The sequence below is a fragment of the Odontesthes bonariensis genome, chromosome 7 (assembly GCF_027942865.1).
Source record: "Odontesthes bonariensis isolate fOdoBon6 chromosome 7, fOdoBon6.hap1, whole genome shotgun sequence".
In the NCBI taxonomy this organism is placed as follows: domain Eukaryota; kingdom Metazoa; phylum Chordata; class Actinopteri; order Atheriniformes; family Atherinopsidae; genus Odontesthes; species Odontesthes bonariensis.
Window position 1 is genome coordinate 5,558,381 of NC_134512.1, and position 144,179 is coordinate 5,702,559.

General features: G+C 41.1%; 1 protein-coding gene and 1 long non-coding RNA gene across 4 annotated transcripts; one reads left to right on the forward strand and one right to left on the reverse strand.

Moving 5' to 3' along the window:
* Positions 1–5,076: 5,076 nt before the first annotated feature.
* LOC142383662 (chemokine-like protein TAFA-5) lies at positions 5,077–119,803 on the forward strand. 3 transcript variants are annotated; one of them, XM_075469298.1, is made up of 4 exons: positions 5,077–5,784; positions 48,017–48,166; positions 91,436–91,563; positions 119,378–119,803. In XM_075469298.1, the coding sequence occupies exons 1-4, from the start codon at positions 5,694–5,696 to the stop codon at positions 119,384–119,386; spliced, it is 378 nt and encodes a 125-aa protein (XP_075325413.1). In that variant the 5' UTR covers positions 5,077–5,693; the 3' UTR covers positions 119,387–119,803. The 3 variants fall into 3 exon arrangements, with proteins under 3 accessions (XP_075325413.1, XP_075325411.1, XP_075325412.1); XM_075469296.1 differs by lacking the exon at positions 119,378–119,803 and adding an exon at positions 91,816–93,875; XM_075469297.1 differs by lacking the exon at positions 119,378–119,803 and having other exon boundaries at positions 91,436–91,905.
* On the reverse strand, positions 14,702–16,024 carry LOC142384590 (uncharacterized). The gene is made up of 3 exons (XR_012770078.1): positions 15,784–16,024; positions 15,362–15,536; positions 14,702–15,182 (listed from the first exon to the last, which is right to left on the reverse strand). It is a non-coding gene; the product is annotated as an uncharacterized LOC142384590 (long non-coding RNA).
* Positions 119,804–144,179: the final 24,376 nt, after the last annotated feature.

The window sequence follows — 144,179 nt, forward strand, 5'->3', positions numbered from 1 at the left end:
GGGAAAACAGAGGTTCTAGTCTCACACATTGCATGAAAGCATGAAAAATGGTTTCCTTCATTGTACAAAAAGGACACTGTTCACTTACACTCGGATTTAAAACTGAAATAAAGGCATTCATAGCCACTGCCCCATGCAAAATCCTCCATTGTAAATCCCCATATTTCTTAGGTAATGGTGACTTGTGAAAGACCCTCCATTGTGGTTTAACCTCCTCAGTTATTTGCAAAACAGCACGCCAAGGTGTGTCTATTCTTTTGTCAAGGTTTTTTTTGTTCATAACCAATACATACATATGTACAAAGCCTTACCAGAGGCAAGGTTACAACCAAGGAAAAACAAAGGCTCAGACTTGAGTAAAACACCAGAACAGTCAACCATATCTGCAGTGAGAGTAAAATTAGGAAATACATCAGAGTCATTTGGAGACGTCAAACCCATACAGAAATCATTGAGCAACTTTTTCCTTCTTCTGTAAACAAACCCGTCCACTTTCCTAGAAGATGCTTCATAACTCTGGTTGACCTTACTCCTAATTGGTTAGCCACTGTATCCGCATTTTGAAACAAAGGACCTGCTAAGTTGAGTAAGTCATTCAGAGTGAGAACTTTGGCGTCACAGAGAATTCCTGTGAAGGCAGGAAAGGACTGTTCATGTGAAAGGTCCAAGATGGAGCCATAGATCAAGGGCTCCTGCAGAAACCAAAAAAGAGAAGTAGAGCTCACAGTCCTCCCAATCCTGAAAAGACTCCATACTTTAAAAAGATTCCGATAAAAAATGGGAAACTTGTTCAAGTTCAGGTGTTTAGGGTCCATCCAGAAAAGAGTCTTGTCTAGACCCAGCCCTTCAAACGTGCGAAGAATGGCGCAAGCAACAGCTTCCCAGCTGCTACTTACTGTCCCACAAAGTAGTCTCTGTAGACGAAAGGCGGCCGTCCTACTCTGTAGGTGAACCAAACCATGTCCCCCTTCTTCTCTGGGTAAAAACAAAACACTCTGTGGCACCCAGTGTAGGCTGTCCCAAAAGAAATTAACCAGAACAGACTGAATTTTTGAGAGTACATTGACAGGAGGGTCTATGCAGGCCAGCCGGTGCCAGAGGGATGATGCTACCAGGTTGTTTATTATAAGCACTCTGCCTCTATAAGACAATTTATTCATTAAAAATTCCCATCTACTAAGACGGCCCCTCACTTTCTCAAGCACACCTTCAAAGTTTTTCTGCATAAACTCATCATTCCCAATAAAAACCCCCAGGTATTTAAAACCATCTCTGCACCAATGTAAGTCTTCAGGTAATCTGGGTGATCCATTCTTCCAATCCCCCATCAACAAAGCCACACTCTTTCCCCAATTTACATTATTAGAGGACAGCCTTTTAAAATCATTAAGTAAACGCAACATGGCATCCACATCCCTCTGGCTTTTAACAAGAATAGCCACATCATCAGCATAAGCTGATAATTTAAACTTAAAAGTACAGTTTGGAAGCATTACACCTTCAACCTCATTTCTTAACTTAAGCAGAAGTGGCTCAATACCCAAGGAATATAGCATCCCGGACAAGGGACATCCTTGTCTAATACCGCTGAACACTTTAAACGGGGCACACAAGTCACCATTAACCTTTAGCATGCTTTCAATGTCACGATACAGGACTTTCATGTAATTTATAAATTCAGAATTAAAACCAAATGCAGTCAAGACGTTCCATAAGTAATTGTGCTCAACTCTGTCAAATGCTTTCTGGTTGTCTAATGAGACAAGGCCAAAATCTAAATTTAGACGCCTTCCAACATCCACAATGTCTCTAATAAAACAAATATTATTGTAAATCAACCTACCAGGCACACAGTAGGTCTGATCAGGATGGATGACTACTCCTACAACTTTGCTAAGTCTAGTGGCCAGAACTTTTGAGAGTACTTTATATTCCACACATAGGACAGAGACAGGTCTCCATGACCTTATGTCATTCAGATCCCCCTTTTTCGGCAACAGTGTCACCACAGCTCTACGGCAACTCTGTGGCAGCCACTCATTGGCTAAGCTGTCACTCAGCACCTCCAGCAAATCCGTGCCTACCTCAGGCCAGAAAACTTTGTAGAATGCAACCGGTAGACCATCGATCCCCGGAGCCTTTCCACTCTCCATGCTTTGGAGGGCTATGAACACTTCCTCCAGGGTTATCACCCCTCCGAGGATTGTATTTGCCGAGCTGGACATCTGGACATCAGAAACACATTCTCAGGAGCCTGCTCATAAGAGATCTCACTCATATAGAGATCCTCAAAAAAAGCCCGTGCTCTCCTACGAATGTCAGTGTGGGAATACAAAAGGGTGCCATCGTCTGACTGCAAAGACTGCATCAACTTCTTTTGGCCATTTTTCTTTTCCAAATTAAAAAAGAATTTGGTAGGTGCATCCATGAGTTCAATAGACTGAAAACGTGACCTGACCAGAGCTCCTTGAGCCTTAACTCCTAATAACTCTGCCAGTAAGTTCTTTTTAGTTTTCAATTTCTCCATTACATTGGCAGTTGTGTCCCCTTGAAGATTCAGAATCTCATTCTCTAAGGTGGACATACGATTTGAGATGTCCCTCGTGACATTGAAGCTATACTGTTGAGACAATCATTTTATTTGGACCTTAGCAAAATCCCACCACTGCTGTATTGACTTAAAAGCAGTCTTTGTAGTTTTAAACTGATCCCAAAAAAATTTAAAAACATCTCTAAAATTATTGTCCTGCAATAGACTGGTATTAAAATGCCAGTACGCACTCTTTGGTTTGCAAGTACTTATAAATATATTGCATGTTACCATACAGTGGTCAGAAAACCCCACTGGTACAATGTTGCAACTCCTAAAGAAATTAAACTGGTGTTTAAACCCATAAAATCTATCTAACCTTGCCAAGGACAGCGTATTATTAAAAGCATGTACCCAGGTATACTGCCTTTGATTTAAATGGAAATTTCTCCAAACATCTACAAGATTGTGCAACTTCAAAACTTCAATTAATTTTCTACGAGAAGGCATGTGAGGCTCCATGTGATTACGATCCAAGCCATTCTCTGTGCAATTAAAATCTCCCCCAACAAGCAAAACATCTTCAACATCACAAGTTTTAAGGACATCCTTCAAGGTTTGAAGAAAGAGCATGCGCTCTATGGCATTGGTTGGTGCATAAACACAAACAAACACAAATGTTTTGCATTCAAATGCGGCCCTTACTTTTAAAAGCCTGCCTTTAATAATTTCATCAAAGTCATAAGAGCATGGAATAAAATTAGGGCCAAACAAAATGCCAACACCCCCACTACTTGATGTATTATGACTTAAAACTGTTATACCAGGAAATTCACTTGCCCAGTCATCACCATTCCTTATATCCGTGTGAGTTTCTTGGACAAAGGCCACATCAATTCTCTTTTGTTTAAAAGTTTCTAACACAATTGCTCTCTTATTTCGTTCCCTTGCTCCGTTTAAATTTAAGGAAGCAATTAGAACTTCACACATAAGGAAATATAAAAAGAAGAGCTTAACATACATAATGATCATAACAGAGGAAGAATCATGGTTGACTGAAAGCCTCCATTTCGCGTAACTTGCCAAGTATTTTTTTTAAACGAAAACCCTCCCTATCAGTAAAACCTCCTTCTGACCTAAATAAAGCTGTTTTTGCAACGAATTGCTCCACATCTGGGAAATAATGATCAATCATAACGTTCCTGGCGTGTTTCGTTTTACTCAGAAAGGCTTTTATATCCCCAACAGTGTAACACTGTTGAGAAAAAACGCTCGTAGGTAGACTGTAGGTAACACTACAGTCTGACGCATAATCGCTCTCACTCTCAGCGTCATACCCTTCAACTGGAGTATTAGGATTCTTTTTCTTAGATTTTCCTTTAGAGCCTGGGTAAGCCCTTTTCTTTGTCGGCATTTTAAAAACATTTTCAGGTTCCATAGAAGCATTCTCGTCCCCAATAACGTCGTTAAAGATTTTCTCCATTAAATCGCTGAAATTACGCGGCGCAGCTGCGGGCGTTTCAGATTCAGGATTGATATCCACTGAGCCACCATTTTCTGGTGTCTCGGGCGGAGGGGCCATCTCTGCCTCTCCATTGCCATCATCCGCACCTTCACCCTCCCCACTCATAGGTGCCTCTCCATTGCCATCATCCGCACCTTCACCCTCCCCACTCACAGGTGCCTCATCATTACCAGTATTGGGTGTTTCCTGAGATTGCTCACTGGAGGTACCCTCTTTCGGATTTGCATTATCTGGTTTTGCCTTGTCTGGACAATTACGCGCCAGGTGCCCCAGCTGTCCACAACCAAAGCACTTCATGGTCATTGTAGTTACATAAATCGTGTAATTGAAATCATCCACCTTAACAGTCAGGGAAAGGTCAATTTCTTCCTTGTTTTTCAAAACTATATAAGTGAACCTTCGGAACGAAACTACATGCTTCTCGAAGGAGTCGCCAAAGGTAAAACGGGGAAAAAAAACTCCTCAACCACTACCCCCGACTCTACCACTTCATTGACTAAATCAAAAGATGCAAGGAACAAGACCACTGCACTGTCTCACCACCCACAGCTAAACTGACCTCCTCCACTGAAGAGGGTGAATCAATGAACAAAGTACCACTCTAGTGCCCAAAGTCATGACTCCTCTCCAGAAACTTTTCTACTCTACCATGCTTCCTTGTAAGAAAGCAAAAACGCGCCCCGTGTGTACTTCGCGGAGCCATACCTCCAAAAGGAAGCAGACGCCTTGCGCGTACACTTCAACACACTCCAAACAACAATAGACTAACAAACTACATGTAAAGATAAAAGATAGAAAAGGGACAGAAGTTCTGGTGCAGCGACCAAACTTTCAGCACTCACTCACACACGCTCCGACTCCTCCCACTCGCACAGCACACGCGCAGAGAGAGAGAGAGAGAGAGAGAGAGAGAGAGAGAGAGAGAGAGAGAGAGAGAGAGAGAGAGAGAGAGAGAGAGAGAGAGAGAGAGAGAGAGAGAGAGAGAGAGAGAGAGAGAGAGAGATCGATCTGCCAATAACAGCGGACCCTCAGACCTTTACCACGAACAGCAGCAGAATATCCCTCACTCTATGAGTGGGCAACTGGCCACTGACCAGGACGGCAGACCCAGTGGGGGAAAGTGGAACATGCCCTTGGCACCAATACCAGTCGGACTCGTTTCCTTCATATCTGGTGGATTTAAACAGTCGAGCGGACCGAGACTCCTGGTAAATCGAAAGTGCAGAGAACTGTAAGTTAAAGGCGGGAATTTGGAGAACTTGTACTTTGGAGCAAATGTGCTACTTAAATGAACGTGCTGCTGTGGAAGGGACCATCTGCACCCGCAGCCGGCCGCACCTGCGCACCGTAACGCGCGTTGTTTGTGCTGTTCGGACCCTGGGAGCCACAGAGCCTGGCGTGGGCGAAGAAAAAAACCCTCTGCTTCTTTAAAAAAGAAAGAAAAAACTTCTCCACTCTGGATTTGTCACCCACTTTTGGCACGTGTGTGGTAGGGTAACATATGCCAAAGATGAAACTTGTCTCTCGCGTCCGTCCTTCTCAGGGTCGGGTCGAAATGAGTGTGTCATCGTGAGAACGCACCTGGCAGCGGATCATTTTTATTTGGACTTTTTAGCTCGCCGCTCGCGTCTCTCCCTGATGCAGCTCCTCCGACTGGCCTGGGCTCTGACTGCCGCAGCCATCTGCCTCCTGCTCCTCCTGCTCCTCCGCAACCAGTTACTGAGAGAAGGTACTGGTCTGCACACAGTGTGCGTGATGCTGTGTGTACGTGTTGTGTGTGTTTATATGACTACTAGGGTCAAATAAGTGTTAATAAGTGGTCAGAGAAGAAGCGCGTGATTGACTTGAAATTTTTTTATATATTTTTTTATTGAGATCACAGTAAAACTGGGACAGGGATTAAACCCGTGTGCACTCAGTCTTGTGTGTCTGCGCACCAATCATGGGAACTCACGCGCGCGTTCGGCAGAGGAGATTTGTTGATGAAAGGTGGGAGATGAAGGACAGGGGAAGCGGCATCAGTTATGCTGTGTGGCGATGGAAGACGTGACCAGGAGGCGGGCTAAGAAAAGAAAGAAAGAATATAATGTGACTAAACACAAATGCCTATAGTAGAAAGCACTAATTCTGTGTAGGATGTTGCTCAGATTTAGAATTTGATCGGCAATTATTTATTCAGTTTATTTAAAATATAAAAGCAAAAAAAAAAAAAAAAAAAAATTGAAATGACTGAACTGAAACATAGAGCTGCAAAGATCGCTTTCAGCAGTAATCTTATATTTATTCTATTAAATATCAGACACTATACAGTTCACATTCAGAGGAAAATTGTCAAATGTACCAAATACTACGTGGGAAACCTCAATGAAATACAATCACACACACACACACACACACACACACATACACAAACTGATAACAAAAAGAAGTAGGTTACAATAAAAAAAGGTCACAAAAAGTCAGAGACATAGAGAAATGATGGTCCAGAGGAAATGGAAGAGCAGAAAACTGTTTCTTCAACAGAATGTACAAATGAAATAAATGCTCATAATCAGGCCAGCTGAAGAAATGATCCATCAGTCCATTTTCTATACCTACTTCTTCCTGTTCCTGGTTGCAGGGGCACTGGAGCCTGTCCCAGCTGCCTTCGTGCCAGAGGCAGGGTAGACCCTGCACAGATCACTAATCTATCACAGTGACGGAGGAATTTAAATAAACTGAAATATAGATAAAGAGAAAGAAAAATTAGTTTGACCAAGGCTTGGTCCTTGGATTTTTCTGATTTGATTTCACTTGATGGGCTCAATTTGAGTTCAATCGCTGTGTCTTGACAGAATTCTTACACAGTCCATCTGAGAAAATCCAGAGAAGATTAGAAAGATGATAAGATATCATCCTGTTTGTGTTCAACACAGTATTTATTGTTCCCAGGATTGAAGTTACAGTGCACAGTGAAAATGAGTACACCCCTGTTGAAAAGTAACATTTTGAACAATATTTTAATACACACACAAGTTATTCCCAAAACGTGCATAGAGTAAGTTTAATACAACATCTGTTCAGCTTACAACAGAAAAGAAAGGTCAATAATATAACTTAAATGACATATTTGTCCATTTTTGTGAAATTATGCTGGTGCAAAAGTGAGTACACCCCTATGTTAAACTCCCTGAGAATGGGCCGTGTTGGCCCGAAATGTCATGAAATGAAAAGGCATTAAAAGGGAGGTCATCGTTGTGCGTTTCATCCTTGCCTTACATTGAAATTTTACATTTTGAGTCTGCACCAGGCTAAAAGAGACGTGTGTGAGATTTGACTGAAATCCTATGGAGAGTATCATGATCTGCTTCAGTAGTCACAGTACATGTTGACAAGCATGTTTCTTTTGGTGAAATTCAGCTTCCTACTGTTGATGGCATCCATACAGCCCCAAACCATGTCACTCCCACTACTATGCTTGACTTTAAGCATGGGGCACTTTTCTTTGTAAAAATCACTTTTTACCACCACACATGCTTGACACCATCGAAAGCAAATTTGTTTATCATTGTCTCATCAGAGACAAACAAACTAAGGATATGGATTGCTGGAACCATGTCCTGTGATCTGATGACACCAAGATGAACAAATTTGCTTTAGATGGTGTCAAGCCTGTGTGGTGGTAAAAAGTGATTTGTACAAAGAAAAGTGCCCCATGCTTAAAGTCAAGCATAGTAGTGGGAGTGACATGGTTTGGGGCTGTATGGATGCCATCAACAGTAGGAAGCTGAATTTCACCAAAAGAAACATGCTTGTCAACATGTACTGTGACTACTGAAGCAGATCATGATACTCTCCATAGGATTTCAGTCAAATCTCACACACGTCTCTTTTAGCCTGGTGCAGACTCAAAATGTAAAATTTCAATGTAAGGCAAGGATGAAACGCACAACGATGACCTCCCTTTTAATGCCTTTTCATTTCATGACATTTCGGGCCAACACGGCCCATTCTCAGGGAGTTTAACATAGGGGTGTACTCACTTTTGCACCAGCATAATTTCACAAAAATGGACAAATATGTCATTTAAGTTATATTATTGACCTTTCTTTTCTGTTGTAAGCTGAACAGATGTTGTATTAAACTTACTCTATGCACGTTTTGGGAATAACTTGTGTGTGTATTAAAATATTGTTCAAAATGTTACTTTTCAACAGGGGTGTACTCATTTTCACTGTGCACTGTACATTGGAGCATTTTTTCAGCAAAAGCATGGAACTCTTCCACTGCAATGACCTTAGTACAGTTGTATGAAGAATAATAAGTAATTACATCTTGAAATTTTATTTAGCAGATTTGAAACATTTAGGCAAGTTTTCCTCTTTTTCTCTCATAAAACACTACAAGCAGAACCATTTGAGTTGTAATTCCTGGAAGTATGATACTTAGGTCTATAGCTGTAGCAGCTATGAGCATCACAGTCAGCACAGGCTAATTTACAAATTGATATTACCTGTTCCACTTCAAGATTACAACAGATGTCTACTGCAGAATGTGAGAATGATCTTTAAAAAGCTATAACATGAAATATACTGCATGGCCAAAAAGAAAAAAAGAAGTCACACTATAATATTTTGGAGGACCACCTTGAGCTTTGATCTGCACTCGTTTGCTGTTGCATTGTTTCAGTAAGCTTCCGCATCTCAAAATTTTTTGAGTTGTAATCATTATTTTCCAAGATCTTGTGTTGATGATGAGACAGACTGCTTTGTAAAGACTTCTCATGCTCCCTGAAGTGTTCTTTCACAATTTGAGCTTGATCAATCTTGGTATTGTCATCTTGGAATATACCTATCCAATTGTTAGCTCGATTCTTTCATTGAAAGCTCAAGAGCAAGCTGGAGGAATCTCAAGTTAAATAAAGTGTTTATTGGTAGTCACACGTCAAGCATATCAGCGCTGGGCTCAGTGGAACAGAGCTCCCGCAGGAAATTTGTCAGACTGAGCCTCGATTTCCGGGTATCATTTGTATTTATAGCCTCATTATTGCACATAGGTTGGACTCACACTCAACCGAGTATGATTGGACATGAGTAGGTTCAACATGCTTCGTCATATTCTCTGGATCAGCCAAACAATGTGTGTGTGTGTGAATCTTGCACCTGCTTTCAAGGGCTAATTGTTTTGTCTCACTATGCCTGGATCACTTTGGGTCATCGTGGAAAAGTAGAGAGACTATTTCATTCATAATGTCTAAGAACAAAGCCAATTTTAACACCATCAAGGATGAAAAAAATCTATAATTGGAAAAATCGTATCATTCAGTGTATTCAGGAAGTCAGCTGACCTCATTTTGGGTACATATCATTGCTACATTTAGACCTGACCAACTGAAGCAAACTCAGATCCTGACGCTGCCCCTGCAGACTTCTACAGGTGGCACTAGGCATGATGGGTGCAGCATTTCATCTGAAGCTTTTATTTCAGTTAGCGTCACTGGCCGACAAGTTTTATTTTCTCTGCAGTGAAAAAGGTCAGTCAACACCTTCAGCGCGGTGAAGAAAGACCGAGAACAAGAATCAAGAATCTTTATTGTCACTATGCAGGCATAATTAAATTTACTTCAGGAGCTCTTGGCTTTGGATACACAAAAATTATAAAAAGATATCTAAATAATATACAAGAGAATAAAAATAGTAAAAGTTAAAGTAAAAAAGTAAAAAGTTACAGTGCAATCTGGTTATTGTATGACTGTATTGTACATATTGCAGCATAAGTAAGTCAAATAAGTCAAATAAAAGTGCAGTGCGAGTCTGTCTGCAGAGGTTTATAATAATCAGTTTAAGGGTGGGGGTGGAGGGGTGGATGTGTGGGGGTATGGGGTGATGGATTTTACAGCTCTGGGGAAGAAGCTGTGTCTCAGTCTGTTGGTGTAGGTTTTGATACACCTGTACCTCTTTCTGGATGGAACAGGCACAAATAGTTCATGTCCTGGGTGGGTGGGGTCTGTGGCTATACGACTGGCCCTCCTTTGGACCCGGCCGTCGTATATTGAGTCCAGGTGTGGGAGAGGACTCCCCACAATCCCCTGTAATGTCTTGACCACACGGGCCAAGTCCTTCCTGTCCTGTGCAGTGCAGCTCCCATACCACACTGTTGCACTGAGACAGAGGATGCTCTCTGTTGTGGCTCTGTAAAAGTTTGTCAGAAGCTGAGGGGAGAGTCCATTCCTCTTCAGCTTCCTCAGGAAGAAGAGCCTTTGTTGGGCCTTCTTCACCAGATGGGATATGTGCATGGACCAAGTGAGGTCAAATGTGATGTGGATGCCCAGGAACTTGATGTTGTCCACCCGCTCCACCTCCGCCCCATGAATGAGGAGAGGGGTGTGTTCTGTCTTCCTGGATTTCCTGAAGTCCACAATGACCTCCTTGGTCTTGATGGTGTTCAGGACAAGGTTGTTGTCTGAACACCATCCTGTCAGGTGCTGGATCTCCTGTAGTGAGTCTCATCAAAGGGAGATCTAAACATTTATACCTGACGAAACGCCCCTCAGGAGGCAAGGAAAGGGCTTTGATCTTTGGGTGCCTTTTGGCCATCACCTCACGACACCCCTGATGTCTCACACTTGGAGCAGGATGTGGCATCTCAATGGTAATTAAGAGGCAAATGGTTAAAAAAGCAATTGATGTGCAGATAGAAAAGCTTGTGGGGGTTTCTCAAGCAGCTCTAACAAAGACATTGAATTTACCATTAACACCTTCTGTTAATCTTCTTTTATTTATCCAAATGTTTTAGTGATCTCCAATCACTATTGGTCAGGATTTTCTTCCAGCAACATTTTTTCATTCCTGTAAGATGATGGTTCACCACTGTCCTTCCAGGTTCATAATCTGTTGGACACTGCAAGGCAAACTGACTTCAGTCTTTGAAAACACACCTTGCACGCCTACTTTCCTCCTTTAAACATATTCACGAGCTCTTGCTATTGTGGCAGCATTTCATGGTAGCATATATACAGACAGATGTGACTGACGTTAAAAACATGCAGTTGAATTTTTAGGCCTGAGCATCCTGGGCTGCAGCCTCATAGGAAGCGGGCAGTATGCTTTTTATTACCTTGCAGTGTACACTGTCTATGCCTCTTTTTTTTCTTGCAACATGGCTGAAACACAGATATTGACAGACACAACATTGTTGGCATTAGTGGTAGCTTGGCTGCATTGTAGATATAAAGACAACAAAATTGTATGGTAGAACAGGTAGAGGACATTTTTGTGTATAGTAGGGATGTAACGTGAACCGGTACTTTGGTACCAAGTCGATGCCACCATTCTAAAACATGACAGTACTCGTTTTTCTACAGTACCGTTGGTGCCGGGGATGAAATTCCTCCGGACGTAATGTGGGAACCATATACACTTACAAGTGTTCTAGTGTGCCGTTAAATGCCAAAGGAACACGGGAGATGGCAACTGCAGCGACAGCTCCGCCTCGATTCGTTGAAAAAGAAAAATAGTAAGAGTCGTGTCTGGAAGTACTTTGCGTTTGAGGCGGATGATCAGGGATTAATAATAGATTCGGACGATTTTCAGCTGAAAGGAGGTAACACTTCCAATTTAGCGAAGCACCTCAAAGACAGACATCCAGATATATTCACAGAATTCAAGGTGAGTGAGTTTCAAGTCATGTTAACATTCACTTTGTGGGCAAATTCACACCCATTGTTCTCCGTTGAATGAACTCCCCATCGCGTAGATATGAAACGCATATCACAAGAAACAGCGGAAACAGAGCTTTGCAAAGAGCATCTGTTCATACCGAAATAATCACGTTATGAAGACAACAAACAAAGAGAACAAAGTTATGTCTTTGCAAAGTACGGCTGAATAAGTTGCGAAGTCCCCGTCACTACACAATGCCCTGTATATCAAAATAAACAGCAGATCGTACCCTTTCAGAAAGTATTCCTTGTGTCTCTGTGACAACGCAAGTTATCCGGTTTTGAAATAGATCAAATAATGTATCTGCTTACATTGCAAGGACTAAAGTTGCTCAGATCACATGTGTAAGCTAAAGCTACAGTGCACATGCGCGATAGGCACTAAGCAGATAATTTAGTCATAGAATCTCCCACTGTCGGGGTCCTGATATTTCCTGATCCCAATTCAAATGGATCAAATGTTCATAGTGGTTTATTTTTATTTAATACTTGAAGGCTACATGCCACTGTTCTTTTTTTGTAATGTTAATAGTGTATTCTTTTTATTCATTACTTGAAGGCTACAGCCAGTGCCACTGTTTTTTGTAATTTTCAAATGTTTTTAATAAATGAGTATGTTGAAGTACATGGAATTTATTGTTTTGTTTTTTACCGTGGTATTGAAGTGGGTATTGAGAATCGTGGAATTTCCCTGGTATTGGTATCGACTACTAAATGTCTGGTATCGTGACAACCCTAGTATTGAGCTCCTGCGGTCACGTGACTTTTGGTTTTCAGCCGCCATTTTGGCAGTAAACATGACGACCGGCGCCAGCGTTCAAGATTTCCTACCGAGCGAGTATACGTGTCATTTTAATTCAAGTGAAATTTGGCTTCATACTACAAAATTACAAAGATTAAACATATGCTGTTAGGCAAATGGTTTTCTGCACCAAAACGAGTAACTGCAAGCACTGATCCCCAGCAACAGTGGTGCTACTGCCGTGCACCTGCGGCAGGAAACATGCTTGTCTGCGCTTCAGGGTTCTGTGCCGTGAAGAGGTTCCACCAAACCTGCCTTCAGATGAAAAGGGTACCGAAACAGTGGGTGTGTCCTAGCTGTAGGAAACTAATCAATGCCCAAAAAAAAAAAAATTTAATTACTTAGTCTTACTTACGAAAGGTGTGTGTGTGTGTACTGTGCGCATCCAATACTGTGTTAATCTACCTGTACTGTACTACCTGTTCAGTGAATACTTGAATCCTGCACCTGTAACTGAAAGCCATCACTTGATTGTATATTTTATATTTTTCTCTATATATTTTTATCACATTAGTCATACTGTTAATATATCTGTACTTTTGTGGGCATCTGAGGGTTGCTTCCAAACAACTTGTCATTGTATTTATATAGTGACAATAAACCGCTACTACTACTACTAAATGTGTGAATGTTAATGAACTGATATTTTATTGTAAAGTATTTAACTGTTAAGCCAATGTTATTGTCTTCTGTGTCTGTAGCAGTATCTGTACTGCTCTTAAAACATGGATAGGTCACTCAAATCTAGTGAGTGAGAAAAATAGTCACAACAAAAGTTAGAAGCAAATCAAAAAGGTTTATTTTCTGTTGACACAAATTCATCACTCAAAGGGCACCACAGAATCTGGTACATTTGTTAGTCCACAACATACACTCACAATTTTATCAAGATAAGTAACATCATTTTCTTTTTCTATGTCTGTGAAAGTTATTGGCACAGTGCTTTGTAAGATAGTATACTTCTGACGGAGTACTCCTATGACTCTTTCGATGTGAATCCTCAAAGAGGCTAGAGATCTTGTATTCTCTATGTCAACAGGATCTAACTGTGTTTTTCCACGAGTAAATGCTGGAATTTTTAATTCAGCCTGACACCTTTCAACAGACTCTTTCACCAGAAACCCCCGGTCTGCTAAAACAACATCCCCTGGGAGAATATTAGGTAAAAAATTACGGTGTTCTCTAATGAACTTATCACTGGTGCGACCTCCCCATCCAGTAGAAATGAAACTAATTGAACCTTGAGGGCAAATGCCAATTAAATATTTCATGGTGTGATGTGATTTGTATCTTGAGTAACACTGTGCACTGGGTTGCAATCTACTTGGTTTCTCTAGAAAATTTCAAAACAATCAATGATACAAACAGTCTTTTCGTAGTCACCATTTCTAAATACGTATGGAAGGGATGTTCTTAAAGATTCTCTTTCAGGCCACACCACTAGACTTGGCACCAGTCTACAATAAATCAAATTCACACAATGTTTGAAGTGCCTGGAGACAGTAGTTGGGTCGATACCAAAATAAAAACCTAAAAAGTCAAATGTTAAAGGATAAGACCGTTTTTTTTACATTGGGCCCTTGATTTCACATTATAACATGATGTTCTACTCACCCCTGCTTGTTGTTGGTTATTTGGAGCTGTTCCGACGATATTCGCGGGGTGTCTGGCTGCTCTCTTGAGATATTCGGCCATGAAACGGTTTCCTATGGGCAAGCTTATACAGGCACAAACTATGCTGTTTATAATTTATTAATTACTGTACACTAGCACTGATAACGTGGAGGTGCGTCGCTTACTTAAAAAAATCCGGGTTACTGTAATTTTGATTTTTTTGTCGTAAAGTGGGTGTTACTGACGTCATCGTCGTGCTACTGCCACAGACAGCCCACAGACCTGCTGCCTATTTATTCATTCGGCTAAAATTTAAAATTAGTAACCCGGATTTTTTTAAGTAAGCGACGCACCTCCACGTTATCAGTGCTAGTGTACAGTAATTAATAAATTATAAACAGCATAGTTTGTGCCTGTATAAGCTTGCCCATAGGAAACCGTTTCATGGCCGAATATCTCAAGAGAGCAGCCAGACGCCTCGCGAAAATCTTCGGAACAGCTCCAAATGTTCAACAACAAGCAGGGGTGAGTAGAACATCATGTTATAATGTGAAATCAAGGGCCCAATGTCAAAAAACCGGTCTTATCCTTTAAGTTAATTCGAAGCTTCATCAAAGTCAACATGTATTGTTGAAAACATGTTAGCGATGATTTAAGTTTGAGAAATGGAGCCAAATATTGAAAAATGGCCATAAGACATGTATAGGTTGGTAACCCGGTGAGGTTATTCACCTTTTTATCATCATTCTGCAAACTAATCTCTGTCAGGGTCTTCCTATTTATTTTGTCCCTTAACAACATATTTTCAGTCCTTAGAGCTTGGCATTCTAGCTCAAGACACTGGATGTGGTTACGACAGGTTTCAGAGGTGCATGGTGGTGTTGCAGGATCAGGCTGGACAGGATCTTCATCGCCTGAGTCTTCCAAAGGATCTGTGATGGGGGGCTCCTTCAAAGGCTCTGTGGTTTGGTCTTCTGTTGCTGCCTTGTTCGGGGGACAATCAGTTGATGTCCTGATGAAAACACAGAAGCAGCAAAAGAAGCTTTCATGCATACAATACTGATGGCAGTTTGACATGTTTACATATTTACAGTTTGACATGTTTAATGGAAATCATATGATATTAGCCTTCATTAAATGAGTTAACTAAAAGTTAACTATTTAAATCAGACAGGAGTTTGATCTACCCACCTTTGACAGATGGCTTCTGCGGATAGCTTTGCCTGCTCTATTTTGTGTAATTTTGCCTTCTGCCTTCTGTTGAAAACCTCCAGTCTCGTTATTCGTCTCCTCTTCTCCGGAGATGGAAGGTAGTCAAAAATGGATGGAATAAAATCCGGACTCAACGGGTTATCACTCTTTCTCCCTACAAAATAAAAAGGAATATTTCAACACAGGGTTTGTTTACCGTTAGCTTGCTACACGCTGACTTGCTAACAGGTTACTAGGCTGCGCCAGAGCTACACTTGTTGAGTTAAAACGGGACATCACAGTGTCCGTCACTTAGCTATAACAACAACTGGGTGCTGTAATTCAAGTAGGTACTTCGGTAACATGAAACTGGCAAGAAAGTTTTTGTAGCATTGTACTGTAGTCTGTATTCCTTCACCCACCTGATATGAAGTGATCACTGCATAAGCGAAATCCAACGGCCGGGGGGTCCCATCTTTCAGACTTGTTCTGACGGCTCCTGGCTCTTTTAATCGCGCTGATCCACTTTTCCCTCCTCTCCACTTCTTTTGGAATGCGATAAAACGATAACCCTTTCTTCTTACCTCGCCTATTTCTGCAACCTGGTGCACAACAGTTATCTACCATCCTTCCCACTGGCGTGTTTTGATCCTTCCCGCGATTACTATGACTGCCAAAATGGCTACGCTCATCGTTTCTCGTCACGTGACCAGCGTATATGACATCATCCGCAGGAGCTCAATATAGTGCTGTAGCTGTGGATGAGACTTAAAGGCGGGGTAGGGGATCTTTTTCTGGAACATTTTTTTACATATTGCTTGAAATACTCTTCACACCCCCATTGCAACCAATTAATTAAAAGTTTTGACACAAATATGAAAAGTTTTAGTGGCCTCTAGAACGTACAATCTAGGAAAAACAGTATCCAATCATTGTGAACGGACCGTTCACAATGATTGGATACTGATGCCGTCTATCAAACTGCAATCTGCTCCTCCCTCCCCCTCCTTCTCCCTGTGCGCGTACCCTGCTCCGTGAACGCAGTGTTGCCAATTTAGCGACTTTGTCGCTAGATTTAGCGACTTTTGGCCATCTCTGGCGACAAAAAAAAATAATCTAGCGACTTAGCGACTTTCGGGCTCAATCTGGCTGAATCTAGCGACAATTTAACTTGTTTTGTGAGTGACAAATCAGTTGCCCCGCGACACAATACAAGCCGAGACAGAAGCACTGCAGGACGGCGGCAACCCGGCATACCGTCATTTCCTGTCAAAACAGCAGTTTCAAGCTAGCTACAACGAGGGTAGGTTAACTTCCTGTTTTCAAAACAAAAGCACCTTTTTTATCGTAATGGCTTTCCCTATGATAAAAGGCAACGGGTCTTTTATTTTTGTCAAAATAACCGGAAGTGCGTTGCTCACTGCGGCTAGCTTTAGTAGCGCCGAATTCGTCGGAACAAAATTGTAAATAGCCGGTATTTTGGCAGGTTTTTAACATGTTGGGGATCTAAACGACTACTTTCTTGCCTGAAAAGTTTCAAATGTTGCTAAAGTTTACAGAGTTTAAAGCTGAAATCAGCTTCAGGCCGGCTGATTTCGGCTCGGGTAGGAGCGAAAATATATAATATGGGCGTGGTTACGTCACTTATGACGTCATGACGCAATCTAGCGACTTTTTAGCGACTTTTCAGAGAGCCAATAGCGACTTCTTGTGATTTTTTTTTTGGCAACACTGCGTGAACGTCCAGAAGCTTGGCAGGAAGCTAAACTAGAGCCAGCTTGGCTAGCACCTAGCATTATTAAACGTATAGTTAGCATAAACTAAATACTAAATACGGCAACGATCGATGCTTGCTGTCAGAACAGCGCTCGTGCACCTTCGTGCTCGTTCATGTACTCTAGAGGCGTGCCTTCGGGGGAAAAGTGAAGAAAAGGGTTGGGACTTTTTACCTGTGTATTTTCAAAATGCAGCTTCGCTGGACTCAAAATCCAGGATCTCCTACCCTACCTTTAAGAGTTCCACTGCTTGATATAAGAACATATGTGTCAGGTTGGGGGTGGTGAGGTAGGACACGGATGCGGACTTTTTGAAAAAGAAAACTTGATTTATTCACAAAAACAAAGGAAAAAGCAAAGCGCAGCTGAGCCGGATATCAAAAACCTAAACTGTGGAATAAATACAAAACAAAACAAAAGACTTGACATTACATGGGAAAAAAACACTTAACTTGGACGTGGGGTCGTGGCATGGCATGAGGGATGTTGACGGGTAGGATCTCGCAAAAACAATGAGGAAACCTGGAAACTAAATACTGAGTGAGTGATAGGTGAGTGAGTGCAGCTGAGGGGAAAAACAGGTGAAGTGAATGAAGGTGATGGCAAAGCAACAGAAACTATGGGGAAAACATGGCTAAACTAAATATCGGACCTGGACTAGAAAACTAAGGCATGAGGGAAAACTAAAACATGGCAAAACTAAAAACTAAACATGGACTAAGACTAAGACTAAACTAAGACATGATTAACACAAAACACCAAACTAAAAACATGGGGAGGAATCCCATGGGCGTGACAATATGTTCGCGAAGGCTTTTTTTTTTTTAGGTAGCAGGTCTAGCCCTGTGATTGTAAAACATTTTTTGCTCTGTGACAAGATAGACAAATTGGGAAATACTTCTTTTGCCTCGATATATAGCAATATAAGAAATATTTAACCAAATAAACTGAAAATGATGTGACAAAATGCAATCCAATTAAGAATAGGTCAGGCACAGACCTGCAGTTGTGGTCACAAGTAATATTTGTATCTCCCAGTTCTAGTCTGAAAAAGGAAGTGCGTTAAAAATGCAAACTTTTGGACATCTGGGTCAAGTGGCTAGAAAGCAGAGATAATTATTCAAGCTTTCCATGTCTCAAACTAAAAACAACTTTAAACATTTTTACAAAAAGTACCTTTAGAAATAAAAAGTGCAAGTACACTTAAGATACCATTTAATAATGATAAATATCAGAGCATCATTGTGAGTTTCGACCATTGTAAACAAAATCAATGTAAAGCCGCTCAGTGATCAAAGTGGAAGATCCACACAGCTTAAAGTTCAAAGGGGACAGGAACTAAATCAAACAAACACTGTCTTCTTCCCTCCTCTGCTCCTCTAATTATACTGTGAGATGCACTTTGGGTGTCAGGACTGGTTTGTGTACAGCTCATTATCAGAGGTTTTTGTGATGTTGAATTTATCTCTTAGTGAGATGCCCTCCAGGAGAAAAATTACATAAATAAGCTAAAAAGTGTAAATTGAGGAGGACAGTTTGGAGTACATATACCAATTTAATCACACATGCTGTGCCAAAAAGTCACCCAATTAGGTTTTTTCCTCTTTTTCTCTAGTTTCATCTATCTGTTCTCTTAACAAGGTTTTAGATAGTTATGTTTCGCATGGAGCTGATCAATGATTTAGGATGAATTTCTTTCATTTTGTGTGTCAAAGTCAATTGGACCAAATATTACATTTGTTAATTGTTATGATTCAACACTAAAATGGGAAAAAAAATCTTTAGTTCATGCTACCCAGAAAAATAATCCTCATGATTTACTGACACCATCACATTTCCACTTGTCCAACAGTTCAGTTCATGACATGCTTTTTGCAAATCAGAATCAGCTTTATTGTCAGTGTGTTCAGATTCCGAAGAAGATCTGCTGGAGTACAATTTGCTGAAAACCTTGATGCATGACAGTTCAGACTGTCCTTACCAATGGTATATTTTATAAATGCATTTACAGCATACTGTGCATTATTGTTGCATTGGATAGATTTTTGTTATTATCATATTGGCCATTTTATTGTGGCAAGAAGCAACTACTTTAGAGCCAAAGTAAAGCTATTTCTTTATTAATTTTAACTAAACCCCATGGCAAATTGAATATCACTCAGTTGAAGTGACAATGACAACTTTTAAGTCATTTTCAGTCATTTTTCCTTAACCCATTGCTTGAAAGACAATCTACCACCAGAGGTTTTAGTAATTTTGGTAAACTGGTCCTTTTAAAAGGTCACATGCAGGTGTGACAGTGTGATTCAATAGTGGAAAGTACACTTGTGTGAACCCACAAGTCTTACAACACAGTGATATGAGACAATAATAAATTATTCTGACCTAATCTGCTGTTCTATTTATGCATGATTTCAAGATTAGTGAAATTTCTTTCTATGTGTAAGGATGATGTATCTCATGCCACCAGCTTACAGTTCATTAAAATTTATTTTTGTTGTTTCTGCCTTTTTCATTTAATATGGATAGTACCAGCCTGATAATAGTCGCATTCGGACAGAGCCGTTCTAAGAACGGTCCACCTGGAATTTCGTTCAAATAACTGCCCTTCCCCAGGGGAACTGTTTCAGTTTCCATTCGCACATGAGTCGGGACCTTGATAGAGACTGATGCGACGCAACAGTGACGTGTTACTTTAGCGCCACACTCAACAACAAAACAAAACAAAACAAAACCCGCGAAAAGTCACCACCATGAAGCTAATATGGAGAGTGGGGAGGCCACCGTGTTCATTGTCTGCATGATGGTAATATTAATCATGGACGATCACATCGGGCATCTAACATCGAGGCTGGAAGAGCACACAGAGAGAGTCAGGATCGAGTGCAGGCCATACTTCTTCGTTTCGTGAAGGAAGGAGAGCGCTGCAGACAAAGGAGACAACGTGTAAGTTTAACTTATTAAACAGGCGCAGGTTGTGTCCGTGTCGTATGAGTTAACATTTCAGCCGTGACAACATGATAAGGGGCGTAGCTACCAACCACCAAACACCTATGTCAGATGTGTTCCTATAGAACCCAGATAAGACCCAGCCTCGGAGAAGGAGCTAAAATGGTTATAGGAACTGAGGGCGATGGTCCCGAGTTCCTGTATGTCCGAATGCGGGAAAAAACGGCCCTGTTCCTGAAAAGGTTATAGGAACTGCCAAAGGTTCCTACAGTGGGAATGCGCCTATTATCTCATGCCAGAGTTCCTGACCAAGACAGCAGAAACTCAATCACCAGTGGTAATACAACAATTGAAAACAATATATAATGATGACAAGTAGTTGTATATGTATACCCAACACAGAGAATGACAGAAACAAAACCATGAATTTTAAATCCAATCCAAGCATCCAAACATAAAACATCAGAAGATTTCATTTTCACTGTCACTGCAGATAAATCAGGCAGGACAATTCACTACATTTGTAGATGTGCGTCTTTGACAGTGTATGATGGCACCGTGTGTTTTTATGGGAAACATCCACAATTATGACCTAATAATTGTGGCTGCAAATATTCACTTTGAACTCAAGCATAAAAAAGACAAAATTATATTTTCCACTTTAGTAAACACACACTTTTATCACCAAAATTAAATGAAAACTTTAGTGAACTCAAGTGTGGATTTAATACAAAACTTAACCTTTGGGAGGCTCAGCAACATTGCTGTGTGGCAATGTTTGTGTGAAGACCAGATGGGGGATGTCCACACCAAGGAAGAGACATCCGGTACGGGTCGGTTCGGAACGGTTCGCTTATTTCAGTGTTTCCATTACCACGAAAGCGTACCGATTCACAATCGGTAACCATGTTATGTTACGTTGTCTATTTGACGTTCTTTATACCATAAGTTTATGTCATCTCTTTAACCTTCATATCTTAACAAGTTGTGGTGTTCTCAGAATCCTCTAGTCAAATGTGTGTTAAGACAAAAGGGGGGAAATTGAGTTTTCTTTGTTTTATCAAACTCTTAACACTAGAATAAGATCTTGTATACCCAGGCGAACGCCATAACGGTTTCAGGCATATCATTGGCTGAAAGTGGAGCGTAACCCTGCATCATGCCCCTCTTCCGCAAATCAAAATCAAGAGACTCGCGAGAAGAAATGTTATAATGATAAGACAATAGGTAATAGAAGAAGATGGAAAACTAAGAGTAAGAGAAAAGTCAGAGGATCAGGAAATTAGCATGGAAGTCAGAAATAAAGACGAAAGAATAGAGAGATGAGGAAAAAGAAAAAGATCCAAGAAAAGAAAGAAACAGAATGAAGTAATAGAAAGATATATACGTTTTTGTGTTTTTCGTTGGTCCATCGTTATCTCGTCTCCATGTTTGTTTTTTTGTCGCACATCTTAACCTCTGCTGCTGCATACGTTATTATATAGTTAGATTTTTTCTTACAAAGAATGCCAGCATAAGCTTGTCAATTCAATACATTTCAAAAATACTTTATTTATCCCAGAGGGAAATTAAATGTTGATGTAACTCAATTAAATCAAGGAGTTATTATAGATGCTGATGGCTGTGGGTAGGAAAGATTTCCTGTAGCGGTCCGTTTTGCATCCAAACTGAAAAAGCCTTTGACTGAAGAGACTCTGTTTTCCGATAACAGTCTCATGGAGAGGATGTTCAGGGTTGTCCATAATTCTCTTGATTTTATGCAAAATCCTTCTTTGCATTATTGTCTCCAGAGGTTCCACAGTCGTCCCCAGAACAGAACCAGCCTTCCTTATCAGGTTGTTGAGTCTTTTTAGGTCCCTGGTTCTGATGCTGCTGCCCCAACAGATGACGCAAGAGGAAATGACGCTCTCAACAACAGACTTGTAGAAGATCTGCAACATCTTGTTGCAAACCTTGAAGGACCTTAGCTTCCTCAAGAAGTACAGTCTGCTCTGTCCTTTCTTGTAGATGGCTTCACTGTTGTGTCTCCAGTCCAGTCTGTTGTCCAGATGAACACCAAGGTATTTATATTCCTCAACCACCTCCACTTCTTCTCCCATGATGGAAACAGGGTTTGATCTGACCCTGTTTCTCCTGAAATCTACAATCATCTCCTTTGTTTTGTTAACATTAAAGATGAGATGATTGTTCCCACACCATGCCACAAAGCGGTCCACCAGCTCTCTGTACTCAGCTTCTTGTCCATCTCTGATACACCCGACAACTGCATAGTCATCTGAATATTTCTGTAGATGACAGGAGTCTGACTTGTACTGGAAGTCTGAAGTGTACAGAGTGAAAAGGAATGGTGAGAGTACAGTCCCCTGTGGTGCTCCTGTGCTGCTGATCACCTGGTTAGACACACAATTCTTCAGTCTGACAAACTGTGGTCTGTTTGTCAGGTAGTCATTAATCCAGGTGATTGTTGAGGCCTCCACCTGAGTCTTCTGGAGTTTAAGACGAAGCAGATCAGGCTGAATTGTGTTAAATGCACTGGAGAAATCAAAGAACATGATCCTCACAGTGCTGCCTGCTTTGTCCAGATGACAGTGGGTTTGTTGAAGCAGGTGTGTTGAAGCAGGTGTATGATAGCGTCTTCAACTCCAACTCCATGGCGATAAGCAAACTGCAGGGGGTCCTGATATGTGCTGGTTTGCTTACACAGGTGGGTCAACAGGAGTCTCTCCAGGACCTTCATGATGTGGGATGTCAGGGCAACAGGTCTGTAGTCAACCTTTTGTTAATAACTGTGAATTTAAGTTCACCTCATCAGAGCCGGTTATTGGACCAAACAAGCCAGCTCCCAACATCTCAGGTGGACATTTGTTCATTCTTGACGGTGAAGTCTCGATACCAGCCAATTCCATCTCCTTCCTTGGCAACAAGTTGGAGAAGAGCGACCTTCCCAGGCAACTTGAAAGTCCACGGAAAGTCATCCACAACCAAGAAAGGCCCCATAGACGCCGGAACCGAGAGAAATCCACTTGGACACCGTTGGCCATCACCCTGGTGCTGACTAACTGGGCTAAGTGTCAACCAAAGTAAGGTTTGCCCTCTTTTCCTTTCCAGACGAACGGTGGTGTCAAGAGAATTCACTGTTAAAATGATTATAAAGGTGTTAGCCTTTAACTGTAAATAGTAACTAAAATTTAGACAATTTTAGTAATACCGGTACATTTCTCCATTCTATTGCCCTTCCCAAATCACTAAGTGTTCCCTATACAATCATCCATAATCAACGTATTTCTCCTGTTTGTCTTTAAGGTTCATGTTTTTGGTTTCTTTTGATAAATAGTACATATATGTATATAAATTGAACAAGTCGTTGTTGGATGCTTCTTTACGTAATTTCGGTCAATTCAAACGAGAACTCATGAAGTAGCACTTTGAGACTGATTAACATTTATAGAATAGAATAGAAAAATACTTTATTTATTTTAACATACCAGAAATGGTTTGATATGAAAATGGCTTAAAAAAAGCAAAAAACGTCTCACCATGGCCAGCCGCTCGATGACTGCAACTAAAGCCGTGCAATCAGTTGTTGCCTCATCATGATGGCACTTTGATGGGGTGGTCCATGAGGGGGGTCTTCTGGCATTACACCTTCTGGTCTGGTTCAGGTAGTAGGAGACCCTCGTTCATGGCAATATTGTGCAGATCTGGCATGCCTTCTCTGGGCTATAGAGCAGTCTGCCCCCCGCTGTATCGAGACACATCCACCTGGCCTTCAGCTCAGTATGCTCCACAACAGCACGGCTACTTTGATGCGTATATGTGTGCAGTCTATTGCTCCGATTATGTTTGGCAGTCCAGCCATGGCATGAAAGTCTCTCTTAATTTGTAGTTGTTCGACAGCACGTGTATGGAAATTTGATGTACCATGGGTAATAAACTGATGAGAGCTTTGATGACCAAGGGGAGCGCACGACTCACCGAGGACTGGGACACACCCGATCTGTTTCCAATCTCCTTCTGAAAGGTTATCGTGGCCAAAAATCCAAGGGTGGTGAGGACCCGGAAGTGTGGTGGAATTGTTTCTCTCTGGAGTTGTGGCTCTAGCAAGCTGCATATTTGCAGCAGCACAGTCCTTGGCAATCTAAATCGCGATGTCAGCCATTTGTCTGTCTAACCAAGGATATCTAAACGGTCTCGGAACACACGCTCTCTTCTAAGAGCCTGACGCGCTAAGGCATCCAAAAGTAGCAAGTCAGCCGCTGGTTACACTTCCCATTGACCTTGTTAAATACATTAACCATGCATAATTTAAGTCAAACAGAATAGTGTAACACAATCCATTAGTCAAGCAAACTTGATTTGAATAACAGCGGACTATTTTATGAAACTCCTATGACAGGTCCCTGAAAGAAAACTTTAAATACAAAAAAATTCGGTGAATGCGCAAATTCTCTAAAATCACTCATACACACGACTAAAGAACAAATCTGTTCGGACGAACGGTTGTCGCATGAAGCCCATTGTTCTTCAGACAGATCAGACAAAGAGCAGAGATATCTGCTCATAATCCAAGGTGTTTTTTGCAAAAACCAAACACAGCATATCGGCACAATCACATCGCACCAACTGTCAAGCACAGTGGTGGACAGATTTAGGCATCTTGCAGTTATTGAGTCAGCCATGATCTGTACTATATGCTAAAGTGTTTCAAAGTCAAGACTTTTCCTCGCTCCGAAACGTGTACATGTGGCGTATGTGCATGCTCCACAAATCACATATATATCATACAAACTGTAAAATACAGAACATCATAAAGATTCAAAGAATGTGCAACCCCTATTTGTCATGAGAGCACCTGTGTGTAAAGGGTTAAAATGTAGTCTTATGTAGACTTTGTGGCGTTTTAAATGATAGAGTTGCAATGAGGGTAGCTTCAATGTGAAAATGTTTATGAGGTGTATTTCCCTCTTTCCACTTGTAGGGGCAGTACTTTACAGAACAGAATTATGAGTCATCTTTCAGGGTAAGACAGATGACAGACATGTTGGAGGACAAATGTGAGGCCATCTATCTGACAGCTAAAGTTTGCTTGAAATTGGGTCATGCAACAGGATGTGATCCCGAGTACAACAGGAAATCTACCACAGAATGGGCAAACGAGAAAATAATCAAGGTCTAGTAAAATTACAGAGCTCAATTGGGTAGAAAAACTGTGGTTGTAACATAAGAGAGCTTTGCTTTCCCAAAGCGGTCACATCTTCCAAAAAATCAAATTCAAATGAATTTCAAATAAACTGTTGTAGAATAAAACAGCTGCTTTGTACAAAGTCAAGAAATGGCCTTGTCCTTGTTCATTATTGTGTTATGTAAGGTATAAAATCCAAAAGCCCTTGATGACTGGAAAAGCTCAGCTTTTGCAGTAGATGTAATGGAAAACCAATAGAAAGACCTGATGAATCAAAGTTACAATTATCTTGTCCATGGAGAGGTTCAGTCATCACAGTGACAACTGAAGAGGACAGTGAGAGAGGGGTAGATAAACAGCATAAGATGATCAACTAGGTAAACAGACATTTTCCATTTCAATAAGCTATTTGTATGTTGACCAAATCCCAGACAACTCAGTAGATTTTTTTTTTTTTTTTTTTTAAACGCGACATCTAGGAAAAAAAAATAGATAAACGTTTATGGTCATAATAAAAAAAAATAAAAAAAATCAAGATATATTTTATTTTCCCCTTGAGGAAATTTCTTGGACTCAAAGTGCTGTGCTTCACAAATAGACAGTACATAGCACACGCTCTATGTTTCATGAAATAAATAAAACCATTTCACATAATACATATTGTACATACACACATCCCACCACCAACATACAACATTATACGGTTTTATGATCTCAAATGGCACTGTTCAAAAGTCTGATGGAGGAAGGCACAAATCAATTTTTGAAGTAGATCAATTAGCAGTAGGGGAATCTTAACCGTCTGGCGGAGGGCAGAAGCGCAAATTCTGTGTTGATGATATGTGATAGATTGGTCACTATTGTCTGAGATTGCTCATCAACACACTTCTCATATATTGACTGAAGGAGCTGGAATTCAGTTCACCTTCATTGCTGCATTAACAAGATGGGCTAGTTTAGTTTTTACAATTACAGTCAGGTTTCCATACCATGCTGCCATCCCTTATCTGATTATACTCTCTGGAACAAACTGGTAAAATAAAAACATGATTTTGTTGTCCATAACTAGGGTGACCACATGTCCCGCTTTGTGTGGGACAGTCACGCATTTTTTTAAAACTAATTTTCACACATCTCGCAAATTGAGACGTTGCCCCGCATTGTTATTGACAGTTATACTCCAGTTTTGAAATGCGTGTTTTATAATCTGGCATTTATCAAATGGCCGTGTGGAGAAAGCAGTGACGGCTGTCATCAGGGAGCGGGGCGGGCTTTTTGATCATGTCAATCAAATGGGAACGCGGACTCAGGTTAAGGGTGCACCCGCCAACAAAAAAACAATGCAAATCAGGTCAGAACGGCACCGGCATGCAGCCCATGATATGGTCGGAAACAGAGGAAAGCATGACTCGTACAACTAAGAAAAGAAAATGCAGCTACAACAAAGACTGAGAAACTATCTACCCCTGGGTGAAACCAGTGCAAGGCAAGTCTGGTAAAGTTAGATAAAATACAGGAAAGCCATACCCTTATCAAAGCACTATAATTGAAAGAACAATTGTAGTCCTGTCTATTCTGTTAAATTGTACACAGTCAGGTGTGTTAATAAGAGGCACTGTGAAATAGTAAGAAAGCTCAAGGCTTACTATGTTTTCTTACGTGAGAGCACTTGGGAAAGTTGCATTTATATATTTATATATCAAGATATATATGTTAAGTTTTTATTTGCAGTCTGTTTTGTGCTACTGAATCAACCAGATGCCAAAGCATAGTAATGTTACAAGCTTAGGGGTAGAATAGAGATGTTTAATTTTTTTAAGTTATTTTAGACTACCTCGAAGCATTGGTATCCCACATTGTCCCACACAAACAGTGTTGGACCCACATCTGGTGAATTGGAATCTGGTCACCCTATCTATAACATACACTATGAGTCTGTAAAACGTACAGTCTTTGCTGTAAACGAGAACACAGACTGTCAACATGAACCTTCCAACTGAAGGTGCCGTTGATGTGAACCTCAAGGTATTTATATGAATGGACCTCACTGAGGTGAGCACAGGACTATGATCCCTTACTGATTTTGGGTCCAGAACCATCTCTTTACTTTTAGGAACATTTTTATTTATTTTTTGGGGCTTTTTATGCCTTTAATGTTAGGACAGTTTGAGAGAGACAGGAAGCAGGGGGCAGAGAGAGGGGAAAGACTTGCAGCACAGGGCTGCTCGGTGCGGGAGTTGAACCGGGGCCAGCTGCAGCGAGGACTGTAGCCTCTGTACATGGGGCGGCTGCTTAAACCACTACGCCACCAACCGCCCTACTTTTAGGAACATTTTTAAATGACATTGTTTGCATCACACCACTGCACAAAATTGAAAAAGAAATAGTCTGATGGACTTTTGTTTTTGTTCAGTAGGCTGAGGATGGTGGTTTCATCAGAAAATGTAAAACAAAGTAACCAGGACGGCCATTTGTGCAGTCATTTTTGTATAGTGTAAAAAGGTTTGGCGAGCTCATGCAACCCTTAGGGGCTTCTGCGCTGATGGATCTGGGTTCTGAAAGGTTGTTGTTGACTCTGACACCCTGACTTCACTTGGTTAAAAAGGAAAAATACTATTTAATTATAAAATGATTGACACGCTTCTGCTTCAGTTTTAAAATGAGCAGATGAGGCTGAAGTGTATTAAAAGCAGAACTAAAATTAAATAAAAACTGTGCATTGATTTTGGGGTTCTTTTAGTGCTTAAGAGTGATGCGTGTTATGCTGTTGATGGCATCATCAGTGCCCATCAAATGCCAAAGTGGGTCAAAAGCCAAATTGACTTACTTAATAATGATCAAAGTCAGGACCTTGGGTCTAAAATCATCGTTTCCTGTTGGACACAATTTCTTAGCTGTTGGAACTGTGACCATTTTTTTTTCCAGAAGCCAGGAACAGTGTGTAAATCCTCAGACTGAAAATATGGCCCCCGGCTGTGATGACCACCTCTGCAAATGTCTTTAAGAGCAGTGCAGGTATGCCGTCTGGCCCCGTGGATTTTTCCCTACTAGTATGTTTAAATATAGACTGAATCCTACGTGGGTCAACTAAAATCGTACAGGGCGGGTCAGTGGACATGTTTCCATCAGTGTTACACTCAACAGAAAAATTGCATTTCGTTTTCTCGAGAAAACGATAACGGCACCTCTCGTACATCATTCGGTAACTATGGAGACGGCCTGGTCCCCTCAGCTGGTCACTGATGAAGTTGACTATATCAAAAGGATCACTTAGGTGTAAACGCCTATTGAGCTGCAGTTGAGCCAGCCGTCTCCTTAAATGACGCGGGCTGATATGAAAGTTCTCTATAAGAGAAAAAAAAATTGCAAACACATAAACAGGGGCGGACTGGGGAGAAAAAGTGGCCCCGAAAACCATCGGTAATTTAACTCGCTATCTTGAGAAAACCATCCAAAAAAAGTTTATTGGTACCACGTCCGCTCTGGGCTTCCGTAAAAATATGTGCTGGTGCAGAAAGTGGAAAATCGTAAACTCCAGCAGCTGCTCTTTGAAATTCATCAGTCAGAGCTCAGATAGATTTGGTGCTGGTTTTCAGTGATGTGACAGACTTATTTTTGAAAGAGATGTGGTTGGTCAGTTGATATTACATCAAGATGTCAGATAAAATAGGCAAACTTCTCTTTAAATAAAAATTGTTTTTAGGAGGTTGTGTTGGTGGTCTGTTCTTCATTTATCTTCTTAGCGTGAAAAGTTTTAAAACAAACAGCAGGCTGACTTTAATTCCCACACGTCCTCTGTTTACTGAGTTTTCTCAGTCTGCTCATGAACTTATTTAGATCCTGGAAACAAGCCTATTATGCAGCATACACCATTGTGCCTGCAGTGTAGAACGCTTACCTAAGGAGTCTTGAGTCGAAAATTAATTCTCATTTCTCCATTAAGTTGAGCATATATTCATGGAAATTATGAACACACCGCAATCTGAGTGAGGGAGAAAATCTGATTTGAAAAAGACTCACCAACAGAAATTAAGGGAGCAAAAAGCTGCAGAGGGTGTAATTGTATTTGAATAAATGTATCAGTAGAAGGGAAATCAGAGTGATTCGATGGGGAGTATGAAACCTAAACACCAAATTTGTTTAAAGAAAATGAGATCAGTCTGTATGTGCACAGATATTTACAGGTCTGTATCAATTTTTCAGAAAAGAAATCTCTGCAGCAGTTCACTCAGGAACTCCACTGTCAAACTTGGGAAGATGATTTCCAAAAAAACCAGAGAGTACAATATGAGTCAGATTTTTGGACTTAATCGCAGTAAACAAACAGTGCATGTGATTTGGTAGCAAGCAGCACTGAATGTGCTTGAAAATAATTTTTTTTAATCTTTGCATCTCTATTCAGCCCAGTGGTCAAAGAAAATAGTATCCTACAGTGTAGTCCATGTTTCAGTCGGGGTTGTCTGCTGAGGATTACACTTGTCAGATGCCATTATGATAGAGAATCACAATCTGAAGTATCAAACATATCTGAAATAATCAAATCAGACAATAGGGATTTGGCAAGTTAAAAATGCATACATGTCATGGCTGCTGGTAGCCACACACAAACAGTAAAACCCCAAGAGCAGACAGAGAGTAAGATGGAGAATTAGTTTATTTATAATGATAGATGGTAAGGAGGTTCTGGTCTGGTGGTTCACTAAAATGAGAGCGTTTGTTGAGTCCAAGGAGAATCCGTAATGTGAAACAGACAGATGCTTACTCATTTCCAGGAGTTGCAGATGGCTGTGAAGCTGTTCTGAGGTGCAGGCAGGGCGAGCAGGCATGTGAAGGCAGCAAGTAGCAGATCCGGATTTGAATAGTGAATCGGCGATGGAGTGTTAATACAACAGGATTCCAGGAACGAAGATCTCAGTGGGGAGTAAACTGAAATGGAAGGCACAAGGTAAGGAGCAACGAATAACTTGGACACAAGGATTTAATGTGAACTGGATTTACCACGAAGGTAGTAAGACAATCTGGTGTCGTCTGTGGCTCCAGCTGGTCCTTATAAAGCCAGTGACTGATGAAGGTAGATGAACAGGTGTGCTGCAGGAGCTGCAGACTCTTGCGTGATACTTTCCATGACCTGCTCTACCCCACCTGAAACACAGAGTCTAAGACTGACAGGTTGAATTTGAGATGTGGCAGGTAGTTTCAGACGGACAGCAGTGGGACTGATGACAGAGTCCATTTTGTAGGGACCGATGAATCTGGGAGCCAGTTTCTGATGATTAACTTTCAAAGGAATGTTTTGCAGATAGCCATACATTTTGGCCTGGAGAATACTGGGGAGCTGGTCGACGGTGTCAATCTGCCTAACACCAATTGTGTTCAACAGTATGTTGTAAGGCCGCCTTAGTCTGAATCCAGGTGCGGCGAGCCCTTTGTAGGTGGTGCTGAATTGATTGAACATCCAAGTCCCTCTCCTCAAGAAAAAGAGGTGGTTGATAACTCAAGGATGCCTTGAATGGAGAAATGAAAGTGGCTGAAGAGGTGAGTGAGTTATGGGCATACTCGCCCAGCATAACTCACTCTAAGAACTTTAACTAGTCTCTACTCAATTTAATCTGTGTAACATTTTTACACTTAAAAATCTTGAGTAAATTTGAAAGCTGTGAAATCAATTAGATTTATTTTGAATTAAGTCAAATTAAAAAAAAATTAAGCTGATCTGGATAACTTGATCGAGTACCATGAAATATAAAATTGAGGTGATATAATTAAATTTTTTTTAATTCTATGCAATAGTAACCCTAAATTCAAACTACTCAAAAAAAAGTAGATATAATTAAAATGTTTGGTAGATGCAACTGAAAATTAGATTATTATTTAACAAAACTGCTAAATTTACTTAACGTTTAACAGAAGTTAAATACTGGACTATCAAATATCAGAATAAATGTTCTATTTACCCAATTTTTTTTTTTTTTTTTTTAAATGTATTCCTCTAATCCAGGAGTACTTCAGGTACTATATGAAACAAAATAAAGCAATTACACACACACTTCTCATGTTAAACATTTATTTGTCCATTTTGACAAATGTCCATGACATTTGTCACAACATTAAGACTCTTGTGTAATTATTAACACATAAATTTCAGACCGGTAAACCTTGCCAACCTAGCCAGCAACTATACAGGATCCAAAATATACTCTACTGGCTCAATTACACTGAAGTTTTCCTTATAATACTTTACCCTCTTAAATTTGGAAGAAAGGGGACCATCTTTTTTCTGAAGGCTGCAGAAAACGGATTAGAGAGTTTGACTACCAATTCACCAACAATAGCGTCATCAACAGCACAGTTTTTTCAAAAAAATATTACTCACTTTGGAAAATGCTGAGTGGATGATGTGCAGATAAACTGAAGCAGTTCCACCAAGTCCAACACATTTGCCAGAGACATAGATGCTTTCCAATTTTAACAAGAGAGAACCAATATTTTTCACTATTTCACCTGAAGTATCCCTTCCACAATACAACCTTAAGGTGGTATCATCATGACCATGTGATTCCAACACAGGAAAGTCACTTTCATTCTCAGTAGCAATGGGATGCTTTGCGATCACATCATTCAAGTCTTTCCATGAATGGGACTTGTGATTTCTGCTTCTGTGTGTTGCATAAGTTCCATATACGTTTGTCTTGAAATCACATCCACTAAAAGCACATTTTATGGTTTCATGTCTTTTCAAGTGCGAATTAATATGGTGAAAATAGTCTTTTGTACTAGGATAAAATGAGTCACAAATGTTACATCTGAAAGATTGTACACCTTCAGTTTCCTGTGAATTGTGGGATCTAGACAAGTGTGTATGCAGGCCACCCCATGTCTTAAAGAAGCAAGGACAGCTTAAATGAAGACTGGGTACTGAATAGGCACGACCAAAAGTACCGTGCTTGACTCGATAATGCTTGAGAAGCTCCCCTTTTGAAGAATCTTCAAATGTGCAGAGCTTACATTGCCAGCTGTGATTATTTTTTATATATATATATATATATATACATACATTCATACACACCAAGGCCCTGAATGACTTTTTAGAGTGCTGCTGACTCCAAGTAGAGGCTCCTAGAGCTGAGCAGAAGGTCCTCCATACATGTGAGGTAACCGATACCACCTCAAATGGAATTACATCTGAGAGAAAACAAAAAAAAAAAAAGTTGAACCAGGAGGTCAGTGGTAGTTGAGTTAGGGGAGCAAAATGAGCAGCTTTAGAAAAATTGGTCGATTATAGTGGCATTATCAGATGGTGGTAGCCCAGTGATGAAATCTAAAGAAATGTGGCCAGTGGCGGCTTGAAATCAGTAGTTGGTGTAATAGACCGGACGGTGGATGCTCTTGTTGTGAGCACAGACTTGGCAGGCTTTGACATATTCGTGGGTGTCAGATTCTAGGGAAGGCCACCAGAAATAATGTTGAAGCAGTGTTATGGATCTTTGAATACCGGGGTGGCAAGCGAACTTGGAAGTATTAGCCCACTGGATAACTGCAGAATGTCCAGAAGCAGGAACATACTTGCTATCCTGAGGTCTGTCTCCTGGATCTGGGTGGGACAATAATCCCTGGTGGATTTGGTTTTCCACCTCCCCTTCCTCAGCAGCAAACTGTCTGGACAGAGCATTGGGTTTAATATTACGAGAACCAGGTTGATAGGAGAGGGAGAAAATCAAAATGGCCAAAGAACAGAGCCCAATGAGCCTGTCTTGAATTTAGTCTTTTAGCATTTTGAAGGTAGGTTTTGATTTTTGTGATCAGTTCAGACTAATAAGGGTTGTTTGGTTCCCTCAAGCCCATGTCTCCATTCTTCTAATGCCAATTTCATGGCCAAAAGTTCTCAGTTACCCACGTTTTAATTTTGTTCTGAGGGTGTCAAATAGTGATGGTCCGGCAACACCGATGCGTTGGTGTATGTGTCGAGCTCAAAGAGCAAAACCCCGTGTTGGTGCGTGTATCGCTTCAAGAAAGTCACGCGACTGATCCAGCTGAAGTATCGCACGCCAAACTGTTTAAGAGGAAGCAAATCTGTCAACGGGATGCATCTCTGCCAAAACAATCATTTCAAAGGGACATCTTATCTACAAGCCATAATGGAGCCAGAAAGAAAAAAGAAAAGTTTCCGCCGTGTGGGACCATTCTAATCTCATCGGCAAATAAGATTTTTTTTTAATTTCATCGTTTCATCCTGTTCGACTTAAATCAGAATTCAAAACCATTTCAAAGTGACTCAGTTTAAATTATTTTCGGCAGGTTAAATGTCACATTTGTTCAACAGAACAGTCCTACATTAATAAAAGCACCTCTTCAATGATGAGGCATTACAGAGCCAGGCACGAAAATGAGGTCACAAATAGGACTACACCGGGAACATACACAGGTAGGCCGATAGACATTTTAAAATGTCCTCATGGTCGCTTTGATAGTTTTGACTCACTTTCTTGAATAAAAAAAATCCCCTCCCTGCCTCAAGGAGGTAAGCATCCTTGTATTCACAACACCTTCATTTTGATTTTTACATGTTATGACCTTAAAGATATTTAAACTTTAAGATATGAAATAGTACGATATAAAATACAATACCTTAAATTATATTGTATAGCCTATACTAGGTCATTAAACCAGCATGTCAGTCGAGTCTGTCACTTGGTTGCCGGTAATGATTAAGATCCAGGAGGTGTCAGTATTAAGCAACACATTATCAATACAGTTTGGCAATGTGTGGAAACGCTTCATTAGTAGTGTCAAACGCCTGGAAAAAGCACAGCTTACCATCCTCCGTTCTTTGGGAGAGAACTGCTCCTACCCCATCCACCTCCACAATAAATTGGCGCTCTGGTTCAGTCTGAGCACAGGAGCTGAGATGAATCTTGCCTTAAAGGATAACTGCAGTGCACACCAGTAACCACTCCGGTGAGTTGATGATTTTGAAAACTGACGTTTATGGTGCTTTTACGGACCTTTTTGGACATGCACATGACTTGCCATTCTGAAGCAGGTTGAGATGAATCAAAATTAGGCAAATACCAGAGCAGTGGCGGCTCCTCCATAGGGGCGATTTGTGCGACGCACTACCAAACACGGAGTTTTTCTTTTTTTTTTTTTTTTTTAAATCTAGTTGCTAAGGTGGGACTGATCTGCTGTAGGCAAACTGGTTGTATATGTCATTGTCCAATCAGATTAATGTTGCGCCTGGTGTTGCTACGCCCATTTTGTGCGATTTCGGTCAGGGTCGAATTTGCACCAGGAAGCTTCCATTGACATGAATGGGACCTCGGTTTTTTTCAAAAATCTTGCTCCCAATGCATTCTCTATGAGAGTTTATGTGCTCGCACAAACGACGCACAACGTGCTTTCGTCATGTGTCTGTTGCGCGGGACCATGAACATTCTACTTGTTGTTGTAACATTGTGGTTTTCAATAAAGAAAAAAAAAAAAAAAAAAAAAAAAAACATTCTATGAAGAAGATGGCGAGTGTCGAGTGCAACAATACGTTAGTGTTTCTGACAGAAGTACCCTTTAGTCGTCGTACTAATGCGGAGAAGGAAGTTTGGAAGAATTTTGCAGGATGTTCGAGCTCGCCTTGCGAGGCAAAGATGAAACCCAGGGCTCCACCAACCCTGCAATTTTTCCAGGTAGTTTTTGATGTAGCTAAATAACTTACCCTTTTGTGCTCAATCATTGACTTGTAATGATTTAAATCTTTAATATAATGTTGACAATGATAGCAGAATGTATAATGACACATTCATTGTTTATGGTGCAGTATTATATTTAAAAAAGAGAGAAATCTCACATAAGTAAGCTGCACTTAACCATGTTTGACAACTGGTTATACTTTTCTAAGTCATATTTTCCAAAACTTCCATAAACACTTGACTTGGATTTATATGCTGTCATTTTAATTACATTCTTTAGAATGAAAATTGAATGAATCTTATCATTAAGAGCTTATGTGTTTACTTATTTCATAGAATCCTGGAACAATATGAGGAAAATAAATAAATAATGGTTAAGGTGTAATATTAACTGATTGGCAAATTATGCAAAAAATAACAAAATTATTACAATAAATTATGCTACCTAGACAAATATACCTCAGTCCTATGGACTTTTATGGTACTTATGGACATAACGGGGGAAATTGCAGAGTCACTTTGGTTATTTGGCAGACCAAATAACCCCTCGACTCAGCGTTGTGTTTATTTAAAGAAGACAAGGAGTTTCTGGACGATCAGACATTTTATTTCCTGTGTGGGAACATAACAGGTTTGCATCAGTGCAATCGGTTCAGCTTCGCACAGCACACTGATGCAGCTTTCGCAGACTGGAAATTGCACTACCTAAAAAAAATGTCAGGAGCCGCCACTGTACCAGAGACAGCAGTAAACATCAAATAAGCGGTGAGGGGGGTTCTAAAACATTGCAGACGACTCAGAAAAGAGGCTTAATGTTGAAAATACCGCAGTTATCCTTTAAGGAGCACTGAAGAATGAATCCACTCCATTTACTCACATCTCCAGAGAATGTATCAGGAGTGGGAAAAACAGCGTCAAGGAAACCGGATTCAGCTCCGACTACTGGATCCGGCAGAGGAGATGGCTGAGGAGTGGGTGATGTTCCAGGGGCTGTGGGTGAAACAGACAGTTGTGTGTGAAGATCCTGAATTAACTTGTATACCTGGTCCAAGCGTTGCTTGCTTGAAACTTGTTTTCCCAATTAACGCAGGACCCTCTGAGGTGCCCTGGCTGGATAGAGCAACTCTAAATTCGTCTGCTGGGTTCTGTTGTTGGGCCAGATTGTGCTGTCATGGCTGCTGGTAGCCACGCACAAACAGTAAAACCCCAAGAGCAGACTGAGGCAGAGTAAGACAGACAATTCGTTTATTTAGAATGATAAATGGTAAGGAGGTGCTGGGAGATTCTGGTCCGGTGTTTCACTAAAACAAGTGTGTTTGTTAGTTGAGTCCAAGGGGAATCCATGATTTGAAACAGACAGAGACACTTACTTCCAGGAGGGGGTTCGGCACAGAAGGGGTTCCAGGAGTTGCAGATGGATGTGAAGATGTTCTGAGGCACAGGCATGTGAAGGCAGCAAGTAGCAGATCCAGAGTTAAATAATGACTTTGCAGTGGAGTGTTAATACAACAGGATTCCAGGAACGAAGATCTCAACTGGAAGTAAACTGAAATGGAAGGCATGAAGTAAGGAGCAACAAATAAGTTAAACACAAGGCTTTAACGTGAACCGGCTTTACCATGAAGGTAGTAAGACAATCTGGCATCGTCTGTTCTTCTTCTTATATTTTGTTGGCGGTTGGCAAACAACTTTTTGGAAGCATTACCGCCACCTACCGAAATGGAGTGCGAGTCTGGACGAAAACTATCTCAGCTAAATATAAAAAAAAAAAAAATAAAAAAAAAAAAAGGTATTATATCTTTCTAATCAGTCCTGTTTCTAGATAGTGAAAAAGGTACTTAAAGCACATCTCACTTGAGTTCTTCTGTAGTATTGTTTTAATGTTTAATTGCACACTTTCTGACTCTAGTCCTAGGATGAGATGCTGCCTCTCCTGGTCAAACCTGACACATTGCTCTATTACATGCTCCACGGTCTCAGTAGCACCACATACACTACACTTTCCATCAGCATGCTTTTTAAAAACAAATAGCGTACCGTTCAGACCAGAATGTCCAGACCTCATCCTAGATATGATGTCCTCCTCTTTGGTGGGTCTTGCTGTTGGTCTAGCATGACCAACCACCCCTTGGATGGCAAAGTACTTTCTCCCAGTAGCTGCACCACTCCACTCACTCTGCCAGATCTCCCTGGACTTTGTCTTGACAAGTGACTTTATCTCTGACTTGCTATAAGCTACTTCTAAGGTGACCTCAGGGGTCACACATGCTTTTTTTGCGTACTTATCCGCCAACTCGTTCCCTCGTAACCCAACGTGTGCTGGTACCCATAGGAAGCTGATATCGGTGCCTGAGTTTATAATTCCATTTACCATCTGTGCAATTTCTAAAACAATATCCTGTCTGGACTCCGACATGGTACTCTGAATACTCATCAGGGCAGAAGCAGAATCTGAGGCAATTAGCACTCCATTCCTTGGTCTATTCCCCTCTATCCAGGTCAAAGCAGTGAGGATGGCTACTAGTTCTGCGGTGTATACAGCAAGATCATTGTTTAGCCTTTCTTTTTTGCACATCTTAAGCTCTGGTATTACAAATGCCACACCCACTTTCCCGTCAGGTGACTTTGAAGCGTCTGTAAAAAACACAAGTTTATCCTTGTACTGCGCTCTGATATGGCACTCAACCATTTCTTTGCTGAACTCCTCTTGCTTCTTCAACTCTAGAAGTGCTAAATCTATTACAGGTTCCTTTAACAGCCATGGTGGTACAACTGAATATGTGACAGCTGGACACAGAGTAAGTGCCTGCAGGCCCAGGGCCTCTGCCTTTTGAGGAACCACCCACCCAAAGCTTCTACCTGGTTTATCTTTCTCCTGGCAGTGAGTTAACACAGATAGACTGATGTGGCCTTCCCTTTGTCCTCTGAGGTTAGCCCAATAGACTAAGGCCAGCTGATCTCTCCTTATATGCAGTGGCATTTCCCCCACCTCTACCTGTATAGCATTAACAGGAGTCGACTTCATTGCTCCACAACACATTCTTAAGGCTTTATGCTGAATAACATCCAGTTTTGCCAGGAGCGTCTTAGATGCAGATCTGTAAGCCACACATCCATAGTCAAATACAGACCTAATAAGGCTGATGTATATCGTTCTCAAGGCTGACCTGTTGGCTCCCCAGTCCACCCCTTTCAGACAGCGCATTACATTCAGTACCTTTTTACATTTCTCAATAATTTTTTAATCTCTTATCTAACCACAGGCCTAGATATTTAAAACAGTTTACTCTCTCTAGCTCTGCACCTGATAACTTCAGTTTCAAACCCATGGGAATGTTCTTTCTAGTAAAGAACAAGGTTTTAGTTTTGTCAATAGATATTCTAAATCCCCATTCAAGGGCCCACGCTTGGACATGGTCTATTGCCTGCTGCATTTTACGCACAATAAAAATCAACATTTCTCCCCCTTATCCACATTGCACCATCATCTGCAAACAAAGCAACATGGACAGATTCCTGCACCTCTTCAAAGACATCATTAATCATGATCAAGAACAATATCGGGCTGATAATGCTTCCTTGCGGAGTGCCGTTTTCCACTGTATATTCACTGCTGAACTCTTCATTAATTTTGACCGTGATTCTCCTGCCTGATAGGAAATCCTTGACCCACTGAAACATTCTACCTTTGATACCCATTTGCCTGAGTTCAATTAGGAGTCCCTCTCTCCAGACCATATCATAGGCCTTCTCTATATCAAAGAATACTGTCAGTACTGTCTCCTTGTTAACTTGGGCTTTCCTTATTGAGTCTTCTAAGGCCACTACTGGGTCCATGGTGCCCCTTCTCTGCCTAAATCCACTCTGGTAGCTGTACAAAATATTTCTCGTTTCTAACTAGTAGACCAACCTATCATTCACCATTCTTTCCATTATTTTACCCAACTGTGAGGCCAGCGCTAAAAGGTCTATAGTTTGATGGCATCTTTGCATCTTTCCCAGGCTTCCTAATAGGGATTATTACAGACAGCTTCCATTCAGTTGGAATAACTCCCTCCACCCACACCTTATTAATTAAACCTAAAACCACCTCTTTCCCCTTATCAGTCAATTTCTTCAACATAATGTAGCATATCTCATCCCTTCCTGGGGTGGACCTACCCACTTTCTTTAACGCCCTATTCAATTCACTCAGGTTAAAGGGCGTATTTAGAGCATTCTGCTCCCCCATCTCCTCCTCTAACATATGCCTGTAGCGATCTATTGTGATTTCTCTTCCTCTTGCCTCACTGGGAGTAAGATTCCCTGAGCTGTGTACCTGTACAAGTATTTTAGCAATGGCCTCTGCCTTATCCTTACTGCCTATAATAACTCTGTCCTCTACCATCATTATTGGATATTCCAGCTCTCTCCTAATGCCTCTCATTTTTTTAATCATTCCCCATACATCCCCTATTGGGGTAGTTCTGTCTAAAGTTTCACAAAATGCTTTCCAGTACTCTCTCTTAGATTTTTTAACTGTAGACCTCACTACCGCTTGACACTGCTTGTAATTTATCAAATTCTCAAAGTTCAATGTTTTCTTTAAAATTCTAAACGCTTTGTTGCGCTCCTTGATAGCCTTCCTGCACTCTTTGGACCACCATGGCACTATCTTTCTTGCCCTACCTGGCCCATTTTTAGGGATAGCACTCTCAGCTGCCCTGATTACACCATTGGTGACTTTCCTACACATGCTCTCAACACAACCCCCGGCTGTAATATTCATTAGGTTGCGCTCACTAGACTCTGAGAAGGTTTCCCATTCTGCTTTCCTTAAATTCAATTTCCCTTTCCTCACCACGTGTTCTCGTATTACTTCTACCTCAAGCACAACTACTACTGGAAAGTGATCACTACCCACTGTGCTGTCCAGTACCGCCCAGTTGCACCTGGCTGCTAAAGTTTGAGAGACTATTGTGAGGTCAATAGCAGAGCCAGTTCCCTTTGCTACGTCTATTAGTGTGTGCAAGCCATCATTTAAACATACAAGCCCCATCTCGTCCAGAAACTCTTCCACAATGCCACCATTTGCATCATTTTTATCCCCCCCACAGTGTGCTGTGAGCATTGAAATCCCCACACCATATTACCTTGTCACCCAGCCCCTCCCAGATCGCCACTGGCATCGTCTGTGGCTCCAGCTGGTCCTTATAAAGCCAGTGACTAATGAAGGTAGATGAGCAACAGGTGTACTGCAGGATCTCCACAGACTCCTGCCTGGTACTTTCCATGACCAGGGGCCTCATGTACAAAGCGTGCGTACGCCTGCGCCACTATTTTGTGCGTCAACGATCAGATGTATCAAGAACGAAAAGACCGTGGAAATGTGCGGTGCCTTACTGCAGCTTCAGGGCTGGCGTACGCATTTTTCTGCAGCTGTTGATTCTTTGGCGACACCTAAGGTGATGTTGGGAAACTGTTATAATAAATAAATGTGAAAACAATTAGTCCTCAGACAGTGATGTGCACATTTGAGATAGATGAACAATTAATACTGATAAACACGAGTGGATATAAAAGCAGCGCAAAGTGGTGCAATGCATACCATTAAAAACAATGGCTGCTTTAAAAGTATTAGAAGACTTTGCAAATGGTGCAATTCGAAGAGAGCGTGTGTTCACTACAACAGAGAGGATTAGCTGGCATATGATGGCGACTGATTACTCATTAGCCGTTTTGACGGAAATCCTCCTAGAACTGTGCGCAGAGCTGCGGCCGGCGTTGGAGCGCAACACAGCGAGGAGCCATGCGCTGCCTGTGCTCACAGGTGATGTGCACACTGGGGTTCCAACCGGAGCATTCCAGGGGCAGGTGGCCAACCGATTGGGACTGTGCCAGTCTACCCTGAGCCGAGCCATGCCAGCCGCGTGGGACAGAATTATCCGCATCTCAGCCACGTATATCAAATTCCCAACAGGCCAACATTAAAGCTCAATTTGAAGCGAGAGCCGATTTTGTAATCAGAGCTATCGACTGCGCACACATTGCTATAAAAGCGCCATCACATCATGAATTTGTATGTTAACAGGGAACATTTTCATTCATCATATGTATTTTCATACATATTTTCATCAGATCATATGTGATGCGTAAATGCAATTAACCAACATTGTGGCGAGGTGCCCTGGCTCAACGCACGATTCATACATTCTGAGTAACAGCATCGTTGGGAACAGACTTATAAGGTGGCACTGTGCATGATGGTTGGCTTCTTGGTGAGTAACTTCATTCTTGTAATTGTCCTAATATTATTCCCTGTGACGCGCATTGAGTATGTGCGCCCCCAATTTCTATCCCATCTTCACAGCATCATTATTATATTATATATATTAGTCGGTGGTTAAAGTTAGTTTCTTGCTGTTTTTTGCTGGTTAAACTTCAGTTAGAAGTTTACTTCAGTAAGATCTTTCTAACAAGCCCCTGATCGTCTCTGTGGGCATATATTAATAACCCCGTGCGTAAAGTGTGAAATGTCTTAATCAGCCTCGACTTTTCCCCGGCGCACTTCTGCATGTTACTGGATGAACACGTTGTTGTGAGTTACACAAAAACATCGGTATTTAGCTTGGGGGTAATCAGAGTCACCCACATGAGCTCCCACCACCCCAGAGAGAGCAGTGTCACCCATTGTTGCGCCGACTCTCTGTTCAAACAGAGTCGGTCATCCCCCCCACCCGACTGTTTTGGCCACACTGCAGCGGTGGGCAGCCAGTCTCCAATTCACATCCACCTTAATGTTGGACCACTTCTTCTTCACCTCTGCTTGTGAGGCTTCTCAGACCCCACAGCATTGACAGCCTCAGGCTCTCCCACCCACTCTTCTTGTGTTTGAAGATATATATATATATATGTATATATATTTATATACAGTATATATATATTTTTATCACTAGTACTTCTTAAAGTTAGAGCGTTATCACGGTCTACTTTAATGTCAGTCCAGACTAGACTCTTGACAGTTTAGATAAGATGTCCATCCATCCATCCATTTTCTATACCCGCTTAATCTGTCAGTCAGGTCGCGGAGGGGCTGGAGCCTATCCCAGCGGTCATTGGGCCCTGGACAGGCCGCCAGTTAGATAAGATGTTAAGGTGATAAAACTTCATTATTTCACTTCATAGGACATCTGTGTGGGATGTTGATGTCGTTGCAACTTTCCACAGAATTTCCACACCTGCACTAAACACAGACCTGTGTCTACATATAAACCCTGTAAGTTGTATGTTTTTTAGGTTCAGCATCCCTTCCAGTAACCTCCTGTTGACTCACATGCAGTTCATTAATGTACCTCTTCATTATTAGCATAATTTAGCTGGCCGCTACAAAAACAATTTCATGTAGAACACGCAATTTCCTGGAGATACAGTAAGTACCAGGTGCTGGTTAATCTATTTTCCCTTCTCACCACAATACAAGAGAATACTGTGTATTCCAGAGTAAAATAAAGTAAAATATACAAGTTTCATTGCAGTGACAAACTGCAGAGATCATAGGAAGAACATTAATCCCCAGAGGCAGGAAGTCAGCACAAAAAACTGAAACAGAGCAATTCAAAGAAAAATACAACCTTTGGAAGAAATAAAACATAAAAAAGATGGCATTTGAGGTTGATGTAATTGATATTTTGCTGCAGGTGAAAAAACTTTTTTTTTAAACTGAGAATTAAAAAGCAATTCTTAATAAGCTGTGAATGAGATATGAATGGATTGTGATTGACCCTGTGATGAGGGTTGTTTCTTCTGTCAAAGATGTTTCTACTGAATAGTTGTGTTAACATTTTGGACATTATATCTGCTAAAAAAAAAAATAGGTCTACTTATTCACTGCAGTATAAACAGTGTGCTGGTTTCTGCAGTTCTATTGTATTACTCTTTTTCGTTCACATTAGCATGAAGGCTTCTAAGTTCTCCTGAGACAGTAAGCTTTTCATTAAACACATTTCCCTGGTTAAATCAAGGTTTAAAAAACAGCTTATACCTGTTTTTCAGCTTTTAATAATGTGTTCAAGCACAATGACTTCACAATAAATGTATTAATAAACCTGATTGGTTTTGACAGTCTTGTTCTAATTAACATAATATATATCTGTGTTCTCTTGAATATACAATGCCCTTTGTGTTTGTTTTCTACTAGTTTGCAATTGCAACTTTATATTCATACATTGTTGAAATTGGTCTCCAGCCTGTCCTGTTTGCAGTTTTTTTTTTTTACCTGATTAGGACACTGGTCTAACTGTTAAGTGGCCCACAGAGAATGCTCGATGGCATGATGATAGATTGACCTGGAAGACACAGAGACTGGAAATGAGAGCTCTGCACAGCAACTTGTTGTTTCTTTCTGTTAAGTGTTTAACAGGATACAGTTGGTACTTCTAGAATGTCTGACAACATCTTTGATAGATAGATAGATAGATAGATAGATAGATAGATAGATAGATAGATAGATAGATAGATAGATAGATAGATAGATACTTTATTGATCCTGAAGGAAATTCAATTTTTGTTTTATTGTTTTATTTTTGTTAGTATCTTAATAAAAATACTAGTATGTTTTGTAAAATACATACTGTAATGATGCAAAAATACAGTACCATTATAATATGTAACCTTGTAACCATCAAGCAAACTTCAGATACCTTTCTATTGAGGGAGGTGACAAAATCCCAATGACCCAAAGGATGGTCAGCCGGTACAGTTACATGCACATACAAGCTCAACAGCTCAAATTAGCCATTAAATTTGGTCATGGTCCTTTTTCCAGTAAACATGTATTGTAGCAATACTGACTTATTGACTGAACTATGTCCAACGCTGTGACATTGTAGACTGTCTGAGAAGCCATTTAAGCCATTGAAGGCCCGTCATTCCAAGCTTAAAACGTGTATGGGAAAAGGCTTTGGCCCTTTTGGTGAAACTGCTGATAACTCTAAACTACTGAGGAATATCATTATGAAAACTTCAGTTGAAAACACAACATGCATTTTGACCAACAGCAACCAGGACTGAAAAAGCCTGGGGCTTTTTTTGAAGAGCCAAAAAGTCATTTCAGCCCTGATTTGGCTTAAATTCCCTGATCTAACTTTTATATTAGGCACCTACAGTTGATGGTTGATTGCGACAGCCCTCGCCAATGTATTTGCACTGCTGCACTGAGCTTTTACAGTTAGTAAAACAAGCAAAAACAAATGTTGTTATTTTGGCCTGAAATACATTGGAAAATTTTCAACGTGCACTGACATACTTCTACTCTGACACAGTGACCACCTTATTAGGCTAAAAATATTTTGTATATCTGTCTGAGGTGTTGAACTTTAAACAGCAACACGTCACTTAGAGAAGAGTATCATCCATGGTATAAATATGTGTTGCTGAGCAGATAATATTAATTTTGTGATCTGCAGCAGGACAGCCATCTCAGGAACTATGTCGCCTCTCAGTACTCAAAGACTTTTCTTTGTAACCTAAAGGTTTAGGTTTTTTTTTAGAATTTAGTTTTCAAGATTTGGAACAATAATGTTTTTCTCTTATTCTTATGTGTGACAGATGAAGATTTTAAAAAGTCTGGTGATTTGCTGTAGCTAATGAGCAAACAAATATGTGCTTCTCCTCTGCTGCTTTCTCCTGTTACTGTGGGGTACTTTAGCTAAAGGTATCTCTGAAATCTATCCACAGTTACTGGGCTTCTCCTTCACTGGAAGCAGCAGTCCTCATATCGTCTCAGGGGCCTCAGGGTCACTTAAAATTAATCACGGTGCTCAATAAACACATGGAGACCAACTTTGAAGAAAACATTTTTGGGCTTTGTTCTGGGAGTATTAAAGTGTACTTTCTGGTATTCTCCGCTGAGAACAATTGTGAAATACTGTTTATGGTCCAGGGGCTGCACGGTGGTGTGGTGGTTAGCACCGTCGCCTCACAGCAAGAAGGTTCCAGGTTCAACACCCAGCTGGGGCCTTTCTGTGTGGAGTTTGCATGTTCTCCCCGTGTATGCGGGTACTCCGGCTTCCTCCCACTGTCCAAAAAATCATGCATGTTAGGTTGATTGGCATCTCTAAATTGTCCTTAGGAGTGAGTGTGAGCGTGCATGGTTGTTTGTCTCGTTTGTCTCTATGTGGCCCTGCGATGGACTGGCGGCCTGTCCAGGGTGTACCCCGCCTCTCGCCCATTGACTGCTGGGATAGGCTCCAGCCCGCCCGCGACCCGATCGACGGATTCAGCGGTATAGATAATGGATGGATGGATGGATGTTTATGGTCCTCTCATACCTTTTTTGGACATATGATTGAGCCTTTTTCCAAAAAGATTGCATTTGCTGCATACACTATAACTTCGGCAGGACACTTAGGACAAAACCAGGCAGGAAAACAGCTATGTGCTTTATTAAACTAAAAATATAGACATGTAGATAGAGACACACCTGGGACAAAGAAGTATCAGATTGTGAGTTCTAAACAATATTAACTAAAACTAAATATCAATTTGACAAACAATGAAGCTATATAATAAGAAAATATAATGTACACCAAAATGTGATTGGGAAATCAAGTGAGGTGGGTGTGGATTCAATTAAATTCAGTTCAATTATACTTTTTTATTATACTTACTATTGTATTTTTGTAATTATACTTTTTCATTAATTTCTGAAGTCAAATAAAAAGAAATGGTTTAAACTTCTTTCACCTTTTTCTCCGTTTCGTTCCTGCTCTGCACCCTTGACGTCTGCTCTTCAGTTCATCTTGATTTGGGGTTTTATTCCAGGCATGACTTGGGCTTTGGAAAGCTTGGTTAGCTGCTCCAACAGGTTAACAACTTTTCTGTTGCCATGGTAATACATAAGAACAGATGTGAAAAATTGTCAAAGTTACCAGCAGAAACATTTAGCTTATAAAAGCTATTTTGAATGTAAGGTATGGACTAACATACAGTTCAGTCATCATTATCTTGCAGGTTTTCTTCCCACAGTCTCTTTCGCTGCCTCAATGATCGAATTGTCATGACCGAAGCTCATGTAAGACAAGACAATTTTGCCCATCCACACCTTGTCTTTCATGCCAGGCAGAATTTTTTGTTTTTTTGCCTATAAAAAGAATTTGAGACACCTCAGAGAAGATGCTAAAACATCAAAATAGTGTGTTTTTTCATGGAGAGACTCATCTTTAATGAGCTCCTGCCATTGCTGTTGCTGCTGCTGATGTCGTCATCTTTGGTTTTGTTGCTCTGACCCAGTCGACCTCATCACTCTGAACTGATTCTTTTGTTTTCTCTGCTGCAAGGTTCTGGCAGTTGTGAGTAAAGTCCTCTCTGGAGAGGAGGACGATCCATGGCCCTATTGATGACAGTTCATCAGCATGCAGGGGGGGCTTCTGCCGTCACCACAGTGACTAAATCCACCTCCCAAATCTTTTATCTGGCTGCTGTGACTCTTTCAACAGTCACCCCTCCATCAGTCTCTGCCTCAGCTGCATTTAGTGAAGATGTGATTTGTTATTCTTCTCCCCTATCATTTGCAGTTATAGATAAAAAAAAAAAAAAAAAAAAGACAAATGAACATAATCATGACAATTGCTTGTTGGTAATTTTACCACGTGGTTCTTTTCCTTTTTCTCAATAAAGACTGATTTGAAAAGCAAAAATGACAATGTAGTGAAATATTCAGTCTCTTCTGTGAATAAGTTATTTCTGTGCTTATATGAAAGGGCTGCAAGGTCTTAGAAGCTGTTTAACACTCAAAAAGGTTGTGGTCACTAAAGGTCTTAACTCATTGGCTGCCAGCCATTTTCAGTTCAGAGAGACCCATACTGCCAAGTGTTTTACAGTATTTTGACTGATTTTCCAAGACCCACAGAAAAGTGTGTCTTATGACTATGTACACACCGAAATTACCAAACGAAAGAGTAGACTCTCTTCTTTCATCAGGAAAAAAAGTTTGTTTCTACCATTTTCAGTCCTTTAGTAATAGACAGTAGAACATAGGTTGGTTTCACCAAAAAAAGCTGTTTGACCCAAAAAACGGAGAAAACACGCTTCTTCTTTTTTTGTGCAAAGTGGCACTGCTGCCACCTTGCGGGTAATTTTGCCAGTATATTCTCTGTTTAGTGTTTACAAGCCTAAGATTTAGTGACAAACTCCCCTAGATTGTCCCCCAGCCCGCTCCGTTAAAAAACGCAGTTGACGTCTATAGACGTCTTTGGCAGTCAGCGGGTTTTTTAAATTGACGTCTATAGACGTCAATGGCACCGAAAGAGTTAATGCATTTCCCTGTTAAATCAGCGTCAAATGGCAAGCTTATGTGGATGTACAAGCATCTCGGCTCTCTCAGGGAAATCATACAATGTGCCAACCATATCGAGAATAGTAACCTTAAATTTGTTAATTTTTCATACCTATTTTATCTGATTCAGGGTTATGGGGAGGGAGATTGGCAGGCCTGAAACCTTATCCAGCTGCCATCAAATGAGTGGCAGAGTACACCCTGGCCACATCGTCAGTCCATCATAGGGCCAACACAGAGACAAAACATGCACTCTCACACTCACAACTAGGGTTACTTTCCATCCATCAATTCACCCATTCACCCATTTGCTATACCCGTTTAATTCAATTGAGGGTCACAGGGGGGGCTGGAGCCCATTTCAGTTGGACGGGTTGGCAGTCCATCACAGGGCCACACAGAGACAAACAAGACAAACAACCATGCAGGCTCACACTCACTCCGAGGGTCCATTTAGAATCACCAATTAACTAAACATGCATGTTTTTGGAGGGTGGGAGGAAGCACATGCAGTGACAGAACATGCAAACTCAACAATGAAAGCCTCCTTTTCTGAGAGGTGACAGCACTAACCACCACACAACACGCAGCCATGAGTAATAGCAATGCTTAGTAAAAACTGTTGGAGACTTTGATGTGATCCTAATGGTCTTAGAAAGTAAATGTATAAATGTGAGTAAATATAAAACACATCATCGGCATTAAGAGTGTGAAAATGTTTGGTATTTATATGATTTACTCTGTTCCCTTCTTTAGGTCAGCTGGTGGCAGGGACCTGTGAGATTGTAACTCTGGACCGAGACAGCAGCCAGCCCAGGAGGACCATTGCCCGGCAGACGGCCCGCTGCGCCTGCAGGAAGGGACAGATCGCCGGGACGACACGAGCCAAGCCCGCCTGCGTAGATGGTAAGACACTCCCTTCTTCTGAAGGCTGCATCTGAATAGTGGATATATTCAGAAGCCTAACTGACCAACAAATGCACCTTGCAACTTGAGAAGGAGGTTGGTGTGGTTACTGCACTCTCTTTGTGAAGTAGTTAGAATTTGATAAGATTATCTGAGATTTATGATCATTAAATTTCAGAAATGTGTAATAGCACATGTGGTGGCACTTGTGGGTGCAACACCTCGAGGCTCCAGTTTTTATGTGCACTAGTTTGTGTGTTTTTTGCTTTTTTGTTTTTGTTGTGTGCAATATGGAAATTACAAGCACTTTCACACAGACTCACAACATTCCCCCGGAGACTGTATATATGTATGTATACTGTATTTATGTGCATATGTGTTTTTTACGCGCATAGTATGTGTACATATGTATACACACCTGCATAATTCTTTTGTACTTCACTCTTTTTATTTATTTTTTTATTCAGTGCACAAGTTTATATGGAGCACCCACAATTTTGTAGTACCCTGATGTGCAATGACAATAAATTCTATTCTATATTAACAATTAGTTATCATTGAGGCAGGGAAGAAAAACAGTGAGTTTTGCATGGTGTCTGTAGTGTTGAATCAATGCTTCCACCATTTTCCAGTATTGTTCTTATTCCAGCTTGTTGTCACTTAAATCTGCAGGTTTTTTGCAATATAACTTCTTGTCTGTGTCATTATATTTTTCCATTAACAAGCATTCAGTGTGCAGTCTCTGATTCTTGTGTTTGTATAATTAAAGATAGCTAAACTAATGATTAAATTAGGTTGCTTTTAGGGATTGTGAAAATGTCACATATAATGCATTTACTCCTTTACATCCTTTACTGAGATTGCAGTTCAGCTCACAGGCTAATAATTATGGTTTATGAAAGAAAGAAACAGTTCCCTGCGGATTCCCTCTAAAGTCGCCACATCTCTTTATCTGTGTGTGAAGTTCAGAAAGTCACATCCCAGATGGGAACATCCCTGTGTTGCTTTATATTTTATCACCGTCTGTCTCCTCATTCTTTTATTGTTTGTGCCATCTTGGAACGATGACAACAGCTGCAGGAATCATTATGCTCTGCAGGGATTTACAGGCTGTCCCGTTGAACAGAGCTGTTGTTTTGCTGAGTTAAAGATCCTCTTCAGTAACCCCTGCCGCGTTCTTCATTTATAAAGAATTTTTTGTATATGTTGTCTCAGAATATTCTCAGATATTAGGTTTTTCCTTACATCAGTGTTGACTTCTTGCAATTCACCAATTCAGCAGAAAAATCTGTCAACAGAAAAGGTGCAGGCTCTTTGGTGCTAAGATTGTTTCTTTTCTCTGTTTTTTTTTAATACCCTGTCCTGTCCAGCATCATGGTAAGCAGAGCGATGGTCTGAATGCCGTGTTGTGCCAAACATGTTTGCTTTAAGGGAAGGGAGCTTCATGGATATAAAGCTCCACTGGATGCTTAAGTTTTGTTTCTTTTAATCGTTTAATCGTATAAAATGATGTATTAATGCTGAACCTGACAAGGGGAACAAAGAAAGGGGGAGAGTGAAGAGACCAGAAAGGAGAAAAAGACACAACAGATACAAGAAGGCAACAAAAACAAATATACAAGTAAAACCAAAAAACAGACAACCAGCTGCCAAATCTGCAGAGAAACTAAACAAAAACTCTACTCTACGGCCTCTGTGGATTTCTTTTGCCACAACCACAAATCCAAAAGTGTTGGTGTCACTGTGTAAAATGTAAATAAAAACTAAATGAAATCATTATTTTTCACAATGGAGCATAAAAACATCAAATGTTGAAAGTGAGACATTTACTATCCATCCATCCATTTTCTATACCCGCTTAATCCGTCGGTCGGGTCGCGGGGGGGGCTGGAACCTATCCCGAGAGGCAGGGTACACCCTGGACAGGTCGCCAGTCCATCACAGGGCCACACAGAGACAAACAAGACACACAACCACACACACTTCTAAGAACAATTTTAGAGAAACCAATTAACTTAACATGCATGTTTTTGGACGGTGGGAGGAAGTCGGAGTACCCAGAGAGAACGCACGCATACACGGGAAGAACATGCAAACTCCACACAGAAAGGCCCCAGCCAGGAGTTGAACCTGGAACTCTCTTGCTGTGAGGCAACGGGGCTAACCACCACTGTGCAGCCCGAGACATTTACTATTTCAAAACAAATTATAGCTCATCAAAAATGAATGAATAACATTTATGAATGCAAATCCAATCATGTTGATAAAGATAGCTGCAGACACTGCTTAAACTTTCAGCTGTAAACATGATTGGGAATGCCACACTCACAGATGTGACTGGCAGTAAAACATTACACCGAATGATAATAAGAGAAGCATTGAGCCCACTACTGCTTTGACCTCATATCCATGTTGCAACTCATTTTTCTGTTTCTCCCTATCAAATGAAACAGACTAAACACTACACTGGCTCTGGTCACAATATTTAAGTTGGTCTGCTTGGTCTCCATAACCCCAGTCCCAAGCATACATGGCTCTTTGTTGAAAAAAGCCCGTATTTAAGGGCTGCAAATACCTATTCAACTCCACTCAATCCAACTGTATCGGGAATGTAACAGGTTCTCTCGACGAAAAAAAAACTAGTCTTATAAATATAAACTCTATATAACCACTAACTAGTACACAAATTGATTTATTATTGTATATACTTAGCTGTGTACTTAAGTAAAAAAAGTGGCTTTTTGTAAATTGTGTGAAAAGCTGCTACAACACTGACATTTAACAGGGCAATTTTGATGTACTATACAGTACATAGTTGTACTGTATTAGGAATACAGAAAGAGGTTATTTGTGTTTCATCCTGTCTTCTTAACTTGTCGTGTACTGAAATCAGCAGTAACCCATCCACAGCATATGTCCTCAGACTGAGAGAAGATAATATTCATGCTTCTATAGTATGATATAGCATGGGTACAAAAAGTTGTTTATCCCTGCATGACTCACATTGAGTGTTGACAAGGAGGTCAATCTGAAGCCTGGTCATACACTGCTCATCCTAAGATACAGCAATTTTGATATTCATGATACTCTAAATGTTAAAAAACTTACTCAAACTCAAGCTTGCTAAGGCATATTTTCATAGTATCTCACAAATATATGACTATTTGTAAAGAACAAAAACATTATCTCATCTATTTTTCCTTTTCTCATTTAAGTAAATCATCAAATCAAATCAAATTTATTTGTTTAGCACATTTCATGTACAAAACAATTCAAAGTGCTTTGCATAAAATAAAAGCATTGCAGCAGGGAGTGGAAGAAGCATTAAAAATACATAAAAGAATATAAAGAGAAACAAATAAAATAATTTAAATGAATTTAAAAACAAGCAACAGTCCAGATAAATTAAAAGATATCGTGACAGAAGATATCCCAAATCATGACAGTTCTTTACAGTGTCAGGGACTAAAAATTACAGCATAAACCCTGTTCAGGGTTTACACTGATGGAGCTACTAAAATAAACTATTTCTGTTCAAGTGATACTCAAGGTGCTGCAGTTGAAGTTTTTGTTGTTGGAGCTGAACAGGTTAAAATTTGTGCTGTCAGTGATTAGAGCTGGTTTGAACATGCTCTGCAGCCTTGGGAGGATATTTTCGGCAGTAGACTCAATGTGAGAGCACTGCGACCTGTTTTCTGTGCTCAGAGACTCGTCAGCAGCTTCCTGTTTTTATTCACTGAATATCTCTGAAAAGCTCAAAGTAAACCTGCTTGGATTCTCAGTGATACACAGGAGTGTCTGCTGTTAGTTAGATATTAACAATAAAGTTAATTAAGTTAATAAAGTTGTTAAAAAAGTGAAGGCTGTTGTAAATGTAAATGTAAATGTATTTTATTTATACAGCCCTTTACAGACAATCCTTACGATGTACCAAAGTGCTTTAAAACAGGTAATAAATAAAGAGAAGAATAAGTAAAAACAAATAAAAACAATAAAAGAACAGCGAAAGCAATAAAATACAACAATTTAAAAAAATTTTAAAAAAAGGGCTGCAAGGTCTTAGAAGCTGTATATTTACTTTCTTGATAGGTATAATTTTTTTTATTATTCAACTACATCCAATGTATTCACTATTATTTTGCCATGCTACTTGAAAGACTTACTGAAGCAGAAAATTGGGCGCAGTCCTCATTGTGATTGGATATGATTCAGCTGACTTGTATATGATTTTTCACTTCAGAAAGTATTTGCATAGCTTTTTTTCTTTGTCCATTACTGTATTGTTAATTTTAAGTAGATACATTTTTTATGTTTTACTTTTGTGTACTTTTGTTCATCATCAGCCTACACCTGATAATCTGTGATGATGACGTGAAAATATGTTTTGGAAAAACTGGGTAAGTGACCGGAGATTATTAGTAAATGAGCAAATTTAACCTTTTACAATTAACTCTAAAACATAATTTAATGTACAAAATGAAATAGAGCTGAATACTAAGAGATTAAGAGATTTCTTTGTTGGCAGGCACAGGAATTTTTTTCTTTACATAACCTTAAAACCAGCTTTTCAGATATTATTAAAGCTTGCTCATAATGTCATACATATTAACAAACTCGTAGCTCCGTGTTGCTCTCAGTAACCTTTACACTGATGCTGCATGTTGAATATTATATCAATTTGTATCTACGTTGCCCGCTTACCTTTTCTTTAGTTATTTTTGCTGCTGTAAATCATTATTACTACATAAACATGATCAAAATCCGGGTTTTCATTTAAATAAAGATAAAATGTATATATTTAAGCATCTAATTTCTTAAGGGAAAATGATCCAACAAAAATTACAAGTGAGAGGTAAACGCATGTGAAACTTTACAGGTATACTTAGAAATGTATTAATTCCAGTTAACTGCTTTTTTTTTACAAGTTAATATAATATCACTCATAATATTAGTTATTAGATCATTGTTTTAACTTTAAATGATAAATTATGATATTCTGTCTATTCTATCTAAATGTTCAGGTGTTTAGAGTGATTCCTTGGGATATGTTAAATCCTAAACTGACCTCAGACATGAAGACAAAACTATGGGGAAACAAATATGGGTGATGAGGAATTAGTCAAACGTAATATGATGGAACAAAATTGGAAATGATAAAAGCAAATAAGGAACTTTTTTTTAATTTATAGGCTATTCACAGTTAGCAGAGCAAAATAAAAAAGAAGTCATGTGAAAGTAAAGACAAAGACAGGTTGATTAAAAGATGGATGAAGAGTTAGCAAAGAGAGGAGAAAGTAATTGTGAAAAGGGATGAAAGAAGGTGCTTCCCTACCCTGTGCGATGAAACAAACAAAATAAGCAAAAATGGTTTCTGTGGCCACTTCCTGTTAGGATTTCAATACTCTTGTTTCTTTCTTTTTTGGTTCTTTGCTTTTTTCTTACTTTCTACATTCCTGTCTATTTCCCATCCGATTGTGTCGTCCTCTTGGGACGAAGCAGCGACCCTCCTTCTGGATGTAGTCTTTGATGAATGAAGCCATTACAAAATGGCCTCCACTCTTTCTGGATAAATTAACTGTGCTGAGCTGTAGTGGATGGATCTGCATTGCGGCTGTTAATTTATCAGGGTAGTGATGCAGAGCTTGCAGGTGTTCAGGTGTTTACTGATACCTACAATTAATCCACTGCATTTCCATTACACAACACTGGTTCAAGTATTGTTCTGTATTCAAATACACTAGAATGCTTTCAACCATTCTTTGTTCTTGAGTGAGATAGTAAAGCCCTATTCGGACGGGACTAGTTCAATGGGGGGACCTGGGGTAAAGTAATAATAACCGGGAAATCTAGTCCCGTCCGAACGCGCCATGTCAGTAAAGATAGCGGAGTATGTCGGTAAACTTTGCCGAGAATTCTACCTCCTGTGAAATGGTTCGGAGTATCTACCATAGGTAATACTAATCCCGTGCGATTGCGACCTTCGGTAATAAGTACGGAATATGTCGTCACATCCTTTTAAAGAGAGAAACAATTAGGTGTGTCTGTTTGCAAACATGGAGGTTCTGGATGAAGCGCTGCTTGCAAGCACGCATGTACGGAAGTGAAATGAAGACGTGCATAGCATCCAGGATGTGACGGTTGTGCGTAACCAACAACTCCTCCCATGTTAGAGGAATATTACAGGGATTTCTTGTCTCGTCCGAATTGGTCATTTCTTCTCCCTGGCGTCGTCTGGTTAACCAACATTACCATACGTCCCCCCATTGAACTAGTCCCGTCCGAATAGGGCTTTAGAGACTATCATGTGAATACATTTGGACCAGATCAACAAGAATCTAGCTCAGATAGCAGAGTTTCTCATCTAACCTTAAATATGAAATCCCAGTAGATGTCAAAGTCCTTGCTTCTGTTCTGAAACTAACTTGAAACTGAAAAATCTTTAAATGTTGATTGTCCTTAAGGCCAGATAACCTAATATCCCCGATGGCACACTGTTGCACCAGTGAAATGTTTAGAGACACAATTTCACTCCGGGTCTTATTTCAGCTGTTTTATATCCTGTTTTATATCCTTATATAAAATTGAAATTATGTAATCAGTACAAAGTGTTAACAAAATATGCTTTGAATTTTACATTCCTCAGTTTAGCAGATTTTTGCCTTGTACAGTGCCTTGCGAAAGTATTTGGCCCCCTTGAAATTTTCAACCTTTTGCCACATTTCAGGCTTCAAACATAAAGATATTAAATTAAACATTTTTGTGAAGAATCAACAACAAATGGGACAAGTGGAATGAAATTTATTGGATGTGTCAAACTTTTTTAACAAATAAAAAACTGAAATGTGGGGCGTGCAATATTTGCCGCCTTTTGCTGCAGTTACAGCTGCAAGTCGTTTGGGGTATGTCTATCAGTTTTGCACATCGAGAGACTGAATTTCTTGCCCATTCTTCCTTGCAAAACAGCTCGAGCTCAGTGAGGTTGGATGGAGAGTGTTTGTGAACAGCAGTCTTCAGCTCTTTCCACAGATTCTTGATTGGATTCAGGTCTGGACTTTGACTTGGCCATTCCAACACCTGGATACGTTTATTTGTAAAACATTCCATTGTAGATTTGGCTTCATGTTTAGGATCATTGTCTTGTTGGAAGATAAATCTCCATCCCAGTCTCAGGTCTCTTGCAGACTCCAACAGGTTTTCTTCCAGAATGGTCCTGTATTTGAACCCATCCATCTTCCCATCAATTTTGACCATCTTCCCCGTCTCTGCTGACGAAAAGCAGGCCCAAACCATGATGCTGCCACCACCATGTTTGACAGTGGGGATGATGTGTTCAGGGTGATGAGCTGTGTTGCTTTTACGCCAAACATATCGTTTTGCATTGTGGCCAAACAGTTCGATTTTGGTTTCATTTGACCAGAGCACCTTCTTCCACATGTTTGGTGTGTCTCCCAGGTGGCTTGTGGCAAATTTTAAATGAGACTTTTTATGGATATCTTTGAGAAATGGCTTTCTTCTTGCTACTCTTCCATAAAGGCCAGATTTGTGCAGTGAACGACTGATTGTTGTCCTATTGACAGACTCTCCCACCTCAGCTGTAGATCACTGCAGTTCATCCAGAGTGATCATGGGCCTCTTGGCTGCATCTCTGATCAGTCTTCTCCTTGTTAGAGATGAAAGTTTAGAGGGACGGCCGGGTCTTGGTAGATTTGCAATGGTCTGATACTCCTTCCATTTCAATATGATTGCTTGCACAGTGCTCCTTGGGATGTTTGAAGCTTGGGAAATCTTTTTGTATACAAATCCAGCTTTAATCTTCTCCACAACAGTATCTCGGACCTGCCTGGTGTGTTCCTTGGATCTTCATGATGCTCTCTGCGCTTTGAACAGAACCCTGAGACTATCACAGAGCAGGAGCATTTATACGGAGACTTGATTACACACAGGTGGATTCTATTTATCATCATCAGTCATTTGGGACAACATTAGATAATTCAGTGATCCTCACTGAACTTCTGGAGTGAGTTTGCGGCACTGAAAGTAAAGGGGCTGAATAATATTGCACGCCCCACTTTTTTTATTTGTTAAAAAAGTTTGACACATCCAATAAATTTAATTCCACTTCACGATTGTGTCCCACTTGTTGTTGATTCTTCACAAAAAATTCAAATTTTATATCTTTATGTTTGAAGACGTGGGGCTGGTGGTTAGCACTGTCGCCTCACAGCAAGAAGGTTCCAGGTTCAACACCCAGCTGGGGCCTTTCTGTGTGGAGTTTGCATGTTCTCCCCGTGTATGCGTGTGTTCTCTCTGGGTACTCTGGCTTCCTCCCACTGTCCAAAAAAAAAATCATGCATGTTAGGTTAATTGGCATCTCTAAATTGTCCTTAGGAGTGAGCGTGCATGGTTGTTTGTCTCGTTTGTCTCTATGTGGCCCTGCGATGGACTGGCGGCCTGTCCAGGGTGTACCCTGCCTCTCGCCCATTGACTGCTGGGATAGGCTCCAGCCCCCCGCGACCCGACTGACGGATTCAGCGGTATAGATAATGGATGGATGTTTGAAGACTGAAATGTGGCAAAAGGTTGAAAAGTTCAAGGGGGCCGAATACTTTCGCAAGGCACTGTATAGTGCCTTGGTATTAAGATATTGTCATCTGGAATGGCTTTCTGTAAACAGATGACCCTTATCTGCTTACGTGTTGCAGCTGAGAGACCATCACTCAAAATTTGCCAGCATAGCATTGGTGTACAGCAAATACCCATTTAACTACTGTAGTAATGATTTGACCTAAATTAGATAATGCTTCTTATAATTAAAAATTACCAGCAAGGCTTTCCCCTTTTAAAGCATTGCATTGTGGGTAGCCTGACTCTAACATGGTTGTATTGGGCTCGGCGCTGGAATGGTTCGGTCCTACCTGTCGCATCGGACATTCTGTGTCAACCTTGGTGACTCCGTATCTTCCGCTGCTCCTCTCCCATGTGGGGTTCCACAGGGTTCAGTGCTGGGCCCTCTTTTATTTTCTTTGTATCTTCTCCCACTGGGTTCCATTCTCAGAAACACTGATGAAAGGAGGTTCCCACCTGATGACCCCAATGACATGTTGGTCAGCACTGCTCACCGATCTATATAGGGAGTATAGTTAATTATTCAATGAGTCTGGTCCTTTTTTTTTTTTTTTCTTTAGCACAAGTTTCTTGTGTTTACCTTAAACCCAAATCTAGCCTAGCTAGTGACTGTTGTGAATAGGGCAGCTGACAACAAGGGAAAGACCAAGACAGATTGGAAACACAGCTGACAGGAGGCAAAGACCCCAAAGGTGCTGCCATGGGCTAGCAATCCATGGTAGCGGTAGCGAGGCCTAGCAGCTTTGTTACAACCAGCATAAGCTACAAGTAGATTAAAGAGAATACCCCTAGAGTCAGCAAAAGCAGGGGCAGAAGATGACTCACAGGCAGACTACATGGTAACTGACACTGAAATGAACATGACAACGAGGTGGAGACTCAGTAAAGGATAGCGGGACGGACCTATTCTCTTGAGCTTGAACTGGCCAGAATAGTTCTCAGATTAGAGAGAGCGTAAATAAAAGTGGTAGGCTAGAAGGAAATATGCTCCAGGTTTGTCCATGTGGCTAGCAGAAAGTAACATCAGTTAGAGGCCTTAAAATGCATCAGGGAAGAAGGACATGTGTGGTAAAATAAGGGCAGTGTGGCCGTATCGATCAGTACTTTTTAAGAAGTCAATCAAGTAAGTCGGATGAAGTCCAGCGGCAGGTAGAAAACCCCATTCCGAAGGATATCAATAACACAGCTACGGAGGTGGAGGAGGAGGTTCTAAGAAGGGATGCAGCTGATACTGAGGTGAATAGGCCAGATATAGAGAGCAGAATGCTAGAGTTAAGTGGCCTAGGGCAAATAGCAATAAAGAATGGGAGGCAGTCAAGATTTTTCGATAATATTAGGTAGGTTAGAAGGAAATGCGAGCGATTGGCTAGAGAAGGGAGATATAATTTACTCCTATGGTGTAGAAAGATTTGGGGTGCAAAATAGAAAGAGAGTTGAAAGAGTACATTTAGTCAAGTCTAGACAGCAAAAAGAGATGGAGAAATTGGTTAAGGAAAGAAGAAATTTAAGAAAAGAGCTACAGAAGAAGAGAGGGAGGGAATTAATGTTTTGCAGGTAGAATCGAGAAGCAGAAGGGCTGAATAGGAAAAAGAGAAAGAAGAACGAATATGTAGGGACTGCGTTTTACAGGGACCCGTTCAAGTTTGTTAAAGGATTGTTTAACCAGGAAAAGGGAGGGCAGATTAAGGCAAAAAATTCAGAGGTGGAAGAGTATCTAAGAAATACATATTCAGATCTTGAGCAGCGTAGAGTAGGCCTTCCACCTGACATGCCACCATTAGGAGAAATCGCTCATAAGATGGATGTTAGACCACCTAGGTGAAAAGAGGTTGAGGAGGTAGTCAGGCGTGCAAAGGCTTTGTCGGCCCCAGGGCCAAATAGACTCCCCTACCGGGTTTATAAAAGTGCACCTGATGTCCTAAGGTTTTTGTGGACGCAACTTAGAATAGAATGGGAGAAACAGGTTATTCCTAGAGCATGGTGTAGGGCAGGAGGCGTTCTTATTCCAAAGGACAAAGAGTCCTCGGACCTGAGTCGGTTCCGGATGATCTCTCTCCTAAATGTAGAGGGGAAGATTTTCTTTAGTTTAGTTGCACAGAGATTAGCTAGTTATTTAGAAAATAATAGCTTAATAGATACTACTGTGCAGAAGGCAGGAATACCAGGTTTCGCAGGGTGTTTAGAGCACACTAGCATGATTTGGCATCGGATTCAGACAGCCAAGATTGAGATAAAAGACTTGCATGTTATATTTCTGGATCTAGCAAATTTATTTGGTTCAGTGCCACATAGCCTTATTTGGAAAGCATTTGAGTATTTTAGAGTGCCCGTAATAGTTGTTAACTTAGTAAGAGCATATTTTCAGGATATTAGACTGTGCCTAAGGCATTATGGCAGGGTGTACGATTTCTCCATTAGCATCTACAATAGCAATGGAGATAATTATTAGAGCTTCCAAGTGGGTTGTAGGTGGAGAGAGACGTCAGGATGGCATGCGCCTTACACCAATTAGGGCATACATGGATGATATGACGTTGGTGACTACAACAGTGCCATGTATGAAGAGAATACTTGAGAGACTTAATAAAAATCTAAAGTGGGCTGGTATGAAAATCAAACCTACTAAGTCTAGAAGTAAAATCTCAATAAGTAGAGGGAAATTGAGTGATCAAAAGTTTGTATTAGATGAAGAAAACATTCCAATAATTAGGGAAAAGGCAGTAAAGAGTTTAGGCAGGTGGTACCAGGCAGACATGAATGATGGAGAGCAGGCAGTGCAGTTTCGGAAAGATGTTGCTGAGGGACTAGATAGAATAGATAAATCAGAGCTTCCAGGAAAATTGAAGCCGTGGTGTCTGCAGTTTGGATTGTTTCCTAGGTTGATGTGGCCACTGTCTGTGTATGAGATTCCATTATCTGTTGTAGAAAAAATGGAAAGATTAGTTAGTTTTTATAGTAGGAAGTGGCTAGGTGTTCCTAGATGCTTAAGTGTCAGGGTCTGTCTTGTCTGTTCATTGTTTATTTTGATAGTCTTGTCAGTTTCCTGTTTTATTTTTTCCTCACTTCCTGTTGTGCGTCACTTTAGGTTTCTTGACTCCCGCTGTGTGTGATTGTCCATTGTTTTCACCTGTGTCCTGTTTATTTATACCTTTGCTCCCCAGTGTGTCTTCGTCAGATTGTCTGCGTATTTTTGGTAGCTTTCCGGTGATTTATTCCCTCGTGATATATTACATTCCTGGTTATTTCGACTTTTTGCTTGTTCTCTGGATATCCCTTTTTGCCTAGCGATTTTGTACCTTTGCCTTTACTGACTGCCTTCACGTGTACCGACTTGGAATAAACTCCCTTACGCCTACCTCGTCTGCCTCTGGTCTGCTCTGTGGGTACACTGTCTGTTTGATCCTGACAGTACAATCTGACCAGGACCATGGACCCCGCAGCACCAGATTCTTTCCGGGAGGCGCTAAAGACCCAAGCCCAGTGGCTCCGCATGCAGGAGGAACAAATGGCCTCCTTAAGGCAGGAGCTAGCTGACTCCAACAAACGCCAAGAGGCGGCGATTGCCACGTTGGCCACCCAGTTAAGCGACTTGAGGGTCGGTCAGCATCAAGGGGAACCCACCGTGCTCCTTCAGCCGGAACGCGGTGGCCCGCGCACCTCCCCTGCATCGGCTCACTTGCAGCTATCTAACCCCGAGAGGTTCTCTGGTGAGTCTGGCGACTGTAGACCATTTTTTACTCAATGTGAACTCCATTTTGAGTTTAAGGCAGCAGCGTTCACCTCCGATCGCAGCGAGATAGCCTACGTGATTTCCTTTTTGTCCGGTCGGGCCAAGGACTGGGCCACGGCTGAGTGGAATCGCCGCTCAGCCATCTGCAACTCTCTGTCATTATTTGAAAAAACCTTTTTCCAAATATTTCAGACTGTTATTCCCGGTCGAGAGGCTGCTAAGGCCCTAGTTACGTTGCTTCAAGGTAGACGCAGTGTTATGGACTTTGCTGTCGAATTTAGAACGCTAGCAGCCGACAGTGGTTGGAATCAGCCCGCTTTGGGGGATGCTTTCTTTAATGGTCTTTCTGACCGCATCAAAGACTTGTTAACTCCTTTAGACCTACCCTCTGAGCTAGACGCATTAATTTCCCTGGCTGCTAAAATAGACAAGAGAATGTTGGATCGTGACCGGACCAGGAGTTTCCTCCCGGGCCGGTACCCCGCCGTCTATTCATCCCGGAGCTCTCCACCTCGACATGCTTCTGCTTCGGCTCTCCCACCTACGACCACCACCAGCAGTGACACATCGGAGCCCATGCAGATCGGACGCACTCGGCTTTCTCCTGAGGAACGCCTTCGTAGACGCAACGAGGGAAGGTGCATCTACTGTGCTCAACTGGGGCATTTCCTGGCGAATTGCCCTATACGGCGCAGTGGGTCGACTCATCAGGCTTCGGTGCTGGTATGTAGCTCTTCCAGTAGGAACAGATCTGTCCGACAATTCTCTCAAGTGACTCTCTCCTCTGATTCTCAAACTATTCCTCATTCTGCTCTCATTGACTCTGGTGCTGATGCTAGCCTGATGGACATTAACTTAGCCAAAAGACTTAATCTCTCGTTTGTCCCTCTAGACTCTCCCGTGCCTGCCACCGCCTTAGATGGGCATGTGATGTACATGGTAACTCACTGCACCTCTCCAGTGACTCTAACCTTTCCCGATTCTCACACAGAGCGGATTACTTTTCACGTTTTTGATGCCCCCCAACACTCACTTGTCCTAGGATTTCCCTGGTTAACCCTTCATAACCCTCATATTGACTGGTCCTCCAGCACGATTCTGTCATGGGCTAGCAACTGTAATACACAGTGTTTTTCGGGTCCAGCAGAATCCAACTTGAAGGGAGATCCCTCTTTACCTGAGGAGGTCGACGAGGAGTTTCCGGATCTGTCCTCTGTGCCTCCCTGCTACCTGGATCTTAAGCAGGTATCCAACAAGACAAGAGCTACTTCTCTTCCTCCTCACCGTCCATATGATTGTTCCATAGAATTGCTTCCTGGCACCACACCTCCTCGTGGTCGTTTGTACTCCCTGTCGGGACCTGAACGTCCATGGAGGATTATATCGGTGCAGCTCTCAAGTCTGGGATCATCCGGCCGTCGTCATCACCTGCCGGAGCGGGTTTCTTCTTTGTGGGGAAGAAGGACAAGACTCTGCGGCCCTGCATTGATTACTGTGGCCTTAACGACATCACAGTTAAGAACAGGTACCCTCTTCCTCTCATCGCCTCTGGGTTTGAGCTCCTCCAGGGGGCCAAGGTATTTACTAAATTAGACTTGCGTAACGCCTATCATCTTGTTCGCATCAAGGAGGGGGATGAGTGGAAGACTGCTTTTAACACTCCCACCGGACATTATGAATATTTAGTTATGCCTTTTGGACTCACTAATGCCCCTGCTGTATTTCAGTCATTGGTTAATGATGTTCTTCGTGATTATTTGAACAAGTTTGTTTTTGTCTATCTTGATGACATTCTGATTTTCTCTCCAGATATAGGGACTCACAAGAGACATGTCAGACAGGTTTTAGAACAGTTATTAAGGTGTCAACTATTTGTCAAGGCTGAGAAATGTGAATTTCATGTATCCACTGTTTCTTATTTGGGATTTGTTGTGTCTGAGGGGAGGGTTGGCATGGATCCTGAGAAGGTTCGGGCAGTGCAGGAGTGGCCCTCACCCACTTCCAGAAAAGAGGTCCAACGGTTCCTTGGGTTTGCTAACTTCTATAGGAAATTTATCCGCAATTTCAGCCGCATTGCTTCCCCTTTGCATGCTCTAACCCTTTTCCAAGGTGCAATTCCTCTGGTCCCCACAGGCGGAGTCCGCCTTTTTGAAGCTTAAGAGTAGCTTTGTCTCTGCTCCTGTGTTGACCTTGCCTGACCCCACGCGGCAGTTCGTCGTGGAGGTGGATGCCTCTGATTTAGGAGCAGGGGCAGTTCTTTCTCAGCGTTCTGGGAAGGACGACAAGCTCCACCCATGTGCTTTCCTTTCTCGCCGGTTTTCGTCATCTGAGAGGAACTATGATGTTGGGGACCAAGAACTTCTGGCCATCGAGCTGGCATTGGAGGAGTGGAGGCATTGGTTGGAGGGGGCAGAACAACCATTCCTGGTCTGGACCGACCACAAGAACATTGAGTACATCAGGACCGCAAAAAGACTGAACCCTCGACAGGCCAGGTGGGCTCTTTTCTTCTCCCGTTTTAATTTCACCATATCTTATCGTCCTGGCTCCAAGAACATTAAGCCCGATGCCCTGTCTAGACTGTTTAAAGGGGAATGCAACGTTATTGAGTCTGGGACCATTATCCCCGAGACCTATGTTGTGTCACCTGGGGAATTGAAGAGCGGGTCAAGAGAGCTAATCAGGGAATTCAGATTCCTCCTAAGGTACCGCCCAACAAGTTATTCGTCACCCCTGACCTTTGGGGTCCTGTGATTTCCTGGGCTCACTCTTCTCTTATCTCCTGTCATCCTGGTTTCCGCAGAACGCTGTTTCGGGTTCGTGAGAGGTTTTGGTGGCCGTCTATGAGGAATGATGTCTGTGAGTATGTGGCAGCCTGCACAACCTGTGAGCAGAACAAGAGCAAGAGCGTCCCCAGTGCGGGACTGCTTCAGCCCTTTCCTGTGCCACAGCGGCCCTGGTCTGACATTTCTCTCGACTTTGTGACGGGATTACCACCCTCTGAGGGTAATACTGTTGTACTTACAGTAGTAGACCGCTTCTCCAAGATGGTGCGGTTCATCCCATTGTCACAAATTCCCTCCGCCAAAGAGACTGCAGAGGTGCTCATGTCTCAGGTTTGTCGAGTTTTTGGATTTCCCAGGAATGTCCTGTCTGACCGGGGCCCGCAGTTCGTGGCACAGTTTTGGAAGGCGTTCTGCCAACTCTTGGGCGTCACAGTTAGTCTGACCTCGGGCCACCATCCTCAAACCAATGGGCAGTCGGAGCGGTTAAACCAGGACCTAAAACTCTGGGTAAATGGAGACCCGTTATGTTCGTTATGTTCAGGTACTGCAACTCTAAGGCATATTTTGTCAGCTTGTAAGGTTAGTCTGTCACAAGCATACATGTATAAAGTACTAGTGATTCAGACTTGAGTTGAAGTACAAGTACTCTATCAAAAAAGTGACTTGAGTAGAAGTAGAAGTGCTCTTTAAGCACCGTACTTAAGTGGAAGTACTAAAGTATTAAACATGTTTTGTACTAAAGTATTGCAAGTAGTTTATTTTTAAAATTACTACTCAAGTACTGAAAGTAAAAGTATTGTGTAATGTAGTTATTAAAGAAATCAGTCAAAAGTTTGAAAATCAAATTGTTTATATTATTCAAAATGTTTGGCTGTAACAGCAGTACAGCAGAATGTACAAGAGCACCTTAAAACATTGAGCTTAACTCTTTTGAACAAAAGAATATGTATTGGCAAGTATGTCCCTTCCCCCTTTAACCCATTGGCGCCTAAAGCACCTGCAAAAAAGGCTGCTCAATGCCTAAGCCAGTTTTTAGAAAAGGTCCCCAATGCCTGAGGGTTTTTTTAACTAAAAACAATTCATTGAAAACACCTAAGAAAAATTTAAAAAATTTTCGCTGGCTGGATTGTATTACTTTTTTTTTTATCAATGTTGGACATTTGGTTCATGTAGTTTTGCTTTATGATTCAGGATAATACCCAATGCTGCTATTTATTATACTACTATTACTATACTGTTACTATACTATAACTAAATCATAATCATAATATCAGCAATAATAATGAATGATAAAAAAAAACCTGCAATATATCTTGCATTGTGCAGTTATACTGTATACTTCAGTGACGCGACTTCTAAAACATCATAGTTGTCATACTGCAGTAATTCGCACCGGGCTCTCTTTTTTTTGACATAAGGGCAACGCCACTCAAATAAGAATGAGAAGTCGTCAGAATGCAGCGCAAGAATAAATAATTACATCATGTCTTAACGATCTCGTGCCATCACTCGGGCTACATTTGTCTGATACAGCCACTTGCTCTGCCTCCAGTAATCCCGGCGAGTTGGTAGTTTGATTATTCCAAAAGTTAGGCAGAGACCGATGAAAGATATTCCTGCTTTGACACGGGACTCCACTTCGAGTTGGATGGTGTGTGGCCGCGCCAACTCCACATCACTTCCATCGCTGTCACAGTATGTCTCGTTAACCGCAGCCATTGTAGCCGAGCTGTCAAATTAGCTACAAACGCACTATTGCAGAACAGGCTAATCGAAAACACCCACCTCGTGTGTATTTGAACCAATTATTGTGCATTACATGCTGCATGCGTCTTGAAAATAATGATAAATGAACAATGTTGCGCTACGCAACAACCGGCGTTAGGGACAATGTTGCGCTACGCAACAACCGGCGCGAGGGGCAATGTTGCGCTAAGCAACATCCGGCGTCAATGGGTTAAAGCATCTCCCATCACTTCACACATTACACATTTTCTTTTCATCCTTGTCATTTTCTTTCAACTTGTATTTGTATGTGGCCTACTGGCCATGAGATTTTTTTAAAGGTCCCATGGCATGAAAATTTCACTTTCAGAGGTTTTTGAGCCTTAAAATGAGTTTCTCTAGCCTCCTTAAGTCACCCCAGTGAGTAGAAATTGCGAAATGTATTCACTGAGCAGTCCAGCATTTCCTCCGTGTTTTGAACAGAGCGCCTCCAAGTGTCTCGTTGACTCAAGGCTCCTGGTATGACGTCATGCCAGGATAGAGCTCATCAAAATTTCCCACCCCCTCTCTCCGCCACGCCCTCTGTCTCCACCCACTGCTGGTAAACTACCTGGATCTTACCCGCCCAACTCATGTGGAGTAGACCGAGACTCGCCACGACTGAAGACAGTCACAGAAGATACAGCAATGGCTTCCAAACGACTTTACCATGCGAAATGTACTGTGCCAGGATGTGAAGATGAAGAGAAGAATATATTTCCGCTTCCACCCTCTGTCCCTTTGAAAACGGAATGGCTAATTTCATTTATGAGGGACGGGTGCCCATGCATGTTCCAAAGAGCGTCAGTGTTTGCGCGACACATTTCAGAGGAATGATTTCACAACTTGGGACAGTACAGGGCAGGTTTTTCCCTACACCTGAAGTTGAAGCCTGGATCAGTGCCAAGCCTTGCCGGTCCATCAGCTACCCACACCGATCAAGTAAGTCATAATTATTTGCTAGCCGCTAGCACTTTATGGGTGACAGCTAACTAGCCAACATTAGCTGTGGAGGTATTTATCCATGAAACCTACACTGCGCTACAAAACCAATACTCTGTTAAACTGGTTAGATTTGGAAAATTGGTTGTAAAACAAGACATTTGTCTTTTGACCAAGTATCTTACGTGTAGGGGACTACATAAAGCATGAATACTTAGGTAAGCAAGTCTAGTTATGTTCTGCGGCTAGATACGTCTGTTACACGGAAAATGACGCCCGACGATAACAATTCATATTTTGTAAGCCTTTCTTTAGATTGGTGACTTTATATTTTGAAAGCATTTGTTATGGTTTGGTGACCTTTTTTTTTTTTTTTTAACGTCGAGTCGTTTCTGCGTCTTTCGTGTGTGATATGCGATCGGGTGTTGTGGCTAGGTGAAGGATGTTTAGCAAACGTTTGCTGACTACCCTCGAACATACACCATTATGTATCTGTCAATTCGAACACAGTTTTGACTTCAAATCTGTCGTGACTCGTCAGTTTATCACGAGTGTAATGCTCGGCTTTCGAACCATGAGATGTGTGCTCTCTGTCTGCATCAGGTTCACTCTTCACTGGCCAGCACATCAAGTGCTCACGTCCGGACATCCCGGACCAGGGATGCTGCCTGCCAGACTGACCCCATTGTCACTAGGACTGCAGCCACACCGAAGAATGTTGTCTTTCTCTATATTGGAATGCTTTGCAGGTGAGATGTTTTACCTTGTAGTTGTTGAAAGTTTTTGTTGTCTGAAATGTCATTATTGAGCCGGGTTTCTCCAGCACTATAAGGCACAAAACACCTAGACCAGGTCCCCTGAAAAGATTGTGAATGTAATTTATATTTGATTTACCAAAAAATGTATACTTTTAGGGGGTTTTCAGATCATAGTTCCTATGAAACTTCACAATATATGAAAAGCTTTTTCCAAAATGTTTTATACCTTCTTTCAAAAATGTTGTTTTATTTGTTACTACCATTAAAAGCAGCATTTAAATGTTTCAACATGTTATGTAAATCTCAGCTAATAGCACTTTTCCTGATGCTTGAAATCAGATTTAAAAAAAGTAATGAGAATAGCTTTTATAGCATTTTGGAAAAGAGCTTTTCATATGCTCTCCCATGATGATACATGTGTCTCTACCAGCTAACCCCCACCACCATGACAAATGAAAATTCTGTGGGAAACACCGTTTACACATTGTTTCTTGTACTTTCAGACTGTACTTGGCGGCGATCCACTTTAATGAAAATGCGAACCGACCACAGGTCCAGACAGCAGACGGTGTACCTCTCTTCAAAATCTCCTTTCCCAAATCCAAGAAGGGAGAGTGCACAGTCAAACGTCAAAAGACTAAGCCAACCTTTGGTAAGACCTCAAAAGTTCAAGAATTCAAGTCCAACTACTTTTGCCTTTATCAAATTTACTGAGGTTAATTCCAACAAATAGGAATACAAAAAATGTGAGAAATAGAAATCTAAACAAACATAAATATATATAGAACAAATATAAATATATAAATAAACATTGAAATGTACAAATGACTAACTGAAATATACAAATGTTGTGCATGTACAGTGTGTATGAATGTTCTGTGTGAAAGGGTATGTGGATGTCCTGATGGACCTAATTTTTCACACGCGAGGCAGTCTAAACCCGGTGCAGTGTTCTTCATCATCGGGGTACTCGGCACGGATACGCAGGACCACACAGGCAGGAATGACCACTCTGATCCGGCGACCTAAAAAGCCCCAGCACCACGCCACGAACTGCCTGTAGGCCAAATACCTGAAGCGCCTGGAAGAACAGATAGAAAAAAATGACACTTGCAGAGAATGTTGTTGTTCTTCTGTTATTGCTATGTTGTACATATTTACATATTCCTATGGATTATTCTTGATTGTGTTTTAATAATGTCTTGTAAATAAATATACAAACACTCTTCATACTGTCTGCATAGTTGAATTATCAGGCTCTATTGGGTGGGTATACTGTAAACTCTATGTATGTGGCTATGAGTAATTATTTTACAGCGCTTAACGATGCGTTCTTCTCAGGCGTAAACTGCCAAAATGGTGCCTGTAGACTCGCCCAGCGGTTTGTAGCGAATATACATTGAGACAAACCGGCTCAAACCCTGGATGATCCAGCATACATGCTGGCTCTGCCGCCACTTCTCCTAGTAGTGCTGTGACCAAATAAAGATTAGAACTAGACATGGTAAGTGTCATTTCAGGAACAGGTGGCTCGAAATGTTTACAGTGTTACCTGAGGGATCTCCATGCAGCATCTATTCTCCCTTTCTGTGGGCATTATCTCGCAAATTCCACATTGACACCTATTATTTAAAAAAAAAAGGCAGTGTAATGATATTCTGTTTTCAGGTAATGCCGGCAAATATAACAATGAAACATCTTTAGTGGCAAGTAAATGAGTTAACAGGTGAGCATGGAGAATAATTACATGCTGGTCAGAATACTATCATGTTTTTTGCATGCCATAGGTTACTGTATAACTACATGGGCAACGCACAGCTGGCTGTTCCCAGTGAAGACGGGCTGCTAAAAAGGTGTACACAGAAATCTGTAGCATAAGTTTAACTTCGTGTAGTTACACTTTGGATCCAGCACCTGGTCAGGATATGATGAGGTATGGTTTTTTTGTATATTATAGCATGTAAACCTTTTTGTCTAGCAAACTTGGTTATAAATCGCTCCCCTTATGTCAACACTGGGTGGAGAATCATTTGCCAAACAGGACAGTGTTTGTGGGGGTAATTGCAATTGCAATTTTCATGAAATTACCCACCGCCGGCGTTTATTACAGATGTTTTTCATAACATGTTGGCAATGTGTACTATGGGAAATACTTTGGCAGTGTTACTGTTGTACAATGCAAGGCGACATTGAGAAAGTTACTTGGTGTAGAGACTGGAGATGCCAGCAGCCATACTCACTAATGTTAGCACTGCAAATACGTGCCCACATTACAAAATAAGTTGGGAACTTATACGTTTTGTAAGCAAAAATAATATTTTAGGTAGTCCTGATGTAGTGACTAATTTCTGCTCTAATTAGGCTACCGTAGGCTAAGCGACTGCTATATCTGCGCACCTCAGTGGTTCGGACCGACCTAACCATAAACGTTTCCAGACATAACATTTCAAACTCACCATTCTGAGACGTTTTGCTGAAGGCGCTGCTGATCTGCAGTTTGTTGCTGAACTGCCTGCGCCTCGGCTTCAGGGTCCGATTCCGGGTCGAAGGCGAACGGTACGATGGTTTGCTCACCTGCCATTTCTATTTTTTTTTTTCCTATTAGCAGGCAGCTAACATGCGCAGAGCCAAAACAGAGAATCAGACACGCCCCCATTCAGCCATGACACACCCCTCGCGCTCCTCCTTGCTTCTCATTAGGAAAACAGGGCACTGGAGAGAGCCCTGAAATGCGGCTTTCTTCTAAGAGGCCAAATCTGCGTTTTCCGGGTGAATTTTGAGAACGCCTGGGGGTACAACATCCTGAAGCCTCCGAAAGCCCACTTAAAGTGCCGCTACTATACCATGCCATGGGAACTTTAACAAATGTCATGTAAAAACAAAAAGTGATTAGAACACCTGAAAACACTGGGCTTAACTCTTTGTGAACAAACAGATCAAACATGTCCCCTCTCCATTTAAAGCATCCCTCCCCTCTCTTCCCTGCTTGTGCTTTTTTTTTTCTACAACTTTTCCCCTTCTTAAACTGTGTGCATGCTTGTGTGTCTCTCTGTGTGTGTTTTTATATGTATGTTTGCGTGTTTGTATGCGTGTGGGTGTGTTCGTGCATGAATGAGTGTACGTTTTTATGTGTGTGTGTGCAGGTGCATGTCTTTTCTCTATAACTTTTCCCCTTCTTAAACTGGTATGCTTAAAGTAATCATATTTAGGAAGTTAGAAATCTTTGGTTCATTCTCAAAAGTAGTTGGTTCTCAAAATTTAATGCATTCAGTCTCGCTCTTCTAGGGCTAAAGACTAAGCCTGCGATACTGAAAACCCTTTCGCAGGCTGCTGATGCTGATCCTTCAGTTTGCACACATTAGATCTACGTCATGTATAACTTCGCGCCACAGTAAAATTGGATGCAACGGTTGTTATAGCAACCATAAACTCTGAACGGGACGTTAGACTTGAACTAGAGTGACTGTGGGGTTTGGAATGATTCCTAACATGTTTATAATAACGAGTACCGATGCAGCACATATAAAATGTATCGGAGTAAAAGTACTAAACTCATTGATACTCATTAATACTCCAGTAGAGTACAGCATTTTAGTACTTAACACTCTGGGGTCTAATGCCCACCGGTGGGCATTTTTGACACATCTCCAAAAACACATCTGTAACTCTGTGAGTTCTTGTCATTGAAACATATAAGTGACACCATTAAAAACCTTGAAACTTCTAGTTTTCAAATATGTATATTTTAAAAATAAATTATATAGCTGGCCCTTTTTAAAGAGAGTGAACAGAAATCTTTGGATTTTCTGTTGTCTCAGACTGCAGCAGCTTCCTCGGCCACACCTATCGCTATTCACATGTAAAGTACCAGGTGATTGAGTGGCTATTCACAGGTGAGAACACACCCCATTCAGGCTGCGGCTACACGGAAACGTTTTTCACTGTAAACGATACTTTTTCTTATCGTTTCGCTGTCGCGGCCACACGGAGCCGGCGTTCCCACTACCCCAAAACGATAGTTTTTGAGAACGGGTTCCAGAGTGGGAAAGTTTGAAAACGGCCTCGTTTCGTTTCCATTGTTACAGCTAAAACGTTTTTGCGTCAGTCACACGTTGACGCTGGGAGCCAATTTTAACACTTCTCTATTGTCTCACAGCGTGGCGTGACACAGTGGCGTGTGTACTGTATCGTTTCATCGTTTTCGTCTGGACAGCAGCGCGTTTCCGTGTGGTCGCAAGAATTTTCGAACCCGTTTTCAAAAAAAACCTCGTTTCGTTTTCGTGTAGCCGTAGCCTCAGCCAGCATGTGGGGGAAGGCAGCAATGTCCTGCCAGTGACAGACAATTATCACATGGAGAGTGACAGGGGGGTGGGGGGGAATCAGGGGTGTTACACACCCATCTAATTAGTATTCAACTAACAGGGACACTGCCTGGAGTAACAAAAACTTTTTTACAGTTTGTGTGAAAACAAAAAAACATTTCTGACTGCACTTTTTACTTTTATGCAGCCAACACTTTTGTTTACAAGGTTCAACCTTCAAAAGTCTTGGCTAGATATATTTATAGTGTGTTTTCTTGCACTGTTTGAAGACCTCTAAAACTTGTTTTTTTTGTACAGTTGTGTTTACCCTCAATTTAAATAAAACTTGTTTGTATTACATTCACTTCACTCTCATATTGTTTTTTGTTAGGCTTTTCAGAATACAACCATATGTGTCACTTTTGCAGAGATGTTTACAGTTAGTTGAAATGCTTGAAAATGTCAAGGTGGTGACAACTGCCTCAAAGTCTCTGAAAAGGCCTTAGACTCCAGAGGGTTAAGTAGAGTAGTGAAGTAGTTCTACTTCGTTACTATACATCTCAGGGGTCCGTTTCACGTAGCAGGTTCAACCAACTCTGAGTCTATTCCTGATCTCTGAGTTGATCTACTCTGAGATAGAAAACCCTGAGTTTTCGGTTCCAGAAACGCTGATTTGAGTGAGGTTAATCAACTCTGAGTAAGTTCACCTTGAGTTTAGCGCGTGCACCACAACTTTAAAAAGCCAGCATCAATGGAGCCCCGATTCGACGAGTCACCTTGGCAACGGGGAAGAGGAGGGGCTACGTTTTTCACCAACCTCGAATTGGAAATCTTAATGCGCTCATACGGCGAGTTTCAATACGTTTTTAGAAATAAGTGCAACACCATTGCAGCAGCAAAAGTGTAAGTTTAAATGTAGTCCTTTGCAATCACAATAATAGTACAGGGAAACTGCTTGAATGGTAGCCCATTCATTTATTTCATTTAGGTGCAATCCCGCAGGGGAGAAGCGCTCTTAGCAGCAGTTTAAGATGAAATATAAAAACATTGTTCAACAGGTGAGACCTCGGCATGGAGGTACCTCATTTTGATCATGTTTTACACTGTAAAATAAATATTAAGTGGCTATTTGACTGTGCAGTTATTTTATTCCCAACATAATGCTGTTTTCACACACATAAACTATGTTTTCTCATCTATACCATCCATCCATCCATTATCTATACACCGCTGAATCCGTCAGTCGGGTCGCGGGGGGGCTGGAGCCTATCCCAGCGGTCAATGGGTAAGAGGCGGGGTACACCCTGGACAGGCCGCCAGTCCATCACAGGGCCACATAGAGACAAACGAGACAAACAACCATGCACACTCACACTCACTCTCCTAAGGACAATTTAGAGTCATCATCTATATCATGTTCTGTTAAATAATTAAGCCTATTTAAACTAACACAGACTTCTACTGAGCCAACAGAAAGAAGGCAGATGCCCGTAAAACGGGTGGTGGCCACCACCTCTAACGGGAGGGCAGTGGCTGAGGGAGTCCCCGGAGGGAATCCACCCCCAAGACACGAGTGCCTTTATAAAATATAATAGGCCTATATATGTCTTTTTTAAGCCTATTCATACAAATATTTATTTGTCTTTTATGTCTTTTTTTTCTTTTGTCCCACACATTCTGATGGTGCCGCTCAAAAAGATAATTGTCTGTAAATGCAAAAATCTATGCGCGGTCTGATAACCATCTCCGACGAATATTTATTTCTCTGCGCAATAATGCTGCACCTTCATCCATGGGATCGTTGTCAAAAGGACATGTTCGTGAAAAAAGTCGCCTCCTACTGTGCCTAATGGACTTATAGAAGTAGAAGAACTCGCTCTGCTGACTGAATGAATGAGGAAATCAAATGGCGTGTGTGGCTGAAAGAGGGCGGAGACAGAAAGAAACTCAAGGTTTCTTGAATAAAACCTGGTCCCGACCAGGTTAGGTTCAGAGAGTCTGTTACTCCGGTAACTGACCGTGAGGTTAAGTTACCTCTCTTTGTGAAACAGGCTAGAGTTACCCCTCTTTCTCGGGGTTGAGTTACCTCCCTTTGTGAAACGGAAAACTCAGGGTTTCCCTCATTTCAGGGTTAACCTACTCAGAGTTTTCACTAAACCTGCTACGTGAAACGGACCTCTGGTCACAAGGCCGGTATACATGGCGACATGACCAAGTATTAAGAAGCTTAGCTGCAAGTATTGAAGATAAACGAAGGCAGGTATACTTAGGAGTAAAGAGTTGCAATTCAGTTTGTTCAAGAGGGGGAAAAAGTTAATAAGCTTAAAGCAATGCTATGTAACATTTCTACCTTAAAATAACAGCTTGAAAAAAATTGTGCGGCTAGAATGAGTTTTAATATTACGATTGGCCTGTCTCCTATGCCCTTCGGGGGTCTGAGTTGGAAAAACTGCGCTATGTAACTTTGCTGGACCGGCCCGGGAGCGGCCCGGGAGCTGAGCGGAAGTACTTCGACTTGCTTTCTGGCCCACCTACCGCAAAAACAAATAGACCCCTCTCACGCTCCCAGGTACATTTGATTACTCTTACCTTCTCGGTCGACATAGCTTGCACCTTCTGACTCCTCGCCGGTTCGTCAACAAACGTGAAACGTGAAAGCGAAAGGGTGTTGTATTTACGACAGTGTAACCGTACATTACCTCCAAGCCTGTAGGGGGAGCTCCATAATGGGCTTTTTGAGAAGTTACATTGTATTGCTTTAAGGAAAGGAAATAAGCTTGTTGTTCCCCAGGAGAAAGCGTCTACAAATCTAACACCTAATATAGTCTTGTGGTCTAGGAGTAGAATGAGAGTCTATTTCATAGAGCTGACTGTTCCTTGGGAGGAATTAGTAGCAGAAGCATATGAAAGGAAAAAGCTTAGGTATGTGGAGTTGGGGGCAGAAGCAGAGCAGGGAGGATGGAAAGTAGAGGATTCGTTGCAAAGTCTGTTGTCTCATTGTTGAGGGAGCTGGGTGTAAGTGGACAGAGTGTGAGGAAAATAGTAAAGGAAGTATCAGATGAGGCAGTAAAGTTCAGTCAGTGGATTTGGATTAGAAGAAGCAATAGCAGCTGGCCCCCAGCTGTTCATGCTCGAACTATTTTCTTAGCCACCTCACAGCCGTGGATAAACTTCCGCTCAGCAGTTGAATCTGACTTGCTATACGAACATCCAGTCTTCAATAGAACTCAATGGGATTTACAAAATGTCAAATAAAACACGACAGAAGCAACTTTTCGCAACGAAATTTGATATGGATTACCAGTGCACACCAGTAACCACTCCGGTGAGTTGATGATTTTGAAAACGGACGTTTATGGTGCTTTTATGGACCTTTTTGGACATGCACATGACTTGCCATTCTGAAGCAGGTTGAGATGAATCAAAATTAGGCAAATACCGGAGACAGCAGTAAACATCAAAAAAGCGGTGAGGGGGGTTCTAAAACATTGCAGACGACTCAAAAAAGAGGCTTAATGTTGAAAATACCGCTGTTATCCTTTAATGATCTGGGGGTAAAAGTAGACACGGATCTGAGACAGCCAGATTAAAGCTGTGGTGAAAGCAAGTTTCCCATTAACTCCCATATACAGTGCATTTGAGCACATTTCACCGATTTTAGCCTCACGCCACTGGTTACCTATCCATTTTAGAATTTATTTTAAAATTCTTTTATTTGCTTTTAAATCCCTAAATGGTCTTGTCCCAGTGTTCCTCTCTGAACTTCTGCACCCCTACTAGGGCTGAACGATATGGACAAAATTTCATATCTCGATATTCATGCCAGATATCTCGATATCGATATGATACGACTATGGGTTCAGTGAAAACTAAGCATTTTTCTGAAAAATAAAAAACATTATAATACAAAAGGATGCGTTATCGTGGTCACGCAAACCTGTTGGTCCTCCTTCAAGTCTCAGTCCACTAATGCACCTCTCATCTCATGTGCTATATTATCCCCAGTATGCTCACCAGGGAAGAAGGATGTCTGCAGACGTCTTGAGTTCGAAGTTTGTTGTTATAAAATGGACCGTTAAACTGATGTAAGGTCAGTGGTTAATTTGAGCCGGATCCTGCCGGAACAGGATCCGGCACCTCTTCATTTTGGCCACCCTGTGTTCCGGCACCTATTTGGGCAGATCCGGTACCTCTCACAAACAAACAAACAAAAAAAAATGGTTAAAATGAAATAAAATATGCAGATACAAATTTACAGAACAAATCCCAAGAATTTCATGTTGTTTATTAAGATTAAGATTTGAAAGAGTCGGAGATCTGTGTTGACATACTGAAAAGCTGGGCCAACGAACAAAGTGCTTTCACTTTTGAAATTCGCCACATCGAGGAGCACGTCACAGAGAGGAAGAAACGGTAACCATTTCAATGCAAACATATCAAAAAGACAGTTAAAAGCGTTTCAAGTGGACATTTTCATGTTGTTTTCAGCACCTTTTCTGTAATACGTTCCGGGACCTGTACGCGTCTCGTCATCCCTGAGCTGTCATATGTACTTTGCGTTCCGGCACCTTATGATTTACAAATTAAGCACTGTGTAAGGTTCAGTCGTCCGGCTCAACCACAGGTCCGTGGTTGTGGCAAAATTATCAATTTCATGGAGCTCGGATTCAACATTAATTTTACATTTGTTATAGATTTTTGGAATGGCCACTTGATTAAAATATGTTTGGGATGGTATTTTGTAACGTTTCTCAAGCGTCCGAACCATTTTCTGAAAGCCCTCTTTTGTGAAGGTGTACATGGGTACCATGTCTTTTGCAATATGGTATGTTATAGCATCTGTAATGTCTTTGTGCCTGGTGGACGTCGACTCATATGGCGTAACGCTACTGAACGCATCGGCAATCAAACTTTGCTTGGCCTTCACTTTGGATGACTGAGAAGTCTCTGCTGTTCCTCTCATTGCAGTACACTCTTCGTGCAGCGGTGGTGTTGTTTCAGGTGGTGGAACATGTTTGTTGTGCTGCCTTGCCTCGTCGCAATTTTTGCCAAGCACGACCTGCACAACACCTCGCTCTGATTCACATCCTCTTTTCTGAATCCAAAATACCTCCAAATAATGGAGAATTACTTATTTTTTGCCACTAAATCTGTCGAATGTGCAGATTCTCCACCGGCTTTATCTTCCGCACTCATGCTTCTCTTTTTAATTTCCCCGCTGTGAATGTAGGATGTGTGTCTCCGTCTTCCTCGCTCCCTCCCTCGGATGTTTGTCATTGGCTGGCTTCAACTGAGCCGCACATGCGGGGGAAATCTATATCGTTGATGTTGTTGAATTTGCTATATTAATATCTTGAATGTTCATATCTAGATATTGATACGATAACGATATATCGTTCAGCCCTAACCCCTACACACCCAGCCGATCCCTCAGGTCAGCTGACCAGCTGCTCCTGAGGGCTCCCAAAACTAGGCTGAAGCTCAGAGGGGACCGAGCATTTTTGGTTGCAGCTCCCAAATTATGGAATGAACTACCACTGCACATTAGACAGGCCTCCTCACTGTCTAATTTTAAAACTCTTCTTAAAACGCACCTCTTTTCCTTGGCTTTTAATACCACGTAGGCTGTTGATTTTATGTACACAGATATTTTATTTGGGGTGGCGTGGGCAGTCTATTTATTTATTTATTATGTTTTATTGTATTTATTTTATTGTACAGCACTTTGGAAACATTTGTGTTTATTTAAACTGTGCTTTATAAATAAATTGGATTGGATTGGAAAGTGAGAGACTAATCTGTGAAAAAATGGGTTGACGTCCAGACTTTAAATAAGCCAGTTTTCAACCAGAAATCAATGTTGAAATGTTTGTGAGATTTAAAGATAAACTACATTTATCCACATGTTTGGCACACAGTAGCGTTACAAAGAAGACGTAAATTTAGAGTTGGTAACGTTTGCCAATTCGTGTTTATTGTTTTAGGCTGATCGTGTTTTGTTTTTTATCATCCCTAACCATTTATATAAACCAAACCACGCATGTTTTATGCTTAACCTTACCCAGCCATTGCTGAAAGTGAAGTCAAAAAGGGAAAAGTTGTTGAATGATATTGGTTGAATAGTATTCGAACTTGGTTCCCTTGCATGACGGCCCATGATGTCTGTCTCCAAGAAGCATTGATGAGGAGCTGTAACAGTGAGGGGAGCTTTACCTGTGACAATATTGGAAACTTATTAAGAAATCAAGGTCATACTACAACATCCTTCAGTAACATGACATCCCATCTGGTTTGAGCTTAGTGGGGCCATCAGTTGGACATTTGAGCTGGACAATGACTCAAAACACACCTGCAGTCTATGTACCTGTCAGGGCTGTTTGATCAAGAAGCTGATTGACAAGGTGCTGCATTCAAATATTTCCCCCCATAATTACCCAACCTAAATCCAACTGACATTGTTTTGAATGATCTGAACTGCAGAGTGATGGATAAGCAGTGATAATGCACTTAGCACTTGTGGAAACTCCTTTGAAAAAGTTTTACTGTGCATCCATTTTTAAAAAAATATTTTAATTTTTCACGTCTCATCAGGAAAGCCACCCAGCTGGGCTTAACATAATATGTAGACACATGTCAAATAAAGGCCAGTAATGTTTCAAAACTTGTAGATTGAAAAAGACGACAGAGACAAAACATATATTTTTGCACAAGTGTCAAATATTATTTTGAACATAACCCTCATGTTCGGGGTTAAAATCAAAATTTAATTTACAAATATTTTTTTTCCTAAAATTAGGTATAACTGATGCATTTGCTCATTCTGGAATATTTCTTTCTTCCTCTTGTTAAAAGTCTGAGGGAGTGTGAGAATTCAATTAAGTATCATGGCTGAACAGAGCTGCTGTTGTTCAATGGGAAATTGGTTTGATAATTTGGGGCTAACAGGCCCGGCAATAAGCTGTGTGCCAAAGGGAGTACTGATTACTTGGGTTATGTATTACAGGCCCCCACAGATGTTCCTTTTCTTAATTCTGGGCTTTCCAGAGTGTAATTCAGTGCCAGGAATGAGAGAGAGGCTAAAAAGTTAGGGATTGATTGGGTCAGTTCAGTATCGTTCCACATAGCAGGAGATCCTTTCAAGTGAAGATTTCATTTTCAAATGAAAAGACAGAGGATCTGTTGATGGACACATACACAGAGGATAGACTGTGTGTGAATGTGCGTGTGGCTATTTCCCATAGAGGCCAGCTACTTTAGGTACAGGGGTAAAATGCCCTTATATTATTCATCCTTTACACTGATCATGTTATGTTAGGTCATTTAGCATTGTGCTACGTTAGATTATGTTATTTTGAGGTATGTTCTGTGAAGTCGCCGTATTTTGCACTAAATTATGTTGTGTTACAATTAGTGCTGGGCGGTATGACCAAAAATACATATCACGGTATTTTTTCACGGTATCACGGTTTCACGGTATATCACGGTATTTTTTTTTCATGCATAATTAGGTGTTCACAGCATTTTCTACAGATTGAGAACAGAATTACTGCAGTAGATTAATTTAGGATGGTCTATTTTACCGTCATAGAATAACGCCCCACAAAATGATGCTGTTCACAAAGAAGTGCTACTCATGATTCTAATGAAGTGAGGAATCGGAATGCAAACACAATTGCAGTCAAAATACAGAACTTTTACTGTGCGTCTTGAAGTGACATTTGGCTCGACTTTTCTTTTGCTTTCCCCGTGTTACCTGCTGATGTGGCGGGTGCTGACCTTAACTTCATGCATTCTTGATATTCTAAGACATGCTTACGGCTAAGGTGATGGAGCAAATTGCTCGTGTTGCCACCTCCAGCGACAACTGTAGCCCGACAACACTTGCATAAAATGGTTGTTTGGTCGACGTCGGATTTTTTTAAACCAAAAAACTTCCAAACTACAGACACGGTGTTCTGTCGATTTGTGCTACTTCGTCGAGAAATGCTACCACCGCAAAAACCGATAGGCTTGTCTATCGATTTGTGCTACCCTATCAAAAAATGCTACTTTATGGTTTCCTACCTCTGTATATCAAATAGTCATAAAGTAAGTTTTTTTTGTCTCTCATGTGTGTAATTATAAAAAGTGTAATGAAATTGATTTATTTAAGAGGGTAGCATATTTTGATAGTCCAATAACACCCTGTTAAATAATGCTCTCCCTTCTCAATGCATTCATGTAAAACGACTTATCACCTCACTGCCACTGTAGGATGAATGGCAGCATGTTCATAACATTTTCTAATCAATATTTAAGAGGGTAGCACATTTTGATAATCCAATAACACGCTGTCAAATAATGCTCCCCCTGTTCTCAATGCATTCATGACAATGATGGAGCAGTCACCTAAATAAAGACAGAAGTGTCCCTCAGAAAGGTACTTGTGAACTGTAGTCCAGTTTTCTTCCATTCCTAAAAACAGCATCGCTGTTATTAATTAATGTTTTTATATAGAAGAGAAAAATTGTGTATTTTTTGTGAGAGAGAAAAGCCGCTGCCTCATGGATAACGTAACTTTCATAGGCGCCTTCCACTTATTCAACATGCTCAAATATGCGTCATATTTCAGACACCCCATTTGTGCATGTTAAGCTAACTGCTTGTTAATACGATAAGTGTTTTATTACTTTGCATGTCTTCCAAAAGAGAATATAATCAGGATTTTGAGGATGTTACAGTTACACACCAAGACGCAGGGTAGCAAAACATTATGGGCGTGAAAACGAAACTTAGAAAATCGGCTCGGCGCATGCGCAAAACCACAAAGTAGCAATTCTCGACAAGTAGGAGAAATTGACAGAACACCGGCTCCTTTTTTTGGCACAAGTTCTTCTGTGTCAGCATGTTCTACTAATTCTGCAGCTTCCATTTCGGAACTTTCCATGTCTATCCTATCCACCTTCACCTTCGCGTAACGCAAGTGCTTATTACCACCTCGCACCCATAGACAGTAAACATGCGTGTTTAGAAGCGCAACACTGAAAAGGGTCCCGTCTCAAACAATGTCGCGCGACGCAGCGTTCCCCCCCCGTTGTGTAATCAAGTATGGCGGTATATTAAAATCTAAAATTCATATCATAACGAAATTATAAACCGGTATTCGCCCAGCACTAGTTACAATTACGTTACATTTCATGTTATGTGGTCTCTTTGGGCCAACCTAGTATTCACTTTAGTTACATTATGCTCCTCTGTGTTGCATCATCTTAGATCGTGCACGCTCATTAAGGTAATGTAATGTAAAATTTTCATTGTGAAATGCATATGTTGCGTAATATGCCTAATGTAGTTTGATTTTCACACAAAACTAAATCTTGCAGCTCTAGTTTGATATATGACACTTAATATCAACTCATATTTAGTTACATTGGCATGTGTTTCTTTATGCTGTCTTCTGATTATTGTGCATTGCACTGGTTTTCAGTTTGTCAAAAACGCTGATGTTGTGTTACATTATTGTGTCCCTTTGAATACATTTTCCAGAACATGATAATACAAATTATAAGTCAGATTTGGGTCGCAAAACATGTCCAGTGTCATGTCAATGTGCTCTGATCTTTACTGTACTCCACAGTTTGTATCACTGTTACGTTTAGAACCAATCTCAGATATGACAGCTGTCTTCTTATTTTAGTCAATAAAGAAACACATTACTTTGGCAGGTACAGTTAGAATTATTTTCAGTAATGTCATCGAAGCCTAAACACATCTTTTAGAGCAACAGCTGTACAGTGAGGGCAGTCAGTTTTCATGTGGTTAGAGTTGTAACCATAGTATCTGTTATTTTCGGTAATAATCTGAGTAGACAGAAAGATCATGTCAACCAGCACTGATGCCTTCATCTAAGTGTTTCTTTGATTTATATTATTATATGTGATGTGCTGTTTGTTGTCTCAGGAGTGATTTTTTTCCCCTCTGGAGCCGTTGATTATATTCAATGAGATTGACATGTTATGTTAATTACAGACAGATGTTTGCGTAATATCCCTCTACTGACAATAATAGTGTACACTACTCTTTATAATCAAGAGTCACAGAGGCACCTTGGTGTAATACTGATTATCTACTATACTATTTTGATAATAGTATTTAAAAAAATGAGTATATGGTATAGAATAGAATAGAATAGAAAAATACTTTATTTATCCCCCAATGGGGGAAATTCAAATTCGTCAAGTAGCTCAACATTTTTTTAAATATTTACAATGATTGTGTTAACAACAATAAAACAACAATAATAATACTACTACTAACTAAGTGACAAAATAAACAAATAAATAAAAATCAATCAATCAATTTGAGACGAACTCAGCAGTCAATCTGTTATAAAGCCTTATGGCTGTGGGAACAAACCACGAACCTTTCAGTCCTGCAGCGCAGAGAGATGAGCCTCTCACTGCAGCTGCTCCTCTGTCCTGCCAGGATGCTGTGGAGAGGATGTTTATTATTCTCCAAAAGAGAATACAATTTCCTCCTCATCCGTTTCTCCACCACAGCACCAAGAGGGTCCAGCCTTCTGCCTACAACAGAACCAGCCTTTTTCACCAGTTTGTCCAGGCGCCTACAGTTTCTGTCTGTTTCCCCCAGCAGACAGCAGCATAGAACAGTGCACTCTCAATGATAGTGTAATAACACATGCACATCATATCACTGCAGACATTGAAGGACCGGGCGTCTCAGGAAAAAGAGACGGCTCTGGCCCCTCCTGTACACTGCGTCTACGTTGGCAGACCACTCCAGTTTATTATCCAGCACCACCCCCAGGTATTTGCAGGTCTGAACAGTCTCTATCTCCCCTCCATCAATGCAGACTGACTGGTATGGGGTTTTAGATCTCCTGAAGTCCACCACCAGCTCTTTGGTCTTGGTGGTGTTCAAGAACAAACAGTTCTTTTTGCTCCAGTCAGTAAAGGCCTCCACAAGGTCCCTGTACTCCTTCTCCTGTCCACCATGCACACATGCCACAACAGCCGTATCATCAGATTACTTCTGTATGTGGCAGGACTCTGAGTTGGACCTGAAGTCTGATGTGTACAGGGTGAAAAGAAAAGGAGCCAAAACAGTACCCTGCGGAGCCCCAGTGCTGCATTCCAGTGTTCCAGAAACACATTTCCCCATCCTGACATACTGTGGTCTGGCAGACAAATAGTCTATAATCCATGATGTCAGGGAGGGGGCCACACCCATAACGAGCAGCTTGTCTTTCAGAATGGGAAAAGACATGGTATGGTGTTGAAGGCACTGGAGAAGTCAAAGAACATGATTCTCACATATGAACCAGGCACATCCAGATAAGTATATGCCCGATGCAACATGTACAGAATCGCGTCTTCCACTCCTATGTGTTTCTGGTAGGCAAACTGGAGGGGGTCAAGAGCCTCAGCAACCTGCAATCTCATACGACGAACAAGGAGTCTCTCTAAGGTCTTCATGATATGAGATGTCAAAGCCACCGGTCTGTAGTCATTCAGCTCCACCGGTTGCCCTAATTTGGGCACTGGTATGAGACAAGAAGTTTTCCACAGTACTGGGACTTTTTCCATCTGAATGCTCATATTGAAGAGCCTCTGAAGAGGGACTGCTAGTTGACCAGCACAGTCCCTCAGAAGCCTTGGACAGACTCCCTGACTAAAGTCTCCTGAGCTCAGCTCCAACCTCCTCTATAGTTAGACACAGAGGTTGTAGCGGAGGGATGGCGACAGGAGTGATGTTGCTATCAACCATAGAGATGGGGGTGGGGGTGCAGCTGGACAGAGGAGGGCTAGTGGTGGGAGTTGCTGCAGAGGTGGAGGAGCAGCTGGACTGAGGAGGCCAGGCGGTGGGAGCAGCCACCGATGTGGAGATGCAGCTGTGCTCAGGATGCCTGGCAGTGGAAGCTGCCGCAGAGGTGGATGTGCAGCTGGGCTCTGGATGCCTGGTGGTGGAAGCTGCCGCAGAGGTGGAGGTGCATCTGGGCTGATGAGGCCAGGTGGTGGAAGTTGCTGCAGAGGTGGAGGTACAGCTGGACAGAAGAAGCTTGTTGGTGACAGCAGAGGTAGAGGTGCAGTCAGGCGGAGGAGGAGGCTTGGCGATGCAGGTTGCCATTGAGGTGGAAGTACAGCAGGGCAGTGGAAGCAGTATAGAGGAAGCAGCTGTAGTGGTGGGGGTGGAGGGAGCAGCAGCAGAGGAGGGAAAAGCCACACTGTCAAACCTGTTGTAATAATGGTTGAAAGTATTGGCTCTGTCCACATCACCTTCTACAGATTGAGAGTTCTTCATCTTCATCTGTATCCAGTGATGGTCCTCATGCCCCTCCACACCTCCTTGGTGTTATTGTTCTCAAGCTGTCTCTCTATCTTTTTCTTGTACTCCACCTTAGCTCGACGTAATGTCTTTTTAAGCTCCTGTTGTACACTCCTCCGCCTTTTTCTATCCCCCTTCTGGAACGCCCTCTTTTTCTGGTTCAGGAGGTCTTTGATGTCACTGGTGATCCATGGTTTGTTATTTGGATAGTACCTTACAGTCCTCACTGGAATCACAGTGTCCCCACAGAAGTTAATGTAGTCTGTGATGGTGCTGACCCTCCTGTCCATGTCAATGTCCATTTCATCTTCCTCCAGCAGTACAGCCCAGTCTGTGACATCAAAGCAGTCTCTCAATGCATCACTCGCCTCTGGTGACCACTTCCTGAAAGATCTGGTAGTAACAGGAAGTCTTTGTACACACGGTCTGTATGTGGGTTGTAGATAGACCATGCTGTGATCCAATCTACCCAGTGGTGGAAGAGACACTGTCCTGTAAGCCTCCTTCACGTTTGCATAGAACAGATCTAATGTCTTTTCTCCACGTGTTGGACAGTCCACATATTGTACAAAGCCAGTCAGGCAGGAGGATAGAGAGACGTGGTTGAAATCCCCTGTGTTTGCAATGAATGCCTCAGGATGCTGGGTCTGTATCCTAGCAACGGCGTCATGGATGACGTCACACGCCGTTGTAGGTGCCGCCCTCGGTGGAATGTAGACAACGATGACGACTGTGTATGGGAACTCTCTGGGCGCATAAAATGCACGGAAACCAACTGACAGCAGTTCGATGTCTGGACAACAAACCCTCTCCTTTACGGTCACATTGCAGGGGTTTACCCATTTCTGATTAAAGAACAGTATAACACCCCTTCCTTTCTGCTTACCGCCGCTCGTACTCAGGTCACGATCCGCTCGTACGGCTGTGAAGCCGGGTATGTCCACACATGAGTCTGGTGTGTTGTCGTTCAGCCAGGACTCAGACAGACAGATCAAACTGCTCTCCTTATACAGCCGTTGGTTCCGCACAAGAGCCTCTAACTCATCACACTTGTTTGGCAGTGAGTTAGCGTTTCCCATGATCACCGAGGGCAGAAAAGGCTTGTACCTCCACCTCCTGTTGTGCCTCTGCATCCACGGTACAGCTTTTTAAGCTTGGTCGGAATTGGATGTTTCATTCCGCCTCCAATCCTTGACAGTGCCAACAGTTCTTCTCTTGTGTACACTGCTTTAGTAGTAGTGCACGTTGTCAAAAAAAATTAATTAAAACCAAAAAGCAGATCAATAAAATTAACTAAAAATGTTTAGATAGAAACTAAAAATGACAAATAATCATATAAACGATGAGAAGAATTGAGAGCAACACAGACTTGCTGCCGATAAGGTCGGCGCATAGCAACCAATAATATGAATGATGATCATTAAAGATATATTACTGCCATAGAAGGCATATATAAACGTATAAAAGTACTGTCAAAGCTGGTGACAAAGAACAATGCAGGAGATGTGGATGCTGTTTTGTGAATGTTTTATGGAAAAATTGAGATGTTACAGATCATACTTATCACATAATGCAACAACAAGCAACAAGGCTTGAATTGACCTTGTCAAAGAAGTGAGAACATGGAGAAGCAAAGTGAATTTTTAAGATTAAACAGGCTTTTCACAGGTGGAAATTTCTGATGAAGAACAAAGGTATTCAAGGTAATTCGGAAGTGTCTTGTTTTCTTATTTTAATTTAATTTAGCCCACCAATATAGATGCATCATTGGCCACACAGTGGGTCGTTGGTATTTGAGATGGTTGCTGTCTATAACTTGACCACTAGATGTAAGTAGTTGTTTTGTGTTAATAATAATGATAACAATAATATTAATAATGATAATAATAGTATTAAATAAAAACTACTTAAATAACAAACAATAATCATAAAATCAGAACACATAAGTACACAGAACATTAATCACACATTAAAGCTGCGGTCGGCAACTTTTTTTTAGTCATATTAGCTTGAACTGTCATGGGATTCTGGAAGTAGAATATCAAATAGGCTGCTTAGGAAAAATAACGAATTCTGTAGCTCCCTCTGAAGCCTGTAATCATGCTTGCAAAAACCGAGCGCTCCCGGCTGTTTTTAACCAATCAAGTTAGGGTGGAGGAATCCTACCTGTCAATCACAGCTTGTGCACACGCTGCTGAGCGTGAGTCTGCCCCAGCTTGTGTGCGCTCACACTGGTGTGAACTCACGTGCACAACCTCGTCCACAGAGGGGGAGGGGTTTGGGGGGCGATTCGGAGCTTGTTAGAGGTTGGGGGAGGGACCTGAAAGTTGTATCAGTTCGAATTTTCCGACTTTAGACTCGCAATTTTGAAAACCTGCCGACTGCAGCTTTAAAAGCAGATCTAAAAAGATGGGTTTTGATGAGACTTGAATGTGGCGATATCTGTACAGTCAAGGATGTGTTTGGGGAGAGAGTTCCATAGGGTGGGAGCAGCTATGGAGAAGGCTATGTCACCATAGGTCCGGTGCTTGGTTCTGAGTGGTGGAGACAGGAGGTTGACATCAGAGAAGCGAAGGCTGCGGGAAGGAGTGTGGCGCTGAAGCAGGTTGGTGAGGTAGCAGGGGGCCTGGTTGTGGAGGGCTTTGTGGGTGAGGAGGAGGACTTTGAAATGGATGCGTTGAGGGACAAGGAGCCAATGGAGCTTCTGGAGGACTGGGGTGATGTGGTTAGGTGGTTCAGGTCAGCAGACGAGCAGCAAAGTTTTGTATGCACTGGAGTTTATTGAGGACTTTGGATGATGAACCGTAAAGAATGCTGTTTCAGTAGTCAAGTTTTGATGTAATGAAGGCATGGATGAGAGTTTCAGCGGCAGAGAAGGGGAGTGATGGGTGGAGACGGACAATATTTTTGAGGTGGAAGAAGGCAGTTCTTGTGATATGGTTGGCGTGGTGTTCAAAGGTGAGGTTATTGTCAAAGATCACTCCGAGGTTGCGGTGTAAGTGGAGGGAGACAAGTTATAGGCGGTTTTGATGAGGGATTTGGGACCGATGATGAGTATATCTGATTTGTCACAGTTGAGTTTGAGGAAGTTTGAGTAAATCCATGATTTAATTTCATTGAAGCAGTTGGTCAGGGTGGAGTGAGTTACAGTGGTGATGGATTTGGTGAAGAGGTAGAGCTGGACATCATCAGCATAGCAATGGAAGTGGAGACCATGGCCATGGATGATGTTACCGAGAGGGACTATGTAGAGGATGAAGAGTAGAGGACCAAGCACCGAACCCAGGGGGACGCCTTGTGACAGAGGAGCAGTGGAGGAGGTGCAGTTATTGATGCTGATGAATTGTTGTCTGTTTGTGAGATATGAACGTAACCAGGAGAGAGTGGTACCGGTGATGTTGAGGGAGGATTCTAAGCGGGAGAGAAGAATTGAGTGACTGATGGTGTTGAAGGCTGCAGTGAGGTCAAGGAGGAGGAGAATGCTGAGGTGGCTGGAATCTGTGGAGAAGAGGTCGTTGGTGACTTTGAGGAGGGCTGTTTCTGTGCTGTTATGTGAGCAGAAGCCAGACTGAAATGGTTCATAGAGATCATTGGAGGTAAGGTGGTTTTTGAGTTGAGTCGCGACAGCACGTTCCAGTATTTTAGATAGAAAGGGGAGGTTGGAAATGGGCCGAAAGTTGCTCAAGGTGTCAGGGTTTAGTGCAGGTTTTTTGAGGATGGGCTGACGGCAGCCAGTTTGAGAGGTTGGGGGACTGAACCAGAGCTGAAGGAGGAGTTGATGATGTCAATAATGAGTGGGGAAATGGCTTGGAGACAGTCCTTTACAAGTTTGGATTGGAGAGAACTGAGACAGGGGCTGAGTGGTATTTATTGTTGAGAAGACAGCCTTGGGGTTGGACAAGCCAGAGTGTATGAGGTTTGAGTAGTAGGTGGACCGAGCTGAGTTGACGGCACCTTTGTATTGGTGGAGATGGGCAGTGTAGGCTTGGTGATGGACGGTTAAACCATTCTTCTTGCAGAGTCTTTCAAGCTGACGCTTACAGGATTTAATTTGGTGGAGTTCGGGAGTGTACCAGGGAGCAGAGTGTCTGAAAGTGACTGTTTTGATTTTGTTGGGAGCCAGCTGGTCGAGACAAGAGGAGAGTGTGTTGTTGTAATAGGTCACAAGGTCAGAGGGGATGTCAGATGACAGGGGATGGGAAGAGGACATTTTGGTGGCAAGAGAGGCGGAGAGAGCAGAGGGAGAGATGGATTTGAGGTTTCTGAAGGTTATTTTGCGTTCATCTTTTGGGATGGGCATGTCGATATCCATAGTGACTGCGAGTATTGAGCAGAGCCAGTTTCAGATGGTATTGCCTTGTAGTTGACTGTGAGGACCGGGGAAGTGGACAGAGATTGGACAGATTCACATGTTGTCTGTTGTGACGACATACTGAGAAAGTTGAAGTGAGACAGGACCAGAGGGAAGGGATGGAAATTAAAAGAAAACATGAGACTTGAGTGTCTGTGTAGATGCAAAAGTGTTCCAGGTGTCGGACGATGGTTATTGAGGTTGTGGAGATCAGGGATGGAGTAGAGCGGCGGCATGATCCGGGTGGAGAGTCCCAGCAGAAAGCTGACGATAGCCTGCGGCCAGGGGAGAGAGAAGCGACGAGCACCCCAGGGGCGCCAACAGGGCAACCACCGCAAAGTAGAACACCAACAGATGGGACAGGCAGGTGGGCCCAGCAAACGACCCACTATATATATGTACTAGGAAACACCAGCAGACACTCCAGAAACTAGCAAACGAATGGGTCAGTATGTATAAAATTGAAAAAAATAGCCTTGGAGGGCTATGAATTCATAACAGGAAGCTTGCTTTACACAATAGAGGTGTGATATCCACTGGGAGGAGGCCCCGGGGAAGACCCAGGACACGTTGGAGAGACTATGTTTCTCGGCTGGCCTGGGAACGCCTCGGGGTCCCCCCAGAAGAGCTGGAGGAAGTGGCCGTGGACAGGGACATCTGGGTTTCTCTGCTCAAGCTGCTGCCCCCGCGACCCGATCCCCAGACGAGCGGAAGATGATGGATGGATGGATTTTTTTCAGACTGTCCTACTTATTTATAAATAGTTGATGAAGATGAGGTCTGTTCAGTAAATGAAATCAGTTCCCTGATGTTGGACTAAGTTTAGTTGACTTTTACTTAAACTTTTCTCCTGGTCAAAAGAATTTAAATATACTGTTATTAGAAAAAAAGTCTTAATATTTTGAACGAGAAAGCTGTAATTTTACGATAAAAGTTTTAAACTTTATTTTGAACAAATATTTTGAGAATGAAGCCAAGTTAGAATTTTAGAAATTAAGTTGCAAACACTTGACTTTAGAATGACAATTTAATGTAAACGTTGTTGGACTAAAATTTGGATTCTGAGTTTTAAATTCAGTAGACAAAAATAATATTTTGATATGGATTGATCCTCCATAACATTATAATTTACCTTGGCAAAGTTGAGTATGTCCACCTCATAATACTATAATGGTGGGGGAAAAAAAACATCTTAAGGTGTCCTGGAGGTTCTGGTGCCAGGACATTAGCAATAGATCCTTTGGGTCCCCGGGGTTGTGGCATGGGGTCTTTGTGGATTGTGCTTGCCTCCCACATATCCCATCAGATTGTTATCTAGGTTGTTTGGTGGCCGGTCAAACAGCTCAGACACTTTGGCTACGGCTACACGAAAACGAAACGAGTTTTTTTTTGAAAACGGGTTCGAAAATTCTTGCGACCACACGGAAACGCGCTGCTGTCCAGACGAAAACGATGAAACGAGGCAGTACACACGCCACTGTGTCACGCCACGCTGTGAGACAATAGAGAAGTGTTAAAATTGGCTCCCAGCGTCAACGTGTGACTGACGCAAAAACGTTTTAGCTGTAACAATGGAAACGAAACGAGGCCGTTTTCAAACTTTCCCACTCTGGAACCCGTTTTCAAAAACTATCGTTTTGGGGTAGTGGGAACGCCGGCTCCGTGTGGCCGCGACAGCGAAACGATAAGAAAAAGTATCGTTTACAGTGAAAAACGTTTCCGTGTAGCCGCAGCCTTTGTCATGTTCTTTGAGCTTAGTGGGGCCACTGCTCTCCCTCTGCTGTGACTGTAGGAGAGTGCTGATGTTGTCCTGTTGGGGTTTGGTTAGATAGGTGGCAAGTGTCAAACTAACGTCCATGTGAATGCTAGGATAAAGGTTTCCTCTAGCAGAGCATTGCATTGTAATAATAACCTTTTAGTGCTATAAATGTTAAAATATGATTAATACATTTTTAATGTTAAGGCTGATAAAGTTGACATTGTGAAGGAAAAGTATGAGGTGAGGTTGGTGTAGATTCTCAGGCATCTAGGTCATCTTAATTGTAATTGACTGTTTGAGCTGTCTTTACTTGCTGACTATTATGTTTAATAAATTTTAAGTAGTTCTTATGCAGAGGGTGGCGTGACTCCATTTTTCGTTGCAGCCTACGAGCTGGTCGTAACATTATTTACTGTACATAAAAGCGATTAAAGATTAAATTCTGTAAATTTTGGTTTCACCTCTTAAAGTTTCTATATACAATATTTAGAACCATAACACAGCAACAAACTATTAACTACTTGCCATGTGAATTTGTTTAGCTCAGCTGTAGGCAGAGGCCATGTTTCAATCGAAAGGTTGATGGTTCAGCTGATGGTTCAGCTGATGGTTCAGCTGATGGTTCAGCTGATGGTTCAGCCCGCAACTTCCACAGTTAACATAGAACTCACCCCACTATGCCCTCCAAATTTGTTCAAAACTTGTAAGTCAGTTTGGATAAAAGTGTCTGCTTGACAGAAAATTTGAATTACATTTATATTCATACAACCGAATTCTCTCCCTCTTTTCGCCTCGTTATTTGCTGCTTTTTGGGACTCGGATACTGGACTGCATGCAAACCCAGAAACCCGCACATGTTTGTATGTCATTCAAAGCAAGCACATTTCTAGCTATTTCTCCACTGAATACTGCATTTTCTTCAGTTGAAAAAAAAAAATTTCTCCCATAAAATCAGGGGCATGATCTGAATCCAAATAGCTCTGTTTTATCATAACACTGTCCTGTATTATCCAACAATTTTATGTGAAGTTGCAACATGTGGGGAGGTGATTCAGGAAGACTCTTCGGAGAACCATTTTCAAATTTGCAATTTATCTCTAAAATATTTGACAGAATAGCTGCAGCTGAGGTTTAAGATCACATTAATCTAAATAATTTGTTTTAACAGCTTCAGTCAGGATTCCGTGCAGCAATGGTGAAAATCACTAATGACCTCTTAATGGCTGCTTACTCTGGGCTTTTAATGGTACTCGTCCTTGATGTGAGTGCAGCCTTTAACAGCCTTCCACACCCTTCATGACAGATTAGCTTCCAGTGGAATCAGTGGCACCTTTCTTACGTAGTGTAGTTCATATCTATCACAACAGGCCCGACTTGAAACTCTGATGATCCCACCAATTTGAAAATTTTGGTGAGCTTATTTTTCTTTGGAGCACATATGAATTATGTAGTCATACTGCATACTTAGGTTTTTACTGCAGTCCTCATAGCTTGATTACATCCAGTACTGATTATGATTAAGTCATCTTATGCTCCTCCATAAGGTTAAACTTGTCCTGAATTCAGCTGCACATATCATAACCAGAACCAATTTTGATTTTGATTTTCATACCTTTAAGGCCTTCGTCAACCTAGGAAAAACCTAGGACTAGGAAAAAAAGAAGGGGCTCCATTGGGTCCACAGCTATCCGCCATGGTGTCTCTGACCTCTAGAACTTTAGTTCTAATTTTGCATGATCCACTTCAGCAGCTACACGCACATTAAGTCTTGTGCTGAATAAGATTAATTCATAATTACAGTCTTTGCTTGATCTTGTGATTTAAAGTAGCAAATTCATGGAAGCTCAAACTGGGTCATTCAGGACTGAGATGCAAGATGAAACAAATATACTGATCTGTCTGGTTTGCTGTTCTTCTACTCCTCCTCAGTTTGTATTGTCAGGAGTCGACTGTGGTGTGAGATGACTCCATGTTTGGATGATGAAGGCTGTAATCTCCTGGTCAATCAATCGGGCTGGACCTGTACGCAACCAGGAGGCCGAGTCAAGACCACCACGGTGAGACTGAAACCCCATCTGACACAAATGTGACAAAAAGAGCCATTTTGTTGAAGTTACTGTGTTGCCTGTTCCATTCACTTTTCACTGAGGGAATGTTTTTTGGTATTAATTTCTATCAACACACCCATTTGCTGATGATGCTTTGTATACAAATTGATCTTTTATGTGGTTGAAAGTGTTTCTGTGACACCCTGAATGAGGTTAACTCATTTAACCTAAAGGTTGTTTTTTTTTCTAAACCCTATACAGTTTGAATACAGCCTCTTTAAACACGAGGGTGTAGGACTGATTAGAGCTGAGTTGGGCCACAAGGTAATGGAGAAGAGTCAAAGAGGCAAGAGCAAAAATGAAGTGTTTTAGACAGAGGTTAACAAGAGATACGGCAGAAATATACTCTATGAGAATGATGTGTTGTATGAACAATAAAGCACAAAGGTTTTAAAGGAAGAGATAGATATATGCTGCATCTGGTGTGATTGGATTGAATAACTCATTTAGGAAGATATTCACTTGATTTGACTAATTAAGGCTCATGTTAACTTACATGAAGATTAATATGACTGTGGAACAAACATTTAATTAGTTCAGTGCGACAATGTGATTTGCAGGTTTTAAGTAAAGACCAAACTCAAATAATTATTTCATCTGTAATTTGATGTCAGACCTAAACCATTATTTTTCATTTTATTGGAAACTTTATGTCCTGTCTGTCTTTCTTTTTCTTTTAATTTTACTTAAGTGCAATCATTGAAATCATTAAATTTGTAATGTATTGTTTGAACCGTTCATATTTTCTTTTAATTTTCTTTTCATTGTTTTTATTCTTATTTTATTGAGTCTTATTTTATCTATTCCATTCATTTATTCCTGAAAATTGAACAAATGAAAAAAAAACATTTTATTGGCTCGGGAGAGAACACCAGGCCCACTTGCACACCCTACTCTTCAATCATTATGGTTACATGCACATTAGAGTTGGGCTTGACTCTGCCATTTAAAGGGGATATAATCTTATTCTTTGCTTGAGAGCATATGTTTGGGATATGTCTTAAGACACTACCAACTCAAAAACTCAGAAAACACACACAAACAAAACAAAACAAAACAAACAATAAAAAAGGAGAAATTGATGTAACTTTAAAAGGATATCCAGCTCCTTTTTACCTAATCAATGTCAATCTTAAACTTCACTTGATGCTGCGTTCACTGTGCCTCTGAAGTGTGGTATTGAAACTCTTGCTCTGTTTTTGGTTTTGCTGTTAACATAATATCTTATATTTGGCTTCATAGTTCACTTAACATAAGAAAAAAAAGAGCTGATAATGCTCTGGCGTTATTTTCTTTAATGTTTTAGCTCAGACTAAACACCAAATTGTTAAGTTCATTTTAGAGTTTTTGAGTTGGTCGTGACTTCCAACATATATTTATATGCTTGCAAGCGCAGAAAAAAGAAGTTGTGTTTTTTTTCTATTATATGTCCCCTTGTTACCGACGTTACCGATCCTTCTTATAGTCACAGCCAGTGTATTCACTGATTAAATAACTGTTACTCTCGAGTGCTCTCTGCTCCATCTCTGTCACTCTTTATCACAGCTAATTAGCTGCAATTGTTTCATAATCCTCTTCAAACAGCAGATATTCATCAACCAAACATCATTCAAGATCAGCTATTTTTTTACCTCAATGCTCTGTCCTCCTTAAATCTATCTACCTCCCCTTCTCTGGGCAGCTGATTGTCTGCTGCCCTTGTTGTTGCCTGTCTATTCATCACTTCCAGACTGCTCTAGTGCAAACAGATGTCCAGCTTCAGTCTCTGTAACAGTATTTGAATGACCTGAGCTTGAATATCTATCTTGATGCTGATGCAGTTTACACTCTTACTTGTTTTTTCAGAAGCTTTCAAGAAAGCTGTTTTTAGGAAACAAATAACTCTGTGAATTTTCTAACTTTGTATTTGTTTTCCTTGTGTGTATTCTTAGTATTTTGAGTTATTGGTTTGAATTAGGATTTATTCTCTGTATTAAACTATTCTTGATTTGCCTTTTTGTTTATTGTTCCTCTTCTGGTTTGCATTTGTTGTTATTCTTGCTTTTGTCTGTATTCTTAGTCACTTAAGCATCAGTTTCACACAGTGTTCTTGGTTTGTCTTGGTCATTGTCAGATATCGCTGTTCCTACCTTTTTGGTTATTCTCTGTAGTTCTGTTAATCTTTAATCTGCCTTCGCCATCTGGATTGTATGTAATTTTGTTTTTGTTTTCCGCTGTTAAGTTTATGGTTTTCTGATTCTGTGTTTTCCGTTTTTTTTAAATAAACCGACGGTTAAGTTTACACAAGTCTCCTCTTATCTCTACCACCACCCAATCGTTACAGATCCATGCTGATCGAAACGTTTCAAAACAGTCCACAGGTTTTTAAGCTTACAGTCTACTCTGTGTCTGCTTCAGTTTCAATCATACTCTGTATCAAAATCAAAATGATTACAGTTTTAGAAGGCCCATTCACTGTGTGTATGTAATGATCTTTCATCGAACTTCCCTGCTGTCACTTTCACTGAACTCAAAATGGCTTGTTTAACCTTTGACCTAAAAGTTAAGAAAACTGAACCTCAACTAAGTTCGATTTAAAGTTTTCAATCCTTGAATTACACACACCAGCCTGTTCTGTAAGTACATTGTTGAAATTTGATGAAATCCAATGCAGCAGCTCTGGCTGCTTTACTTTCACAAAGCTTTTCTAGGAGAAATCTAGCTTTAATTTTCAAGGTTAGCCTTATCATCTTGACTGTGTGAGCTTCCCTTTTCTGAGAACTTTTCTTTTGAATAATAAACACTAAAGCAATCAGCATGAAATTGAATTAAAAGAAATGATACTTTATGTAAGAAAATTATTTAAGAAGAAAGGGTCATTTTAAAGAGTTATAGTACTTTAAAAGTTTCCTGTACCTTGTCACAGTTAAGCGTAGGAAGCCTCTTACTTAACATACTTTGTTTTTTTATAAGTATGCTATATGAAGGGTTTGCAGCATTGTCCATTATGTTAAGCAGCTTTTGCAACATTCATCTTTGCGTCACGAGTTCCTGGAACTCCAGAGAGGTCATCAGCATAGAGGCAACTTTCTTTGTCAGTTTGTTCTACTTCTTGGCTATGATGCTGCTGCCCTAAAAGATGTTTGCAAAGCAATCAACACTCTCCACCACTGACTTAAGAAGATAGTTGACAGTTGAGTTAAACTACAGTTACAGCTTAACTTGTCCATTAACTGGGACCACAGTCTCTGTCCATGGGTGCATGCATTGAGTTATTGATTGAGGTATGTCTGATGTTGCAACACTGTGGAATGTGTGAAAAAAGATTTGAGACATTATGATGCTTTCTTTGTGGGAAATCATTGTACATGGCTGAGTTCACTGCACAGATGTTGTCTTTGAATTTGAACTTAAATGGTCATTATAACACTGCAGTTATGAAGTCAGTTTTTTAGAGAAGAGCAACAGTCTGAAAATGCTGTAAGTGATAGCAAGTTAACACATAATCACAATTTCGGACACAGCTAGCCATCTGAGAAAACAAAAAGAAATAATGTGATTGAGAGCAGCTTTATTGGGAAGTCGGCTGTATCAATATACACTTGTGCTTTCACATGGAACTTTTGAGCATGTACAGAGCGCTTTGACCCATTTGAGTCTAGTTACAGGACTGATTTGTTCCCCAACCAAATCATTAGTGTGTGTTAACCCTCAATTTTGTACAATTTCGGTCAAACTAATATTTTTTTGTTTGTTTTTTTGTGTCATGTAAAAGTGCTTAATGTTGTATTTCCAGTTCAATTAGTTGTCCAGGTGAACAACCATGCAAGTTCTCCATCACCTCCACCTCTTCTTGAAGGTCCACCTCAAATCCATAACCTTCATGTTGTTCAAGATTGACATCTTTTTCCCACACCATGCCCCAATGTTGGTTGACCAGTTTCTTCAACTCAGCCTCCTTTTCATTACCGATACATCCCATGACTGCAGAGTCATCTGAGCAGTGCTGCATATGACAAGAAATCTGAGGTGTACAGAGTGAGGACAAACAGAGAGTCAGGTCCCCTGTGGTGCTTCTGTGCTGCTAGCCACTTTCTGTTTGAGAGGTAGAGGAGCAATCCTTTTGAGCTGAACCTTTTTGAAAATCATAATTTTTTTTATTGGACCTGTCCAGGCTTCCATCAGTCAGATCCAGTTCACCTTAAAACCAGTTACCTTTTTTTTTCTCACATGCTTTTTTTAAACAATTTTATTGCAGTTCAGTGGGATTGTTGTAGCTTCATTTTTCAGCTCCTTGACAAAACATCACAGACAAAGACGCAATGCTGGAACTTTTCAGGACTTCTGAAATTACTAATATACTTTTTTCCTATGCTTGGCTCTCCTCTTTAATTCTGTCTGCTCAAGATGACCCACAATTTGCTGAACTGTACTACTTAAAGACATCAAAAGAAAAATAGAAACTTTTTTTCACATGGTAGCAGAGACGACTCAGGTCACCGCAACTAAACAAGAGACAATCAGATAAAGGAAATAGCATCACCATCTGGTGATGCTATTTCTATCTATGCTACATAAAAAAAAAAGATTGTGCACATTGACTACAACATGATGATTATAATAAAACATTCAAACACTGTCTAACAATGTTTACTTTGTGGTAACATTGTGACTGAATACAAACTGAAGTGAAGAATTGGGCATCCTGTGCAACAGTGTGCACATTGTGGATGCTGAACAGTAGCACACAGATACCAGACCAGTGTAATGCACATGTCACGCTGCGCAGCTTGAAGCAAATATTACAATGCTTTAACTCTGAGTGAAACCACTCCGATGTGTGGGGCTTATTGTATAGCCTGTTTAAAGTACAAAGTAGCGGTGGGTATTGGCAAAGAAGTCACAATTCGATTCGAATCACGATTCACATGCCACGATGCGATTCTATCACGATGCATCACTTGAATTATTGCGATGCATTGCGATATTTTCACTGAACATACTTAAAAAAAAATACAGCCATTACCAGTGGCTGACTGGCTGTGTATGATCTGGATAGTGTCTTCAATTGATACATAACTCAAAGCAAATCAATTCATAACTGTATTTATTGAAACAACTTTTGGAGGTATTGCCATTAAAACAAATATTACTGGACACAAATATTACTATTACTGGACACACTCATCACAAAAAGTGCATAGGATTTATAAAACTTAAAATAATAAAATAGGGATGATCAGTACAGACAAAAAAAGTGCATAGGCTTTATACAACCATAAAAAATATATACATATATTGCAAACATCCCTTGCAGCGAAATGCATCAATTGCATGTGTCCTATCATTAAAGGCATAAAAAAAAATATATATATTTATTTATTTTTTTAAATAATCGATACTTGGCGTCCAGAATCGATGCAGTAGAAATCGAAAATTAGAATCGCGATGCATCGTCATGACGATTATTTTGCACACCCCTAGTACAAAGCAGACAATGAGTTTAAGTGTTGGATCATTTTTAAAGTGCTTTTCATGAGGTTGAGAAAGTAACCGTTAGTCAGATAATGCCTGTCACATTTTCAGATGGCATTTCTTACAATAAAGCAATATTCAGTTAAAATGTCTATCAGTAATGTTTGTGGAGTTTTCTTCATGAGGATAAATAAGCGTTTTTTTACTTTTCACTTTTAGTAACAGCTGTATGAAAGTAACAGGAATAGGGGGCTTAGCAAAGGACATTCATGTAATATATTGCTTAGCTCATACATTTAGCAGGCCTTTTAACTAAGAAGATGGGATGTGAGTAATGGAGGGCCTGTGCTCGAGTGGAGCTTTATATCTATCAATGCCCCTTCGAGAGTCCTGTAACTTGGGCAATGATCACCACTGCACTCCAGTCTTTGCTTTTGTTCTTTCAAGAGGTCATATGATCTCATGCTGTGTTACAGACAGTTTCCAACCTCCTAAATGAAAAAGTATGAGGAATTGAACCAGAGTACTGCTAATAATTTATTAAGAAATTGCTATATGCACAGATACAAATATTTTCAGATGTCTCTTTCTCTTATTTCCTCCTTCAAGCTGATGAACAACTCCAATGGCTCAGACACCCAACTATACCCTCTCCACTTTATCTGGTTGAAATATGGCAGTGTATTTTGCATATGCCGCCTCTGGCTTAACAATACAAAGATGGGGAAAATCTCATTTTATTGAAGAGCTTCACACAAACAAGCTCATCTGCTAATGAAGGACAGCAGATCTGATTGCCCTGCTAGAAGGTAGAGACAGCTCTGAGTGGGTGGACTGACACAAAACTCTGTGTTTCCATGAGAAGAGCAGTCAGTATTCATTAAAACACTGCAAGCATAATCAGAGGAACAAATGATGATCAACTGCTGAGAGAAGATTTACAGGTTTACAGGGATGTACAAAAAGGGTAGATGATTAATTTGGTGATATATAATGAGATGAGAACTTGAAAAGGAATCAGTATTTCTTCACTCAACCAATTGTCTCTACACACTTCAATTACTTGAAATCCATGAAAATGAAATGTTTTTTACATTTGATAGTATAAGAGAAATTTATTATATACAATCTCTTTATTTCAGAGTGTGTCATTCAGAATTGTCTCGGATAAAGGTTGAGGCAGGTGGGAGACACATGTTGAAGTCAAACTGTCTCTCTTTTCAGACGTAAATGAAATTAATCTACCTGACAAATCTGATTTGTGTTGCTCTTCTCCAGTCGTCTCTATGTGTCCCAAAACAATTAAAGGCCAGAGTACATCATTGCTATTTTGTTAGAAACCATAGTTGTATATGGTCTTTACATCTCAGCCAAAATAACTCAAAGCCTCTCCTGCCTTTTTTAAGAATGAGGAACAGGCAGGCTTTTGACTTTTTTACAACTGTAACTTAAAGCTACAATATTTTGCAAAGGTGTTGTGCCTCTGTCAAAAAAAAAAACTACAAAAGAACTGGACTGAAAATCAGTGACAGTAAGGACTTACAGAGTGATGAATCCAGAACCCAGACTTTAACATTATTGAAGCAGTGTGGGATCATCTTGACAGAGAATGGAACAAAAATTAGACAACATCTAAAGAAGAGCTTTGGAATGTCCTTCAAGAAGCCTGGAGAACTATTCCTGAAGACTCCTTAAAGAATCTACAAGAAAAGAAGGCTTGCCTCAGAGGGTTCAGGTTTTCATGAAGGGTATAGGTGGTCATACCAAACATTGACTGTAAAGCTTGTCAAAATTTAACAAACAGCTTTGTCTGATACACATTATTTTCATTCACGTTTGGACCATTTTGAATAAACTGCACCAATTTAGGATTTCTTGACAACTTATGAAAAAATGAGAGGTGGCTCAAGACTTGCAGTTTTGAGAAACAGGAAATCAGCTATGGGGTTGCCCAAGGGAGGCGCCTCGACCAGGGTGGTTGAAGCGGATTGCCTTTTTAATTTTTTTGGCTCATAGCACCAATGTGGCTAAGTTTAACAAAGATTTTACAATACAACTAAAATATATTTACTGAAACATGATAATTACATTCCTATATGGAGCAGTTATTTTTAAAAACATACTACAAAAAGATTAAAAACCACAATATACAAGTGACATAGAGAACTGAAAGGCAATGAACAAACTGAAGAAATAAATCCAAGCATATACCTCAATATTTACCAAATGTCATGGTTTTAAATGCAGATTAGGCCCATATGCAGAACACACTCAGGAGGTGGAAGCAGATTTAAAATGTTTATTGAAAAATAGAATAATGAAGAGGAATGGTCCGGGAGTGGAAACTCAAAAGTCTTCGAGGAGGAGTTGATGGTTTACCGCCAGGGAGAGATGAGTGGGGTCTGGGAGATGGAAGCCGGTGCTTGAATAATCCAAGGCGAGAGGCTGCTTGAAAGTTAGCGTCTGAATCCAGGAAGTAGTTGGTGGCACGAGATGGTGGTTAGACAAGGCGGCTTGGATGGTGAGCAAGGTTCGAGCGGAAGGAGGCTTTAAGGAGGGCTTTTCCAGGACGCTGCCAGCGAGGAACCTCAGGAGGTGAGGCAAACTGGAAATCTTGAGGCACAGCACGATGACTTGAATAATGTTCTGATAATGGAAACAGGAGCACGAAGGTAACCTTGGAAGGAGCACAGGAAAACGTAAGGAAAAGGCCAGGAACCAAGAGAGTACAAGACATACCACATTGGTTAACACACTTGCGACGAAGTGCTGGCAGCAGACTCCTTTTAAGCCTCTCCTTGATAGGTCTTGATGAGGAACACCTGTCACTCCCCAGCCACCAGAGCTCAGGCGCCACCTACCGGATGAAAGAAGAAGCAGCAGGCAAAACAAACAGAGGGAAAAAACTCCCAGACCCCAACACCAACAATGTTTTGTCAGGTGTTGTGAACCCTGTATACTTTTGCAGGACAACAAGTGTTGGAAGTCTAAACTCCAGGAGAAGCAGTTATAGGCAAGAAAAACAAAGCAGTTAGTCTTAGAGAAGTCAAAGTTTCCTCACCTGTGTGTTCCAGAGCCAGGATGTACTTTCTCAGGACGATTTTAAACAACTGTACGCACAGAGAAAATTAAAAATGGGTTTGTAGCCAGAGCTCTGCATTATTAATGAGACCATTTCTGGCTTGTTTTTTCTTCGGAAGGGAAATAAATAGAAACAGAGCTCATTGTTTCTCATCACCATCTGCAATTCATCATAAAGCAATTATATCGAAAATAAGGTCGCCTGCTTTCCACTTTACTCCCAGCTGTGGTGTTTGTCATTAAAATAGCAGATAACACGCACACACACACTGATACTAAAACCTGTTTGTCATCATAGAACAGCAATATGTGTTAAGCTGATATGTAACTAACAACATAAGATTCATCTCGGTCATCCTTGTCCCTGATGTAATTTCTTTTTAATAATTCTCTCCTTTAACAGTTCTCTAGGACATGGTCTTTGCTCATCAATCTCTGACGATATCTGCTTCTTGTGTTATTCTGCTGTTGTTTCTTTATAGGTTTTGAAATCAGCTGAGATCGTGTTAACAAGCAGATGGCAACGCTATAATATTAATGCAACTTTTGATTGGTTGTTTTTTATTCATTTTACTGAATTCTCTGACTGATAGATTACATTATTTATTGATTGTGTTTACATCTTTATCAAAATTATCATTAGAAATTAACAGCTTTAAGATTATTGAGATCTGTATTTTCTTCTTAACTTGTTTGGTAGGATGCAGATAATTTGAAGTCTGCATACACTCAACAAACCAGGGCACATTAGAAGCTGGATATTTTTGTATGAACTGAACCATCTGGATGACGACCATCACATGTCAATGAAATTTATATTTGCATGCAGAACACAATGGCATGACATCAGATCTGCAGGCATTGTGAATGAGTCCATGGCTGGCCTACACCAGTGATAAATCTGTCTTTGTTATTACATTTTTCAGTTTTATATAAGATACTATGTATCACATGTATTTCATGTATATGCCGACAAAGAAGTCAAAAAACCTGCAAGTGAACTCTCTGTTTCCTTGCTCTGCTGCACAATCTCTCAGCATTCAAAAATATTTTTAATGCAAAATTGAACATTAAAGGTGCCATGGCATGAAAATAAATGGAGGCTTTTTATTTATTTTTATAGGCTTTAGTGGTCCCTTAATACTGTATCTGAGTTTTTTTCCCCAAAATTATGCCTTGGTGCAGAATTACAGCCAGTCCCAAAAATGAGCTTTCCTTAGGATCCTCAGAATGAGCTGTTTAGGGTCTGCAGCTTTAAATGCAAATTAGGAGGAGAAAGGCAGGGCAAAGATTGCTCTGGTTTGCAAAGATGCACGTAGCGCTAGTCATTTCAATCAGGGGAAAGGCAGAAATCGTGTGCGCCATAACACCAACAGCAGGACAGCTATCAAAACAACAAATAAGTACACAACACTCGCGTTACAGTAAATGAGGTGTCCACTCGCATACCTCATGCTATTTACTGTTACATTAGCGACAGTGACTGAGCTATTAGCTGCAGAGCTAACGACACAGACAGACTGACCGTTTTGACTCCATGAATGAATCATTATCCTGATGAAACGCACTGAATTTGCGGATTCATTGTTCTTCAGGAAGCTTGAAGTAGGGGGTTTTGGTCTAAAATGAGCGAGCTAACCATCTTATGGGCATGCAAACACCTCCCACAGCCCAGTTGATGCTATTAGCTGCATAGCTAACGATACAGACACTTTCTTGTGTTAACAAGCTATGTAACTACACACACATTGAGTTGCCTGTGGTATGAAATGCGCTATATAAATAAAGATTGATTGATTGATTGAACTATACTGTACATACAGGAAAGCAACACAATTATAGGGCGTTAAATTACTTACTTGTCCGAGGTCTGTAGTTAGGCCAAAGAGAGTTGGTACTGATCCAGGATTAATTTTCAGACGTTCGGCAAGGCCAGCTTAGGTATTGGCCCAAGTTCTGGAAACATTCGTAAGTGAAATTTTTGGCGCACACATACACAAATCTCTTCGGTTCTGTCGTCACTTTCCCAGAAAAAACTAAATCTGTCCACTGACTCTTTAGAGGTTCTGATGCAGGAACTCTAAATGGATTTTTTACATCCATGTACAGAGCAATGAGCTGGCCAAAGAGCTGTGGGCGGGGAAAGGCAGTTTTGGCATAGCCATATATGGGCTCTGGGGGGAAATAACCTCGACGTCATATAAGGCGCCACGTCATAAGAGGCAGCTTTCCTGATCAGGCCATCTGCATGGTCACATTACCAAAGGCGGAGAATAATTTCCAGTGCATGGTTTAGGTCTATCGTCATTTTTAGCCACTGAGGGACCGCAGGCAGGCTAGGGGAACTCATATTAATGTTAAACAACCTTAAAACGTGAAAATTTCATGCCATGGCTCCTTTAAAAGTCTGACAAGAAGCCTACCAACACACATACAAGGACACAAATTCAGTTTTAACACTGTTACAGTGTGTCAGGTTGAGCAGTATTCTAGCAGACTGGAAAGCATGTTGAACCAACATGTTGACGTGGAGGAAGTAAAGGAAAAAACAGAGGGTAAAAAAATTAAAAATCAGGCAGGAAGGACTCTTTCTTACCAGTCTATGCTAAGCAGATGGGGGCTATATTTGCAAAGTAGAAATACACTAGAACAAAGGTGATACGTGTGTGTAACTCAGATGACTGGGCTAAGGAAGACTTTGGGAACAGTTCAATAGTTTGTTGCAAGGCTTCCAAACTGAGTGAATTGACTACCTCAGAGGCAGACAAGATACGTATTTGCTGAATACTTGATAACTTCGATATCTCTTTTACCATAAGAATTGTGTATATTTACCAACCCTCCTCCCTGTCCCTACCAGAGGGGTGTTCCACGAAGCTGGATTAGCAGAAAGCCTGGCTTTTCTCGATAGTTCTGGCTAATCTAAGAGAGAGTTCCGTTCCACGAACGTGGCTTATTTGAATGCCCGCTGAGTAACCATGGTAACTTATGCCGCTGAACTAGACTGCTCCTGGGCAGGCTAAGGTTCAAGCTTAGCTTAGCTGCGTCTCAAAGAATGTCTGACCGTCTGAAACAGACTCCCGAAAGAAATGTCCACCTGGAATTCTGCGCTCCCGTAACTCATGCCTTGTATAAAAAACGAAAACTCTGGTTATCACCACTTTCACTGTTTCGAAAAATCAATCAGTCGGTGCCAGTGCAACTAAAGAAACGCAACTATACACACGTATTGAACATGAAATTAAATGAGAAAGAACATGGTATTCATTAAAACTAATCAATACCTAACAAACATCCGCATAGGACCAGACTCAGAAAAATGGGGGACAGGTAATAATGTTAATAATACATTTTATTGAAAGCTCCTTTCAAAACAGTCAAGGACACTGTACAAACAAGATATTAGATAAAAACACAGGAATTAAAACATACCATATTAAAAGCACACTTGAATGATGGGTTTTGAGTTTTTCATCAACCCCTTTGAGTAATGCTGAGAATTGTTACATTTATGCCCTGTGAAACCAAGTACCTCATCATTGACTCCTATCCTCTGTGCATACAGATGATCTGTGATGGAGGTCATTTCATTTCCAACATTGAGGCTAAATGGCCAGGATCATTTCATGATTCTAGGATGTTCTGAGCATCCTCGCTGGCACACAGGTTTGCACAAGGCGCGAGAATTTTACTTACCCGAAGGAGTGTACTTTTGAAGTAAGGTGTCTAGCATAGTCATAATTTTGGTAATCTAATGAGAGGTCAGGTGTAGAGGTCATCTTAAGGAATTTAAAGTGCTTGTCATACTTTATTATAGATAGCCATATAAGGCACATATTGCATCAAATTGCCAAGTCTTAACACATGTATATCCATTGCTTATATATTCATTGCTTAAAGTTCTCAGGGACCATGGCTAACTTCTGACAGAGCCATCTTAAATTTTATAGTATACTTCATATTTTATACATTTTGTCTTGTGGACAACTTTTCAGGCTCAATTCTTTTCTTGCTTGAGTCCCTGCAGGTTCCAGTGCCTGAAAGGACTCAGTTTCTCCTGACACAGTGAGGAACCTATACAGGGACACATATTTCCATTGATCCTTATTGTTGTGACCTTTGATTTAGAACTTCTTTTCATAATTTAGCATTGACACAGTAGCAGTTTAAGTTAGAGCAAGTGTAAGAAGGCTAAATGGTCAGAGATGATTTATAACTTTCCACACGTTAGGTCATGGCACCCCACTGTGAATATAAATGTATAAACACATTTCTAACACTTTGCATGAACTGTACAATAATGTCAAGTTTGAGTTCAAGTTGTGTTGAATTGTTTAATTACTGTTACATGTTTCTCAAGCTGTGGAGAGAAAACAGAATTAAATACAGTTCACAACACGAAATTCTCCTTAATCTGAATTCATACTTACATCCCTCTCCAGTTTCATAATCTCTATAGCTTGATCTTTTTTATTTTCAGTTTCTTGTATTCCATATCCAGTTTGGTGCTCTCTTTATTTAAACACATTTCTTCAAAGGCTACTTACCACTCTGAAATATTTTCCTGCACTTTACTTTCTCCTGTTGCCAAGTACGCTTTTGGCTTTTAAGATTGCTCCTGTTGAGATGTAACATTATGTGATGTGAAAAATTAATATGTAGATCACACACTCACGATAATATAGTCACAAAATACATACATATCTATGTCAAACATAGATTTTCCACTGTACTCTCATAACCTGGCTTCATTGGTTTAGCAGGATGGATGTGAGTGGGTGGGGTTCAGAGGTGGAGGCTTATCAGAGGAAGTGGAGTGATCTAGAGGAGTGACGTTATTTTGAGATTAAAATCAGAATGGCTGAAATGAGGAACTTTCAAATAAAGGGGCACCAAAAAATGTGAGTTGTGTGTTTGTTTGTTTTTACTTGCTTGTGACTTAAGACACTCTAATATTTACTCTCAAGAACAGAAAAAAAGTGATTTCACAAATTATGACGCAATACCTCCACAACTGGGAGACAAAAATTAGCACTACAGACAACCGACATTTGGGAGAACTTTGATAAACAGACAGACTTCATATAAATTGATATTTGTATAGATTATAGTTCATACAGATGGAGTCAAAGGCAAGTAGGTTAAAACTGCTATTAAAGAGAGAGATGATTGATTTCAATCATCTCTCAACACAAAATGCGGCCTTTCTTTCTTATTCTTTGCAAAAGAATAAGAAAGAAAGATAGAAAGAAGAAGAAGAATCCTTACAGATACAATAGGGTCCTTGCTGTTTCACTGCTTGGTCCCTAACAAAGTGTTTATTGGTTTTCACATGTCAAGCATATCAGCGCTGGGCTCAGTGGAACAGAGCTCCCACAGGAAATCCGTCAGACCGAGCCTCGATTTCCGGGTATCTTTTGCATTTATAGCCTCATAGGTTGGACTCACACTCGACCGAGTATGATTGGACATGAGTAGGTTCAACATGCTTCGTCATATTCTCTGAATAAGCCAAATAATGTGTGTGTGAATCTTGCACCTGCTTTCCCAGGCTAATTGTTTTGTCTCACTATTCCTGGATCAATTAAGGTCTCAGTTATCTCAGTCATCCATCGTGGAAAAGTACAGAAACTATTTCATTCATAATGTCTAAGAACAAAGCCAATTTTAACACTTCGCCAAGCCAAAGAGGAGGCCTACAGGAGTGGGGACCGGGATCTGTATAAGCACGCCAGGAAAAAACTGGAAATGCATGTAGCCAAAAGATCCTAGAGTGAGAAGCTAAAAAATAATTTAGCTTCAAATGATCCTGCATCAGTTTGGAAAGGTCTGCAACAGGTCACCAACTACAACAAGAAACCATCCCCCCACCCTGATGATAATCCCAGACTGGCTGATGACCTGAACGACTTTTACTGCAGGTCTGAAAAGCACCCATTATCACACCCATCACGTACAATAGGTTTCCCCTCAACACCCAACCCCCTCCCCCACCTGCATTGATGATTTGTGAGAAGGATGTGCGAAGTCTCTTTCAGAAACAAAAGATCAAGAAGGCTCCAGGACCTGATGGTGTATCACCCTCTTGTCTGCGTGTCTGTGCTGAACAGCTGGCGCCAATCTACACACAGATCTTCAACCGGTCCCTGGAACTATGGGAAGTGCCCTCTTGCTTCAAAAGCTCCACCATCATCCCAGTCCCCAAAAAATCCTCCATTTCAGGTTTGAATGACTACAGCCCTGTCGCCCTGACGTCTGTGGTCATGAAATCCTTTGAAAGACTGATGCTGTGCCATCTGAAGGACATAACAGGACCCATGCTGGACCCCCTGCAGTTTGCCTACAGGGCAAACAGGTAGGCGGATGATGCCGTCAACATGGGACTGCAATTCATCCTGCAACATCTTGACTCCCCAGGGACGTACACCAGGATCCTGTTTGTGGACTTCAGCTCGGCGTTCAACACCATCATGCCTGAACTCCTACACCAGAAGCGGATGACACCACCGTCATTGGTCTGATCCAGGATGGTGATGAGTCTGACTACAGACAGGAGGTGGAGCAGCTGGTCCAGTGGTGCAGTCAGAACCACCTGGAGCTTAACCCCAAGAAGACTGTGGAGATGAAAATGTACACCCCCCCCCACCCACTCACCTTTCAGAACGACACAGTTGGTCGTTGGTCTCCCCACATTGTCACTATCCAGAAAAAGGCCCAGACAACACAAAGACAGCTTCTTCCCCCAAGCAGTCACTCTGTTGAACACCCAGGAATAGCATTCCCACCCATAGTGTCTATTTATTGCAAATGTACATACTGTATTTATTATTCTCGTACACATCCCTATTTACCACCCATACTCAATTCCGCTCTTACTGTTCTGCATTTCTAATTTTTATTCTTTTATGTTACTGTTGAGTGTTGTACTTTGCGAGTGAAGTTGCAGCGGAGTCAAATTCCTTGTTTGTTTAGTCAAACCTGGCCAATAAAGCTGATTCTGATTCTGATTCTGAAATATATCAATATGATGATCACAAATCAACTCATTCACTAACAGAGACTTCGAAAGGAGATATCTAATATTCTGTAACCCACATTTAATAGTTTGATATTTTTGTTCAGTTACATTTTCTTTTACCTTTATTTTAGGTTTTCTGGATTTGCTCCTCTTGCGTTTATTGATTTATTTAATTTGGGTGGTGTGGGAACAAACAAAGTCATTATTAGGTTTTGGGGGGTAGCAGCAGGTGGGAAGCTGCAGAGAAGTGTGTAAGACTATAACTCTGCACTCCGGTCTCAACCCTGGGTTGTCATGTTTTTGGATGACTAATAAATTTGTCCATATTTCTAGAAATGAGAGCCGCTCCTTCCAAAGTGGGATGGATGCCGTCTCTCCTCATCAGACCAGGTTTTCTCCAGAAAGATTGCCAATTATCTATGTAGCCCAAGTTGTTTGCTGGACACCATCCAGACAACCAGCTGTTAAAAAGAACACGCGGCTAAATATGTCAATCGCTGGTCAGTTTTGGCAGGGGTCCAGAAAAAACTACGGAGTCCTACATTGTTTTGGCAAAATTACAGTGAAATATCCCATTTTCATAGTTGTTAGCTATGTTTTTTATTCATGCTGGTCTATAAAAACCTGAACCACACAGCAAAAATGAGGCGATAAAGACCTTAGACAGTCCCTGCAAGGAAATATGAACTTTGGCAAAACCTGTACAACCAAGACAGGATACACAATATAAACAGAAAGTATGCATAAATATATTACTATAACTCTGAACTGTAAAAAATTGCATTGCATCTCAATATTCAACACATACTCAAAATAACAAACCAATTACCTATTACGGGTCAAGTCTGTCAGTATGGTAAGAGTTTGTCCATCTGCTGGCCGACCAACCAGACATGATTCTGGGGTGACGTCTTGTTCTGAGGTCGTATTGGTCATTGTTACCAGGATTTGGGTCAGACACACTCATAGCTGAGCGGTCCTCAAAGTCATAGTCCATGACTGGCACTGGGCCAGAGTCAGCATCACCATGCCCATCAAAGCACATGTCTGCAGCAGGAAGGTCAGTCTGGCTGCCCATCTGGTGATGGTCTCATTGTCGCCCAGAGCCCAGGCGTCTGTTTGCTCCTCAGTCACAGGCACAGCGTGTCTGCTGGGGGAAACAGAGTCCCAAGTGTGGAAAGGTTGCAAGTTAACCACATGAAAGACTCCAGCATCCACACCAGTGTCCAGCCTAGTCAGTCTGTAGTTGACATCCCCCAGCTTCTGACTAACACAAAGCGGGCCTGTGAACAGTGGTGCCAGTTTAGCTGTAAAGTTGGACTGTGCGTCAGACCTTGGATGGGTCTTAACCCTAACAAGGTCACCAACAACATAGGAGGCCTGACAGCATCTCAAGTCATAATAGTGCTTTCGTCTGTTGTGACTGTGGTCAATAGTTGCTCTGGCGTGGTCGTGAGCTTCCTGTAGGGAGGCCCTAAGAGTCTCTGGGTACGGCAAACCAGGCTCATCCACGCCGTCACTCAGGATGCCAAAAAATGGCCCGGGCATTTTTGGCCATGGTGGCCCACCATGAATATTTATACGATCACACAAGTAATCTTTTTACTTTCTTTGAAAAATGCAATTAAATCTATACACTCTAAACACTGTCTATGTGCCATGCCTCTCTCATGCTCTTCTATTCATTGGTGCACATGCCTCCAGTCTGTCATGCGTATAATAAAGGCACTATGATCATTGGGCTTGCTAAAAGCAAGGCAAACAAAACAAAATAAAGCATGGCATTGACTACAATACGTCAGCCATTTCCATGCTATGTCTTTCGCTCTCGCAAAGAGCCTCTGAACAACCGGGTTTGTGGCATCCTGTTGTGGATGAAACTTTAAAAATTCCTGCCTCTTTGTGGGATGGGGACGGCTAAAATAGTCAACAACTGCCTGATCTCCCGGTAACTCCTCCACTTCTATTTCAACAGTCTCTCTTGACTAAACACAGAGAAAGAGAGAGAGGCAGGAATATTAATTTCGTATTTCTCCGGTTACCTACCAATCCATTTCAGCAAAGCAATGTTTCACTAATATTACATGGGCAACTGTAACCTTTAACACCTGCAAACAATATAGTGATAACAAGCTAAAATAACACTGAACACTTTGGTGTCGACATGAGAGTGTCATACTCCGGCTTCCTCCCACTGTCCAAAAACATGCATGTTAGGTTAATTGGTGTCTCTAAATTGTCCTTAGGAGTGAGTGTGAGCGTACATGGTTGTTTGTCTCTGTGTGGCCCTGCGATGGACTGGCAGCCTGTCCAGGGTGTACCCCGCCTCTCGCCCATTGACTGCTGGGATAGGCACCAGCCCCCCCGCGACCCGACCGACGGATTCAGCGGTATAGATAATGGATGGATGGATGGATGAGAGTGTCATAAACATTAATGGCATACTTGATATCTATGACTGATGTCATTGGGTATTTGCAATATCTGCACACCAGTCAACTTTACATAAGCCTACAAAATGGAATGGCACCAGATACGTTATAGCCTTGCCTACATTAATGATGGTTTAAGTACTGTAATGCTAATGACAGGCGCATGTCACTTTTACACCTTCAAATAAAGTAAATCTACTCATAGCATTAGTTGAAAATAAAGACTGAATGATCTCTGTGACAGAAACGCGCACACGCAGACACACACACACACACCACAGTCGGTGAGCACCTCCTAACCAACAAGGTTGTGCAAAAAACAGGCTAGGCTTTTTATTCGTGTTCCAGCCTGACTGGATAAAATAAGTAATAATTTCTGCATGATCAATTCCCCCCATACTGATGTAGTGAAGATGTAGCCTACCAGTCGTTTATCTATAAATACCTCATTTAAGTCTCCACGCACACGGAGAGCCCTCCCATTAAAAAAACATGTCGTCATTCTGCTAACATTTCGCGTAACATTAGCCTACTTCTTACCGGGCTGGCTATTGTGACCTCCTCAATCTGTCCCTGGGTCACGTCTGTCTCCTCCTCCTCCTCCTCTTCCTCTTCCACCTCTGAATCCACCTCGATAGCTTCTTCCTCTGTGTTTGGCCTACACTGTTCTACGGAGACACTCGTGCACTGGGGGCTGCTGATGATGTTGACGGCCCTGGCCCTGCACTTGATGGCCCTGCACCCGGTGCTGTGGTCGTGGTGGAAGCACTTGCAAACATGTCAGTAAGCTTCACACATTTTGCTGCATTCGCTTGTAGGCTTTTTAGCTTTTTATCTCGCAGCTTCTGTGCACCACCCTTTCGTCTCTGTTTGTCCATTTCGGTTTTTGACTGTTTTCTCTCCTAGTCCGTTCAGCTCAAATGGTAGGATTGATTACCTGAGTCAACGGTGAGGGGAGGGGCGGGCCAAAGAGGTGCTGAGAGATTTAATTGGACTAGCCCATTGTCCTTCGAGAAATTCTACCAATGGCCGCATTTTGTGTTGCAATTACCGTCACGGCCGATAAAATAATTATAATATATTTTTCAAAAGAAAAAAAAAAAGAAATTAGGACGGCCCGGCCCAAAAATGTGCGTCGGCCCACCGGGCATTGCCCGGTAAGCCCGATAGCCAGTCCAGCCCTGCCGTCACTGGAAGGGTTTGTTATGAGGTCGAGTGGAGTGTCGAGTGGCCTGTGCTCTCATGTGGGGCTGTATGCAGAGCAAAGCAGATTTGTGACAGGTATTTATCCCATGCCGTGTGCTTGTCCCCAACATAGGCACGTATGGCAGTTTTGAGTGTCCGGTTCACACGTTCTGTTGCATTCGTTTGAGGGTGGTAAGCAATGGTGAGCCTGTGCACAGATCCCAGAGTGGAAACGACATATTCAAACAACTCACTGACAAAGGGTGAGCCTCTGTCAGAGATCAGGTAGGTTGGGGCACCATGTCTCGCAAACACCTCACTGACAAACTTTCCTGCTGCCTCCTGCGCTGTTGCTTCCTTAACTTCAATCCACTTAGAGAAATAGTCAACAAAACCAGCAAATTGGCGTTACCAGACGCAGTTTGGGGCAATGGGCCGACGAAATCCACTCCTGCGTACTCCCAGGGCTTTTGGGGCGAGATGGGAACCATGAGGCCAGCCGGTCTCCTCTGGCTTGGTTTAGTGAACTGACAGACCGAGCAGGACATGACATACCACTCGACAATGGTTACGTAAGGTCTGTAAGGTTTGAAATGCTCAAGAGCCGAAATTACAGCCAAACACTCTTTTTTTCTGGGGTGGAGTATTGTCACGCCATGGGATTTTGTTTAAGTTTTATGTTTTAGGTCCAGGTTTTTATTTTCAGTTCATGTTCAGTTTTTTAGTCATGTCTTGGTTTTCAGTCTTGCCATTGGTTTTCCCCTTCACTCTGTTAATTAGCTAATTCCCCTCACCTGTCTGTCATTTTCTCCAATCACTCCCAGTCCCTATTTAGTTTGCACTTCCCCCTGTCTTGTCGCCGGATCTTTGTTTGCCATTCATGCCTTCGTTTCGTGCCTTTCTTGTCTACTCACCCATGCCACCAGTTTTGCCCATGATAAGTATTTATATATTCTATGCCATGCCTAGTGCTTTTGTTTGTTTGTTTTTCCTCAGCTACGTTTTTTGATTCCGGCTCAGCCGCGCTTTATGTTGATACTTTGTTTTTTGGTGAATAAATCCAGTTTTCCTTTCGAAAAAGTCCGCATCCGTGTCCTCCATCCTCCCCACCCTGACAAGTATGGCTTTTCGGCTTTGTGAAGAGAGCGACTTTCATAAGCCACAACAATCTCTCCCCTGTTCGAGTCTTTCTGCAACAGTGCGGCCCCGAGCCCAAGGTCACAGGCGTCAGTGTGAATGGAAAAAGCTCTTGTGAAGTCAGGGAATCTTAAGACTGGTGCAGATGTGATGCACTCTTTCAAAGTTTTCATGGATTCTCGACATTTGTCATCCCAGCGGAAGACAACATCTTTCCTCGTGAGTGCATGGAGGGGCTCTGCATGGCGAGCGTAGTTTGGGACAAACTGCCGGTAGTATCCAGTCAGTCAGTTTTGAGTCTTTTGAGCACCTCCTCCAGGTCCTTTAGGTGCTACTCAAAGGTGGGGGAAGCAACAACAATATCATCTAAATACACAGCACACATTTTGTAGATGAAACCAGCCAGTACAGTGTTCATTTGTCTCTGAAATGTGCAGAGACCAAAGGGGAGTACACGAAACTGAAAGAGACGACAGTGTGAAATAAAGGCTGTCTTTGTTCGTGACTCCTCTGCAACTGCCACCTGCCAGAAACCTCGAGCTAAGTCCAGTGTTGTGATGAACTGCCCCCTTGCCAGAAAGTCAAGTGAGTCGTCAATACGTGGTAAAGGGTACAAGTCTTTTTGTGTGACTTGGTTGACGCCTCTATAGTCCACACAGAACCTTGGGTCAGAGCCAGGCCTGTTAACAATAACGACAGGGGCCGCCCACGGGCCAGTGGAAGGAACAATGATGCCGTCCTGCAACATCTGCTCAACCTCTTCCTCAATGATTCCTTTGTTTTGTTGGAGAGGTGCAATAAAGGAGGGAGGTTTATAGGCTTCGCGTCCCCTGTGTCAATTTGGTGTTCAGCCATCAAAATGCGCCCCAGATGACCATCAAACATGTTGTGGAACTGGGTGGGGATATTGAGCATTGCTGCTTTCTGTCCATCTTCAAGGCTTGCCTCATTGCTATAGCACTTTTAAGTGTGTTGTGTTACCCTTTCTTTGTTTGTTTGTTATGAAATTGTGTGCTTCAATGGACACACATGGGAATTATCGTTACCTTTGTAGTGACTGTAATGTACATAATTCACCAACATCTTCATAAGCAGCATATTTCACATTCTATACTTAGTGATAATAAGTGTTTAGTGGTCTTGGCCCTTTTAAGTGGCCGCAATGTTTGATGACGTTTGGTGTTTGGTTTTCAGCCATTTTGGAATGTGTTTTTACCTGTTCTGGAGCTTGAATAAACAGCACGTATCGAGCGTTTGTATTCTCGAGTTGGTCCATCCGGTTTGTCGTTCTACAAGCCTTTTCATGGCACACGCCAGGCCAGAAACGTCATTTTGACGTCACGCGCTTCTGCGCTGTGAGTGAGGCGTCAACTATAAATCCAACTTTAAGAAGGCAGAGAAGGCCATATGCTTCAAAAGTCAGGTTGCCAAAAACGAAAAGAAAGGAAAGAAAGAGAGGAGAGGTAATCAAAGGGTCGACAGTATGTCACCCAATACTTCAAAAAGCAAGGTGGGTTTGTTAGTGGCTCATTTGGTGGAAAGTTATGGGATATTAACTTTGTCCATGGTCTATAAGCTACCTCACTTTTCTCCCCATGTTAGCTCATATTTCTGAAGAAAACTCTGGATTTTTACATTTCACTGTTGTTTTAGTTAAATAATTAATGCAGTCAAACTTTTAGCAAGCAGTTCATATTCAATCAGTTGACCTCCCCTCTGTCAAAATGATGCCTCATTCCAAATAGATATGTTAAGTGCAGCAGCAACAGCAAGTGTCAGTCAGCCCCCAACTCCACCTGCCCCTGAGATAGCCCCAGTGCCCCCACATGAAGACGGAGGTGAGCAGCTGTGTGTTGAATTAATGATAATGATGAACTTTATTACAGTCTCAAATGTCATGTGACATATATGAACATGAGATATGAGATATGAACAAAAAACTACTTTTCTACTTTTAAAATGGGTTTACTTATTTCAAGTATGACTCCCAACAAAGGTTTAGCTTTAAATCTCCACTGTGGGCTACTTGTGACCTTATTATACTCAGTTCACTGTCATACGATGCAATGTACCATGCAAAGTCCTGTTATGTTTTTATGTATGAGCCTACTTAGTTTAACATCTGCTGCTGATGTTATTCTTTTGCTTGTTGTATTATTCTATAGATGATGATGTTGAAATGATGAGAAATCATAATAGGTAATTGCCCATTTTGTTTTTTGATGGTGTTTGTTTTGCTGAGATTTTATTTGGTTCTCCACAGGTGATAATTGCTATTATTTTCATGTAAGTTTTGTATTTTTCAGGTAGCCTAATCTAGAGTTTAGAATTAGAGTATCAGTGTTGAAAATGAATGAATCTAAATTAATTCCATTGGATTCAGAGTGCTCAGTGCTTACCTACCCGTCAACTGTCATGTTTTTCTTTTTTCACAAATATGGGAAAGATACTATAATTGATAATACCATCAAAATACATAGTTTTAAGTAAAATAGCATCATAAATTTCCAAGAAACTACACGGGTACCCCTTCTGACGGGCTCACCACCCGTGGGAGGGGCCATGGGGGTCGGGTGCAATGTGAGCTAGGCGGCAGCCGAAGGCGGAGACCTTGGCGGTCTGATCCTCGGCTACTGAAGCTGGCTCTTGGGACGTGGAACGTCACCTCTCTGCTGGGGAAGGAGCCTGAGTTGTTGCGCGAGGCTGAGCGGTTCCAGCTAGATATAGTCGGACTCACCTCGACGCATGGCTTGGGCTCCGGAACCAGCCTCCTCGAGAGGGGTTGGACTCTCTTCCACTCTGGAGTTGCCCGCGGTGAGAGGCGTAGAGCAGGTGTGGGCATACTTATTGCTCCCCGGCTGTGCGCCTGTACATTGGGGTTCACCCCGGTAGACGAGAGGGTAGCCTCCCTCCGCCTTAGGGTGGGGGGACGGGTCCTGACTGTTGTTTGTGCTTATGCACCGAACAGCAGTTCAGAGTACCCACCCTTTTTGGAGTCCCTGGAGGAGGCACCGGAGAGTGCTCCTCTGGGAGACTCCCTCGTCCTGCTGGGGGACTTCAATGCTCACGTGGGCAATGACAGTGAGACCTGGAGGGGCGTGATTGGGAGGAACGGCCCCCCCGATCTGAATCAGAGTGGTGTTTTGTTATTGGACTTCTGTGCTCGTCACGGACTGTCCATAACGAAAACCATGTTCAGGCATAAGGGTGTCCATATGTGCACTTGGCACCAGGACACCCTAGGCCGCAGCTCGATGATCGACTTTGTGGTTGTATCGTAGGACTTGCGGCCGTATGTCCTGGACACTCGGGTGAAGAGAGGGGCAGAGCTGTCAACTGATCACCACCTGGTGGTGAGTTGGCTCCGCTGGTGGGGGAGGAAGCCGGTCAGACCTGGCAGGCCAAAACGTATTGTGAGGGTCTGTTGGGAATGGCTGGTGGAATCCCCTGTAAGGAGGAGTTTCAACTCCCACCTCCGGCAGAGCTTCAACCATATCCCGGGGGAGGTGGGGGACATTGAGCCCGAATGGGCCATGTTCCGTGCCTCCATTGTTGAGGCGGCCGACCGGAGCTGTGGCCGTAAGGTGGTCGGTGCCTGTCGTGGCGGCAACCCCTGAACCCGCTGGTGGACACCAGTGGTGAGGGAAGCCGTCAAGCTGAAGAAGGAGTCCCATCGGGCCTTTTTGGCCAGTGGGACTGATGGGTACCGACAGGCCAAGCGGAACGCGGCCTCGGCGGTTGCTGAGGCAAAAACTCGGGCTTGGGAGGAGTTTGGGGAGGCCATGGAGAACGACTTCCGGACGGCCTCGAAGAGATTCTGGTCCACAATCTGGCGGCTCAGGGGGGGAAAGCGGTGCACCGTCAACACCGTGTATGGTGAGGGCGGGGCTCTGCTGACCTCAACTAGGGACGTAAGTCGGTGGGGGGAATACTTCGAGGGCCTCCTCAATCCTACCGACACGCCTTCCGATGAGGAAGCAGTGTTGGGGAGCTCGGACATGGGGCCTCCCATTTCTGGGGCTGAGGTTGCCAAGGTGGTTAAAAAACTCCTCGGTGGCAAGGCCCCGGGGGTGGATGAGGTCCGTCCTGAGTTCCTCAAGGCTCTGGATGTTGGAGGGCTGTCTTGGTTGACACGCCTCTGCAGTATCGCGTGGACATCGGGGGCAGTGCCTCTGGACTGGCAGATCAGGGTGGTGGTCCCCCTCTTTAAAAAGGGGGACCGGAGGGTGTGTTCCAACTATAGGGGGATCACACTCCTCAGCCTCCCTGGTAAGGTCTATTCAGGGGTACTGGAGAGGAGGATCCGCCGGATAGTCGAATCTCGGATTCAGGAGGTGCAGTGTGGTTTTCGTCCTGGCCGTGGAACAGTGGACGAGTGGACCAGCTCTATACCCTCGGCAGGATCCTGGAGGGTGCATGGGAGTTCACCAAACCGGTCTACATGTGTTTTGTGGACTTGGAGAAGGCGTTCGACCGTGTCCCTCTGGGACTCTTGTGGGGGGTGCTCCGGGAGTATGGAGTGCCGGACTCCTTGATATGTTCGGTCTCTGTATGACCGGTGTCAGAGTTTGTTCCGCATTGCCGGCAGTAAGTCGGACATTTTTCCTGTGAGGGTTGGACTCCGTCAGGGCTGCCCTTTGTCACCGATTCTGTTCATAATTTTTATGGACAGAATTTCTAGGCACAGCCAGGGCGTTGAGGGGGTCTGTTTTGGCGACCTCAGAATCGGGTCTCTGCTTTTTGCGGACGATGCGGTTCAGTTGGCGTCGTCGGGCCGTGACCTTCAGTTCTCACTGGAGCGGTTCGCAGCCGAGTGTGAAGCGACTGGGATGAGAATCAGCACCTCCAAATCTGAGACCATGGTCCTCGGCCGGAAAAGGGTGGAATGCCCTCTCTGGGTCGGGAATGAGATCCTTCCCCAAGTGGAGGAGTTCAAGTATCTCGGGGTCTTGTTCACGAGTGAGGGACGAATGGAGCAGGAGATTGACAGACGGATCGGTGCGGCGTCTGCAGTGATGCGGGCTCTGCACCGGCCCGTCGTGATGAAGAAGGAGCTGAGCCAGAAGGCTCTCGATTTACCGGTCAATCTATGTTCCTATCCTCACCTATGTTCACGAGCTGTGGGTAGTGACCGAAAGAACAAAATCGTGAATACAAGCGGCCGAAATTAGTTTCCTCCGCAGGGTGTCTGGGCTCTCCCTTAGAGATAGGGTGAGAAGCTCGGTCATCCGGGAGGGGCTAGAACCGCTGCTCCTCCGCATCAAGAGGAGTCAGATGAGGTGGCTCGGGCATCTGGTGAGGATGCCTCCTGGACGCCTCCCTGGTGAGGTGTTCCGGGCCCGTCCCACTGGGAAGAGGCCCCGGGGAAGACCCAGGACACGTTGGAGAGACTATGTTTCTCGGCTGGCCTGGGAACGCCTCGGGGTCCCCCCAGAAGAGCTGGAGGAAGTGGCCGGGGACAGGGACGTCTGGGTTTCCCTGCTCAAGCTGCTGCCCCCGCGACCCGATCCCCGGACAAGCGGAAGATGATGGATGGATGGATGGAAATTTTCGCCAGCCTCCTGGCCGGCTGTTTGGGAGCCCAGTAAAAATTATTTTCATGGGGCCCAAAATCCCTAGCGGCGCCCCTGAGAACAAGTATGCGATAGAGTTAACTTATTTTCCTGTCTTTTAACCAACACTAACAGATGTGTGCACATCACTCCTGTTCTTAACTTCCTCCATTGGCTTCCTGTCCTTTATCAAATTGATTTTAAACTTTTAATGTTTGTTTTTAAAGCTCTTAACGGCCTCGCCCCATCATATTCATCTGAGCTTTTAACAGTCTGCAATCCTGGTAGAGCTCTGAGGTCAACAAATCATTTTTTGCTGGAAGTGCCCAGGTCAAAATACAAACACTGGGGTGACCGAGCCTTCTCCGTCGCTGCCCTCAGGCTCTGGAATAAGCGTCTTATTTCTGACCTGGGCCTCTTCAAATCTAGGCTAAAAACCTACTTATTTAGGATTGCTTTTAATACCCAGTAGTATTATGACACTTTTATCTTATTTGATCTTATTTGATTTTGTTGTATTTTATTGCTTTCACTGTTCTTTATTGTTTTTATTTGTTTTTACTTATTCTTCTCTTTATTTATTACCTGCTGTAAAGCAATTTGGTACATCTGTAAAGGGCTGTATAAATAAAATACATTTACAAATACATTTACAATCAAGGTAAGAGGAAGTGATGCAATACGTCTTACCATGCAGCATCAGCAGCGTCATTAGCTGCATCACTTTTTGTTTCATTTATAGATGGGTTGGGAATCTTCATCTATGTAAACTAGGCATAAGACAGTTTTGACATATTTTGAAACTGTTATGAAAGGAAAGTTCTATGGTTTTAGGAGTTCTAACCTCAACTCTATCACAACCAACACCAACTGAAAGAAGTTTAAACTACACCCCCCCCCCAAAAAAAAAGAATATTTGTCATCTAAATGGGTGCTCTATCCCTTAGACAACACCCTCGGTTTTTCTTGTGATGCAATTTTATTTTGCCTCTTAAAAGCACTTTTGTTTTTTGATTTCTGAAACACACGCACAAAAGAACAAAATCATTAAATTATATTTCATAGATCGCCATGAGATTGTATTGGTCTGTCATTTGTTTCACATCTTGAACTTCAAGTTATAGTTGCAAGGTCACCTGAGTGTAAAAGGAAAATAACTCTAACCCTAATTTATACTTAGTTGAAGAATTCTGAAGACGACAGGCAACTGAAACCAGACCACCACCACATATGATTGCCTGAGCAGTGTATCACAGGAGCATTGAAAATGTTAAGTGTCTGACTGCAGGGTGGAAATTTGTTCCAAACACAGCCACATCTTATTGTTTAGTCAGTCATGAGCAGAGCAGTTTTCGAAGGTCTCTACCTTGAGATAATCTGGCTTGTCCTTTACTGACTTCTTCAGTTATTTTAATAATTCAGAGGTGCTGCCACTGCTGCTTCCTTGTCTTTGTCTAGTGAGTCTTCAGGAGGAAGTAATTAGAAGAGAGCTTTTTTTTCACAGCAGACAGAGATGAAGTATCACTGTTTGGCGACTTTCATGTTTTTAATTTCAGTCTTCAGAAAGACTTGTTCCCTACAGAAGACGCACATATTGTAGACTCAGCAGAGGTGGAGCTAATGTCAAATTAAGGCAAGTGCCACAACAAGCAATTCATCACCGTGCTCAATCTATTATTTAGTTAACATTTTCTGCCTTTTTTTGCTGTAAAAAATGCCAAAAGCAACAATGAATTGATCTTACTAACCAATTTCCAAGTTGTCCAAAAACAGAGCCTAACTGAACAACTTTGACCCAATGTTGATAACTGTCTTTTCTGTAGAGGTCAAGCTTTTCCAAGGCCTGTTGATACTCTTTTGGGTTGGGAAAGGTTCCATCCTAATGCTGTTTATCTGAATTCCAGGTCTCCTGACAGCAAAGCCAAGGACAGAAGCTCCCCAAAGACAGAATGATTCCCATCGTTCACTGTCCACCATCACCGTCCACCAACAGAGCACCTCCTGCTACTACAGCTGCTGAAGACCAATCATCGACCGTTGTCAGAGTTACGAGGCGGTGTGCTGGCACTCCCAGTTTCATGCTGGGATGAACTGTGGAAACTTCCAGTTGAGAAAAAAGCGTTTTTTTTTCCCAAGATATTTGACAGGAAAATAATGGTGCCACTCTGGATGGATATAATTTGTTTGGCACAATACTCGGTTTCATTTTTACCGACCAAAGATGAACAGAGCCAACATTGAGACATTTATAGAAGTGGGAGACTTTTAGAACTCTCCCAATCACACATACACACACAGAGACACACACACACACACACACACACACACACACACACCAGTAGAACCTTGTAAAGAAAATAATATTGTGATTGTATATAATAAAAGACTTAACTGATCAAAGTGAAATTGCCAACATGTTTTAATTCCCAGGCTGTCATGTGCTCCCATTTGTCAAAACCCCAGTATCTCTGATATACACTCATGGTGTCCTTTGGCATCTGTGCCCTGACGCATCAGCTGGAAGAATATTAGATGTACACAGCAAACATCACTCTGGGAACTATGCTTTTGAACAAGCTCCTCCAAAGATGGCTTAAGGGAAGGTAGAAGAAATTCTAAAAGGATTAAAGGAGATGGAATTGTGACATCCACATTTAACAACACCTTTGAACAGCTATTTATCCACTTTTTCTCATTCACTTGCTTTTTGCTTTCAGTTCCACGAGCTGGTTGTTTTGGCTCAGGCAACACAAGTCATGTTAAACTTACATAGATGGGATGAAGAATAAATTTCTTAGTTAGATTTAAGAAAATCTTTTTAGTTAAAAATACACACATACATCCATAATATTAATCCAGTGGTTTGGATAATGATGCACCATTTCACAACCTTTTTCCAGTAAACAGACACTTTTACCTCTGTGTTAATTTGTTATGTCAAGGGTTCCTAACAAAAGGGCAGCATATGGTGCTTTCAGAGTGAGAATGGGAGGAAATTGCACACATGTAAATAATAAAACATTTTTCACAATGAGGAGAGATGAAGCTTTTGATGTTCATGTAGGGATAGTTTAGTCTGCTGTGTGCTTAACATAATATGTGGTGAGAGGGTACAGATATCATGTAACTGTTTCTTTGCTAAAATAAAGCTACTAAATACAGAGTTACCCATGTTACAAGTAATCCTATAAATAGAGCAGTGATGGAGATGCATTGATGACACATTTGTAATAGGAACTCACCTCCAAATTTAACACATAAATAATTAAAACTTAAGTGGGAATCCAAGCTATTTGATGTAATGAGTCCATATAAACAACATGATCTTGCACTACAGAGCCTCCCAATGGACCGCTGCTCCATGGTAACATCCAGAGTTTCCACTTTCATCATGAAATTTGCAGAATGCTAAAGGATTTCTGGCTCCTCTCCACCAGACTACATTATGTATTACATCTGATTTGGCAATTTTCATGGACATGTGAACAGCATGCTGACTGCATGTGATTTTGTTTCTTAACAGGGACAGAGGAAGAATTTCAATACTACTTTCTGATAAATTATCTTGAAGTTATTTATATGCAAGTAGCAATTTATGGTTAAACTAATCTTTAATAATGTGTTTAAACCAGGAATCAACCTAAACTAAAACTAAAACTGGTAGGAAATCAGTCAACAGTTAAAGGGGAAGTACGTTTTTTTAAACCTGGACCTTATTTTTGGCATAAAATACGTTCATCTACTCACCAATCATAGTTTGGTGAAAGTTGGCGTTCTTCAGACGCTAATTAGATTACTCGAGATCAGCGTATATCCATATAACGGGAGAGAATAGGGCACATACAATACAGCCTCTAAATAAGGCATTATCTGTCTTTATTTCACCAATATTTTAAGAAGAATGAATGAATGAACGCGTACTATTGCACTGCTAGTTCAGAGCTGTCGTGTTGTTGTTATTGGGGGCTTATTGGGGGCTTTCTACACACGCGTCTACTGGGATGACGTCATCGACGCGCCGTCGCAGCAGCATCTTTATATGGAATTTGCTACTGCTGCTGGTAACATGGTTCGTTATTGCATGTTTCCAAATTGCCATGTTGCCATGAGGCATGCGTCGATGACAACATCACAGTAGATGTTGTCATCAATTAGCACTTTGAGATTTTATTGTAAATGTAAAGTGCGTTATAAATAAAATGTATTATTATTATCATTATTATTATTATTATTATTAGATGCGTGTGTAGAAAGCACCCGATAGCCCCCAATGACAATCTTTAAATTACCTTTTTCTGTTTCTATCATAGTGTGTGTGTGTGTGTGTGTGTGTGTGGTCGTTTGTCTTGTTTGTCTCTGTGTGGCGCTGATGGACTGGCAGCCTGTCCAGGGTGTACCCCGCCTCTCGCCCGATGACTGCTGGGATAGGCTCCAGCCCCCCCACGACCCGACCGACGGATTCAGCGGGTATATAAAATGGATGGATGGACGTTTCTATCATCCATATTATCATTATATTTATAAAACTACTGTACTATCATAAGGACTTAACATCACCTCACAATCACCTGAAAATTAGGTTCTCTTTATTTATATAGCTTTTTTAATACACATATATATAAAGCTGCACAGCTACACAGTAAAATGTAACAAAAGGAAAAATAAATAAACCAGGGACATTTCAGACAATATAGATGAAATGCCCTCCCTCAAAGAAACAATAAATAAAAAAAATCTGAGGAACCAAAAGACAGGAATTGTATGAAATGAGTATTTTACAGTTTTTCTCGATTGGTTTGGCTCATTTCTTGAAACTGAGATGACATTCCTATAACTATAGGGTCACTTGGCCAAACAGACTTGCAGTTCTTCACAACACTTGAGATAACCAGCAAAATGTCATATGTCTCCCAAAACGTTCATTCTTGCTTCAAAATGAAGTCCCTGTCCCATATAAATAGTCAGTACCATAAAAATGGCATAGATCCTTCTCAATTGCTTTGGCACATTGTCATTCATTTTGTCCTCCCGTCAAAATAAACTGGACGGTGCAGCACAACTACATGGATCCTCATCACATGCTCATATCGCTCCAAAAATAGTTTACCCATGTGTCAAAACTAAATTCTCTCTCACACAAATCATCAGTGCTTCCAAAATGCATTGTCCCTTTGGCATTGTGTAAGCACTGCAAGTCAAAATGATTAGATGTTTTGTCCTTATGGAAAAGGTCTAGCTAAAGGAATACAATTTTCACACCACACACACTGCACTCATTCTGCTGAGGAAATTGTAACTATTTTAATTCACAAGTACATTTTTACACATTACTGTAGGTAGGAAAGAAAAAAACTACAAAGGAAAAGGTATACAATATAGGCCTATGTATACAAAATACGAAAACCTGCAAGAAACAAAACCAAAATACATTCCAGTAGCCTATGTTTCAGTAAAAAAAAAAACCAGTCAAGCATCACAAATGAAATACAGTAATATTCTGACTACTCTGTGTCACTTCCCTCTTGCTCCTGGTCACCCTCCTCATCTTCCGGGCCATCCATCCGCTGCAGTCTGTTTGGCCATAAATTCTCGTCAACATCGCATCTGATGTCTTCTCTAGCAATGCACCGTGGGAAGAAGCGCCTTGAATGCCTTAGTCATCCTCTACACTGATCGCCTGTGATATCCTCACAGGCAGCATCCATCGCATTGAGGAGGGACCTCTGGTTCTGAGCATGATGCTCATACACTCTCCATCTCCAAGCAGAGAAAAATTCCTCAATAGGGTTAAGGAATGGAGAGTAGGGAGGAAGTGGGACATTATGCATCCTTGAATGCGTCTCGAACCATGCCCTGATGCGTTGGCCACGGTGAAAACTGACGTTGTCCCACACAACAACAAACTGGGGTAGGTGGAGCCCTTCGAGACCCCTCTCGTTCTCTGGAACTAAATCTAAATATAAACGGTCAAGGAAACGGAGGAGCTTCTCAGTATTGTATGGGCCCAAGCTTGCCATGTGTGTGGCCACACCATTTTCAGAAATGGCCGCACACATGGTAATATTCCCCCCCCGCTGGCCAGGGACATCCACTGTGGCCCGCTGGCCAATGATATTTCAGCCACGCCTGCAGCCCTTGGCCAGGTTGAACCCTGCCTCATCAACGAATACAAGTATATGGGGGGTGTCATTCCCCTCTAGTGCCAGGATTCTCTACAAAAGAGAAAAAAAACAAATCAGTCATATAGATGGGTCACCACACGGTCAGTAATACTCTTCACAAAGTATATATAACCCACTGTTCCAAACCTAGAGTGCAGGCATATGCAGAGGTTCTACAGGTAGTTTTTTCACACAAATAGAAGGGAGACATAATGATGAGAGTGTTCTGTTACAGTTCTTTGGCAAAATACTGTGGTCAGATACTGCATTGTAAAGCTGGATTCCAAAGGTAAGGAGGATACTGGTAACCCTCAGAAATTGGAACCTCTGCATAGTGTAGGCTATACGAACTGATAGAGCATGAATAATTGGCTTACCTGCACATACTGGTACCGCAGCTCTTTCACTCGGTCTGTGTTTCGATCGAATGGTACTCTGTAGATCTGCTTCATGGTCATGAGGTTTTTCTTCAGTACACGGTCTATTGTGGAAATGCTGATGGAGTTGATGTTTTGGAAGACTGTGTTGTTTTGGAGGATTGTGTCACGGATCTGTGTCAGTGTTATTGCATTATTTGCAATGACCATGTTGCAGATCTCTTCTTCTTGGCGATCGGTGAGCAGTCTTCTTCTCCCACCTACATGACGCTGTCGCCCAATCCTGCACAGACAAAGACAACATGACTATTTGTAGTGTTTGTCTCGTGTCTTTGTTACATATTGTCAATCACTGTAATGGCTGTATTGCGTACTGCTTCATTCTGCTATCATTCTATAGCTTTTGTAGGCTACTTACAAATGTACTGCAATATTGCACAACTGTAAACTGCAACACATGTCCGACACTGATTTATGCCCCGGGCGCCCCCCCACCTCACCCTCACCCTTTTTTTTTTTTTATGCCCCCCCCCCCCCCCCCCCCGCTCACCCTCGGTTTTTTTTTGGATGTTTTTTTTTTTTTTTCACCTGTAATGTGGGACACTCCTCCTCGTCAGAACCTGCTTTCACCTGTTACCTACTCACCTGATTGTCATGAACGTATGAAATGTTCCAAAATATGTGTACTGTATTGTATTCCAATTTCTCAAAGAATTTTGACAATTGAGCAGACTATTCTGCAGATGATGACTTATACATTGAAATTGTGCTGACATGTTTTGGAGAGAACACCCATTACACTGAGAACCAACCAATTGGGATAGATCAGCAAGATGCACTTTTTTGGGAAATGTTCTAAATGTAGGCTGATTGTGTTAAATGTAGGCCACTTGTACATAACCATTTGCAAAGATGTACTAAGTGCTGGAGACATGTACAAAGCATTTGAAATGTGATGAAAGCAATGAGAAATGCCATTCTGTTCTGAGACACCGCCTGTTAGTTTGGGGATTTGTCCATGTCATTTTGAGAATGTCATCTCAGTTTCAAGAAATGAGCCAAACCAATCGAGAAAAACTGTAAGACCACAAAATAGTTGAAGTATAATAAATTATTATAGACATTTCAATATAGAACTGAAACAAAATAAACAGGTGAATCGGCTTGTAACATAAACAAACACACAAATAAAGAGAAACAGATCAATTATATGACTAAAAAAGGCATGTCCTGAAAATATCAACATTCTCTGATTTCCTTTGTCCGAGTTTCTCCACAAAGAAAAGAAATGGATGCCCTGGTGTAAAGTGAGCTTTCTCTCAGTTGTAAGGCAGCATAAATGAAAATGAGAATTACAGCAGTTGTAATTGAGACACACTTTTCTTAGAGAGACCAGAAATCAAAGCATTACAGAGGTCAGCCCTGCAGGATAGACAAGTGTACAGTAGTGCCTCTGCATGGCTCGTTGGAGTAAGAAATTATTACACTCTGGTAAGTTTCCTTATATGAGCGGTTATGAGAGGATCCACATGATGAACATGGACGGCAGGAGGTAGAAGGATATCTTAGCTTGATTTATTTAACAAAACTATAACAAATGCGGCCAAGTCGGCACTCCACAAAACTAAATTTGAGAAACTCAGATCTGAGTAATAACAAAACTCTGACTGAGAACTTGTATCGTGTATACAGAGCCACACAAACCATGGATGAAACAACAGTGAGGATCTGACAATGACTGAGAACAAACAGAGAGCTTGAATACAATGTGGCACAAGTGATTAGGTAAAGGATGCAGCTGAGAAAACTGAACACTTGTGAGTGTGGAACTGATGACTAGAACATGGAAACTGAGTAAACTATAAGTGAGAATGTGAAACCAGAAAGTAACATGACTAAACCAAGACTAAACAAACTGCAAAAAGCCCTAATCAAAATGAGTGACTAAACAGGAAAACAGAATAGAGACAAAATCCAGAAAACTCAAAATATGAAAAACAAAAAAACACAAACCCTAACAATAGCACACATGAGTACTTAGGTTTCCTTTGTAAGGTTCAAAACTGGGATATGAGACCAAAGTCAAAATAAAAAGATCCTTTTGATGAGTTGAGTGCCAGTGCTCACAGTTCCACATCATGTTTCTATCTCTGACCAACACTTCACATTTATCATAACTTAGCAGTAGAAAATTCACTGACTTAATCTATAATTTTGTTAAACATTCCCATTCATAATTATTCTGATTATAAAATACAGGCTGACATTCATATAGAGTCAGACACAAAGCTAAGCATTGAACCATATATAATTTGCATAGCTTTGAATATTGATGTCAACTGCTCTTTATAACTTAGTGTGACACATGGTTATGTCCATGTTTTACTTATTGATCAGCAACTTGGTGCATCAGCATACAGAAGTTATGCATGGATATAGTTATCTGAAAACCTGCTGACACTTTGATTACAGTAAACAAGAAAGTGGGGATTGTATATACCGGGGAAGTAATGGCATAGATAGATAGATAGATAGATAGATAGATAGATAGATAGATAGATAGATAGATAGATAGATAGATAGATAGATAGATCCCGAAGGAAAATTCAAGCATCCAGTGGCAAAACATTTGCAAAACACAAATAAACACTTTAAAAATATAAAATGACCGTACAAGTAGCAAAGAAATAAAGAAGCACCATCACTGAGAGTTGTTGTACAGCCTGATGGCCAGAAGGAAAAAAAAATCATTCTTGAGTCTGTTGGTGGAGCATGATTGAGACTGCTGTGTGCCACTGAACACACTCCTCTGCCTGATGAAGGTGTTGTGCAGAGGGTGGTGGGCGTGGTGGGTAGTTGTCCAGTATGGACAGCATTTTGTCGAGGGTCCTTCTCTGCTTTCATCTGGTTTTATAGATAAGTACAGCTGAGTATCATCATCATAGCAATGGAAATGTATGCCATGCTATCTAATAATGTTACCTAACGGAAACATGTATAAAGTGAAAAGAATAGGTCCATGCACAGAACCCTGAGGAACTCCATGACTTACTCTGGTGTGTGAGGAACAAGAACAAGAACAAACTGAAATCTATCAGATAAATATGACTTAATCCAGCCTAATGCAGTTCCTTTAATCCCAATAACGTGTTCAAGTCTCTGTAACAGAATGCTGTGATCGACCGTATCAAATGCAGCACTGAGATCCAACAGGACAAGCACAGACACAAGTCCGCTATCAGAGGCTAAGAGGAGATCATTGGTAACTTTCACCAGTGCTGTTTATGATGCATTCTGAATCCTGACTGAAACTCCTCAAACAGATTGTTTCTATGTAAATGAGCACAAAGTTGAGCTGCAACTATTTTTTCAAGAAATTTAGACAAAAAAGGTGGATGTAGGTTGATAATGAGCTAAGAGTATGTTTTTTAACTTGTGTTTCCCTGTTCCAACAGGTATGGTGTTATGGTGTTTGTTGTCCCCTCTTTTCTGTCATCTCAAACCCCAGCTGGTCAAGGCGGATGGCCACCCTTCCTGAGTCTGGTTCTGCCAGAGGTTTTTTCCTGTTAAAAGGTCGTTTCTCTCCACAGTCGCCTCATGCACGCTCAGGACGGTAGATTGGACTGAAGAGAAGTTTTGGTGCAATTTGTTGGTTTCCTTAGCTAGGAAAATGTTTTTGAATTGGCTCTATATGAATTAATTGGATTATTTTGAAATTAATCAATTGGATTTCATTGAATTATGATGACAATGAATTGAACTCCAATTGGCTTGAAATGGACTATATTATTTAAGTGCCTTGAGATGACATTGACGTTTGTTGTAAATTGGCACTATATAAATAGAACTGAACTGAATTGAATTAATGTGAGCTGATGCCATGCCTTGTCACAACACCTATGTAAATGATCCACATCAATAAAGTGTATTGGTCATTTAATCAGAATCAAGGAATGGCAAAAGAAAACCACAGTAAAGCATGGTTCACTTCTGGAGAAACTCTAGTCTTGAAACATGAGCATTTAGAGATGTTCCAACAAGAGTGTGCAGTGATACCGTTATTGTAGACAAGACAGTGGAGCATTTAGGGAAAAAAATATATGAATTCTAAATCAGAGAGAAACCGGAAACAAATTAAATAAAATAGGGATGAACTGACATTCAGGTGTGACACTGTCATCAGTGTAGATTATGCTGTCTGTGAGGCAGAAGAAGGGGGAAATTAAGCAGTAATTAAGTGAAAACTAGGCTAAGAAGTCTGAACATAAATCTAATGAGAATACAGCAGCTTTATAGGGGAAGAGGGAAGGAAAAGGCTGACAGAAGAAAAGAAAAAGAATGATGCATGAAGAGAGAAAATGGTAAAGGGAAATAATCTCAAACAAACCAGGAGAAAGGGATGCAATGCAATATTAGGGAGACTGAACAAAAAAAGCATGACAAAGGGAATACAGCAAGAAGGAAAAAAGAAAAAGAAGATCATTAAAGGCATGAATGTGAAAAACTGAGAAATGTAAAACTGGGCAAAATGAAAAATGCAACAATAAAGAAAGCAAGAAGGCATGGCAAGGCATGGAAAATGTGAAGACAGAATACATAATTGTAAGAAAGGATTGCAAAATTAAAATATGCACATATTAGAAATTCATAATAAATAAATAAAAAATTGAAAAAGGCAAAGAAAATTACTTCAGGGAGGAAATATCCATAAATCATGGAAAGATTGAATGCAAGAATGAAAGAAAAGAAAAATAAGACAAAAAAGAAGGAGGTAAAAGATGGCAGGACTGAATGAAATACTGAATAATGAAACAAAAACAGATAGTGTGTTTTAATGGGATACTATTTTGTTAACGGGAGTAGATATCATGATTGTGTCTCGTTGTAATCAGATGCTAAAATATTTCAAGCAATTAAAATTAAATCTACAAAGCTCTAAAAATGCAATACAGTAAAAATGGAGCAGAAACAGAGAAACACAGAACTAAATGAACCAGCTTTCTTATTTTCTTTTCTAATGAAAAATTAGATGTCCTTTCATCTAGAAAATTCAGTAGTGCTTTTCCACTGGAAATTGTTCTGTTAATGTGAAATAAATGCATTTTAACTTTATGAGATACTTCTCCTATACATCATGCAATGTTTCAAAAGATTTATTTGTGGCCTACTTAGCTTTGAAAAAAGCAGATTTTTACACATTGCAGACTTTTTAAAATTTTTAAAGACAGTTCCACCCTCTTGTCTAAATATGTGAATTTCCAACAATGAAAAGACCAAGATGGCAACATCTGAATGCTGAACTGAAGTCTTCAAAATGGCAGTTCAAAAACCAAGTGGTGATAGAATAGTTACTATGTTTACTTCTTAAGATTTTATTTCTTCCTCAGATTTGAGATCAAGTGTCTTTGAAGCAGTTCTCTATTGAATGCTGTTTAACCTGGGAAACGTGTCCTGCTCCTCACCGACACCATCCATCATGGCTTCCAAGGGGAGGCAGGGACACCTGATGATCCCAGGAGGACAGCTCCCTGAGCTGAAGGTTTTTGCTATTTAGAGCAGAAGGAAATTAGATTAAAAAATGTTATTATTATTTAATTTGTTTATTTATTGATATTTTGTTTGTTTGTTTTAAAATTGATAAACACGTTTTGCGAAATAAATCAGTGGAGAGAGTTTGTCCTGTGTGTCCCTCGATATTCAATGTTGAAGGACACGCAGGATTCACATGGTGAACTTGATCATATTCTATCTGCCTGAATAGCACCAAAACCAGGTTAAATTTATTTAAATCAATCGTTTCATCTGAGGACCAATTTGCTTTTTCTTGATTCATGTTTATTTTTATTCATACGCTTGTATTAACATGGCTGGATCAGATAAACTCAAAAGTGCCCTGTCGTAACATTAAAACAAACTATTCACTTCTCAATAGCTAAACACTATTCTAGCATACTTTGTTAGATATACAGTATATAAATATCACTGCAAATATTGAATATAATTTTTTTGTATGAATGTTATTTTAAATCATTCAACAAAACTTGGATTTAAATTCTTCTTTTTGTTTGACAGTCCACAGGTCTGGCCAGTCACTACTGATGTCTACAGAAAAACATCCAAAATGATGCATGCATATCTCTCTATCTCACACACCCACTCACACTATTGTGATCACAATATTCACCAGCAGGACATACGGGTCCCCCTCTTTACATTAATAATCTGGGCAAAGTGAGGCTGCACATCTATAAACTGGAGATGCATTTAACTGCCTTTAAATACTCTGACCTGGTGGTGGTAGACTGGCTCCTTGTGTCTGCCCACACTGACTTGCCTGGTTGGGAGCTGCCAGGGCTGCTGGTTTCATGGCTGGGGTCTGACTTGTGCTTCTTTACAAAGAAGTCTGCAATATTTCCCTTTCTTTTCATTGTTATCTGTCTCTACACAAAATGAGACAGCCTGGTTAAACCTCAATATTGTGTTAATCTTAAACCATTTGTCTCCATTCTTGTGCTTTAACTTACTTTAAAATCAACTACCAGCCATTTTGCTATAAAATTAAACCAGATCATGTAGGATAGTCAGTTTAAGTACCTTGGCTAAAGTTATACTTTTAGACCTTTATAATAACAAACAAGCTTTATGGACATTGTAACAAATGCCAAAAGATTATATCAGTTTCATCTAACGTTACAGTATGAAATCCTTACGAACTGTTGATTATACACTTACTGAAAATCAACAATTATATGGTTTCCCTCCACATTATCCCAACACAGTGGTACGTTGAGTTACAAGTTTAATTGGTTCCGTGACACAGCTCATAAGTCAAATAGCTCGTACGTCAAATCAATATTCACCATTGAAATTAATGGAAATGCCATTAATCCGTTCCATGCCCCCCCAAAAAACCTCCCAATTTTTTTTGTTACGGCTTAAATTTATTTTTAAATAACAAACATTGTAGAAGAACATAAAACAATATGATAAAATAGAATGTAAAGAAATACTGATTTTCTAAAGTGTATTTCTCTGGAGATCAGACGCTTGGACTGGCAGAAGATGCTGGCGGAGGAGGTTTGCAACTTAAAAAAAAGAAACTTAATCATCTTCACTGACGTTTGGCTAATTCGTCACGCTTTCCTCACTTTCATCTGCAGCGCGTTTTAATAAAAACCTGTCCCAGGAGGTTTGGTTAATCCTCCCTTTCAGAATGTTTCTGTTTCTGTGACATTATAAAGCGCAGCTGCACGACCAGTTGCATTTTTCAGGGTGTTTCTTTTCAATGGACTTGTTGTTTAGCCAAACAAAGTTTGGCTGCAACTGCATAAATGCGAGCCCAAAACACGAGATGCTTCCATGTGAACGAGTAGGAGGCGGGATGCCGTCCGGATTCACTCATCAAGCCAACTAGCGGCGGTGTTCCTGAAGCTTCATAACAAATAACTTAAATTTCTGCTTGCAAACCAAAGCAAAAATAAATAAATAAATAAATAAATAGACGGAATAACGGCTCTTAAAAAAACTCGGGACACTCTTAACTCAAGGTACCACTTCATAGTGCTACATAGCTTCATGCTAACGTGACATTAGCCTTTCATAACTTTAGCCTAACAATTGGCAACAAAATCTCTTCTCTAAATGTGCAGTCTTTAAAAACAATGACTCATTTGGAAATCACATTAAAACTTAAAGGTGGGGTATGAGATCTTGGAAAAACGGTTCCTGCAAGCTATATTTTTGAAAATACACAACCTTGCCTCTCCCTTCAAACCACCCCTCGAAACCACGCCTTCAAAACACATGAACGAGTCACGAGTCTGTGAACGCGCAGGGGGGAGGGGTGAGGGGGGCTGACAGTTGATTGGCAAGTCAGAATCCAATAGAAGTAACTCTCATCATTACTTCTATTGGTCAGACATTTCCTCTTGCTACACCCTCTACAATGGACTAAAATACAATTTTTTTTTCCAAACATTCTATTTTAGTGGGTGCAATGGGGTCGTGAGGAGGTTTTCAGACAATATGATAAAAAATGCTCCAGAAAACATCTCATACCCCACCTTTAACTCAAAATGATGTATTTCACGAAAGTAGGTCCACTCTGCCAGTGGGTTAAAGAGGACACTCTCTGCGCCTGCCACTCATTTAAAAGACGCCGCGTTTCTCATTCATCTTTCAACGAGACTTGCCTGTCAATCAACTAGAGTGACACCTGAGGTGTCCAATCAGGTTCCAGAGGTGGCCGTTCGGGAGTCGAAAGAGCCGGCTCTTCTTTGGGAGCTGAGTCAAAAGAGCCGGCTCTAGGAAAAGAGCAGAGCTTCCCATCACTAGCTCCGACTAGTCTCACAATATAGTCGTCTCTGACGTAATATCAAATTTCCCGGGCCGGCGGCCAGGTCGCGGACAACAGTCTGTGATCGGGTGAATGTCCGTTCAGTTTGACCAATGCCTTTTCGTGCAGCGTAAGGGGGCTGATGAGCGCTCCTTTTTGTATGTTGGTGCACTACGAGGGTGGGCAAACGGGTTTACTTTTGGAAAATGTGGGGGGGTGAAATTACCTCGCTGTAAAAGTGGGGGTGTCGAAACACCCACATCCCCCATGGGTGCAACGCCCATGCTGTGAACATCTTCCCTGCAGCTTTTAGAATATCTCCTAAAGCCAACTCCCTCATCCTCACTTGGTTGGGGAAAAAAACATATCTCTGGATGAAACTGAAAAAAGTCAGTGTAGCATCACAGTGACACAGGACCCATGGCACTGAGCAGACCTGGCTCCCACAATGCATCAGCTGTCCTCAAATATCAATTTTACACTTGACTTCACACAGCTAGCTCCCTATCAAGGACTCCTTAGGCTCACTCCGTCCATTTGTCAGTAGTAGCTCATCAGTGGAGGGGCTGGCCCACAGACACACACACACACACAAAGATGTACTGTATATTCACTGCAGACAGTCCTCGTTGTAGTTTAGTGGCTTTCATAGACAAATAGACGAGACGTTTGGAGGGAAGTTATCAAATACTTCTCAAAAACCTGTTAAAAGTTTAAAGTAATTCAGAGGTCCTATTCACAAAAATTCTAAGAATCCTCTCAGAGAGCTCCTACCTTAGCTGAAAACTTCTAAATAAGAGTCTTAGCTTCATAGTGACTCAGGACTGATCTCAGAGCAAGTCCAGCAAAGTAAAAAGAAAAACTCTCATGTTAGTGAGGAGGCAGAGGTGACCCTGTTGCACACACACAAACACAAAGAATACACAGAAAGGCATTCTGAAATATTATTTTATGAGCTTCGATTATTTTTAAATAACTGGCCTATCATTGCTTATTGTACTTTTTTCTACATTTTATTTACATTTGATTTACCATGCTGGTAATTTTGTAAATTGTTTATAAGACAATAACAAGAACTGGTATTCTGGAGATGCTGTTTATAAAAGGTTGCGACAACCAAATCATTACTACTGTATGATTGCATTTTCCCAGTAGCAAAATATCTTAAAGGAGAATTCCGGCATTTTTACAAACATATCCCATCTGTTGGAGACCAAGGAAAGTGGGCCAAAGGGAAAAATGCGAGAAATTTTCATGCCCGCTGCGCAAAGTTGTCCGATTGTGCTGATTTCCATGAAAGCGGGCTCTATCGGGCAAGCTTTTAACCTTTCCTGAGGCTCTTAACGTGTATCAAAATACTTTTTACCGAATTGGCCGTGATCAATTCAACCCAGGGGCTAACCATACCATTAGCTAGCACAGACATTATACATTTTGAGATTTCAAAAACAGCGTACTTACCTTTCTCAGCTTCCGTGTTCCACAGGCGTGCGCACAAATTAATCGATCACCGAAGTCATACACTATAGTATTCCAAAGTACTGTCTTCCTCTGTGGTCAGTGCAATACAATGTCCACATTTGCACCACCATGTCTCCCCAATGCGTGACCTAGCAGCAGCTCCCATTTCTGGATCATCGTTTTGAGCCATCCTCGCTGCATCTTGTGCCAACAACTCTTCATCAGTGTATTCTGGTTCAAAAAGATAACCCCGACCATCAAACTCGTCAAACTCTTCCATTCCAACATCAGAATCTGACGAACTGTCCATCTCGAAATTGCTTCCAATAAAATCCTGAGGGTTCTTATCTCCCACAGTCATGTGACACGTCATGACATCACGGCAAAAATGGGTGTTGAAACGAGTCAGCTGTTCGATAGGAAACAATAACAAACATGGCAATGTGTAGTTCGGTTCCCGAGGGTCGTTTTTGGTGGACAAAAAGACAATTTTGGAATACTATAGTGTATGACTTCAGCGATCGATTAATTTGTGCGCACGCCTGTGGAAGACGGAAGCTGAGAAAGGTAAGTGCGCTGTTTTTGAAATCTCAAAATGTATAATGTCTGTGCTAGCTAATGGTATGGTTAGCCCCTGGGTTGAATTGTATTGCTACTGACACCACGGCCAATTCGGTAAAAAGTATTTTGATACACGTTATGAGCCTCAGGAAAGGTTAAAAGCTTGCCCGATAGAGCCCGCTTTCATGGAAATCAGCGTAATCGGACAACTTTGCGCAGCGGGCACGAAAATTTGTCGCGTTTTTCCCTTTGGCAAACTTTCCTTGGTCTCCAACAGATGGGATATGTTTGTAAAAATGCCGGAATTCTCCTTTAACTCAGTCATTGCTATCATCTCTGGCATCATGGCATTTTTTGCATTTTGATGAAAATTAATCTCAAACAATTGCTAGCAGCCCTTTGTTTTTAAGATAAAGCTCAAAACCTTCCTTTATCAAACCTTATTTCAACTCACTTAACATTTTGTGCACTACTAACTTTGATATGCTTTGTTTTATGTTTTATATAAATTTAACACTTTTTGTTGGTGAAGATTCTCTGTCATCCAGGTCATGGTAATCATAAGAGTTTGAATGAGGGCAACTGGACTTCTTTTTTGAAATTGAAGATGCTTCATCTCTCATCTGAAAGGCTTCTTCAATTCGTAGTGAGTATCAGCTTATAAGTAGAGAGCGTTGTTACACACACATGTGTCACTGAACCCCCTGACCAATATGCATGTTGTTTGAGTCATTATCACTTATGAATTGTCTGTGTTCCAACAACAGGAGGATCATGCTACTCAGCCTCACTGGGAAAGTTATCTCCAGATTGTTGGAGAGGAGGCTCCGATTGATTGTCGAACCTCCGATTCGGGAGGAGCAGTGTGGTTTTCGCCCAGGTCAGGAACAGTGGACTAGATCTATACCCCTGCCGAGTTACTTATGGGATCATGGGAGTTTGAACATCCAGTTTCTTACAAAATAAAATTCTTACGACTGTATTCTCCGATGCATTCTGGGGCGAGGTGCTCAGGGAGTATGGGGTACTGGAGCCGCTTTTATGAGCTATCCGGTCCCCGTAGAACCAAAGCAAGAGCTGTGTCCGCATTCTTGACACTAAGTCTAACTTATTTACAGTGCGTGTTAGACTCTGCAAGGGCTGCCCCTTGTCACCGATCCTACTTGTGATTTTCATGGACGGGATCTCAAATCGTAGTCTTGGAGAGGAGGGCATCTCTGCTTTTTGCAGATGATGTGGTTCTGTTGGCTTCTTCAAGCCAAGACCTTGAGTGCGCACTGTAGCGGTTCGCAGCTGAGTGTGAAGCGGTCGGGATAAAAGGCAGCTCTTCCAAATCCGAGGCTATTTTTCCCAGTTGGAGAAAGGTGGAGTGCTCTCGCCGGGTTTAGGATGAGTCCCTGCCTCAGGTAGGAGTTTAAGTATCTGGGTATCTTATTCACAAGTCGGAGCATGAGATGGACATACGGATTGGGACCTCATCAGCTGTAATTAGGGCTCTGCTCTGGTCCGTTTTGGTAAAGAGGGAGCTGAGCTGTAAGGCAAAGCTTTAATTTTTTTTTTTTTTAATTACAGCCAGCCAAAACTGAGTACAGTATAAATCACATAAAATATATCTGGGAATTTCTAAGATGTTTTACCTCTAGGTTTAATGACTTGACTCTCAACAGCTAGTTAAGCTAAAAATAATCTTAATTACCAAATTTCAACAGTTGGTAAAAAACCTTTGGCCACATATTTTAAACTTAAAAGTCCTATCTATTACGTTCTGTTTTTATCTGTGGCAAGATCCACAAATAATTATATTTGACGTTTATCAAGGATGTACTTGCATTTGTACTCACCTGTAATAAAACCAGAGATGTATAGTAACGAAGTAGAACTACTTCACTACTCTACTTAAGTACTAAAATGCTGTATCTGTACTCTACTGGAGTATTATTTTTTTCCTCCTACTTCCACTTTTACTTCAGTACATATTTTCAATGAGTTTAGTACTTTTACTCCGATACATTTTTTATGTGCTGCATCGTTACTCGTTATTATAAACATGTTAGGAATCATTCCAAACCCCACAGTCACTCTAGTTCAAGTCTAACGTCCCGTTCAGAGTTTATGGTTGCTATAATAACCGTTGCATCCAATTTTACTGTGGCGCGAAGTTATACATGACGTAGATCTAATGTGTACAAACTGAAGGGTGAGAAGACCGCTTGTGCTGCTCTCTGCTCAGCCTCTTTCACTCTGCTGCCTGCCTACGTCGAGAGAAAGTGCTTTGTTTGAACCAAAGATGGAAGAACCAGAAACACCTTCAACTTCGAGTGATCGTGGTGGTGGCGGTGAGGAAGAAGACCACCCCTGGCCCTACTTACAGTCTCTGTTTTCATTCGCCGGAGTGAAAGACAATTCATACAAAATACTTTTACTTTTACTTTCAGTACTTGAGTAGTAATTTTAAAAATAAACTACTTGCAATACTTAAGTACAAAACATGTTTAATACTTTAGTACTTCCACTTAAGTACGGTGCTTAAAGAGCACTTCTACTTCTACTCAAGTCACTTTTTTGATAGAGTATTTGTACTTGTACTCAAGTCTGAATCGCTAGTATTTTATACATGGATGCATAAAACACAGAACTGATACATGCTGGCTCAGAGCCACCTGTGATAGTTGTATCACAAGTTTTACAGAGATGCTGGAACTGATCCTTTAACTTAAAGCTAGCCACTATTCTAAACTGATTAATGCTGTTTAAATATTAGCCATTAAAACAGCCTGTTGCTGTCAAACTCATGCAAATCTTTTGCTAGCAAACATTGGCTTTGAAGTTGTTTTAGTAAAATTACTCTTCTGATGTGCATAGTGGTCAAATGGAGCAGTAGCTTGATAGAGGGGGGGAAATCGTATGAGGCATACATGAGTAAAATTGTAGCAGCAAAAGTAACTGTATGGTTTAAAGCTTAGACTTAAAACTGAGCAAGACTGACTTCATGTTAAATTTTTGTTCCAAATGCGTCTCGATTGAAGTGGCAATGGACATTTGCATGTGAGGTCGGTGTAGGAATGGTACGGTCCGCTTACAAATAAACACAAAAAAAATGTCAACATGACCATATTGGACCAACCATAAGGTGGATGAAGTTTTATTTTACAAATGTACAGATGGCATCTCCAGCAGTGAAGGCAACAGTGATCTGCTGTACAAAAGGGAGATACTTGACGTTTGTTAGTGAAGCCAAACAGTCCATTTGCTTTCATCGAACCACCTAATTATTCCTCTAGAGGTCCAATTAGCTTTACAATGGCTGAACATGAAGCAAATCGCTGTTCCGGCAAGGAGCCATTGGATTAGATGTCTATACGAAAGACACTAAAAATACAGTGCATCAGACTCCTGCAAATTCAAAGTAAAAGTTTGTACTTTTGGTCAATAAACTTTTAATTGTTCAGAAAGTGGCACACAGTTGAAACGATTATTTTGGCGGACACAAAATTGGACCAATATGCAAATTACAGCAAATGACTGAGTACAGTTCTATTGCTTCTCAATTACAGCCAAGCCCCAAACTGGTGCTGATTCAACACCATTCCTTATATAGTTCAACGTGGTTATATTATACAATTGTCAAACCTAATATTTTTAGTAATAAGAAAGACTTAAACCAAATTTAAAAGAAATGAATAAATAAGGCTTAGAAACTGATAATATATAAACTATTCTGAGATGGTGCAGAAAGTTTGGGCTTGGTTCATATTCAGCTAGTATATACCAAAGGAAAAGAATTACTTGCTGTGTGTGATGTACGGAAAAATCTTTACTTAAAAAAGTTTGAATACTAACCAAGGCCCCATCAGACATGAACTGGTAAACTGCACAAATAAATCCACCCATTCCATCTATTTGAGGTGCATTTAATTGTTTTATCATTTCTTATCATACTAACTTATGCTTCCTCCTTACGCCAGTTCTGGAAATTATTTTCCTCTCCACAATCCTGGATGTACCACTTCCATTGAATACACCTCTGGGATAAAAATAAATAACGTCCTACACCATATCCTCCAGTTGTTTTTTGAAAATACTTTTTCACAAAGGACAACAGTCTGCCATCAAACTGGGTTATAAAGAGTTGCAAAGCTGCAGAAGCATGACCATTTCATAATTCTGTAAATTATTGGAAAATTATCATTTAGAAAAGCTTAATCCTCATCCTTTATTGGAGTATGTCACCAATAAATTGGAGCTGAAAACACCACAATCTCACCTGGCTTGTCATTTTTCCTTATCTATTAAAGATGACTAATAAGGACAAATTCCAGCAGTGATTTATGCTCTTGTCAACCTTATTATACACTTTTTAAGTTTCCTGTGACTTTAAGGCATAACAGAATGCTGAATTACTTTGACCTTTTAAAAAAAAGTATATTCTAATTCTAATTAAAAATACAAGAACCAAGCTTTCATTTCTCGTGCAGTTAAGTGAACATCCATCTTATCTCCTTTCTCTCTTGGTTTCTTCCGCCTCTCTGCTGTGAGTGGCCAACACTCAGGACTGCATGTTAAGCAAAGTTTCTTTAACAACTAATACTGGCGAGCGTAAAGCACAGACAAATGGGCTGGGATGTACACAATCCATCACACCCATAGAAGACTCATTGTTTGCAGATTTTAACCTCAAGGAGTTTGTCTTGTTCCTCTCCTATGAGACCCACAAATCATGAACTGACGAAGAGTGCTGGGCTGAGCTGGGCTGCTCCAGGAAGCTGGCAGGTTTACAAAAATCCGTCTGTATTTCTCTAGAACGAGTAAGAACCTCAGCAGTTTGCGAATTTGCCAGTTTGTTTAATTAAAAAGGAGATTTAATTCCTGTCAATTATCTCTTTTTTGTTTTTTTATTAACACAAATGCATTTCTGTTAAAAAAAAAAGAATAGTAGAGAAGAAGAAGAAGAAATCACTTTCTAACAAAGACAATTCCAATGTAGGTTGTATACTGCACAGCAGCAGCAACTCTTAAAACTGTTTGGATAACTAAATTTAACATTCCAAGTGTGTCAGATTTGGCACAAATGAAATCCTGTGCAGTTGTTGGAGGAGTAGCAGGGGTAGAGATTATGTAAACAGGTTGGAAACTTCTGGGGGATAGTGAGTCCTCAGGATAGCTGTGGAACAGAGAGATCCTGAATGTGAGGCAAACACTGAAAGGTTCCTCCTCAGAGATCAGAGATTGATGAAGCTGCTGCTGCAGGAATTATTCCTTTAGGATCTGTAATCCAAGTATATCCATCTCACCTGTCCTCATTATCTGACTATTTTGGTAATTACATCACTTTTTTTCCTAATACTTAATCCCCTGTTTGATAAGAAATATTCAAATCATAATTTTATTGGAATACTATGCAAAACATTTCATTATGATTAGGATACTAGTATTTTTGAAGACACAGGTTACAGGGAAAGGTGTAAAATCTGCATGATTTTAGAAGAGAGAAAGTCTATCCATCCATCTTCTATGCCTGCTTAATCTAATTCAGGGTTGCTGGGGTGTTGGAGCCTATCCCAGTTTCCACTGGGTGAGAGAGGTGACGTACACCCTGGACAGGGGCCACACATCGCAGGACCACACAGAGACAAATGAGACAAAGAGGTTGTAAAACAGAAAAAGTAATGCAAATAAAATGAGGAGGCACTATATATGCAACTCAGCACCATAACAGCTATTTTGTCCTCCAGCGTGCGTGTCTACTCTGATGAGTTGACAGATAGCTAAATAGTCAGTAATTGCAGGTGGAATGATGAGCCAGATGCAGGGAATAAAGTTCAGTCTACTTTACTCGTGTATGTCTGGAACACAGCTTCCCCAATTACTGAATCTGTGAAACTATTAATCAAAATAATATTCAGTTTTAGTCTATTTGTTTACATTGTCAGCATAAATAAAGCAAACCTACAGACTGTCACATGCAAACACTGTAAATCATGCAAACAAGGCACTATTAATGCTATTTAAATTGCTGTTTAGCAATGACATAGTTAGCGACTTAGCTAACCTGACAAGACAGTAAACATAATGGGTGAGCTGCTTCTGTTACACAGCATCACAAAGTGTACAAAATGTACAAAATCACAAAATACACTCAAAAAGTGAATCATTCAACTTAGAGGAACAACATCACATACAAGAAAATATTTTTGTCGGTTTATTCTATTTTACGTGTACAGTTTTTTACTTAAGTGTACAGTTTTTTACTTTAAAGTGTGCCTTTAAGCCGTGAGTCTAAAGAAATTTTTTTATCTTGTATAATAACAATCAAGACTCTTCATTCTTGAAGGAATGCCTCTCCAAAGCTTTAGACAAGCAGATCAATTAAGCACGCGAAAACAGAAGTAAATAATGCTTTCTCGTGTTTATCTTAACACAAAATGGCTGATTAGCATGGCCTTACAGACCACCTGACTACACTCAACCAATCAACTTTTGCTCTTTTTCAGACCAGGAACTGACCATGCAGCTATGTTAGAAACAGACAGCAAGTGTTGCTATAATCAAAGAGCAATTATAGTTTCAATGATAATATGACAACAGCAATAACAGAGTAAGACAAATTGCTTTTATTTTTTTATGTCTTCACCTCTCTGTTTCAAATTTGGTCTCATAGCAAATGAGAAAAAGTCACAAAACAAATATCTTTGTATTTGTGCTGATGGCCAAAAATTTTAAATTTTGTTGTGGCACCCAAGACGGTTTTCAGTACTGTAAATGGAGCTTTGTTCATAGAAGCCTTTAGGAAATGTGATGCAAACCTGTAACAATGTATTTACTAATATATGACTCTAACCATTTTTTATCCCTAAGTCTAACCATATATTTTAATACTTAAACCTAGTCATGTATTTTTAATACCTCACCGTAACCAACTGCTACAGAAAGCAAAGTTTCAAAGTAAAAATTTGTTGGACAATATTGGGTCAGATGGGACCTTAATTTTGTTCTCTCTTGTAACATCTCTTGATGTTAACATCTTAGTTTACATCTTTAAATACATTTTTTTTAACATGGCAGAGTTGTTTGATATCACTTTTATGACAGCTACATATCATGCGTAGCATAAGCATGACAATTTGCAAAGGAAAAATTGGCATGTCAAGCTTTTGGAGCCTTGTAGAATTCTCTTAGTTTCCTTTTAATATTTTCTACTGAGTATTTTTTCCTTTTTCTTGGAGGGCTTCACAGATTTTCCTTTTTTTTTTAAAAATTAAAAAAAAAAACACTGAAATAATTTCTTCTGGTAATTGTAGCACTTCTGGGGTAGTTATTTGTATTTGGGAGCAGGTGATTGACCTTACCAAAACCCAAGTAATGCCTGGAAGAAAACCCCAAATCCTGCTAAGAAGAATACGATATGTCTATGATGCAGAGCAGTAACAAAATGGAGAAAAAGGAGGAGGAAGTTTAAACCATTTCTTCCCTTGATCAAAATTGCTGGGAGTTAAAATAAATTAGCTTTGACACCTGACAAGGATACAGCTGAAATATCAGAAAAGCAATATCACTGTTGTCATATTGAGTTTAAATGCAGTTTTCTGCTTTGTGTCTGCGAACAAATCATTGAAGTACTTTTGTTTTCATTGTAACTCCATAGAACTTCTACACATTCACAAACCTGAATTTTCCAGACATATATTTCACAGGGTGACAAAGCTTCATTTACAACTACAAACTCTGGAGTTATTTATGAGCATTGTTTTTCAAACTCAAAATAGGATTTTTTTTTTAAGTTTTCAATCAAGTAATTTCAGGTTTCAATATATATATAAAAAAAAAAAGTCATCGAAACTCTGCACCTGATTATTTTTCCGATTCTCTTTCTATCAGATATTTCCATTCCCTCTACAAATTAGGACAATAAATGTGTATTAGTAACTGTTGTAAAAAAAAAATGTGGGTGATCTTTTAGGTTAGTTTGTCTTGAATAATATAGTCTGTTCAACCTAGCCAAGTAAACTTGGGAAAAGAGTCAACTCTACTAATTTAAACTTCTTCTAACCTGCAGTCCTCCTCCTCTGTCACCTGATTTGATGTCAGGACAGAGCTGCTCTAATATAACTAAAGACTTTCTTAAAGAGTGGAGCAGTGGCAGCAGTCTGGTTAATATTCCCTGAGAGACGTCCTTTAAAGATGTGATAAATTATATACAACACTGCATTTGACGCCTGCGATTAGCTAACATTCATCAACAGGAACCAACCAGTCTCCTAGAAATGGCCTCCAGGAAACACAACCTCCTACTAAAATAAGTATAACCATCTTTGATAATAATTCACTGAAAAAAACGAGACAGTAAAAGAGTGGTTGGAAGTGAAGTGGCGAGTCTGCTCATGGTAAGAAATGATGAAGTAAAGATTTATCCTAAAGGGAAAACATTAATCTATTCACAACCAGACAGCAGGGAATAACAACAGAAAGTAAACCAGCCTTATAAACAGCCTTATAAATAGTCAAGTGTTTCTGCAGCCATGCGACATTCAATTTTATCCAGTTGTGCAAGCGCTGGAATATACACATTGTACACTATGACAGGTGCCAATAGTGTTCCAATAGTTCCCCATCACATATTTGCAATTTATGTCCTTTGTCAGACTCAAATAAGCTAGCAGGAAGAGCTGGAGTTACTGTAAATCATCTTTTTAACTTACATGGTGTATGAGGTATTTTTTTGTGAAATCATGGTTCCTGTGTGGGCACTGGTGCACACATATTTTGAAACCTTGGTTGAAGGGACATACTAGCTGAGTGCACATGAAAGGACACTTTGCCTGAAATGCCAAGTCACAACTTGTAATTTTGCCTGGTTGTCATGGAACTTTTAAAAAGGGACACTGATATGTTTTACCATTTTCAGAAACAATAAATGAATAATAAATGAATGAATAAATAAATAAATAAATAAATAAATAAAGGGCATGTTCATCCTGTGAAGTTGTTCATGAAATTTTCCAACCTTCATTTTTTCCCCCCCAATTGGTCCTTCTTAGGGCAACAATGTTCCAACAACTCTTCCACTGTTCCAAGGTCTTGGCTTCAAAAAGATTTTGTGAATTTTAATAACATATAGAACCTTGCTGTAATCACAAGGGACTGTAATTAGTAATTGTTAGGATGAATGCAGACACATCCTTATTGGCAAGGCAGTATTTAATGAGCAGCATCATCACCGCACTGCAATCGTCAGAGAAAACTAATGAGAGGTGTAAAAATGACTGCTTTCTTATCAAGGGCCAACAGTGACAGTTTACAGTCTGACAGATATATGAACATGATGACATAAATGTGAACCAAAACCACTTTAAATATATCTAATTTTCACAATTGTCCCAATTATATTTTTTACTGTCATTTTCATTTAGCTACAATAGGTAGTACTGTGAATGCAGAATAAAAAAGCTGGTATTCTACAATAAATTATTTAAAGGATAACAAAATATTCATGCCATGCATGTAATATGCAAAAAAATACATAGGTGCAGAACCATGAATAACATTTGAATAACTCATTTGGTACATTATTACATACTCTGATAGAGTTTTGAGCAAAAAAATGAACCCACTGAAATTCAGTTTGACTTTAAACCAAAATATATTTTTTGAAAATGTTAGTGGATACAAGAAATACAGCTATTTCTTTGCTCCTGACCTCCCTGAGGTTTACCATAATCTTCACATGTTCAGTTAGATCTTACTAAATTAAGTTTGCCCTATGGTTCAATTAAAACACTATACACATGTAGGAATATACAAATAAATAGTGTTT

What these genes read in the sequence shown, in the direction of transcription:
- LOC142383662 (XM_075469296.1), top strand. Translation starts at nt 5,694, where the DNA reads ATGCAGCTCCTCCGACTGGCCTGGGCTCTGACTGCCGCAGCCATCTGC. An exon ending in CAACCAGTTACTGAGAGAAG is followed by an intron (nt 5,785 to 48,016) that starts GTACTGGTCTGC and finishes TCCCTTCTTTAG; the next exon opens with GTCAGCTGGTGGCAGGGACC. An exon ending in CAAGCCCGCCTGCGTAGATG is followed by an intron (nt 48,167 to 91,435) that starts GTAAGACACTCC and finishes ACTCCTCCTCAG; the next exon opens with TTTGTATTGTCAGGAGTCGA.